At 41.0% G+C, this 121,381-nt stretch overlaps 1 protein-coding gene across 1 annotated transcript; it reads right to left on the reverse strand.

Moving 5' to 3' along the window:
- Window positions 1-18,015: 18,015 nt before the first annotated feature.
- Window positions 18,016-81,138, reverse strand: Ndfip2 (Nedd4 family interacting protein 2). Its single transcript, XM_005070319.4, has 10 exons — window positions 81,091-81,138; window positions 75,827-75,954; window positions 72,772-73,132; window positions 42,226-42,391; window positions 37,278-37,411; window positions 31,438-31,531; window positions 27,734-27,858; window positions 23,809-23,875; window positions 21,050-21,155; window positions 18,016-18,933 (listed from the first exon to the last, which is right to left on the reverse strand). The coding sequence occupies exons 3-9, from the start codon at window positions 73,105-73,107 to the stop codon at window positions 21,052-21,054; spliced, it is 1,026 nt and encodes a 341-aa protein (XP_005070376.1). The 5' UTR covers window positions 73,108-73,132; window positions 75,827-75,954; window positions 81,091-81,138; the 3' UTR covers window positions 18,016-18,933; window positions 21,050-21,051.
- Between the last annotated feature and the right edge of the window lie 40,243 nt (window positions 81,139-121,381).

The following is a 121,381-nucleotide window of genomic DNA, read 5'->3' on the forward strand; positions in this document are numbered from 1 at the left end:
TTGTATAAACCTTGGGATCCTGCAGGTCTTATAACTCTCCCCTGACCCCCTGCATACTCTCACCCCCCCTCTCTCCATCTTCCTAAGATGTTACCTTGTCATTTTAATTCTGCTTTTATTCATGTATGGTGATAAGAATTTCTAGAATTGACTCTTGGGCAAGCCAATGCTGTTTTAAATGTGCTGTTGCTATCGCTTGTTCTCTCTCTCTCTCTCTCTCTCTCTCTCTCTCTCTCTCTCTCTCTCTCTCTCTCTCTGCCTCTTCCTCTCTGTCTGTCTCTCTCTCTCCCTCTCCCTCTGTAATCATCTTCTTAAGAACAGAGCATGGCTTAGATGCTCTCCCTATTGCCTTGTCGGGAACCACGCCTAACCCTGACAGGAGAGAAATGAGGAAGCTGGTCCCCTCCCAGAGCCCGTCCAAGAAATCGCACAGGGGCTGAGATGGAGCCCTTATCTTCAGGTCTGTGCGAGGAGTCCTTCATCTCCTCACTCCCACCCATCAACCAAGGCTGTCCGTTTCCATTCTCTCCCTCCAGATTGGGATAGCTTTACTCTGAATGGGTGGACCCTCTTTCTCTCCAGTCTTCTGTGCCTCTTGTCATGACATATTTTGATATTTCCATTTTCCAAGGTACTGGTTTTTGAGACCCTTTTTTTTAAACAATGCAAAATACCCTTTCCTTTCATCAATTATCCTTGTCCTGAGTCTCAAACGTCTGTTGGAGAAGATTAACTTTTTGGTTAAATCTTTTCACATCGGGATTTGGATTGCTATTATTATTATAATGGCTATATACTGAGAATTATTAGTGTCACCTGTTGCATAACTAGGGGGTAAGTGGTCAGGAATCATGAGAAAGACCAAGAAAGAACATGAGCGTTCATATTTTGGGCCATTATCTTATTGTACTAAAAATTGAAATTATTTTGGTGCTTTATTTCAAAATAATTATGGCATTAAAAATGAAAAGGCATGAAAAGGAATAATTACTAATGCTGCCAGTGAATAGCCAAGGTATATACAACATACTGGTCCATATTTATTGAGGAGAGGGTGACTTATTTTGAGAGTTCTCATTAATGTTATTAATGAAAACATTTCTTAAGCATATTCCTGGTGGAGTAACTGTAGCCCAGCAGTAAGTCAAAGTAACAGTTTGACCTGACCACCACACCCACCTGTGTGTGAACACATATCAGAACTTCAAAGATGCCCTGCACACCCATCACAGCCATGACTCTTTCTATCAAAACTGCTACAGTTTGTGTACCTCACAGGGAGCTGAAAATTCTGGCCCATATTAGTGGTGGTCTATTCCAGTCCCTCCACACCAGCCATAACCCTTTTACCAAGCAAATTACTTTTTCCTAGTCTGGTTTTCAAAAGCAGGTGACCCAAGGCAGAGTCACATCCTAATCCTTAAAGACATAAAAAAAAAAAAAAAACAATCTGGGAGGTAGGATGGAGAGAGAGTGCCAACTATGACTTGATGACTTGCCAACACATCTTCGTTGGGACCCATGTGTGGGGGATTCCCTTTCATTTTGTGCTGAATGTCAATGAACAGTTGTGTCCTGGACTGCCCGCACTCCTTCTTCTCATTCTGCCAAGCGAGGTATTTTACAGGAGGCATAGCACAAGAGGCAGAGCTGGACCACGGCTCACCCTCCTGTGAACCTCCGCTGGACCATTAGAGGCCCTGGAGCAGCCCGAGAGCCATGATTAGCATCTCTACGCTCTTGGCTACCGCTGAAAGCAGTACTGTCATGTTCCATCCTGTTTATAGGCCCTGATTTACCACTGCTGGACAATGACTGCATTTACTGCTTTAGTACCATGCGTAATGCTGCCACGGACATCTTTATAGAGTTATTTCTTCCTTCTGTTGAATTTTTTCCATGTGATAAATCCCCACAAATGAGATTATTAAAACTCTTCCAAATGATAATTATGACAATTGTATAAAAATCAGATTTGGGATGAAACACTGTTAAGAGTGGAATGCAAGTTGGCCTGAAAACTAACAATAACTGTGCATGTGGTCGAGATGTGGAGAAACATTCCAAAATGAAGACTGTACCAGCATAATGGGACTATGCTGGGTTCTTTTTCCTTTCAATGTTTATAAAATACTGTTCAATTTTGATGGACTTTTTACAAAGACCACTGACATTTTCTAAGCTTAGGAGCATGCCAGTTTCTCATCGGAGCTTATTATTCATGTTCTTTAAAGAGCCTATAAAAAAGAATGGCTTTCCATCAGAGCCTCACAGTTTTAATTACACAGACTATACTTCCATTGTTCGGTGGAGGCTTCAGTAATTGAGAAGTATCTACAGGACAATGACAAAGAAACATTCCCATTTCACCGTCCTCCCCATTCTAGTAAACACCCACACTTGGGGATTGTCATCCCAACTGGCTAGTAACTAAGTACATAGAGAGCAAGGTTTTCTTATTTCAATCCTCATTCAGATTTAATCTAATTTACATCTTATATGCAAGTTCCAGAGGAAAGACCAACAAATAAAGAAAATACCATTAAAGTTTAAGTGGCTTCACTTTGGGTGGACAAATGAGCAAGACATCGCCTTTATTTGTAAAATTATCTTTTAAAAAGTCTCAGAGCCATTAGTGTATTCTAATTGCTTATTAATTTAAATCAAATATAATAGACCACAATTCTTTTCTTGTTTCCAGGTCTCTTGTTACTCTTTCTTTTGTTAACAGTCTTTTCTTGTCTGAAAATTTTAAGCATGCATGTGTTTTGATCAAAAGCACCCCATTCCCCTCCTTCCACCTTTTCCCTCACACGTTTGTGTGCTTCTTTAAGACGACCGAGTTCACGCAGAGATACCTGCGTGTGCATGAACACAGGCCGTCTACTCACTTCAATACTGAGAAGCCTGTAAAGTTTAGTAAAACCTTTTTGGTTTACATTAAAAACAAACAACAACAACAACAACAAAAACCCCTACATAGGCTACAGCATGTTTTCTTAAAGCATGGATCACAATCCCATATGGGGTCGAGCAATTGAATATAGGGGATGTGAAAAAAAATTGGCATCAATAAAGTGTTTTTAAGCACACAGTGCCCAAAAGTCAATCCAAAGGCAAAAGTGTAATGTATCAAAAGTATTTCTTCCAGCCCTTGATGGTGTTGTGTGATTTCACTGCAACTGTGGTTCTAAACATACAAGGAAAGAGAAGTTACAAGGGAAAAGGCATTTGAAGTTCTATCGACTTGTGTTTGCTAATCTGGATGGGAGTTCTGCAAATAGGTCACTCATTAAAAGTTTATATGGTGAATTCACGAAGGCTGATCCTGAGAACAGCAGTGAAGGTTTTACAGGCCGGCCTGGGTGGGCGTAAGCACAGTGCTGAAGTCTTTCTCCTCCATAGACCATCTAATCACTCAGTGGGTATTCAGTCATTACCCTTAAACAAATAAAGCAAATGCCTCCCCCCTTCTTCTCATGAATAAGAGAAGAAAACCTGGTTATAAAATTAAACAGTTCATTCCTCATACAGTTTACAGATACGTGAATGTCACTGAGTGTCAGGGCTGGGGGCGGGGGTGTAAAATACATTATGGAGTCAAACAGGGTATTTTTCCTCTACTTAATGATGTCATCTTCTAGTTTTTGATTTTCAAAATCCACTCAAACACATGTGGCCCATCAGCAGCCCCATGAACTCAGGATGGAGATGCTGAGCATCCTTGCAAAGCCTTTTCAGTTTCTGCTAACATAAGCGGCTAATTGCTGACGTGTATTTGGAATACAAGAAAACTGCTCTAGCTTTGATTAGAATGGGCTTCTTCCCTATAGCAATCTTACTAACTTGTTTTGCCAGTATTTCCAGAAAAGAAATCCAAGTATACAAGTCTTGTTTTTCTGGCTGCTTTAGTGTCATAACTCAGGGTTACTTGATGCTGTGAAGAAGTCTGTCCCTCCCTTTCCTCCTCCTATGCTCTTGTCACAAGGACGTATCACTTATGGTTAGTATAGCATCGAGCCTAGGGCATGATCCTCTCAAGTCTTTCTGGAAATCTCTTTAGCATCTTTCTGGAGGCATTAAGTTTAGTGTTTGCCTGATTTCCTTCCATCCTCCTTCATAGTTCTCCTTCTCCCTTCATTCCCTAACTTTCTCTTTTCTTCTTCAACACAATTACTGACTTTTTGGGAAAGACTATATAGTTTGCTGGAATTCAGAGGCCAATAGGAAACATAACTAGACCACAGTTGTTTATAAGCCTCTAAAAACAAGCCAGAAATTAAACCAGTCATCACACATTTCAAAGCAAAAACACAGATGGGAAAGTGTCCATTGGAGAGCGGTGGAAGAACAGAGAGACTCAATCAAATCACTTCCTTATTTGTGAATCTGGAAATCAAGTCAGTGCCAGCAACATAGCTCCTCTGCCATAAGAAGCAACAGACTATAAATGGCACTGCGAAACAGCATGAATATTGAGCATCCTAAATCCAAGTGATGACTATGGAAACTGCACAACCAAGGAATGTATTGTATTGGTTCGATTGGTTAAAGCATAGAAGAGACACTGGATAACTTTTTCTTCTAAGTGTTCATTAACAAGTGATGATCCTGTAAAAGAAAAAGAAATCCTCCTGTGAGGCATCACATATAAAGCCTATATTTGAGTCATACACAATGGAAGATGGGTCATGGGGCAGCTGGTGAGCAACAGCTCGCATGACAGAGGCACCCCCACCCAAGACAGATATCCATTAATAAATGAAATAAGAAAGCAGTGCTGTGTGGAAAGCCAAAATAGTAACCCAGCACTGGTCAAACTAGACCGGAGGAGATGGCTTAAGTAAATCGAAGAATTGTGCACCCTGGTCCCAGACCCAAGCAATCCTAGAATGAGACCAACTTCTGGAGACAGAGCCTGCCGTGGAGAACAGGACACCTGAAGAAGAGCAGATTTGAGAGTCTTCCAGCTCTCACATTTCAGATGTACCCATCATTAATGACTCCCCTGGGGAGGAGCCAGTCAAAGGTGGAGGAGGGTTAGGAGTTCCACTAATTACAATCCCTGTCCACAGAGGAAAAACAAACAAACAAACAAACAAACAACAAACAAACAGGGGAGGAGCTCCCCATGTCCTTCCAGCAGCAAGGTAAATCATTAAAAACAAAACAAAAATGAGTTCCTAGACACAAAAGATTGAGGACCCCGCATTTGAAAATATTCATGAAGGCCTGAGGGAGCACACTCATGCTCAGTAATTTCACTTGTAACTTTCTTCCAACTTCCTTGACATGGGCTAAGGCTCTGTCTTCAGATAAATTAGATAGGTCTTAGTAAGGAAATGGTGGGAAAGGCAGAAGAAGGAAGAAAGGGCAGTAAGGATAATGGGAAACAAAGAAAAAGAGTAAAAGGTCTCAGAGGTGGCTCATTGGGCAAGAATTTTCCACTCTAGCATGCAGACCTGAGTTCAATCCCTGGGCCCTTCCCAAAGATGCAAAGAAAAGTTGCCCTTTAATCTCTCTGCATTTGAACTCACATGTTCACACACACTAAAAGTTAAACTGGCTAGGCATGGTAGTGACCACCTTTCATCCCAGCACTCGGGAGGCAGAGGCAGGCAGATCTCTGTGAGTTCAAGGCCAGCCTGGTCTACAGAGTGAGTTCCGGGACAGACAGGCCCAAATAGAGAGACTCTGTCTCAAAAAGCAAAAAGAGAGAGAGCGTGGGGTGGGAGTAATTGCTGCTAGAAAGTGAATAAAAATAATCCTAAGACTTTTCCTTATAAATCTCCCTTAAGTTCAACTCAGGCTAGAGAAAACAGTAATTTCAAAACCTTAACAAACAAGAGGAATACAACTCTTTAGGACTTGACTTCACTATGTCTTCTACCTTTACTTTTCTCTGAACATAAATTATCCTTTTGAGAATAGATGTTTCTATGGAGAAACACGTATTTCAAATTCATATTTAGGGAGAGTGAAATAGCACACACATTATAGATGTTTTAGGGACACATTAATGCAAGACCTTCATGTTATAGACACCCAATGCGTCCCAAAGTCACTACTCCTAAAACAGAGTAAAAGGACAGGGTTTGGGGCAAGTACAAATAGAGGTGGGGGTTGGAGGGAGAGGAAAGGAACGGAAAGGTTATCCTTATCCGTACCAACAACAGGGCCTTCACTCAGAACTCTCCTTGGTTCAAAAAAAATCAAACTTGGTGTCTTGGTTAGGCTTTCCATTGCTGTGAAAAGACACCATGACCATGGCAACTCTTATAAGGAAAACATTTAATTGGGGTGGCTCGCTTACAGTTTCAGAAGTTCAGTCCATTACCATCATGATGGGGAGCATGGCAGTGCGCAGGCAGATACAGAGCTGGAGTAGATGAGTATCCTACATCTTGCAGGCAACATGAAGTCATACTGGACAGTATCCTGAGCATAGGAAACCTCAAAGCCTACCCCACAAAGACACACTTCCTTCAACAAGGCCATCTCCTCTCCAACAAAGGCACACCTCCTCATAGTGCCACTCCCTGTGAGACTATGGGCGTGAATTTCATTCAAACTACCAACTTGGTTTTATTTCTGAAAATAAAAACCCAACACTTACATTTGAGAGCTGGATTACTGTAAAAGGGAGTGCCCTTTCACCTAGCCTCTCTCATTTATTGTTTTACCAAGCAGGGACTTGAAAGTGGCTCCTACTTACTTGGTAGAGTTTTACTGATGGTCAAGGTAGGTGCTCTTCTTTGGAAGCAATTGAGAAATAGTAATCTATGGACTTACAATTTGAGAATAAAGGCCAGGAAAGGTAAGAGTCAAACAGAAGTAAACCCACAACTCACACATTGCTACTGTAATAAATCAACTGACAACAAACCTAGTGCATCCTAGTGCATATGAAAATATAGAAAGTCTGAACAATTCTCCTGTGGATTCTAGGGAAAAAGCATCATTGAGTAGCATCTTTTAAAAAATTCGCCAAGATTCCCCATGTCACTGTGAGTCATTTACTTAGCCATGGAGATTTTACCTTCAAGCATACTGAAAGAAATCTAAGAGTCAGTACATAGTTGACAGCGTCCAAACTTGGGCTCTAAATGTCATGGAACTTGAGTTCAGGATGGAAGAACAGAGCAAGCTGGCTTATCTGAGCTAAGGTTTGCTGCTCTAGCTTCCTTCCTGCTGCTGTGATATAACACTCTGACCAGAAGCAACTTGAAGGAAGGAAGGGTTGGCTTATGTGGTGAAGAGACCATCCGCAGCGTAGTCCCCAGTTGGTGGCACTGTTTCGGTAGGATTAACAGCTGTGGCCTTGCTGAAGGACATCGGTCGCTGGGGGCGGGCTTTGAAGTTTCCAACAGTCCAGGCATTCCCAGTTGTTCTTTCAGCTTCCCACTTAAGGCTCAAGATACAAGCTCTCAGTGCTGCTCCAGCCATCATGCCTGCTTCCAGCTTTCCCACTGCCTCTGCTTTGCCATCAGGGTCTTAAGTCTTGAGAAGCATTATCCCAAATTAATTCTTTTATACATTGTCTTGTTTATAATGTTTTATCACAGGAATAGAAGAAAAAAACATTTCCAGATTATAGTCCATCATCAAGAGAAGTCAGAAGTAGAAACCAGAGAGGAACACTATTTGCTAGCTCATACTCTGGCTCTGGTTTAGCTAGCTTTGCTATACAGTCCTGGACTATGCATTGAGGGAAGGTACAACCAATGGGCTAGACAATAATCAAGATAGTCCTACACAGACAAGCCCAATCTGATCTAGGCAATTACTCAATTGACATCTCTAGGCTGTGTCAAGTTGACAGCTAAAGTTGAGCACCACAGATGCCTAGACAACGAATATGTCATGGTGTGTGTGTGTGTGTGTGTGTGTGTGTGTGTGTGTGTGTGTGATGGTGCATCTAAAAGATATGCACTTGAATAAACAGGCTGGGTAAAGATACACTCTCCACTGTCCACCCTCCACACCCTGCTTCAACCCTTGGGTTATACACTGGAAGCTACACCATCAGTTTAATAACTTTTCAGGCCATGGGACTCAGTAAGTTACAACACAGGCTATCCTGGTTTCCTAGCTTGCCAATCACAAATGGGGACTTCTGGACCTCCAGACTCACATGAGCCAGAATCTCTAGGTAAATAGATGCACATATACATACATGTCTTGATTCTGCTTGTCTCATGAAACCTATTACAGAAGGGATCTAAATGTTTTGGGATTTAGCTAAAGAACAAGTGATCAACCTTGGAACCTCCCTTTGATCTTAAAGCAAAAGTCATCCAGAATCATTTTTATATGTTTCCATCAGTCCTGAGCTCCTTCTTTCTGGAACAATGTGGCTCCAGAAAAGTTTTTACCAAATAGAAGTTTAATGTCATAAAGTATGGTACTCAAATGCTGCAAACATCGGATCTTGAAACAGTAGAGCTCTTGAAGGCTTTGAAACCACAAGTCTGTAACAAGCACTCTTGCATTCTTCCTGCCAGACAGGTCCCAGAGTTGCGTCAATCCCAAATCACACAGAGACTCTATTAGTTACAATGCTGTCGGCCAATGTCTAGGACTTCTCATTGGCTAGTTCTGTCTTAAATATTAACCCATGACTATTAATATATATTTCTATAAGGACTTATCTTTCTGAGGATGTCATCATGACGCAGGATCGCATGGCAACGCTTCACTCATTCTTGACATTTCCCAGCATCCTCCTCAACTCCTAGTCCCACCTATCTTGCTTCCCTATTTGCCAACAGTGCTTTATTCATCAACCAATAAGACCAACATATACACAGAAGGACTACCCCCATCACAAATCCCTTTTATCTAGAGGGAAAAAAAGATGAAAAGCCCTGGGTTTTCAGCAGAAATAAACTATGTTTGTAACGATCACCCTTGAGAATGTGTAGAATACAAAGAAAAAGGAAGACTTTCAAAGACATTGTAACTGGGATCCTCTCACCTGCATATGAAACCAAAGAAGTTATACTGGCAGTGTAGATGACAGAATTCTAGTAAAAAGTTTATGGAGCAAAAGTCTATAAAGTATGTAGTTGTTCCTGGTAGTGAATTCTGGGAAAGGGGATGGCATTAGGAGATAGGTGAAAGGGTTATTTACAATGAATATTTCTTTAACTTGTGTATTTAAGAAAGAGGGATGCCACACCAGTGCTGACATCTGTAGTTAGTAATATTCCAGTGGCAAAGAGAAGTCACTCCCAAGAACATGTGGATGATCTTGATTTTTACTTTTTATAAATATTTATTTATGCATCTGAATGTTTTACCTGCATATATATATATATATATATATATATATATATATATATATATGTGTGTGTGTGTGTGTGTGTGTGTGTGTGTGTGTGTGTGTGTGTGTGCACCCTTTTGTGCCTGGTCAAAAGGCATTAGAGACCCTGGGACTGCAGTTTGGAAAGGTCAAGAACCATCATGTAGGTGTTGAGAATTGAAACTAAATCCTCTGAAAGAGCACCAAGTACTCTAAACTGCTGGGCTATCTCTGGTCCTTTGATTTGACCTTTAAAGATACCATCTACTAGAAATGTCAGAGAGACTAGACCCATGAAATCCAATCAGCATGGTTGCCTAAATAACCTGAATGAACTATAGTGATGGGCATTGTAACGTGGAAGGGAAAAGTGCACAGGGTCTCAACCCTAGACAAAGAACTATGGGCAATTAGGAAAGTCTGAGAGTGGGAGAAATGGTCTCCCCAGAGAAGGGTGACAACCAGTTATCCAACACCAAGTTGTCCATGCTGAGGTCACAGACATACAGGGAATATTATACAGACTAAGCAGTTTGTATTTATGTATTTACATATTTAGGAACACACACAACAATTAAAGAAAAAGAGGTCACAAATTTGAGAGATGGGAGGGATTGGAGTGAGGAAAGGGAAGGGGGAGATGATATGATTATATAATTTCAAAAATATTAAAATTTTTGATGAAAGCAGAGGCAGATACCCACAGACAAACACTGAACTGAACTCCTGGAACCCAGTGTCAGAAAGGGGGAACTAAAGAGCAAAGGAGTTAAGACTGGGCTGGGTTAATCCACAGAAACAGTTGACCTGAACAAGGGGAAACTCTTGGACCCCACATTGATGACTGTGTGGAAAGCATGGGACTGGCACAGACCCCCTGAATGTGGGTGTCAGTGAGGAGGCCTAGGTAATCTATGGGGTGTTGGGTAGTATTTATCCCTGGCATACAGACTTTGAGTGCCCATGCCACAATATGGGAGGCTCTCTCAGCCTGGACTCTTGGGGGAGGGCCTAGACCCTACCCTAGATGAAATGAAAGACTCTGGAGATCCACCATGGAGGGTCTCATCCTTCCTGGGGATCGAAGTGGAGATTGGGGGGGGGACTGGGGGGTCTGGTGGGGAGGGATGGGAAGGAGGGGAGCTAGGATTGACATGTGAAACAAGCTTGTTTCTAACTTAAATAAAAAAAAGGAAGAGAAAAATATTTTTAAAATTTCAAAGAAAAAAATGACATAGAAGATGTATAAAACACATGGAGGCTAGGCTATTATACCAGAGATCCTACCCCAGGCAGAGTGATGAGGCAAGAATATAACCATTGTGACACACAGGAGAAAGTTCTGTAAGAGGCTCAAATGGAGTGTGATGAGAGCTGGACAGATCACTACCTCTTTCTGAGGAAGATCAAGAGAGGCAAAGCACAATGGCAGAGACATAAAATACCAGGGGTGAAAGGGCTCAAGGGGTTGCCAGATGGGGAAGAGAGCAAACGTAACAAAACAAATTGTGTATGAAAATGAAACCTATGACTTTGTAAGCAAAGCACCCACACCAGCCTGTAGCTCAAAGATACTTGCTAGCTCCAGGGAATTCCACCCCCACTTCTGACCTCTGTGTGCGCACTCAGGCACACACACAATAAATCTAAAGCTGGTATCTTTCAAAAATAAGGGAAAAACGCTGTAAAAATTTAATGATTATGAAATGCTTAAACCTGTGTAGTTCTAATTACCCTTTGAATCCCCAGCTTTAGCACTGTTTTGAGTAAAAGGTACCTGAATAGCCCAAGTTCAATTGTTGTAGCCCATAATATTTTTCACTTCTACCTTGACATAAGCATTATATTCCTGTTTACAGATATTCCACTATTAGACTCGAGAGCTAAAGGTCAGAGAACAACTGAGTATCCACAGACCCTGGTAACAGACTTGACTCCACCCACCCACTGAACTTACTGAGCTCATAAGCATTGAGAAAATACTAAATTGAAGATACAACACAAAAGTCAATATTCAAGCACAAGCTCAATAGGACTTTGACGGAAACAATATTTGGACTGAGAGTGGGTATACTGTAGGTATTTGGACTGAGAGTATCAAAACAGTAATAACACAAAAGACTTCCCCCAAAGCGATGGTGTGAAAACTTTTCAAATGGGTGGGGTGTATGTATGAGCTTGTGAGTGTTGGTGCGTAGATGTGTATGAACATGCTGAGTTATTTTTAAAGGTAAAACAAGGGATAAAGTATATGATGAATTTTTGCACACAAGCAGAAACATCATTCCTTAAGCCACCATAAGGAAGCACACTTGACAGCATTTACAGGACCTAAATTATTATCATGGTGGAGACTAACAGACTTAACCCCCCCCATTTAAATGTTTCTGTTTTAAAGTATAGGCATTCTTGAGAATAAATCCAAAGTTAACCCTTGGTTAGAGGAAAAGGCTGCAGAGGGAATTTACCTGGTAATAAGAAACAACTTGTTGATGTCCTATTCCCTAACCAGGACTTCAGGGCACCGTGTCATTTTTACATGAGCCACCAGTCCTAAATTCACAGTAAAATGAAGAGCTGTAAGCATCTTCTGCTGACAATGGAAGCCATAATGCTTCCTTTGTTACTTCATGTGTAGCTGTAGCAGAACAAAATGCCATATAAACAGCTTTCACTTTAATCCTGCTTCAGGGAGAAGAGGAATAAATATGAGTTTACTGTGATCCTAGTCATCTTGATTCCCAGTAGGACATGAAGACGTGATGCCACCACACAAGAGCTACTTCAACTCCAGAAGACGTCTGCTACACTAGCAGGCAGTCAGGAAGGGCGAACATCAGCAGCACTCATGCTGACATCAGGAAGATGTCACTCTCGTCGAATCCTCAGTACATGACTGTGCTTCCCAACAGGCAAGGAGAAAACTGAGGCTTCAGTTAAGCAATGTGTCTGAACTTGTATGAGAATACCAAATCCTTCCTTTTAGCATCACAAAGCTGCCTCTCTATATAATCTACAAGGATGGGAAAGGAAGTTTCCAGTAGAAAGAAATCCTATTTGTTGCATCAGAAGAAAACATCTGTATGAGGGAGCAATCCAGATGTGTTTTTTATGTTGGAGAAAGTAGCTGCCATTCTGTCCCAACCCTGCCACACTCTGGTCCTCTGGCCCTGCAGTAGTAAGCAGGGTATCAAAACCAGAAAGGTGCCCGACACTTTGTCAGAAGACAAAGGCAGGACCTCAAAAAATGTCTGACTTCTATAACCTGACTATACGCCTTGAAACCTTACATACATGTGTGTTAATGTTTTCAGCTTTCCATCAGATGTATGCAAGGAGCTAGAACTGCCAGCAACACGACGCAGAGAGTCAGCCCACAGCTTCCAACTCAGGAAATGCACTGTCACTAGGGCACTTACTGCGTAGAGCCTCAAGACATATTGCTCCAGTTGATTATGTGTAACATGCCACATCGACCAGTAACCACTGCCCTGGAAAGGGAGGTCCTACAAGAATCAACATACAAGATTTCATCTCTGGAGTTTCTAGGGATTAGGGAAATGTCTTTTCAAAGTCTAACTCTCAAATGTCAACCACTAAAACCCTTTAAGTGGGTGAAAAACCAATTTCAAAATAGCTATAAAATGTAAGTGTAGTTAAAATATTTGTATTAAATATTTAAAAATTTTTTATATTAAAGTTAATAGCTCTTGGCGATGACAGATGGCTCAGTTGTTAAGAGTACTTGCTGCTCTTTCCAGAGGACATGAGTTCAAGTCCAAGCAGCCACATAGGATAGCTTACAACCACCTGCTAACTATAGCTCCAGGAGATCCTAAGCCTCTGGCCTCTGCAGGCACTTACATATGCAGACACACACAGACATAACGAAAATAAACCTTCTTTAAGTTTATAGCTTTCAATGTACCGATGCAATATTTTTTTCCCAAGTTTTCATCCAACCCCTCCTCTCAGGGCTCAGGGAACTCTGCAGAAGAGGAGACAGAAAGATCGTAAGAGCGGAAGGCACCAATGAAACAAGACATTTTAAACATAGCAGGATTCATGCAAAGGAACTCAACAGAGACTTCGGTAGCATGCATGGGGTCTGTATAGGTCCAAGCCAGATGGGGTCCCAGGGCTGAAAAGGGAAGTGAACATTGTCCTCACCCATAACCCAGAAGCTATTTTCAAGTGTCAACCACTGGAAAAGGAAAATTTTCTTCAGTGGAATCTCATTAAGTATAGAAACCACACTTCAAGGCAAGCCCCATGCCCAGCAGTAGATGGTCAATTTCAAAACCAACTCAATGGTATTTTTGTAGCCTTTTCGTCTCAGATAGCTTAGACTGGTATTTTGCTTACCTTACTGATCTTTTGCTTATATATTATAGTGTGTGTGTGTGTGTGTGTGTGTCCATGTCCTTTTTCCTTTTTCTGTTTTATTGTTTTGTTTTTGCTCATTTGTGTTTTAGAGAGGGAAAAGAGGCATGGAGTTTGAGTGGGTGGGAAGGAGATGAGGGAAGGGATCAGAAATAAATTGCATGATCAGAATAGATCGCATGAAAGAATTATTTTCAATTAAAAAATCTGCACCTATGACACAATATTTCACATTCCATTGCAACCTATTTTGTTAGGAATACTTATCACCAATGTTTGTTAGCAATAGAGTCTTTAGGTCCCAATAAATGAACAAGATGGGAATTAGAATGCAGGCCAAATCACATAGACAAACCAAACCACTATTCTAGAATTCAGATGGCTGACAATATTTTGTGAGAAAGAAATACAACCATTTCCACACAGGGAATATATGTACATGCATCTCTGCAGAATTAATATTTTCCAGTAAGGTTATTTGCTACTTGCCATATTCTAAATGACGTGGCTTCTCTCAGACTTCATCTGAGCTCTTTATTTGTTGAACTTACTACTGTCAGGTAAAATCAAGAGAAGAAATGATGTCTTTTTATGTCCTTGAAATGATGACTTAATTAAAGTGAACACACACAAGAGAGGGGGTGAAAGATAGGAGAGCGACACACAGGGTGTGTGTGTGTGTGTGTGTGTGTGTGTGTGTGTGTGTGTGTGTGTGTGTGTGTGTGTGTGTGTGTGTGTGAGACACAGAGACAGACAAAGTAGCTCTCTGGAAACATAAGAACAGCCTCTATTCCCTTCCTAACCCCTTTACAGTTACTGGCATGGTTTTGTTTTTGTTTTACTTGTTGGGTGGTAGGAGAACATGCAGATGACACCCTACGTGCCACAGCATGCCTGTGGACGTCAGAAGACATCTTATAAAATGGTTCTTTCTTTCCTCCATGTGAGTTCTGAGGACCAAACTCAAATCATCTGACTGGCATCTGGGGCCATCATCCTGAGACATCTTGTCAGCTCCTAGACTAGAGTTTACAACGTGGTTATCATCGAAATCAGGTGGATTTGTTTTTGAGAGAGATAGCACAACCGTTCAAAACAAAAACATGTCTAAGCTGAAAACATCAAGAAAGTAAAATATGGGTTTGGCATGGAACTCAATGAGAGGGCTCAGCTTGCTTCTACTGAGGCCCTAAGTCTTGTTCTCATAGGATCAAAAGGAAGAAAAGAGGGAAGGAGAGGGGAGGAGGAAGGGGGAAGGGCACAGGTACACGTGTTAAGTTGAAAGTAAAGACTTTGAGTTGTTAAATGTTGGAACATAAAAACATAAACATTATCTTTAAAAATTTGATTTGCTTGCATGTATTAAACCATAACCTATCTCCTAAAACAAAAAAAAAAATGCTGCAACACACAAACCTAATTCCATACCAGTTGTTTTTGTCTCAAATCTTGAAGTCTGGCATATAAACATGCCAGAGAGGTAAAGACGGTGATGATGTACTTGGAATCTTAAACTGGTTTTCAAAAGGATGACATTTCCATCTATACAATTATATTAACAAACTACATGCCAACATGTTTTTTTATAAGCAAAGACACTGTTAAAATAACAAATGGCACATTATTATCTAACAGTTAAACTTTATCAAGAATGATGTCTTAAAAATAATACCCTATTTCATGACTACTTAACTCATAAATTCAAATGATACAATGGCAGTTAAAAACTATAAATGCCATTTTATTAAATATTATAAACTGTAATCAAATTTAACTTCTTTTAAAAATAAATTATTATGCCGCTTTTTCAAGTCTAAAACAAAAACAAAAAAGGTTGTTTAAGAAAAAATTTAACATTCTATTTTGGTTTTTGCCTTTCCCCAAGTTCTTTCTGTCAAAAGGAGTTATAGTAGTCGTTCTTATTTAAGGTACCCATGTAGCTTACCTTCCAGGATATTGAAAGGAGGAAGCACTATTTAATCTGAAAAAAACCCCTGTAATCTCAGAGTTGCCCTGAGCAGGTTCCAGACACAGGTAACGGAGAATCAGATTCACTCTCACCATGCTTGTGTGGAGGAAAATGTTGAGAAACCCTGGCTTTTTCTCCAGTTGGACATGTTGAATTCTACTTTCCCAATTATGAACGGTTGAACTGTTCTGTAGTGCAGGTGTGTGATTTGAGCTTTGTGGACAAGTAAGGCAGAAGGATGGCAAATTCAAGGGCTGCTCTGAGCTACAGCGAGTTCACAACAACCCTGGGACACTGTCTCAAAATAAAAAGATGGCTTGAGGTACAGCTCAGTGGTGGAGTGCTCGCCTAGCTTTCACAAGGACCTAGATGAAAAAGAAATTGGGGGGGGGATAATAAAAGTGGAAAAATGCTGTGATTATGACTTTAACAACTAAAATTTATGAACTACTTCAAAGACATGTCTAAATTGGGATTTATCTGACGGGCTTAAAATAATTGGTTGGAGATTAGTGTTTTTTTTTTTTTTCTGTGAAGTAGATACTTTTTCAGTTTAACTTGGTATAACAGGATTCATATTTTAACTTTCAATTTTTAAACGCTATCCTAATGCACTATGTAGAAAAACAACTTTACTATAAAACAGTTGCTTATATAACTACATCAAAATGGATTATTCAACCCATAACACACTGACTCAACAATCAAAATCACTTAAAGAATTTTTACATTAACATCCAAGCTCTGGCTCACATTCACTCAAAATGGTCATGTAAACATGGTCAAGGGTCCTTCCAAGTAGAACAGTTGTTCAAGCTCACAGCAAATGACAGACATTCATGGGTCCCTGTATCTGAAAAGGAATACTGAGTTTTTCAAGAGACACTTTGGCAATCCTGCTTGGATGATGAGACTTATATACCATTGAACTAATATAATTTATAGAGAATTATGCAATATACATTTGAACTCACAGATTTAAGGGAGGAATCAAAATAAAATGTAACGCTCTGATGTTGGATCAAAAATGGCACATACATATGTAAAGCCAAAATATGAATACTATAAAAACAAAAATGGAATTTTAATAAATGGATGTTTGGTAGCTGAGCTTCCTTGAAATTTAAAGCTATAGGAAAGGAAGAGACTATGGAAACCCAGCGTGAGCTTCTCTGTGTCACTAGTGCTCGCTCCCACACACTAGTGTTTGACTTCAAGGGGGGTGGAGCACATGCACTTCAATCAACAGCAAAAATTCTATGAGGAAGAGAAATCAAGTGAATTAGCAAAAACACTGAGCCATACTACTGGAATCCAGTTTCAGAGGAGGAGGAGGGATGAGCAAAGGAGCCAAGACACTGCTGGAGAAACCTACAGAACAGTTGATATGGCCTAATGAGAGCACTGAGACCCTAGTCGTAAAACTGGGGAACCAACATTAGACCAAATCAGCCCTCTGAATGTGGGTACCAGCTAGGAGGCCAGGACAGTCTATAGGACCTCTAACAGTGGAGTCAGTGTTCATTCCTAGGTCACAAATGGACTTGGGGAGCCCATTCCCTATGGAGGGATTCTATTGCAGCCCAGATACGGGAAGGAGGGCCTAGGCCCTCCCCCAAATGATGTGATGGACTTTGATGTTCCCCCAAGGAGGGCCTATCCGTGGGGAGTGAGTGGGGTGTGGGTTGGGGGGGGGTTGGTGGGAAGCATGGGAGGGTGAGAGAGTGATTGATACGTAAATAAGAGTGCTTCTAAAATTAAAAGTGAATTAGCAAAAACAATTTAGGAGGATCAATTAGCAAATAAAACTTTATGTCTTATTTACCAAAAACAATGGAAAAAATCATAAAATATGAGAAGTACAAAAGAGGTAATAAAAAAATAAATTTCATTTTCCCTTGAACCTGGAAAAATGGCCCTCGATAGTTAGGTGTCCCTTTTTGTCAAGTGTCTAGCAACCAATTTTGTATGTTCGTTATAGCTATATCAAATGACATTTTTACAGGCAAAGAGTGATCTAATTTCTGCCATCTTTACTGTTGGTATTCAAACGCTAAAATAAAAATGAAAACCGCAGGAGACAGAATGATTCGTAAGGTACCAAGCATTATAGCTATGGATGTAAAAGCAGACTCCACTGGAGTAATGGTTGCCCCACTCACCACACAGACACTCAAGACCCCTATATTCTAGATACATTTCATAACATCAAAGTATGTTTTTTGAGTTCTCTCAATTCAGCCTATATGTTTTTACAAATTAATCTTGCAATCATTAAGCAAGGTGCTATTAACAGAACAAGATTTTATTTGCTAAGTTTAACAAACTAAGCATTTAAAGAAAAAAATGATTACAGTAATACTGAAAGATACTTTTATTGGCTTTTTAAAAGACAAATGCAAATGAGAATATTTGATAAATCAACTTTTTAAATTGTCTTCGATGTAAATAAATATAAGATCTAACGTACTATCTTCTCGTGAGAACTGCTAAGGTGAGTGACCCTTAAACGTAAGCTTCCCCTTCAAACCCCTAAAGCTAGTATTGTCTCAGCTTTTCTCTTCTTTAAAGACCATTTGGTTTACTCACATTTTCTTAAAGTTCACCTGAAACCAGTCTATCTTTAACAAAGTTTATTTCTATATATTTAGTTTACTTAATTTTAAATTAATGAAAAAAATCTAGACAAAATTCTAAGAAAAGAATGTAAAAAGCAACTTATGCATGGTTATTTACAGTTTTCCTAAATAATATCATACTCAAAAATCTGAGAAATCTTTTCTAATAATCACACTGCACGTTTTAATAAACATCATCTATAGCAAAGAATACTCATGTTTGGAAATACCAAATGAATCTAAGAGCCAGAAACTAAAGCATTTGACAAGATTAATAATGTAATTTTTATTACACTAGTGGTCAAGTCAGAAGCATTTACATGCTGGAAGTGTTTCTCACTCAACTCTTCAATTATATCAAACACTGATTAACCAAGTGTGACTGGACTTTGCTGTAACAACTTTACGGATTCTTTCAAGTATACGCGAATCTTTTAAATAGGCACATACACAAATGTGCAAAATCAATGAAATAGAGCTAATTAAAGAACGAGCAGAAACGGCCTTTAAGCATAAACCACCCTGCCATTGAATGTCGAAGCTCCACCCCTCTCTAAGTTTTCTTCTGCTCTCAGCCGTCTTCTATCTTAGCAAAGCTGTAGGTTACAGATGACGTGGACATTTCACATTGGTATAAGAAAGGAATGTTGGCTTGCAGTCTAGAGACAAAGAAAGAAGTACTCTTAAAAATGCATGACACTTGCAACCAGAATACAGTAAAGACACATGTTACAGCTGCATTTCATTTACGTATAGAGCAGTCCTGGAATAAAGATAAGCATGGGTTTTAATATTTTCTAAAAGACAAAGCCTCTATAAAAGACCTTCGTGTCGTCGACAATACTCACATGATATTTGACTCTCGAAAAACTGCAAAACAATCACATTACTCAGAGAACAGTGCTCAAGTTAGCAATATTTCTTTGTACCAAATCCTTATCACAAAGACATTTTAACGATTAAAAAAGAAAATTTAGTATCTTCTGGGAATAGGAATCTTAAGGAACACTTAGACTAATATTTTAATATAATCCAGAAATACATTTATATAGACACTATATTTAAATGTATATTCTTCAGCTAAAATAATGGTATATTCTTTTTATCTTTTTAATTTTTTATTTAAAATACAATTGAATTTCCTCCTTCCTTTCCTCCCTCCAATCCCTCTCACCTAAGTACCTCTTGAAATCAGGCCTCTTTTTCTCTGTTACTGTTACATACATATAAATGCCTAGATACTTAATATAACCTGCTCAATACTTGTAGGTATACAGTTTCAAGGCTAACCAATTAGGGGGTCCATCGGTGAGGAAGACTATTTCTCTCAATCTCAACATTCCTTAGTTGCCTATCTTCATCTAAGGGTAGGGCACTTACAATAAGTGACATAAGCTATAAATGTAAATAATCAAACCTTAAACCACACAGTTTATTTACAAGAAGTATAATCTTCCCTCAATAGCTACAGTGGATTGGTTTCAGAAGCTCCCTCCAATATCAAAGTCCTCAGATGTTCAAGTACATTAGATAAAATGGTATGGTGTGTATGCATGACACACATGCATCTTCTGCTAGTGGGTACCACCCTCTATTTAAGTATAACACTTAATACAGTTCAGTGCACTGGATTGTTTGAACAGTGACCAGAGGGAAATGGACATGTTCCATATGGATGTAATTCTTTTTCAACTATTTAAAAACCCATGAATGGTTAAGCACATGGACACAGAACCCATAAATACAGAGAGCTGGGTACAATGGTTAAGCACTTGGACACAGGACCCATAAATACAGAGAGCTGAGTAAACATGTAAGGTCTTAAATGAAGAGACTGCTTAGCTGTGTAATAAATTTACACACACAACTTCCAGAAATTCTCTGGGTAACTATCAAGTTCGTTCTGTTCACTTCCTTTTTCCTTATGTGATAAAGCATTTTTCAATCACAAATCTGTGGCCATTCTGGATTTTTGTTTTGTTTTGTTTTTTCACCAGATATCTGCATGGACTTTGAACTACTTTTTGCAGGATATCCATCCTTTGTTTGTAAGTATTTTGTTATAAAAGTTATACTTTTCAAAGTCTTCAAGTTTTGTGCTGCCAGTTACTTCAAATGTGCCTGTGGCAAACCATTAAAAAGAAGTTGAGGAAGTAGGATTTAAGTTTCTCTGAACAGGCTGGAGAGTTAGTTCAGGGATTAAGAGTACTGGCTGCTTCTTCCAGAGGTCCTGAGTTCAATTCCCAGCAACCACAAGGTGGCTCACAACCATCTGTAATGAGATCTGGTGGCTCTTCTGGCCTACAGGCATACATGCAGGCCAAACACTATATATATATAATAAATACATCTTTAAAAAAAAGTTTTTCTGGGCACAGTGTTGCACACCTGTAATTGCAGTACTTAGGAAGGTTCCCAAGTTCAAAGCAAGCCAGGGATACATAGCAAGAGCTGTCTCAAGACCAAGAGCAAGGATAATATACTCGCTTGTTCCATGTGTGAAGTACTGGACTTGATCACAACACCACAAAAAAATAAATAAATAGTTTTCATTTCTAATCTTGTATTTTAAATTAGTGAAGTTCAATTTAAAAAATTATCTAAGTTATCTAAAAGGGTCAGCAGCTTAAATTCCAATAAGCTACTAAGCATAGCAACTAGTATAAAGCATAATAAATACATTAAGTATAATTATGAGTACATATTAAATATTTCATGTATCTGGAAAATACGTATAGATAATGAATAAACAAGCACCACATTAGCGTTTCTTACCTCTACAGTAAGAAGAAATATCCTGTCCTGTGCGCAGCTGCCATACTTTCAGACATGTTCCTGACTTTTAGGTAATTAAGAAACCCTCTGAAGAAAAGGAGCAGGCCTACGGAGATGAAACAGCCATACGTTTAACATAAGGGGACCACGCAGACAATAAGCGACTATAAATATGACCTCTTCTGCTCAAGGAAGAAAATCTGTAGAGTTTCGTTTATCCTACATTATATCTTAAACTACAACGATAACTCCATTGTGATAAAGTATAATAACATTTTATTGACATTCTTTCTATTCTTTCAATTTCTTAATCCTAACTGTAACACAATTAAAGCTAATGTGAGCTATAAAAGTCCAAAGTCACATAGAAATGTATATATAATGGTAGCATTACGTAGAAAAGTTAAGGAATTTTAAATGAGCCCAGGCCTAGAAATTTTACTTAAAAAAAAAAAGAAAAGAAACTTTTATTGGTTCTCTGTGGATTTCCCATCATGCATTCCGATCCCACATATCTTCCCATCCCCTCAATCTGCCCTCTGCCCTTATATCCTCTCCCTGTCATCAAAACCAAATTTAAAAGAAAAACCATAAAGCAAGCAAAACAAACAAAACAAAAGCAAACACAAAAATTTCAAAAACAAAGGAGAAACTTGTCGTGGGAGCTGCAATGTGGCAATGATGACACACACACAGTTTACCCTTTGGTCTCCTTTTCTGAAACTTTCCGATGAATAGAACTACTGAACAAATAAAGATGCTTATTTTTAAAGTGCTCAGACAAAATGAGCGTAGATAAAAAATAAGCCTGTCTCACAATATAAAGGGCCTGCCACTTGTGAAATCTGCACTCAAAGATGGGTATGGTTTTAACTAACGAAAGACTAGTAATAACAGACAAGCCACTCTACAGGTTTATTTGCAACAGCTGAGGTGGCTCTCTAAGTGGAATACTATTTCACATAACAGCCATCTACCTCACACACATAGCTTAAAAAGCAACGCCTGGGAAATGCTTCAGCATTTCAGATAACGAATACTAGATAAGTGTAGAAGCATGAACACTATTAGTGCATGCCTCTGGAATCTTCATAAACACAGTTTTCTGGAAAACACTCAACTCCAGTAAATTCAAAACCAGAAACAGCGGGAGAAAAAAAATCAGAAGGCATACATGCATGTGACTTCCTTCACCAGGAAGGAAAAAAAGTGCTGCGGGACTTGAAATCTTCAGCCCAAAACAAACTTTACCCCCACGCTCAGACAGTTGTGAGAGGCAGTTTGTAGCAGACTGGAGAGAAGACAGAACATATACATGGTGAGGGAGGGAAGGCGTGAAGTCTCAGTTAAATCTAGACCATTGGCTCTCATACCCAACTTTCTCCATTTGTGGTCCTCTCTCTGAACTCTACCCTCAATCCCTCCCAGATGCAGGTCAGAAACAAACACGGTTTTCCTTTCCCCAATACAAAAGCACGATTTAAAAATAACAGACAAAATTTATTTGTGAGATCCTTTCTTTTGTCTATGAAGCTGCTAGTTCTTACACACAGTTTGTTCTCACAGGCATCTCCTAAAATAAGCCATTCACTTCCAAAACCCACTCGGTGATCACAGTCTTACCAGCCTACTTGTAGTCACCATGCTTGAAATATGAGACAGCCACATTTTTAGAGCTGATGAAATCTGCATACTCCTGTAACTAACTCCGAAACCCTGACTCTGATGTGGAAATGGGATTGTTGTCTGAATTCTGCCCAGTTATCTCCCTCTGCCTTCGCTCATCTCTTAACAATGGACACTTAAGCAAGTACACTCACTAGTAAGTTTAAATTCTTAATAAAATTGATAGCCCCCCAATACACTTGTAGGTAAAAGACTCAATAAAGAGCAAAGAATTCAGGAATCTAGGATAGAATTAACAATACATAGTCCCACCTTAACCATTACATAAATATGATCGCACACATAGTTACAACATTGAAATAATTTTACTGTAATATTACAGAAAAAATTTAGCAATCTTAACTGGCCACCAACAATTTGTTTTCCCAAAAAATCCTAAAGGTCCAATAGTATGATTGGAAACCTAAAGAGAAGACTGCCACCTACTGTAATCTAAAGGAATTAAAACGTGAGTTGTCAGTCAAGACATTTAAAATATGGGTCAAAAGTATAATCTGATGTTAAAATTAACTTAATTAGCATGTATAATTGAATAATTCATAAATATCAGCACATAATAAAAGCATGTCTTACAAAAAGACAACTAAACAAAAGTGCTGTGATCAGCGGGCAGGAAGCCTTTCCTGCACTGGCAGATTAAAGATTAATAAAGGAAACATTTCTAAAGCACGAAGAATGCTTCTGTGATTCAAATCTAAGAGAAGGCATTCACTGCTCAAACCCTCCTGCTCGCACAATAGCATTAAAATTATGCATGTATGTTTCCTGGGGGTAATTACTTTATAAAGATAACAATATTTAAGTGAGGTTGAAATTTTCAAATTCTGTAGGACCTATTTGTCACTCATGGGTTCTCTGTGCTGACACCTCTGCTTTCTCTGTCGAAGGGACATGTGGCACCTTAGAGAACTGGGGGCTGAGAAGAGCCAGCGCCAGATTTGACACCAGAGACCAACCTTATTTCTGCACTGCTAGTGACACAACTTATCTGCATCTTATGACTTTAGAGTTAACAGTTAACCAAGTAATAAACTAAGATTATTTAAACTGAACTACATTAAGAATAAACTTACCAAGTACAAGAAATATCCACCAAAGCCAATATTGTCCATTGAAATAGCCAGTAAAATAGTCAGAAAACTATGGAGTGAACATAAATATATTAACCATACTTGTATTATTAAATTTGAACACTCAGATTACTGTAGGTATCAGAATAATTTATCTCAAATAACCTTTAATGCTTAAAAACAGCATATTAAAAATAGCATGGAAGGAAAGCACAGGAGTAATACTTAATGATATACATATATATTTAGGAAAAACTCTCTTATGCAATTGCAAACTTATATAAAATACTGTATAAACAAAAACTCCAAACTGCCTGCAAGAGAATAAATGTCTAAATGTTATATATTGGAGCTAAATATTATTTTTGTTGAAAGGTTCATGCCAGTTCCTTATGGTCTCAAAGCCACAACAACTATCCCACGTAGGCCTCGGCAGCCTGCTGCTTTGGATATTAGCACAAAAGCCACATTAGTTTAATCTTATCGGACGGGACGTTGTGCTGACCTCTAGAAAGAAGCGCTTTGACCTTCTGTAACCCCCTACTGTTAGTCACTGCTAAAATACTAGGCACATAAAGACCCCCAACTCATTAGAGAGTTTTCATTTTCAAACTAGATGCCTGGCATTCAGCTCCCAACAGTGAGCTGAGAATAACTCAATGAACCCTGAAGTGCCATTTCAACAGCCGCCATGTCAGCCGGCCTTCTGTTCTGTGGGAGGTGGGAAGTTAACAGGCAGGGCCTCCGCACAGCACAGGACAGGTATCTTCTCCTGAACAGGCCTGGGCTTCATGGCACTTGAAGGGTTATAACACAGCGTTCTTACCCTATTATGGGTAATTCTTCCCTATGCAAGTGGCTTATGTATCTGAAGTTTTGTGTATTAATGCATCTTAAAGTAACTCAAAATAATTATCCCTTTAAGTATATCAGATAATCTATTCTAAATAAGTTTTAAAAAAAACTTGTTTAATTTTATGTTTTTTTACTGGTCTCCAAATGAAAACTTACTTACCTAAAAATAATTTGGTTAAATGCAGATTGATGGTTGTATCTGAAACTAATCAAAAGTATTTCCAACTATATGTTGGTAATTTCTATAAAAGCTGAAAAATCTACAGCTTTGTTAATAATAAAAATACAAATTTTACATGGTGCCACAACTTGGGAAGTATATTTATAAAAGGGGATTATCAAACGGTGTTTTTTAAACTTCTGAAGTACTTCCTATGGAATAATTTCAAATTAATAAATACCTATTATCCAAATTCTAAGCTTAGATTTCTGGAAATTCCAAAGATTTAGAATGTGACAGTCCTTTGGAATGTCTCAAACTGCAGCGCCACATACTCCTGCACTTACAAGACACGTAATTAGAAAAAAACGTGACGCCTGAAAAACTACTTTTTAATCAAGAAAAAGGTTTCATAAGGGTTTCAAAGGGTGTAAGAAATAAGAAAGTAAAGAACCAAAGCAGTATATTTTCAGTTCTCTACATATGATACCCAATAAGTGGCACCCAGAAACTCCCAGGAGAGAATGGGGTTCTAATACCCTCAAGCTACAGGCTATGCTTAATGGGTTGACTTCCTCCTGTATATCAAGAATGATTCTAGCAAATTATCAACCTTAGGAAAATTGAAAAATTAGTTTTTAAATAGTTTTTTATGTTCTATAATTTAAATGAGAAATTCCATTTGAATAACCACAGCTCTATTGGCAATACAGGTAAGTCTGAACATACTTAGTCCCAACTCTTGAGTTTCTCTACCAAGAAAATCTGCAAGGGCAGAACTGTAGTTTTATGTGTTTTACAACATTTAGTAGATTTAAGCTCCTGGTGGAAATTCACTTGACATCTTTTAAAGTAAAATTAAAACAAAAAACTACCAGAGGACAGTTCTCACAATGGCTCAAACTTTAATCATCTTATAAGAAACTAGTATATAGAGCCCAACCAAGAATCAATAGATTAACATTTAAAACCTATAATCTGATATGTATCAGTACAGGATCTCTTAAAAGAACCAACACCCTGGGAAGTTATAAAACAAATTCAAAATCAATATCATTCAGAGTGTTAATATTTGTACAATGGCTACTTTTAATTAATAAAACAGATGCATTATCTGAGCATCTGGAACATTTAAAGAACTGAACATTTCACACTTGTGATTCTACTGAAAACTTTAGGAAGATTTAGCACTTTCAGTCAGAAAGCAATGTTTAAGTACTATTTGTATAATTTACATACGTTAATTTACTAACTGGCTGACATCATTTAAAACACTGTGGATATCAGTCACAGCACAGTCCAAGAACAGAGTCATGCGAGAGGAATTCTGGATGCTTGTGAGAAAACTCCAAGAAAACAAAAGTCTAATGACCTCCGTGTCTTCAATTTGAACACAGAATTGTTCATGGAATGTGCTTCTGTGCCTCTCCCAGGGTCTGAGGCTGGGGACTGCATGAGACTTTAGTCTGCCTATTCTCAGGCTCGTTCTCCCAGGCTCCACTGTCTGTAGAGAGGCAAGTGTATAGCTTTCCCAGCAAACGTGACACAACATGAAAGAAGCTACCCATGGCCATCCTTCTAGGTCTATCCTTTAAAAACCCACACGAGAGGCTAGAAACAGCTCATTAGGTAAAGGCACTTGTCACCAAGTCTGAGCTTGGACACTACAACCCACATGGTGGAAGGAAAGAACTCACTCACAAGATGTTACACACACACACACACACACACACACACACAGGAAAGCTAACAAAGTCAGGAAGAAACGGTTGTGAAAAGATGCCCACAGGAACCCTTCAAGAGGCAAAGGTAAGAAACTGAGTGTGCCTGACAGCAAAGCACCCACACACTTGTACAGAAAACTGTCTCGTGACAAGAGCTGTCGTTACACAAGTGAGAAAAGGACACGCTGTTGTCCCCTAGTGGCCACCTTGAAAGTCGCTCCAGGGAAGAGGAAATTAGGAAAGACAAAGAACACAAGGAACAAGGAAGGGATGAGGTTTCAGTAAGATCTCTCCGTCTTTCTCTCTTTTTGATTCCCTTTTTTAAACTCTTGAGAAAGGACACTGCAATGTAGGCCAAGCTGGCCTCAGAATCTTCCTTCCTGAGCCTCACGGTGTGTGCTGTGGGTGTCTACCATACACTCAGCAGGAGCAAGTTCTGACAGCCACTGCGTTGGTCTCTACCTTTGAGCTCTCAAAGCTTTGAGAGAGAAAGTATTTAGCTATTATTTGAAACAGGACTTTCCAATATTCATTTCTTCTTCTCGTATTTCTAAATGTCAAGAGTTCTATATTCAATTTGAACACACTTTTAAAAAGTCCTTGGCAACCTACACATTATTCTTGGTGACTTTGATATCTCTTTGACCAGCCTTAACTAAGAACAACAGGGCATAGTAAAAACCACCTTAGAAGATATTTAAATCTATAATAACTTATTAAGCAGAAACCTTTGGGGTTTTGATCTAAGGCATACTTGTACTACATCACAAGAGCAGAAAACATGATTTGTTCAAAACACATATACTGTATTTCTGTATACTATACATATATACACATATATTTGTAAATACTATGTATTCAAAACATATATACATTTTTTTCTGCATACTATAGGTAACTGGGTAAGGTACTTTGCTTTCCACCTTCAGAAATAATCCCACGAAGTAGTTTCTATCAGCTTATGAGGAAACCATTTAAAGTGAGGCCACAGATGCCAAAGGTGGGAGGAAGCCTTTTCGTATCTCAGCTACCAACCCTGCATCCAGGTATGGCACATACAGTTACCCCGCATCTTCATGGTTACAGAATGTCAAAGAAGAGGTGTAAGTCTCTACCGGGTGGGATGTGTGTGCATGAAGCAAGCCCTGCAGTGAACCGCACATTAGATAGAAACCATCGAGGTGCTTACCCTGACAATGAGGATCCATTTGATCAGAGAGAGGCCAAATCCACAGATAGCACCATACCTCCCAGCTATGGTGTTGGTGATACAGAACGATAAGCAGAATCCAAGCCAATTGAAAATGAATGCCACTAAAAACAACAGAAACATGCTTTTCAAGGTCGTCATTTCTATACAAATTAACAGAAACGTGGTAATAGCAATACGTCATTGCCTAAGTGAAATAGTTTCTTTACCTCTACCCGCTGAGCCGCCCTTAGAGACGGCCTCAGCTTGCTGCTTGCAGATCTGTTACAATAAGCAAATAAACTTGGGCTCCTGTCAGTCTGATCAACAGCTTCCTTACCGGCTCTCTAAGGCTATTACTAGCACGTAAAAGTACATTATTATTGACGACGCTCGCTTTTCCTTACTTGTTTTGGCGAGCATAAAATAACCGTTTGACTTCTCACACACGTGTGCCACTGTATTTGCTCATGTTTGCCCTTTACCCTCCTTGTACTCCTGCTCTCCCTCCCACGGGTCACCCCTTAAGCCCTACTTTCACGTCTCTCACATGGATGTGTATATATAACATGTGTACATCTAAACATCGGTCATCTAAGCATAGCTTCTGGGAGTGAGAAAACAGACGCTTGCTTGCTTATTTTCTTTCCATATCTCACTTGAAACTTCATTTGTAAACCAGCAAAACACAGGTCACAGTATCATTCCTGCAGAGTCTGACCTTCACGGGATCAGTCAAACTGCAGGTTTTGCAAAGGTAAAAACAAAATAGTCAAACATAATATGTCATAAATAAAAGAACAGTTACAATTCTGATCTATTCTTTTTCTGGATTTAATACCAATATTAACCTTATCTAAAAGCTATTTTAGACAACTTATATGGACAGAGCAAGTTTGTTTTTTAATACATTAGCATCTATATCGCCATTTAAGGAAATGGACCTTTTGACTTTTATATGATAGATTCTTAACAGAACTTACAGAATAAAGACACTCAGTGTCATAATTATTTGAGAAATGCAAATTAAAGCCATAATTAGAACTCACTACATGCTTCTAAGAAAAGTCTAAATAGAAATGTCAACAGCAGCTTCTGATGAGGATAAAATAAGAGCCCTAGTCTGTGGTGAAATATTAATTATGACTTAATAAAGACTGCCTGAAGGATCAGAAAGCAAAGTCGGCCACGCTAGCTAGCTGTAGAAGCTAGGCAACGGTGGCACACATCTTTAGTCCCAGGACTCAGGAGATAGGCAGATGGATCTCTCCAAGTTCAAGGCCACCCTGGCCTACACAAGAGTGAAAAGTAACAGAGCTCACTAGGGAGGCAGAGACAGGATATCTCTGGGTGAAGAAAGGAATATAAGGAGGAGGAGACAGGATCTGAGAGCTTTTGCCTCTGAGGACTCGGGGAGACAGGACTGCCGTTTCAGCTGGGTAGAGGTGAGGGCAGGAAAGGGTTTACTTGGCGTACACTTCCACATCACCGTTCATCAAAGGAAGTCAGGACAGGAATTGAAACAGGCAGGAACCTGGAGACAGAAGCTGATGCAGAAGCCATGGAGAGGAGCTGCTCACTGCTAGCTCCTCACAGCTCTCATAGAATTCAGGACCATCAGTTCAGGGGTCACACCACCCACCATAGGCTGGGTCCTGCTCCACCAATCACTAACTCCCTTATGGAGGCATTTTCTTAATTCAAGTTCCTGTCTCTCAAATGACTTCAGCTTGTTTCATGTTGGCATACAACTATTCAGCAAGCCCTGCAAGTCACATTTACATTTCAAAACTGTCTTCTGCTTCTGCTCTCTTTGCAAATGTTTTCTGAAGTCTAAAATAACAAGAGCTGGGTAATTAGCTGTAATGTCTCTCTCATTCTGATATGAAGATTCTCATACACATGATACAGACGGCTAAACGTTGAGGGAAAAGCTTTCACAAATTGGTGCACACATTTGAAAGAACTCAGTCATTTACAATGTGATCAGTTATCTATTGGGTTGAATATAATTTCTAGAGTTGAATTTACTGACAAGCAACTCTATTCTACTCAATCCTCTTGAAAATTTTTAAGTGGCACTTTATAATACCTAACCAAATATAAGATTACTTCTCATAGTCTTACTAAACTTTATCCAAATACACATATACACATTTATTCCCTTTGATTTTCTGTATATGAAAATGTAATTATATCACTAAATTTAACTGTAAATCGTTTCTAAGATTACACAAGTTAAGAAGCAAAACCATGAATGCTGTAAGTAGAGAAACCAAGAGTTAAGCATATAAAAGGTTTTTAATAGAACTGTTACATTTTCTGTAGTTTTGTTGGCAAAATATAACCTAAAATGCTTAGGTTACAAGCTATATTAAAGAATGTATTTCCAGATTACCAGTTTAAGGACGGGATAGAAACCAAGTTGCAATTTCAAGACTAGCCACTAGATGGTAGCAATCACAAATAAATCTGTATTTACCAAAGTAGGCTCTGGGCATACCAGAATAAAATACAATTTTAATCTTATACAATTATTTGTAAAAAACAGAAAGCATAAAAGCAACTAACTTGTAGAAATAAAATTTCACAGAATTTTACTAAAATTCAGAAATGTATTAAATCTGGGAATATATATTTATATAAATCAATATACTGTCACTGACCAAAAATAATCTACATGCACTTACAACATTTATAAGTGTTTCAAATCTAAAACATGAATATTAAATAAAAGGTATGGGGTTAAAGGAAATATGTAAGTTCAGAGTGAAATACTTAGTTGACATAAATGGCATGCTTTCATTTCTAAGGAGGCTGCTATCAACAGTATATACATAATCTTTCCTTTTGGGCCACGGATGTGTGCCGTGCAGATGTGTGCATACATAAATGTGGATGTCTAAGGGCACATGTGTGGGCATGCTGTAGAGGTCAATGGGTGTCTTCCCTCGTTGCTCTCCACTTGACCCAGCTTGCTCTGAGGACCACTGTCTGTTCTCCCAAGTGCTGGCTGGGATTACAGGCAGCTGCCACACCTGCTCAGCACCGGGCTAAGGGGTCAAACACTGGTCTTCAGGTGTGCGCAGAGGGGCTTTCCCCATTTCCTCCACTGCCTCAAGATTTCCTAAAAGACCTCACAGTGAAAGAAAGTAATGTTCAAGATACTATTTATGCAAACAAATATGTGAGGGATTTGACATTACTATAAAAGCGTACTGGCTGAGTAAAAATTAAAGATTAAAAAGATTAGACTAGCAGTACAAACAGCAGTGAGCAGCTATGCGTAGCAATGGATCCACTGCCTTCCCATTGTACCCATCAGACCCAACCGAAAATTACAGCAAAACACGTCAGGAGTTAAATACTGCACATACTGGACAGTAATGAAAATATCATTAAGTGGATCTGTACAGTCTTAAAAGACACAGTATTTTTCTTAAAATTCTCATTCTTCTTTTTTCCTCTGTAAAATCTCATTCAGTTTAAATATGAATCTACTTTTGGTCAGCATCAGCCATATAAAGACTGAAGTCAGCATCACCTAAAAAATGCTTAGTAAGTTCTAGGATTTCTTATGTCCACCGTCTTGAGCAATTTACCCTTTAAGTGAGGTAGACCCATGCTAGTAGCATTTTCTTCACTGTTATTTTACATTCACAAGCAGCAGTATTTCTTAAAAGCAGAATGGAAAGGTCACTTACTGAAAAACGCCAGCATGAAAATGCCGTCATTGCCCACTCTAAGCTGGTCTACGTCGCTGAAGTCATCTCTTGGTGTACACTCTTCCTCCTGGTTCTGTAAAATACATAGCAAACATTTCACTAAAATAATTACAACTTTATTACCTTCAATTTAAGAGTAAGAACATCGTAACACCTAACCCTCCCAAGTGGTCATACAGATGGGAATTAGCAAGTATGCCTTTATCACAGGTGCTGTTGGGAGGGGTATCTTTAAAGGCAGACACAAAAACGGTAACTTGAGGGCTGGGGACATGGCTCAGTCAGTACAAGCACGAAGGCCTGAGCTGGAATCCTCAAAGCCCATGTAAAAAGCCTGGCACTGCAGCTTGTGCCTATAGCCCCCGTGCAGGTGGGACAGAGGCAAGCAGGTCCTAAAGCTCAGTGACCAGCCAATGTGGCTAAACAGAGAGATTTTCAGATTTATCAGTAAGAGCCTGTCTAAAAGAAGGAAGGTGGAGAGGGACAGAGGAAGAGTACCCCAACCACAATCCACCCAACGCTTACCTTAAGCCTACATACACCACACACACACACACACAAATACACACACACAACAGACACACACACACACAGACAGACACATACATACAACACACATACATACACATACACATACACAACATACATACAGCACACGTACACACATGGTGGCGGGGGGGATAAAAATGACACAAAGAACATAGATGTGACACACTGCATGAATATCGAGTGGGAAAATAGAACTCTAATAATCAGTGATTCAATGCAAATTCGTGCAGCCTCTAGTTAGGAACTCGACAGTAAGTATTAAAAATAAGAATGTGTATGCTCTCTGATCCAGCAATTTCAATTCTTGAAATAAATTGTGTACATACATATATAATTATAGTAATGCTTATAAGAAATAATATATTAAAAATTGTACTATAGTGATGCTAGCAAGAACAGACTGGACACAACTGAAATGTCCCTTAATCGTGGGCTGAGTTGGGAGATAACTCTACAGGCATGCTTGTTTCTGCATGTCTTCTATACAGAAAAAATGACTCTTTCTGGATACTTACACAATAGATAGCTTTGAAAGAGTGGAGTCTCCCAGCAGAGGAAAGCTGTGGGCATTCTTTTGCCGAGGGAGAGGGTTGAAAAAGGGTTTCTCTGTGTAATAGCTCTGGCTGTCCTAGAAGACACTCTGTAGACCAGGCTGGTCTCGAACTCAACAGAGATCCGCCTGCCTGTCTTCCGACTGCTGTGCATCGCCGCCTGGCAGATGAAGGCATTCTCAAGGGCTTCCTAGTAACATAGCCCACACCATGTGGGATTCTCACCTAATCTCCACTTTTGTCCTGTGGGAACTGGGGTTGACGGACAGCAGAGCATGACAACCACTACTGCTCTGGATAATTAAGTCTTTCCTTCGTGTGGACCTTAGTAACCTCCTGCCTTCTTTCTGAAACACAGGAAACTGACAGGCTGACAAACAAGCTGGGTTAAAATTCAAGTCAGTTCTTGGTAAACTGGTAAATTATAGGACATATATCCCATGAAATTTAAAAATTCAGCACTGAAGTTTTTAAGTATATCTGAAAAGGCTTTTAATATCTTGGTGCTTTTGTTATTCTAATCTCTAAAATATACCACATAAAATAGTTTGTATGGTATACCTTTGGCTTACAAAATAATACATAGAGAGAACTAAACTGTGAAACGACTTGCAACGCTGCTATCACTGATTGCGTCTAAGAGCTAAGGAATATTACTGCACAAGGTTTTGCTTCCTGAGCCTTAGCCCATGAGTTCCCACAAACAAACCTTCATGCTCTTGTAGAGCCCATATGGCAGACAGGAGGAATGAGATAGTAAAGACATACCAAGTTATGTGTGCAACCATTAAAGGGTGTCACGCATATACGAAAGGGAAGAAGGAGTAAAGGGTGCCCTGGGGGTGGGGCAAGGGCAGGGAAGAGCAAACATGAGTAGAAAACGAGACATGTCTTTGATGAGAGACAACGAAATGTGCACTGTACGTATCAGGAGAATCCACGGGCCACAGAGAGAGCGGTGGAAATGATCCACAGGACAGAATGCTGATCAGAGTGGGCCGACTCGGATGGAAAAGTCAGTGTCTGATATGCCTGACATCAAAAATTGGGAAGTGACAAACGTCCTGAAAAAGTTAGTTCTGGGTCCCATAAGCTGAGGCAGGGACTAGACAGGGTCAAGAGAGACTGAGGACACCATGGACAAGAGAAGGTGGATCGTCTGTAGAGTGTCACATGACCCACACTGACACACACACACAGTAACATGAAGAGAAGGTGGATCACCTGTAGAGTGTCACATGACCCACACTGACACACACACACAGTAACATGAAGAGAAGGTGGATCACCTGTAGAGTGTCACATGACCCACACTGACACACACACACAGTAACATGAAGAGAAGGTGAATTCACCTGTAGAGTGTCACATGACCCACACTGACACACACACAGTAACATGAAGAGAAGGTGGATCATCTGTAGAGTGTCACATGACCCACACACACACAGTAACACGAAGAGAAGGTGGATCATCTATAGAGTGTCACATGACCCACACAGACACACACACAGTAACATGAAGAGAAGGTGGATCATCTGTAGAGTGTCACATGACCCACACTGACACACACACAGTAACATGAAGAGAAGGTGGATCATCTGTAGAGTGTCACATGACCCACACAGACACACACAGTAACATCAAGAGAAGGTGGATCGTCTGTAGAGTGTCACATGACCCACACACACACAGTAACACGAAGAGAAGGTGGATCGTCTGTAGAGTGTCACATGACCCACACTGACACACACACACAGTAACATGAAGAGAAGGTGGATCACCTGTAGAGTGTCACATGACCCACACTGACACACACACACAGTAACATGAAGAGAAGGTGGATCACCTGTAGAGTGTCACATGACCCACACTGACACACACACAGTAACACGAAGAGAAGGTGGATCATCTATAGAGTGTCACATGACCCACACAGACACACACACAGTAACATGAAGAGAAGGTGGATCATCTGTAGAGTGTCACATGACCCACACAGACACACACAGTAACATCAAGAGAAGGTGGATCGTCTGTAGAGTGTCACATGACCCACACTGACACACACACACAGTAACATGAAGAGAAGGTGGATCACCTGTAGAGTGTCACATGACCCACACTGACACACACACACAGTAACATGAAGAGAAGGTGGATCACCTGTAGAGTGTCACATGACCCACACTGACACACACACAGTAACATGAAGAGAAGGTGGATCATCTGTAGAGTGTCACATGACCCACACTGACACACACACACAGTAACATGAAGAGAAGGTGGATTCACCTGTAGAGTGTCACATGACCCACACAGACACACACAGTAACATGAAGAGAAGGTGGATCATCTATAGAGTGTCACATGACCCACACTGACACACACACAGTAACATGAAGAGAAGGTGGATTCATCTGTAGAGTGTCACATGACCCACATGACACACACACAGTAACATGAAGAGAAGGTGGATTCACCTGTAGAGTGTCACATGACCCACACTGACACACACACAGTAACATGAAGAGAAGGTGGATCGTCTGTAGAGTGTCACATGACCCACACTGACACACACACAGTAACATGAAGAGAAGGTGGATCGTCTGTAGAGTGTCACATGACCCACACTGACACACACACAGTAACATGAAGAGAAGGTGGATTCACCTGTAGAGTGTCACATGACCCACACTGACACACACAGTAACATGAAGAGAAGGTGGATCGTCTGTAGAGTGTCACATGACCCACACAGACACACACACACAGTAACATGAAAAGAAGGTGGATTCACCTGTAGAGTGTCACATGACCCACACTGACACACACACAGTAACATGAAGAGAAGGTGGATTCATCTGTAGAGTGTCACATGACCCACACAGACACACACAGTAACATGAAGAGAAGGTGGATCGTCTGTAGAGTGTCACATGACCCACACAGACACACACACACAGTAACATGAAAAGAAGGTGGATTCACCTGTAGAGTGTCACATGACCCACACTGACACACACAGTAACATGAAGAGAAGGTGGATCGTCTGTAGAGTGTCACATGACCCACACAGACACACACAGTAACATGAAGAGAAGGTGAATTCACCTGTAGAGTGTCACATGACCCACACAGACACACACAGTAACATGAAGAGAAGGTGGATTATCTATAGAGTGTCACATGACCCACACTGACACACACACAGTAACATGAAGAGAAGGTGGATTATCTGTAGAGTGTCACATGACCCACACAGACACACACAGTAACATGAAGAGAAGGTGGATTCACCTGTAGAGTGTCACATGACCCACACTGACACACACACAGTAACATGAAGAGAAGGTGGATCATCTGTAGAGTGTCACATGACCCACACTGACACACACACACAGTAACATGAAGAGAAGGTGGATTATCTGTAGAGTGTCACATGACCCACACAGACACACACAGTAACATGAAGAGAAGGTGGATCGTCTGTAGAGTGTCACATGACCCACACAGACACACACACACAGTAACATGAAAAGAAGGTGGATTCACCTGTAGAGTGTCACATGACCCACACTGACACACACAGTAACATGAAGAGAAGGTGGATCGTCTGTAGAGTGTCACATGACCCACACAGACACACACACACAGTAACATGAAGAGAAGGTGAATTCACCTGTAGAGTGTCACATGACCCACACTGACACACACACACAGTAACATGAAGAGAAGGTGGATTCACCTGTAGAGTGTCACATGACCCACACTGACACACACAGTAACATGAAGAGAAGGTGGATCGTCTGTAGAGTGTCACATGACCCACACTGACACACACACACAGTAACAGGAAGAGAAGGTGAATTCACCTGTAGAGTGTCACATGACCCACACAGACACACACAGTAACATGAAGAGAAGGTGGATTATCTATAGAGTGTCACATGACCCACACTGACACACACACAGTAACATGAAGAGAAGGTGGATTATCTGTAGAGTGTCACATGACCCACACAGACACACACAGTAACATGAAGAGAAGGTGGATTATCTGTAGAGTGTCACATGACCCACACTGACACACACACACAGTAACATGAAGAGAAGGTGAATTCACCTGTAGAGTGTCACATGACCCACACTGACACACACACACAGTAACATGAAGAGAAGGTGGATTATCTGTAGAGTGTCACATGACCCACACAGACACATGCAGTAACATCAAGAGAAGGTGGATCGTCTGTAGAGTGTCACATGACCCACACAGACACACACACACAGTAACATGAAAAGAAGGTGGATTCACCTGTAGAGTGTCACATGACCCACACTGACACACACAGTAACATGAAGAGAAGGTGGATCGTCTGTAGAGTGTCACATGACCCACACAGACACACACACACAGTAACATGAAAAGAAGGTGGATTCACCTGTAGAGTGTCACATGACCCACACTGACACACACACAGTAACATGAAGAGAAGGTGGATTCACCTGTAGAGTGTCACATGACCCACACTGACACACACAGTAACATGAAGAGAAGGTGGATCGTCTGTAGAGTGTCACATGACCCACACTGACTGACACACACACACACACACACACACAGTAACAGGAAGACTACACACACTGCTACGCACTAGAACAATTCTTCCATTAAGTTTACAGAAAGTCACAAAAGTCTTGTTAAATGGGGTTTACCCTTTGAGGTGTCTCCGCTGCTGCGGCCGCCATGGCAGCGGCTTTAGCCTTCTCTGCTTCATCGTATGTAGGAAGAGAGGTGGCAACACTGTATGGAGGTGGCACGGGGTAAAACTCACTGTAAACTTCAGCATCTGAAGAGAAAAAAAGATTTTTAAAGGATAATCACTAAATTTAATACGATTTCATAGCCATGATCATACCTTAAACACTTATAGACACTAAAGATTACTATTGCTGTTGTGTCTGTATTGTAAGCTATATAACACAAACACTGTTAAACTTTTATAATCTTTTATTTGTCCCATATTTACTATAAAGGGGTGGGATGATGAATATCATCTAAACTAAAAGATGGTCCAACTCAAAGAGGGCTCCAGGCTGAGAGTTTTGAACATACATTTATTTTGTAAGTGCAAGTACATTCCCTCCTTCAGCTGTGTGGTTTCTTAGGATGAAAGTCGGGTCATCAAAGATGACCTTATCTACTGAGGCATCTCACTGATCCAAAATGAGAACTGGAAAGGAATTTGGGAGCAAGGAGTAAGAATCTGTCTGTAACATCTTCTGTGTTCTCACCAGTCTGCACAGACGCTCGCACACTCACTCACTCACTCACTCACTCGTTCACTCACTCACTCACACACTCACTCACTCACACACTCACTCACTCGCTCACACACTCACTCACTCGCTCACTCACACACTCACTCATTCACTCACTCACACACTCACTCACTCGCTCACACACTCACTTGCTCACTCACACACTCACTCATTCACTCACTCACTCACTCACTCACACACTCACTCACTCACTCACATACTCACTCGCTCACTCACACACTCACTCACACACTCACTCGCTCACTCACTCACACACTCACTCACTCACTCACTCACACACTCACTCACTTACTCACACACTCACTCACTCGCTCACTCACTCACACACTCACTCACTCGCTCACTCACACACTCACTCATACTCACTCACACACTCACACACTCACTCACACACTCACTCACATACTCACTCACTCGCTCACTCACACACTCACTCACACACTCACTCGCTCACTCACACACTCACTCACTCACACACTCACTCACTCACTCACTCACACACTGGCTCACTCACTCGCTCGCTCACTCACACACTCACTCACTCGCTCCCACACTCACTCACTCGCTCACACACTCGCTCACACACTCACTCACACACTCACTCACACGCTCACTCACATACTCACTCGCTCACTACACACTCACTCACTCACTCACTCACACACTCACTCACACACTGGCTCACTCACTCGCTCACTCACTCGCTCACTCACTCACACACTCACTCACTCGCTCACTCACACACTCACACACTCACTCACTCGCTCACTCACACACTCACTCACTCACACACTCACTCACTCACACACTCACTCGCTCGCTCACTCACTCACTCACACACTCACACACTCACTCGCTCACTCACTCGCTCACTCACACACTCACTCACTCACTCGCTCACTCACACACTCACTCACTCGCTCACTCACACACTCACTCGCTCACTCGCTCACACACTCACATACTCACTCTCTCACTCACACACTCATACACTCACTCACTCACACTCACTCACTCACTCTCTCACTCACTCGCTCGCTCACTCACACTCACTCACACACTCACTCACTCTCTCACTCACTCGCTCGCTCACTCACACTCACTCACACACTCACTCACTCACACACTCACTCGCACACTCACTCACTCACTCGCTCACTCACTCACACACTCACTCGCTCACTCACTCACACTCATTCGCTCACTCCCTCCCTCACCATTTCACAGCCATGCCTATCAAAGAAAACCCCTTTAACATCTAGTAATCACAGCATCTATGGGGTGCTGGCCATGTTGCCTCTGAGATCCAGGAAAAGTAAGTGACTTGTGAGTCCCAGTCACACAAGAAGTGGCAGCCCTGCCCCCCAGCGTCCTCTGCTCTGATGAACTTACTAGGTATTTCTTCTACACTGGTTCAGGAGCTCCCCTAACCTCTTAAGAAAGCTGCGTATTCACTCTTATTGTTTCTCATTCTCTGCCCCTCCTCCTTCAGTTTTCCCAATAGCTACATAGTTCTCTACATTTTTTATTCAATTTAGAAACAAACTTATTTTACATGTCAATCCCAGTTCCCTCTCCCTCCCATCCTCTCATGTCCCCTACCATCCCCTCCATATCATCCCCACCTACTCCCCAGGGACGGTACGTTGTTACTAACAATTTCTGTCTGACTTCTAAAGCATTTTTGAGAAATGGTCTCCAAAAATTATAGTAAAATCGTAAGTACAGACTTCTCATTTAAAAAAATAAAGCTACAGACAATATTTCCAATATAATTAGTCTAAGTTAAATTCAACACGAACTGATAACATTTACAGTAGAAGGATGATCGTGGAAAACGTAGATTCTAAAAGCCATGACAAACATTGAGGGACACAGAATTTCCTCTAACTATAGCTACAATATTTTGATATTTTCTACAATAGCTTTCTCTTTAACAGCACTTCTTGCATCTCTAACATGAAAAGTTTTTATTTTAGTATTATATTTTCAGCTATAGAGTATTTAAGATAAAAATAAGTTATCAAGATAGGTTAAGAATCTGTAGCTTGGTTATTTCTAATCTACTAACAGAAACAGTAGTAACAGTACACTTGAGAAGCAAAATCTAAATGAAAACAATATTATTAATCTAAGAAAATAACATTGAAATTACAAATTTGAATAGCACACAGCAACCATGGAGATACAATCTTCTATAGGAACAGCATGTAAAATCCTGAAAATCTTAATTATTCAACATGGAAAAGAGGCAAGTCATTAACAGAAGCCAAGACATTGTGAGCTCCACCATCAACTGTCAGGATTTAATTCTCTGCTTTGTACGCAAGGCTTCTCAACAAGGCTAAAGTCTGCAAGCTCCGTCTTCCAGTCTCCCAAGGACTGTGACCTCAGTCAAGTCACTGACTAAGGCACACATGATATTACAGAGGGAAGCAGCATCCAAGAGCGATGTGTCATAAAATATACAAATGTCACATATTACTGATGCTGACAGATCTAGAAAAAAAATCATAAAATGAGCTAATGGGGAATACAATACCACAGAAAACTAAGGAGATCACACTTAACACATAACTAAGAAACCAAAGAAAATATTATAATGATTTTTCACTAAAGAGACTCAAAATCTAGAATTACTCAGTTTTTGTGATTAATTAAAATCCTGAGCATCCTGTTAGCGAGAGTTGTAAAAAATGCAGACTCATCTCTACAGGTTAGCATAAAAATAAAGAAACACTCAAATACTAGATTCTGCTGGTTTTACCACTGAAATTTCCCTAATCTTTAAAAATTACATGCTGCATTATCGACCACAGATCACAGAGACCAGAAGCTTCTCGGTTTGTTTTCCATTGCTGAATGGTCACACTACTGAGACAGTACATGAAGTGTTAGGACCTGTTAAGCTGCACGAGCTCTATTAAAGGGTTCACATCTCTCAATCCAGAAGAGATGAAGCCACGGCGTGACGGTTCATTCCGAAAGTTAAAGATGGATCAACTTTTGAAAATCAAAAACTTATTTATGTTGCTAATTCATGCCTGCAATTTTGCTACTGTTGTGAATCAGAATGTAAATATCTGTGCTTTCCAACGGTCTTAGGCGACCCCTGTGAAAGGTCACAGTTCACAAGCCGAGAACCATCGCTTTACAGTGGTTCTGGGCAACTAGAACCCTTTACTGACATGGCAAAGGTTGCAGGGAAGGGCTTGGCGGAGGCAGCAGAGCAGGCGTGCTCCAGCGGAGTTCAGAAGCTCTTATCAGGAACACCAAGCAAGCACACTGATAAAGTAAGCGCTAACAAACATCAGCCAGCACACACTGACTGTATGAGAGGCCACATACAGAGCACTTCCCAAAACTGCCTTGGAAAGGAAATGAGCTTCAAGTCATTTTGCAGATTACAAATGCAAAAACGGGAAACACAAAGCTAGCATGAGCTTCCCACATGGAGTCAACCTTCGCTACACAAAGAAACACGGAAGAAAATGTAGCGAAGGCGTTGCGCGTTTTTGTGGTGGCGACGATCAATCCGAGGGTGTCACACACACACAAGCAAGCGCTCTCCAAGGAACTACAGCCCGGCTTACAAACGGTTATGTTTTCCTGGTACAATGTTTCTCAGTAACTACTTTTTAAAATAAATACTTCATAAAGAATGTGAAATAGAGAACTTATAAACACGTTTAGAAATTACTACACTGCTCAGAAAGATTATAGTAGTAAACAGAATCGTACAATTATATAAATAAGAGCATACAAAACATGGAAGTATGCAAACTATTACATGACCACTTGAACACTGCCGAGAAATCACACATTGAGTAGGATGAGCTGACACAGAGGACAAACGCAGCAAGCGCAATCTCTGCCTTGCACACCAGCATTCTTCCATATGCATGGCACAACACCATGCCCACTGCTGATGTCTGCTCACACATACCCACCCAGCCTTACCCAGCATTATTAGCTTTCATTGCAACCTTAAGAATATAGAAGTATAAACATACTGTGTGTACATACAGATTTATACATATATGTATGTATACATACATGCGTATGTATATACATGCGTGATTAGATGTGTGTGTATTTCTTTCAAGGTTCATTTAACAAGCTAGGTGCAATGACACATGCTTGTACCAAGCCTGCATCACTTGGGAGGCTGAAGCTGAAAGATTAGGAGTTCTAGGCCAGCCTGGGCTACACAGTAAGCTCCAGCAAAACAAGCCATCATCCCACTGAAAGACTTGAGAAGCCCACAAGCCCACAGAGACAGGAAGAAAAGGATGTAGTGCATGTGACCAGCGCCCCCCACCTGAAGTTGTAGGCACTTCGACAGTAATGCTGCTGTAGGGTGGAGGGCAAGAGTCGGTGTCCAGGGCTGGTGCTGAAGACGCAGCTTCCGCAGTCTGCGCTGCTGAGTTAGAAGTTGACGGCTGCTCTACAGCAGATGACTCTGAATGATCTTCTTCATTGTGAAGCTAAAGAAGGAAGGAGAAAGAAAAATCAATGTAATAACTTAGTGTGCTCTTCCCTTCAGCCAATTTTTAAAGAGTCCTTAAACTTTAAAGCTCATCAGGAAAAGGAAGAAAAAACATTTTAAAAGATGAACCAAAAAACTTAATGACTTAAACCGTATACAGAAAAACAAAACCTCCAAGCAGGAACTAAGTCCATAAGCACCAGCCTACAAGCAAACAAATGTACCTAGCTCTCAGCACCTTGCTTTAAATGTGCACTGACATTTGCTTTCACACTCCTTTCTGTGAGTAAAAAGCTGTCTTGTTGGTAAAGAGAACACAACTGTATTCTACAGACAGGGAGTCCTAAGTGTCCCATCACCTAGCAAGCTTACACACCTACTTGAAATCATGGGTTAGCAGGGCTTTTATCAAACGATTCATAGATCTTTAACAGTCCTAACCATAATTGGCCTTCAGAGGGCTTAGAGCATTTGACTTATGTATTTGATAATTTCCAATGCACTCACAGCTCATTGTCACTGGAGAACTTTTTAGGTAACCATGGATATATAAGGCTGTAAAACAAGTACACAAGTCAAACACTTTATGATAAGAAATCAAAAGGAAATTTATTGTAAGGACTGATGTAACAGTCCTTCTAAATAACAATGCCCATGCCCACAGATTGAGCTGTTATCAGCTCTGATCAGAGTGGTCAGGAAACTGCAGAGATTCATTAACCAGTCAAAGTGAGATGTGACTGGGGAACACTCAGCCACAAAAGGAACATTTACATCACCCCCTCCAAGCCTCGGGAATGTCACAGGAAGACACAAGGAATTCAAAGCTGTGGGAGGAAGGAGGAAGGGTGTGGAAGGCTGACTCCCAGGTATCCCAGGTCTGATGCACTCTTGAACTCACAAGAGCTGTGATTATTAGCTAACTACCCAAGATTTGCACAAGACGGGGCCCCAGCATCCTGTCATGGAGGAGAAGGGGCTCTGGGTATTTGTACAGACTTAACAGCTGATAGGCAAAAGAGAGGCATTTTCTTCAGTAGTACAGTCACCAGTAAAGTGCCATAAAATCTTCACTGTGTTCTTATAAGCAACTGTAATCAACTCGCCAGGCCATTAAGAACACAAGACAATAGAGAGGGGACAGAGAAGCATGGATGGGTAAGAGAGGACGGGAACTAGAGGGAGTGTGCATGATTACGGGTGAACTACATTATGTGATTGTATGGAAATGTCATGAGAAAAGCCTTTACTAAGTGTGTATAAGCATGTGGCTGCTCATGCCTGTGTATAAGCATGTGGAAACCAGAGGAGAACTTTAGGTGTTGTGGAATATTAACTGAAGATGTGTTACATTCATTTATGCTGTGGGATATCTGTTTAAAGGTACAAAGATCTGTTACATTCTTTTGCTTAACTCTGTAAAGCTGTGTTACTTTCCTTGCCTGTCTAAAACAACTGACTGGTCTAATAAAGAGCTGAACGGCCAACAGCTTGGCAGGAGAAGGGAAGAGGTGGGGCTGCCAGGCGGAGAGAATAAGCAGGAGGAAAAGAACGAGAAACGGGAGGAATGAGAAACGGAGGAGAGGCGGCCGGGGCCAGACACTCAGTCACACAGCCAGCTATGAAGCGGGAATGAAAAACAGAGAACAGATAAAAGCCCAGAGACACAAGGTAGACGGGGTGATTTCAGTTAAGAAACACTGGCTAGAAACAAGCCAACCCAAGGCCAGGCATTCAAAAGTAAGAATAACTTTCTGTGTATTTATTTGGTAGCAGGTTGGCGGGCCCCCCAAAGAGTAAAAAGAATTTAAAAAAGCAAATGAACAACAACAAAAAAAAATTGGGGCATCTAATGCTCTATCTTATTCTTCGGAGAGAGGGTCTCTCACTGAACATGGACTGAGCCTGGTACCCCGCAAGGTCCAGGGATCATCCTGTCTCTGTCCCCACAGTGATGATGCTACAGGCATACATATGGCCATGCCCAGGTTTTTACACAGGACCTACGATCAAAACTCAGATCCTCATGTTTGTGAGCAAGTGGTGTTACCCACTGAACCATGGAACCCTTCAAAATGCAAATTTTAAAGTTAAACATTGCAACTCAATACAAACCAAAGTTACATATTAATTTTATACTTACACGCTGATGAATAGCAGTAAAAAAAAGTCTGCTTTCTGTAATTAAACCACTGCTTCTCTAAAAGCAAATTATTTCATTTGTACAGTAAAAACACCGCAATTCATACCATGCAGTAAGGCCCCAATCTGAGGTGAGATGGTCTAGGCAGGGTCAGCTGCATGGGGTAACAGTGTGTGCAAAGTACACGTGTTCAGAACCACAGCCGTAGTTTGGTTAGACAACGCAGTATTAGCAAGCTCTGCCACATCAAACACTGACAGAAACAGCTGGATTCTTTACATGTTTCATTTGTACTTAATTTTGGGTTGTTGCCTATTTGTACTGGCTAGCTTTATGTCAACTTGACACAAGCTAGTGTCAGAGGAGGGATCCTCAGTTGAGAAAATGCTTTCCTCCAGGGAGACCGCTGAGGCAAGCAGAGTGAGTTCCAGGACAGCCAAGGCCATGCAGAAAAAAAAAAAAACCATGGGGGGAGGAGGGAGGGAGGGGAAGGAAGGAGGGAAGGAGGGAGGGAGGGAGGGAGGGAGGAGGAGGAGGAGGAGGAGGAGGAGGAGGAGGAGGAGGAGGAGGAGGAGGAGGAGGAGGAGGAGGAGGAGGAGGAGGAGGAGGAGAAGAAGAAGAAGAAGAAGAAGAAGAAGAAGAAGAAGAAGAAGAAGAAGAAGAAGAAGAAGAAGAAGAAGAAGAAGAGAGGGAGTAGAGAATAGAGAAAATATGCTTCCATAAAATCCTGCTATGGAAAATGTAGGATATTTTCTTAAATGGTGATTGATGGGAAAGCAGGTTCCGCAAGCTATGGGGGACAAGCCACTAAGCAGTATCCTCCATGGCTCTGCTTCAGGTCCCTGCCCTGTTTGAGTTCCTGTTCCGGTTTCCTTCCATGGTGAGCTGCAGTGTGGAAGTACAACCCAAATAAGCTCTTTCGTCCCCAGTTCGCTTTTGGTCATGGTGTTATGACCAAGAGTCACAGCAATGAACACCCTAAGACCAACTTGTGTTGCCTCCTTCAGTTACGGGACTCCCACAGTTAAAGACGCTGTGGTTTACAATGGGTTTTACTGACCACAGATATCTATAAAAATGGAGATTAAGTCTGTCTTAAATTCTGTGAAAGTAAAATAACCCTCCAAGAATACTTATTCAACCCTGCTTCAAATGAAAAGAATATGCATTATAGGTCATGGTCACAAAGAGAACATGAAGGAATAACGGAAGAGAAGCCTTGCTACCCCCTGACTTTGAAGCCCCTCACAGCTAGTCACAGACATCCTTAAGTTTAAAGGTAGGAATGGAAGAGGTTTTTTTTTTCATCTCAAAGACTTCCAAAGAACAAAGAAATCATGTAGGTGGGGTAAAGATCTTATATAAACCTTCTTCTTTCAAAAAACGACACCTCTGCCTGAATTCCCTTTTACTAAAGTTGCAGCATAAATATCTGGGAGATGCTAAGATACCTGCCCTCTCTGTACGGCACACATCTTCATTCCCTCAGTCAGTAACATACGCTGCTTAAACTGCTCTATCAATCCAATTCCATTAGCCATCTAGGAGGGGAGAGGAATAAAAGTACAGCAAGGTAGCTATCAAGGTAGGAAACATGAATGTATGCACATGAAAGCCAGTACATGTCCAGTTAACGTACATTAGTAATAACTACTAGCTCTCTCAGACCTCAGCCATGAAAATTTTTATAAAGCTTTATTAACTGGGCAATATGACTTTAAGAGATGATTAGCAAACTGCTGACCTAGTCCTAAAGGAGGAAAAGAGGGAACCAGGAAAAGGGAAAAAGCTAAGTAACTAAAGTCAGTGAAAGATTGCACGTGCTGGACTGGAGCCTTCTCCCGTGCTCTTCAATGCGAGGGTGCACTGTTGGGTGGCATCGAAGGAAAGACAGTAAGGACGGAGCCCTCCCTCAGCAGCAGCACCTGGCGAAACCAGAGCAGGAATTGCAGGGCTCTAATTACTGTCAGAGGACCAGAACCAGAATCCCGTCTCTGATCCTGACTGCCTAGGGCATCACTAACTGATAACTATCTAAGCCTGGTTCCTGGAGTCTTAAACTTTAAGAGTACCAGACAGCATGAAGATTTCTGATAAAGAAAGCTGCCTCCTCCTCTAAGAGTCAATCACCTAAGACAGGAAACATCCTCAAGAAAGTTCTGCCACAGACCTTTTAGAAATAGTATATAAAGTCCACTAAACTATAAGCTGACGTATTGTGGTCTCTACCGCTCCACCGCACCGCCTAGCCGAGCCTTACTTCACTCGGTCGTAAGCGCAGTCCACCTGCTCCGCTGCACCAGGTCCTGTCTGGGCTCTTTCCACAGGGAACGCAAAGACTGAGAAGCGGGTGCGAGGCCAGAGCGAGATCCCAGTGACGGTCCATCACAGGACACTGCTCCCTCCTGGCCTCCACCCCATCTTCTCAGTCTGGTCACCCCAGTGCAGCACGGAAAGCTGTTTGGTTTTGGTTTGTCTGGAGTCAGGATGTCAACATGCAGCCCCAGCAGGCCGTAGACTCCTATCCTCCTACTGTAACCATCCTGGCAGGAAAGAAGACACTCTAGAGAGACCCCTGTGCTCTCCCTTTAGCTGCCACACTATTAAAACAATGGTCCCCAAGGAACAGAAATTTCCCCAGGAACCTCAGGGAAGAAGGACTCCCCGGGAAGGAAAAGGCAGAAGCCTGGTGCCAGTCAGAAGAGGAGTGTGTCTCCTAGAAAGAGAATGCGGACAGTTCTGACAACTTGTCACACCACCAAGCAGAAAAAAGATGGGAACCAAGGTCAGTGAAGTACCCTGGCCAGGACTCCTTAGTGACACACATCCTGCCCTCTGTTTACGTTAGCCACGTGCCAAGACTCCTAAGACAGACTAGGGAGCCACTGGACCTCTTCAATGTTTCCTCTTCTGGGCAAACTGAATAAATCTCCTTTGTCTGTTTCCATTACTAGTCTCTCCCATTGGCTTACTGGGGATGAGTAGGGACTGAGCCCAGCTTGCTGGGGCTGCCAAGGTGCATGCTCTCATCTAACTACTCCAGTAACACTCCTTCTACCTTTTGAGGGCTGAGAGCCAGGCCTGGTCCATGTCAGACTTGGGTTTGCTTTCAAACGATGGGAGTTTTTGAAATCCAGTTTCCCAGAAAGGCACTCCTTCCTTCTCATCACAGATCCATGGCTCTTCGGGTGGGCATTAGTTATAACTAGACTATAGATAGACACTAACCATATTACTCATCATACTCCTTTGGCAAAGCAAATCACTCCCAACACCCAGCAAGGCCTCCTTCTGGGAAGGGTACCTGGGAAAAAAGGAGGGCTAAAATAACGAGGTGACCTGATAAAGGTCACACAAAACTATATGACTAAGGACAATTAAGGAAACATCAAGGTACGTACTATATAAATTTAGCAGAACTCACTCATCTTCAAAACCAGCATGCTTTCTATCAAATCACATATTAAAAACAACAATACAGGGAATCCTAGTTCTTAAGCTTCTCTTCCTTAAATGGTTTGAGAACCAAAATTTAGAAACCCAAATATTTTTTTAAGCAGGAAAAACATTTTAAAAACGTTAGGCTTTTTACAGTCATTTACATGTTGAGTTTTAAGAAGACTGTGATGCTGACTGTACACATTCTACTCCATACGAGGACTGATAATAGAATAGTAACTGCAATTTGTAATAAGAGCGTCTACTCCTTTCCTGTTCCTGTAATCAGGTTAAAAACATTCTGACATATTCTCCAGAAAGTTCCTAATTGGCATGAACTAAAAATAAGACAACAAAGTGGTAGTTGGTAAAGCCCAGAGAGTAAAACTGTCTAAGAACACATATTCTTGCTGAAGAGCCGAGAGTGCAAACCTTAAAGCATGGATAAATATCCAGGCAGATGTCTGTCACTGGACTTGGAGAATGTCTCTTAGCTATAGACTCTGAACAATCTAACAGAGTTTTAAAGCATGGATAAATATCCAGGCAGATGTCTGTCACTGGACTTGGAGAATGTCTCTTAGCTATAGACTCTGAACAATCTAACAGAGTTTTAAAGCATGGATAAATATCCAGGCAGATGTCTGTCACTGGACTTGGAGAATGTCTCTTAGCTATAGATTCCGAACAATCTAGCAGAGTTTTAAAGCGAAACTGCTGGGGCAGGGCTAGTGAGCCCCAAAAGGAACAGGGTCTAGTGAACTGTAACTGTAAGCAGTCTCCCATGCAGCACCAAGCCCATGCTGCTGCCGTGAGGCCCTGGGGCTAGACACCTGGGCTGGATTTGTCTTTTTAATCAGATAATATGTCTAGAGGTTTAGGAAGTATGTTCTGGTCATTTCAGTAGTCACTAAAGCAAGCAGCAGAGCCTAGGGGATGCAGTCCCCTAAGCTTCCACAAGTTTTCTCTAATATGCTAAGTAACTCAAGATCGAGTGATACACACACATCTCAGAGACAGTCACAATTCTCACAATAAAATGTGCAAATGTCATCACTCAACTATCATGAAGCAGTCATGGTAAGTGCATAAGCAACTATCTGCCTTCTAAATTTACTAAATGATACTTTTTCCAAAACCGCAGACCACTATACAGTACTAAACATAAACTTCAGGGGCTGGAAAGATAGTTTAGTGGTCAAGAGTTCTGGTGATCTCCCAGAGGACCCAGGTTCCATTCCCAACACCCACATGGCAGCTCACAGCTGTCTATAATTCTAGTTCCAGGAGATCCAACACCTTTTCCTGGCCTCCAGGGGCATAGGCATGCGTGTGGTACACAGACACATAAGCAGGCAAACACCAAAACACATAAAAACATTTTAAAGAAACCCACACAGCGGTGGTGGCACACACACTTGGGAGACAGAGGCAGACAGATATCTGTTGAATTTGAAGCCAGGGTAAGTTCCAGGACATCCAGAGCTTCAAAAAAACTCTGCCTGAAAACAAAAACAAAAAAATAAACAATAAATAAATAAATGAATAAATGGGAGGGGGAAGGGGTGGGGGAAGGAGAGAGGCAGCACTGGCTGTTCTTCCAGAAGAACCAGGTGTAATTGTCTGCACTACATGGCCACTCAAAGCTGCCTTCACTCCAGGTTCAGATTAGATGCCCTCTTCTGGCCTCCACAAGTACTGCAAACACAGAGTGCAGACATACATGAAAGCAAAACACATAGAGCTGTAGAAGGGGACTCTATCTGAGTCCCATTGGATTGGTTTCTCTGTCCACTAGGTCTCTGCAGCCACTATGAAATAACTACTCTGAGGCTTTATATCAGTTACAGGTGTTTGGTCAATGACTTAGGCTTCTTATTGGCTAGCTCTCTCTTACAAATTAACCCATTTCTATTCATCTGTGTATCACCACTTGGCTGTGGTTTACCTAGGTGATACCCTGGCATCCTGCCTTCCTGATGGCTACCTGGTGTCTTCTTGATCTTGACTTCCTTCTCTCTGCCTCTTTGTTTGGATTGCCCACCTAGATAAATTCTGCCTGTCCATTTGCTGAAACAGCATTATTCATGAACCAATAAGAGAAACGCACAGCATACAAAATGACATGCTCCATCACATAAAATAAAAATAAAAACTAAAAGAATTAAGTAGCAAACTAATGTAACAAATGCAATTCATATAATCTAATCCTAAAGGATAGATTGTACATAGAAACATTTTGCAATCAATAAAAGTAAAGAAATCATGCACAAATAGGAGGACCTTTAGGATCACTTGAAGGAGGGAAGAAAGACAGAGTGGCATGTATAGCTTAGAATTTGGGTAGGTGGGAGAAATGTTGATGACCTCAAACAACACAAGAAAACACCAACACTAGCTGTTTCTATGGTAGTAGGAAGTCTTTTACATTATTCTATATTTTTATTTTGGAAACATTTCATAATTTTAAGATTCTTTCAAAACTGAGCCAACCAAAGTGTCTTCCAAACTCAACACTAAGAGGACTATTTTCCAGCATAAAAGCAATCAAGGAACACAAAGCAGTGTTCTCGTGTCCTTGTAATAAAACTGCTTCAGGATAAAACTCAGGCAAGCAAAGAAGCAATCAAAACGAAGACTAAAGAAGCAGGAAAGCTACATCCATTTTTTTTAGTGTAGAACCAAGGCTAACTACAGAACAAAAGACTAAGTTAGCTTCTGGTAAACAAAAAGCAATTCTAGTAAACAGAGAAGCAAACCTAAAACCAATGTGAACGCCAGAGCTTGGGAAATAGAGCAGTATTTCCATCACTCTGCCTTTCTGCATAGAAATCTGATCTCTAATATTTAAATCTTCACCACGCAGTTTCAGATTTTACGCTGATTTATGTTTTTTTTTCTAAACTCTTAATTTTAGTGAAATATTACACAGTTTAAGACTTCTGTGGTGCCCTGACATGGTGGCGCATGCCTTTAACCACAGAACTTGAGAGGCAGAGGCAGGGGCAACTATCAGTTCAAGGCCAGCCTGATCCAGTCTCAAAACCTTGATTGAGATTTGAGTAATTAAAATCTGTAGTTCAAATTTTTCACTGTCAAATTTAAACAAGATCCTTGTCTAGTTAGTGTTTCTATTGCTGCGAAGAGACACCACGACACTGCAACTCTTACAAAGGAAATATTTCATGGAGGTGGCTAATTTACAGTGCAGAGGTTCAGTCCATTGTCATCATGGCGGGACATGGTGATGTGCAGGCAGACATGGTGCTAGAGAAGGAGCTGAGAGTCTACATCTTGCAGGCAACAGGAAGTGGTCTGTCTCACTGGGTGTGGCTTGAGCATATAAGAGCCCTCAAAGCCCACGTCCACAGTGACACACTTCGTCCAACAAGACCACACCTACTCCAAGGTCACACCTCCCATTAGAGCCACTCCCCTTGGAGGCCATTTTCTTTCAAACACCACAATCACATTTATACTTTTATTTTTAAAATAGCATAACCTCACTCATAAAAGCACTCCAATTTGTCTATTACATAAACACAAATGAAATAATGCTCATAAAATGTTAGCATAGTTTTTTCTGGCTGATAAGATTTGGGTGCTTTGAATTGCTTATGTCTTTATACTTCTATTGCATATTTTTTTTAAGCTAAGCAAACATCACTTTTTACAAAGTAACTGGGAGAGAAGGAGCACACTATAGGCCAACCCCTGGGAGGCTGAGGCAGAGCAATCACCAATGCAAGGATAGCATGGGTCAGCTAGCAACACAGCAAACTGGACTATGCACTAAGACCCTGTCTCACTAACAACACGATCACTAAAACAAAAATGAGAGGGGAATCACTACAACACACATTTCAAACTAATATTTCCCATTATAACAGTATGCCTACAAAACTGTACTCAAAACAAGAATTCTTATAGGTATTCCTCACAATGTCCTATAAAGAGAAAATAAGAAAAAGCCTATTAATCCAAAGTAGAATAAACATGCTGCATCATTATAACAGAATATAAGCATTTAAAACAGTGTTTTGAAAGAATATTTAACAAACTAAAGAAATTAAAGTCTTGAGAAGTAAATCATGTTATCCCAATTTTCTTTTTTTATGGTGTGTGAGAGAGAGGGGGAGGGAGAGAGAGAGGGAGAGAGAGAGGGGGGGGGAGAGAGGGAGAGGCATAGATGGAGACAGAGACAAAAAGAGACAGGGGGGAGAGAGACAGACAGAGACATAGACAGACAGACAGAGACAGAGAGATAGGTGTGGGCACACACCAGTCATGGGACACATGTGGAGAGCAGAGAACCCCTTGATGGAGCTGGTTTTCTCCTTCTACCTGTTTGTGGTTCCAGGAATTGAATGCAGGTATCCAGGATTTTACAGTAAGTGCCATTAACTGTTGAGCTACCTCACCAGGCCCAGTTATTCTGATTTTAAATAAGGCATAGGGTCATGTAGCACGAATTCTACATTATTGGTCTTAATAATAAAATAAAAAAACCCCAGTCAGATATAGGGGTGAGTGCTGAAAGATCAGAGAAGCAGAGCAGCCAGCCGGCAGTTCTTACCTTCGCAAATCTTCAGACGAATGGGCGGTCCCATCTCTTGGAATCCTCAGACTGAATGCCAGGAGCTCCTGTCTCCTCCCATCTTACACTCCTCTCTCTGCCCAGCCCTAGCACTCCTGCCCCCACCTGCCCAGTGCTGGGTTATAGACGAGTGATCCCAAGTGCTGGATTGAAGGCATGAGCTCTGCTTCTCTTTTAGGCTACATCAACCTCGTGTATCCCAGGGTGGCCTTGAACTCACAGAGATCCATCTGCCTCTGCCTCCTAAGTGCTGGGATTAAAATGTGTGCCACCACTGCCTGGCCTCTATGGTTAACAATTCAAGGATAGCATGGATAGCATGGCTAGCTCTGCACTCTGATCTTCAGACAAGGTTTATTTGTTAAAGCACAAAATATCACCACAGGGTTATTTAAAAATGACTATTCCATCCCCATTATTTCAATTTTAAATAAGACAAAAGGTTGTTTCAAAATAACTGTTAATAAATAAAATAGAATGAATTCTTGAAATTTTTGGATTTTTTTTCATTTTCTTTTTTACTAATCTGTATTTTCCCAAGACCTCTACAAGAAAGATAAAACATGTGTTGTTTGTTTGTTTCTAATATAGCATAAAATGATATATTAAAGAGATTTCTACATTTAAAGGAATTTAAGTTTGCTACATAAGCCAGCTTATATCTGTAAAATTTCTCCTTGGTACTGAACAAGGTCATCGCAGACTCCACATAATATCCAAAACCTTGAACAACCAACTTCAGGGGAAAAATCAAGTCACAGATGCACACAGGAGGCCACTGTCCCAGTCAACACCTTACAGCACTGAAACACTGCACTATCCGCATCAACCTATTTCCGTGTAGTGATCTGCTAATGAAATTCAGCTTAAAGGTCAAAGGTTCCAGACTGGCTCTTTGTTGCATTGCCGCCTATAATAACACTCTTCCCTCTTGGTGTCCTTTTCCCGCAAACGATATAAAACACATATATTCACAAAAGAACTGACCTGACCTTTTCCAAAACATTAACTGCTAACTCCTCTGCCCTACTCTCAGAACTTTACAAAACCATCTCTCCACATACGATGACTCTCTGAAATAACAATGCTACTCCTCCAGTCCCTCCCCTTGACTACAAAACTATCAAAGAGACTACAACTGCAGATCATAAGGCTCTTGAAGTCTGTGCAGTCCACACAGCCTGCCACACCCTTGTGAGGCAGGGTACAAAGATAAGGCAAGTGAGGAGGACATGAGAGCTAGAGTCCCTTCACCTCTTCCTTTTGACTAAGTCTCACTGAGTCAAGAACTTCAATAAAGACCAAACCAACGCAAGACAAAATGACTGTACTCTTGTTATGTTTTGTTGGTCCTTTTTTTTTTTTTTTTTGAGAAACATTTTAAACAAGAGCATTAAAACAGCTAATGAACAATGCTAAGGTCAAAACAGGTCTTCAACCCTTGTGACTTTTGGTTTTTAATCTTATCTTAATCCTTTATAATCTATAAACATGGACTACATCCAGTATAAACCATGCCTTGATCTCACAAAGGAAATTCTTTAGATAAATCTCTGCACCTTATCTTAAAATTTATTCTTTTAAACTTTAAACTTAGGTACAGATTATATCTCTATAACAAAATAACTTAAAGTTACTTACAGCTTTCTTCCAGCTACTATTAGGACATTATAGTGTGCCTATTTAAAAAGTATTATGAGCTCCTTTATTTTAGTTCGTGTGCACTGGTGTTTTGCCTGCATGTATGTCTGTGTGAGGGTGTCAGATCCTCTGGAACTGGGGTCATAGACAGCCAAGAGCTGGCATGTTGGTGCTGGGAATTGAACCCAGTTCCTTTGGAAAAAGACCAGTGCCTTCAATCCCTGAGCCATCTTTCCGGGTCCTAGTGGCCTGTTTTATGTCCTCCACGCTGTGTACACTCTCCCCTGACTAATAAACTCCAGTTTTGCTCATACTCTTCACTCCCAAATACCAGACAAATATACTGAGAAGATCCTGCCTCCTAGTGGAGTTTCTCTCTTTAAATTCTATCTCTGACTTAGTACTGTCTACCTAATCACACACATGCATTTCATTTACATCACACTAACAACAGCAAACAAAAACCTGTCCATTTAAATTACTCTTTTCCTGATTTTTTTTTCTTTTGGTCTCTCTGTAGACCAAGCTGGTCTCAAACTCACAGAGATCCACCTGCCTCTGCCTCCCGAGTGCTGGGATTAAAGGCGTGCGCCACCACCGCCCGGCTCTCTTTTTCTGATTTTTGAACTGTCTCACTATTCATTCCTTCACTGTGGTGATATATTTTTATGATCTAATAAAGTCACTGAAGATGAGAATGCAAAGCTAGCCACAGCCATAGCAGCTGGGCAGTGGTGGAACACACCTTTAATCCCAGGACTCAGGAGACAGAGGCAGATGGATCACTGTGGTGATATATTTTTATGATCTAATAAAGTCACTGAAGATGAGAATGCAAAGCTAGCCACAGCCATAGCAGCTGGGCAGTGGTGATGCACACCTTTAATCCCAGGACTCAGGAGACAGAGGCAGATGGATCTCTGTGGTGATATATTTTTATGATCTAATAAAGTCACTGATGATGAGAATGCAAAGCTAGCCACAGCCATAGCAGCTGGGCAGTGGTGATGCACACCTTTAATCCCAGGACTCAGGAGACAGAGGCAGACGGACCTCTGTGGGTTCTAGCCACCCAGAGCTCATGACAGAGAATCAATCCAAAATAACAGAGCTCACACCTTCAATCCCAGCATTAGAGAGCTATGTAATGAAGAAGCAAAGGGTCTCATGTGAGACTCAGTTTCCAGTCACAGGGAAGACAGGATCTCCATATCAGCTTGGCAGAGGTAAGAGCTAGTGGCTGGGTGCTTTGCTTTTCTGATCTTCAGCTTGAACCCCAATATGTGTCTCTGGGTTTTTATTATTCATGCTAAACTTCACTCATCTCGAAAAGAAAAAATAAAGTAAAAGATGTCTAATTTCATTCTCTGATTCTAATTTCCATTTCTTCCCCAATCCATTACCATGTGGCTTCTACTCAAATACCTCTTACTAAGACTGTTTTGGTGAAAGCTTTACCTTAGCCCCTGGCATCCATGTACCCAAAGAGTCTGGAATGTTCTAATGGAAGTTCCACCTCAACACCCCTCCAAACCCTGCCTCATCTCAGAAAGCCTGCCAAATGATGACCCCTCCCCCAAAGACACTCAAGACCACTCCCACAGGGTATTTAAACTCCCCCCACTCCCAGAAAACAGACACATGGTTTTTTGATCTCTCTTCCCTGTCTTCTCTCTGGGGGGCCAGAAAATCATCTGGGAGGGTTTTATCCATTAAACCTAGGCTTTTTCTAATTCAATTTGATTTGGTCTGATTTGGATTGCTGCTTCCACTGGGAGGCTTATCAGTGTGCAGAAACGTTTTAATGACCTTCTAGTTGTTAATTTTGAATTTTATTTCCAGTTCTCAGCCTCACAGAAATCTTTAACTCTTTCAACACATCAAACTGTATTGGTTAGATTTTAGCTTCCAATCATTCCCTTCTTTTCCTTACTGACTATTAAATCCTGTTCTTTTTGAGGGATCCATATTTTGCTTTAAAGATTGTTTAGAGTTTGAATGAGAATGGCAACCTTAGGCTCATATATTTGAATATCTGGTTCCTAGTTGGAAGAACTGTTTGGGAAGGATTAGGAGGTGTGGTCTCGTTGATGGAGGTGGGTCACTGAGGACTAGTTTAAGGTTTCAAAAGATGCTCTACTGTTCAAGTGTTTTCTACTTCCTGTTTGTAGATTGGGATGGCAGGTCTCATCTGCTGCTTCAGTGGGCTGCCTGCCTGCCTGCCACCATTATTCTCACCATGACACCGCCAATGGTAATGTCCTACCTTTCTGGACCCATAAGTCCCAAATAAACCCTTCCTTCTATAAGTTGCCTTGGTCATGTTGTTTTATCACCACAATAGAAAAGTAACTAAGACTCTTACTTAACACTGAATCCTGAGCAATATATACTATCTCTGATACCTAAGAGTTGGACTGAAGCTAGATAATACATAATGGGCTTGGCTGAGTTTATTTGTAGGCGTTAAAGCACCTAACCTATGGTATTACTGTCACTGCACTGCCATAAGCGTTCATTTGACATTTACAAGTTAGCATGATGCACTCTCTGTCATCGCATATGCTTCTTGAACTGTGGTTCTCAACCTTCCTAATGATGTAATCCTTTAATACACGTTGTCATGGCCCCAAACATAAAATTATTTTGTTGCTGCTTCATAAATAATTTTGCTACTGCTATAAATCATAATGTAAATATCTGTATTTTCCAGTGGTTTCGGGCAACCCCTATAAGAGTGTCATTCAACCCCAAAAGGGGTCATGACCCAGGTTGAGAACCACTGTTCACGAAGACCAGGTAGCTGCTAATTGAATAAACTAAAAAAGAACATGATTTGGTGTCAGGAGATATAAATTAAGATAGATAAGCTTGAATGCATTAATAACTTCATTAAGCTTCATTTTATTTCTGTGATTTGTGTATTTTTACTTATTCAATCAGTCATCAATTAGTTTTACAACCAAGACTTACTAAACCTAGGTTTATAATAATGGCCACAGTGAATAGATTCAATACTATTAATACCCAGAACCTGTAGTTCTAATGACTAAGGAGCTCTAGCGAAAGGCTGTGACAGAGTGCACCTTGTGCTGCAGCAAGGAGAATAAAGGAGAATGACTATATTTGATCATAGGTAACAGTGAACAGTGACTACCAAGGACCAGGCCGAAATGCCATCTTTCTTCATAGAAAGCTGTAGTCTTCCCTTTACAAATAGAGAGAGAGGCTAAGAACAGAATCCTCAAGCAAAACTAAATACAGTGACATTTGTTACTAAGGCATGCTGTTGCTAGTGATTCATTCAGGAAGCAGCAAGTGCCAAGATACCACTACAGACACTACTAAAGGGCTGATCCATCAACATGTTACATGCAAAACCAAAGACTCTCAAAAGTCAAGGTCTAAACACATAAGCTGAGTAACTCTAGATTACCAGAAGACAAACACCCATGTAAACATACACTATGAATCACTCACCCTCTCACCTTCACCCTCTCCCTCTGTCTCTCTGTCTCTCTGTCTCTGTCTCTCTCTGTCTCTCTGTCTCTGTCTCTGTCTCTGTCTCTGTCTCTGTCTCTGTCTCTCTCTCTCTCTCTCTCTGCAATAAACTGACTTACCATATACCAAGTCTTAGTAAGTTTTTAGATTTCAGCTCGCAGCAAATGTCAGTTGAAAATGCAGCAACTTCCCACATAACCCTGCCCCTCATATGCAAAATGTCCTTCCCCATTATCTTTATCCTCTCCAAACTGGCATACTTGTTAAAACTCATGAACCTGCCATGCTATTATTGGCATTCAAAGTTTAGTCTCGCTGTTAATTTTGTAGCTTATGATAAACGTCTCAGGATCTCTATACTCTCACAGTATTAAACAGAGGTTTTACTATACTTAAACTCCTCTTGTATGCCCAACCTCCCCTCTTTCCTCACTAGGACATAGCTGTCGTTGATTTTTTTAAAAACTGTCTCTGAAAATAATGTCTCCAGAATGTCACACAGCTGAAAATCATACAGTACCTAGATTTGTCAATCTAGCTTCTTTTAGTTAGTATTATGCACTAGTGTTTCCTTCATGGCATTTGATATCTAATCACTCATTTTTTTTTGTGAGACAGGGTTTCTTTGTATTGTTTTGGAGGCTGTCGGTCCAGCCTGGCCTCGAACTCACAGAGATCCGCCTGCCTCTGCCTCCCAAGTGCTGGGATTAAAGGCGTGCGCCACCACCGCCCGGCATCACTCATTTTTTGTCCTAAATATATGTAACTGTCTAGAAGAACTATACTTCATTTACCCATTGATGGTATACTAGTTGTTTCCATTTGGGAAATTACGATCAAAGCTGCTCTAAGCATACTTGTGAATACTGTATGTGAACAAGTTTTTGAGAACTTCTGATTCATTTGTTCACTGTTTACAGAGACTGGCTTTTCCCTATTAATGTCGTATTCCTATTGTAATCACTTATAAGTTCCAAGAGGTGTTGTTCTTCCATACCTTACAGACTCTATCAACATATTAACTTACTCCCTAATCTATACATTTTATTTCCTTTTTGTAGTGAAATACGAAACATCCTTTCTGCTATTTTGAAATATACATTATTAACAATAGTTATGTAGCTAAGCAACAAAACAGCAGAACTTATTCTTAGCTAAGTGAACTGTGTGTCAGTTGGCCAGCTTTGTGACTTACTGTCCAAACCACTATTACACTTCCACTTTTCCTAAATAGCAGACATTAGCTTTGGAAGCCCCCAGTTAAAAAGCGGACTCCAAGAAATGACATAACTCTAAAACCACGGAACAAGTGAAGAACACAAACTCAGCTTATAGGTGTATAAATGGGCACAGAGTTTAAAAATAAAATAAAGAAAAAAAAAACCTTGGAAGGAGCAGAAAGAAAATAAGGAAATTTAAGACCCCCAACATACATTAAAGAAAAAAAAGAAGAAAGTTCAATACAGGGGGTGGAAAATATCAGAAACCTGTGACAGTCGGCTCTTGTTTCAACGTGGTAGTGGTCACCTACAGGCCAACCCTCTCACTGCAAGATGTATTGTTGCTTACTATAACTATAAAGTCAGGACAAACTATTAACAAACCTCTAGACATTCTTTTGGGGGGGTGAGACAGGGTTTCTCTGTAGCTTTGGAGGCTGTCCTGGAACTAGCTCTTGTAGACCAGGCTGGTCTAGACAATCTCAATAAAGAAAATGTTCTGGAATATATATGGGGGGAGGGGAGAGAAATATACCCTGCTCAGTCTGTCTAGTGTTATTGTATGCATATATATTTTAGGACTGACTACTTGGTACTGGATAACCAATTGGAGAACTCGTTCCTAAGGAAGAAGACCTCTCCCACTCCCAGCAGGTGCTAATTGCCTGTAGAGCTCTTCTTGGTTGGAGCCCTGTGAGATTTCCCTATCCACCATGGAGTGTCAGTTTCTGCTGCCATTGCTCAGGTCTTATTTAAGCAGCCATAACATCGAGATTTCATGGATGTGGCTTCCTTGTCATATCTAGAAGACACAATCTTGTAACAGACTTCCTACAATCTTTCCATGCCCACTTTCTGAACGTTCCCTAAGCCTTAGGTATGGAGGGTGTGTTGCTAATGTACCAATTGGGATACCACAAGGTCAGAAGTTCTCTGCATTTTGACTAGCCATGACTCTAATACAATCTTTATCTGAAATGATTCTTATGAGAGAAGTATTTCACATGCAGGTAGGAATTACACTAGCTGAGTAAATAAAGTGACATCAGTTGATTCTCCTCCATGATCTCCTTCATGACTTCACTAGCATGGTCAACTGCCTAAGTTTATAGTATCAGGTATGATTTTTCTCCCGTCAAAGCAGATCTGAAGTCCAATTAGACAGTTGTTGGCTACCACCAAGTTATGAATGTCACTCTTTTCCCCTGATGGTCATAGGCGTCACAGCTGGGTCTTGGCAGCCCACATAACACCTTCTAGTATGGAAAAGGTAGCTGTCAGAGAGGAGGCTGTCAGATCAGTTCCAGCTCAAATCCGAAGTCCTGTGTCAGAAATGGGTGGTGTTTTCAGAAATAGGGACTTATCTTCAGTTTCTGGGAGGCAATGAAAAGCAACACCAATAGCCTATGTTGTTTTAGGAGTCTCTGGGACTCCCCAGACCAAAAACTTAAAGGAGGTTTCTCATGTACAGAACTGGAGTTTTTGTTACATAGCCTATAGCTCTTGGGGAAAGCATTATTACACCAAGTGTTATAAACTCATTTAAGGCATTACACACACACACACACACACACACACACACACACTCCAATGTATATTATATACAATTTGGGGCAAATAGCAAATGATTCCCTTGGACCATTTCAAACATCTTTAGAATTATTCATTTACCCTCCCTTCCTGCCCTTCTTTATTGTTTTGGTATAATTCTAATACTGAAATTATGTTCTAAGTAATTAAATTCGTCCTCTAGGTTTGTTGCATAACCTCAAACAGAAGTTCCTATAGATAGACTTCTATCATATGGGATGGTTGAAGAAAATGATTAAGTACTCCCTACTTACAAAATACCTAGAAAGAACTATTCTCCTTTTCATGGTATCTTACTTAGGGTTTTTATTGCTGTAAAAAGACCATGACCATGGCAACTCTTAGAAAGAAAACACTCAATTGGGGTGGTTCGCTTACAGTTTCAGAAGTTATCATCACGTCAGGGAGCATGGCATCATGCAGGCAGATGTGCCGTGCTGGGGCTGAAGAGTGTTACATCTTGCTACACAGGCAACAAGGAAGTCGACTGTCACACGGAGGGAAGCTTCAGCAAAAGAGACCTCAAAACCTGAGACCTGCCCCCACAGTGACACACTTCCTCCAACAAGGCCATACCTCCAAATAGTGTCACTCCCTTTAGGGTCCATTTTCTTTCAAACCATCACATATGGATAGAATAATTTACCCACCCTTACTATCTTCCATCCAGGTACTAACCAGGCCCGACCTTGCTTAGCTTCCAAGATCAGATGAGATCGGCCACACTCACTATCTTACAAATGTTAAGTTGCAACTCAGAAGAGGCCTTATGTAAAAATATCAGAATTAAATAGCAGTATTATGCACAGTATGTATCCTAATAGCAAACATTAATGATATTAGTATTATATAGGTTGTACAGCATACTTTCCCAGTTCAGACTCTGTAAAATTACATATCACTCTATAATACAGTCATATATGTACAATTACACCTTGAACACCCAGAAAAGGTATTCAGCTATTATTCTCATTTTCTTTCCTGTGTATTTGCCTGCTTTGGTTTTCTGAAATAGTATCATGCTATGTAACCCTGACAGGCTTCAACACATAATCTTCTTCCTGCCTTAGTTTCAGATGTAGTCAGATTATATGTGCATCATCATATCTAACTCATTTATTTCTTCCAGAAGTCATGTATTCTATCCTTATCGTCAGGAAGCCCACAACAATTACAAGCAAGTCAGATCTAGTTCCTCCTCCCTACAGACTTCAATCTAGTGAGCAAATATATACTACAAAATAAGCATAAGCTACAATAAGCATAAGTGCACAGTGTTAAAAAAAACATACATAACTTGGAAGTAAAGTGGAGAAAAGGGCAGCAAGGAGTCAGAAAGTGGGAGGACACTCTCTGGAGAAAATAACATCTCAATGCAGACACAGATAAAGACCAGGCCTTGGTCCCAGGAAGGAAGGAAGACAGAGGAGGGGGAACAGTGTGCTTACACCTCAGAAAGCAACGATTAACATGGGGAGCACAAAAGGGGGAGAACGAGAGTAACACGGGGCTGAGGAGTGTACGATACAGTAACAAAGACACAGGGACAAACCAATCATTCTGCTAAGATTACAGACAAAGTCACTGAAGTCTCAAGTTTTACCTCAAGACCCTGCCTCTTGAAAGAAACCATACAAAATGTCACCTGACTTTCACAAAAGCTCTCCTGACATAAAAACAACAAATGACCTTCAAAAGACTGTCATAAAAATATCCATTGGTATTCCAATATCCAACAGATTACATGTCCTCAGACCCCCAAAAAAAATTACTAAAGAGGTTAACCTCAATACACTAAGATTTGTACATAATAAATTGGAGTTTATTTCTTTATTCTCAAATCTGCTGGCCAAGTAGCGTGATTTCTCTACATAATGTGAGGGGTAACTCTGCAGACATCACAGACGAATGAAAACACTGCACATTCCTGAACTTAAAATTATTATGTTATTCCTGTTCAAACAAATCTTAGAAGGAAGCAAGTCAAAACAGTGAAATAATCTGATAGTAAATCTTAAACTACTCCAACATTTCCCAACTTGCACTTGGCATGTCTTTAACAAGAATTTTTACCCACACCTTAATTCCAGCTAAGTGATCAAACTTCTAAAAGAAACCATAACGACATGGCCAGAAATCATAGACATAATGATGGCTTAAAAAAATCACATGGTGGGTAGGACTAGCCTTAATTATAATGATCATGTCGGTAAATTCACATTAATAAATGTCAGCAGGATGTATTCCATAGCTATTTGCATGTCAAGACTATCTATATAGAATATATATAGAATATAGAATACAAACATAATTCCAAAATAATGTTATCAAATACATGTACAACTAGGCAATATTTTAGGATGTGAGTTGGATACTAAGTCAAGAGTAGAAATAATCAATATAAAACAAATAAGGACAAGCTAGAGAGATGGCTTGGTGTTTAAGAGCATTTACTTCCATTGCAGAAGATGCAAGTCCAGTTATGAGCACTCATGTCCTGAAGCTCACAACTGCCTGTAATTCTAGTCTCCACCAACACGGCACTCACATGAAGAAACTCACACAGAGACACGCATAATTAAAAATAGCGTTTAATAAAATCTGCAGTCACTGTCTTAAAATTCTTTTTCTTTTCGAGACAGGGTTTCTCTGTGTAGCTCTGGTTGTCCTGAAACTGGCTTGGTAAACCACCTGCTCTGTCTCCCAAGTGCTGGGATCAGAGGCACGTGCCACCACAGTCAGGCAGGCTGAATCTGAATTTTGTATGTGTTGTCCAATTAAGACTGCCATGGAGTGTGTGCTAGGGAATTGAAATCTCAGCTCATAGTTTACCTCCCCTGCAAGGGTTTAATCAGCTTCACCCTCTGATTCAGTTCAGTCTCCCAGCTTCATATAGAGCCACAAGATCATAGCCATATATTGTAGGCTTTAAGTCAGCAAATCAGAAAAGCCTCTACATAGCTAGGAAACAAGGAGGACCCCGAGAGAAAAACTCATGGTCCCCAAAGACGGGCAGGGGGACAAGAACCACTGAGCAAATGGGGGGGGACAGGAGGGAGATGGAAAGGGGGAGAAGGGGGAGGAGAGCAGGAGGACTGAGACAGGGGAGGAACAGAGGAGGGCAAGAAAGGAGATGCCTTAATAGAGGGAGCCAGTACAGGTTTGGAGAGAAGTCTGGCACAGAGAGAGGAAGAGGTAGAGGATCCTCAGGGATGACCCCAACTAAGAACCTAGGCAGTGGTGGAGAGGCTGCCTTTGATGCCCAACCCCTATAATGAGACTGATGACTACCTTGGTTACCATTCCTAGAGCCTTGACTCAGCAGCAGATCGAAGCAGAAACAGGCACCCACAGCTAAACACTGAGCCATACTCCCTGAATCCAGTTGTGGAGAGGGAGGAGAAATGACAAAGTGAACCAAGATGGAACTGGAGAAACCCACAGAAACAGCTGACCTGACCTAATGAGACCACTCAGACCCTAGTCGTAAAGTGCGGGAACCAGAATTGAACCAAACCAAGCCCTCTAAATGTGGGTACCAGCTAGGAGGCCAGGACAGTCTATGGAACCTCTAACAGTGGAGCCAGTGTTCATTCCTAGGTCACAAATGGACTTTGGGGGCCCATTCCCTATGGAGGGATATTATTACAGCTCAGATACGGAAAGGAGGGCCTGGGCTCTCCCACAAATGATGTGATGGACTTTGATGACCCACCGTGGAGCACCTCACTATCCCTGGGGAGTGGGTGGGGAGTGGGTTGGGGTTGGTGGGGAGCATGGGAGGGTGAGGGAATGGGGGGATGGATATGTAAACAAGAGTGTTTCTAAGAATAAAAAAGTAAAAAACCTGATATATATAAATCCTGTGTGTTACAAGCAGCTAACTCAAGCAGGTAGAACTGATGGGCAAAGGACTAGAGTAGAAGACCCATTTTTAATATTTGTAGCTATTTATGATTACATTTTCTTTACATTCATAAATATTCAATGAACATATACTAGGTTCTACACGAAAGAAAAAGAAAGAAAAGCCTCTACGCTATTGCTGACTCAGATGCTGGCATGTCCTACTGTGGTGGTGGCAATCCCTTAGACTTGGAGGTCTGTCTGCAGTGAACTCAAGCAACAGACTACAGAAAAGGTGAACTGACTTCTTCACTCCAGGCCAGTTTTACTTTCATTTGGCCCTGTGTCTTGCTCCTTACCTGAACCTGACTGTTTTTATGAAATAAAAATTAGAAATCAGAGTTGTCATTGGAGTTCCGTTTTCTCACCAAATTCGAATACAAGTTACTCTGAATTTTGGCTCAACCCAATCCCCACCTCGCAGAAGCCTCATGGTTTTCTTTCTGTCTGAAACCGACAAACTTATGTAGGCCATTATCATACCTGCAACACTCACCCACAAGAACTAGATCTGTTTCAGTCAAGTTTCAGCCTGACTACTGCACCTTCCTCGTGGAAGGGATCCCAAGTAGTCATTTACGGAGGGGTCACATGTCTAATTCAAAGAATAACAACATCCAGTTATTCCCTCAACACAGCTGCAACCTCTACCCCATTAAAAGATGGAAGTTGAGCCGGGCGGTGGTGGCGCACGCCTTTAATCCCAGCACTCGGGAGGCAAAGGCAGGCGGATCTCTGTGAGTTCGAGGCCGGGCTGGACCGATAGCCTCCTAAACAATACAGAGAAACCCTGTCTCGTAAAAACCAAAAAAAAAAAAAAAAAAAAAAAAAAAAAAGACGGAAGTTGAGTCAGTCTGGTAGCCCACACCTGTAACCCTAGACCGTCAGAGGTTGAGAAAGGATAATTGCTCAACTTCAAGGCCCAGCCTGAGCTACAGTATAACTCTGTCTCAGCACAAACTGAGAGTGAGGCAGGGAAATCGATTCCCTTTTGGATCTGGGCTGGTCTACCAGCTGCTTTGACTAAAAGAGATGCAAGAGAAGCTGAATTGTAAACTTTCATGTCTAGACCCTCAGGAAGAATGGCAGCTTCTTCCTCCTCCTATGCTGTGAGAGGCCAAGGCCGTTTTGAGAAGATACGAGAAGACACAAGAAAGCACACAGAGAACCGGGGTGTTCCTGTCAACATCATTTATATTTTCTTTTAAAATGTTTTTATTACCTTTAATTATGTATACGTCTGTGTGCATGTACCCCTGAAGGCAAACACTGCCCAACAAGGGTGTTGGGAATTGAACTCTGGTCCTCTGCAATAATACATACCCTTAACCCCTGAGCCATCTCTCCAGCCTCCAAGATAAATCCACAGATTATCTGTATCACAGTATTTTCATGATCTAAATTATTATTAAATGTTATTGGATATATATTACACTAGTACTAGAATGACAGCTTAAATATACCTAATAAGGGTCTGAATTTGATTCAGCATTGCTCATGAATGCTGAAGTAATTAACTAATTCATGTATATAGATATTTTAATGAGACACATTCAAGTCAATGGCACAGTTAAAATTGTTAGAACATTCACAGAAGTGGCAAGGGGAACTTTAAGGAGCACTGAAAAACAATTTACCCTTGCAATCATAGGAACAGAATATTGATCCTAGAATTGAACATAACACATCAGAGTATTGATGTACACCTTGGTAAACTAATTGGTACACAAAATTTTCAGTGTAAATTTTCTCATGTACAGATTTCCTAAATTTTAAAGGTCTGTTTGAAAGATGAAATAAAAATCAGGCTTTCCCAGAACCTCTCAAGTATCTCTGAGGAAAGCTCTAGATGCTACAGTGGAAAGGCACACACATACATGTAATTCAAGACAACAATTTTTCTAATATTGTGATTCTCAACTTTTCCTTTGCCTTGGTGCAAATGGCAGACCCAAAATTCTTCTAATTACAGATTTAAAGGGATTCCTACATTTAAGAATAAGGTTGTATGAGGCAAATAAACCAAACTAGGCCTTCACATAAAGTAAGGAGAAATATAAGTGGGAGAGAATATAGTATGATTGAAGAATTAACAAGAAAAAAGCCCTGCTACACATCAGCAATCCGTCCATAAAAACGAAAGAAGGAAAGCTCTATACAGGTATGGAAGGACCAATCAAAGAACCTGTGTGCTAACAATTACACACTTCAAACATTAAAACAGTCATCGAGTAGAAACTAATTTCCGGAAAAGAAGTCTGGGTCTGGCAATTAAATATACATCTACACTATTACCTATTCTATCCAAAAGAAATAAGTACATGTTCACAAAAAGACTGATACAAGAGTATTCCTAAGTTTCACTTAGAAGAGACAAAAGCTAAAAATAATCCAAATGTCTCCCAACAAAGGAACGGATAAGAGAAGTACATTCATATGTCTTGTGTATTCACACAACTTGTAAAACTATTCAATAGCAAAAAGAGATGATCCATTGACATTGATAACACAGATCCATCTCAAACCCTTCACACTGAGTGATAGTTTCACAGTTTACAAGCTAGCCATTCTAAAACTAGAAGGCCTGTCTATTTAACGTGGGGAAATCACCTGGAGGATAGGCACTGACCGGCAAATGCTCTAGGAAAACTTTCTGGAGTGATGGTAATATTTTGTAGGATTGCAGTAGGTTTATTTGTAAACAATAATGGTACACACTGGGTATTGGTGTTTCTCAGGGCTGCAGAGTGAGACCTTGTCTCAAATTTTAAAAGTTAAAAAGAGGTGACCAGGTGGTGGTGGCACACACTTTTAATCCCAGCACTCCAGATGCAGAGGCAGGATCTTACAGAGAAACCCTGTCCTGAAAAAAACTAAAAAGAAGACACTAGGTTTGAAGGGAATCCAGTAGGGGGTAGATCTGGAAAAGGGTTAGGCGGAGTAGGGATGAATATGATTAAAATACATAGTATGCATGTATGAAATTCGTACCAAATAAAAAATTCTATGTTTTAAATAGGGACTGAAGACATACAAAAGCATAAATGTAACAAACTTATTTCTTCCAGTTTTCTACATATTTGAAAGCTGTAATAGTAAATGCTAGTGAATGGTGGAATGGGAGTTTAGAAGGAAACCACTGAAGGTTTTTGAGGAAAAAAAATCCAATTTATATTAAGAGATCATGACTCATGCCATGCAAACAATAAACCAAAGGGCAGCTAAACGTCAGAAGGAAGTATTAATTATTTTATAGCATGAAATGCACCACATTTAAGGAACTGGGAAGAATTCGCTTGAGAATAAAGGCAAAGATATCAAAAGAAAGCTTCTAAATATCAGGACTGTGAAAGACAAAGTTCGGTGTCAGCATGACAGAGACTAAAGTAGACAAGAGCTTGGAGGTGTCAGATTATGCAGCTGGGCAAGCTTGAGTGTAAAAAATAGTAATATAAGACAGATAATGTATATTGATAAATTCAAAAGAAACGAAGGTCACAGAAATCAGGAGGGACAAAAAAAGATGATAACTAGAAGCAACATAAATTAAAAGACTATGGGATTTCTTCAAACTGGAAAATGAAAGTAAACAACTACACCTAGAATTCACCATCTACTACATCACCTAGAATGGTCTACTGGGTGAGGCGATCGATGGTCCTGGGTTTGAAAGTCGCAGCATCCTTGGCTAGTATGCTGTCCTAAGCACAGCTTTCAGCTTCCTGATGAGTGAGCCTTCCTTGTGCTTAAGCCCAGAGACATCAGACAGCTAAGGCAAGCACAGAAGCAAATAAAACCAGCATTGCTGTTCGCTACAATGTTAGCTGCTTTCCACAAAATAAACAGATACATAAAAAGTGCCAAGCTGTGATTCAGGTTGACTCAGATGTGATGTTAACTCATCGCTGTGTCCCTCCAAACACTCATTAACCTCACAGAACTTTGGAACAAGGAAAACTACTCATATATGCTGTGTTCCTGTTGCTTTGTGAGACTGTGAGTAATGTCATTTGTTCTGACTTAGGCGTCCTCTGTTTTCTGCCAAAAGTCACGAAACATTAACAGACTAATTCATTAGCTTATGAAAACAGTAGTTATTTCTATGTGCCAGCCTCTGTATCAGTGGTTCTCAACCTTCCAAGTGTTGCCACGCAGTTCCTCATGTTGTGGCGAACCCCAACCATAAAATTATCTCATTGCTACTTCATAGCTGTAATCTTGCTACGGTTATAAATCATAATGTAAATATATGATATGCAAGATATATGACTTGGGACCCCTGTGAAAGAGATGTTCAACACAGCCCCCACCCCCGAGAGAGTGCAACCCACAGGTTGGGAACCACAGCTCTATATGTATTACAGTATTTAGGTCTCAGAATAAACAATACTTATGAGGTTGTACTAATATGGGGAAACAGTGCTTTAAGATGTCAAGTAACTAACCCACTGTTTCAAAACCTGCAAACAGGAGGCTTGGTAAGGTGGCTCAGCGGGATGGAAACAGATGCAGAGGCCCACAGCCAAACATCAGGCAGACCTTGGGAAATCCTCTGGAAGAGGGGGAGGAAGGATTATGGGAGCCCGGGGGACCAAGGACACTGCGGGAAAACATCCAGCCAACTGAGCTGGGCTCACTGGGAATCAGGGAGACTGAACGGCCAACCAGAGAACTCGCACAGGACTGGGCCCTCTGCACATGTGTGGCTCGGTCTTCTTGTGGGACTCCTGACAGAGGGAGGAGGACTGTCTCTGACTCTGCTGCCTGCTCTTGGGACCCCTTCCTCCTACTGGGCTGTCTCACCTGGCTTCAATATGCTAGGAGGAGCCTAGTCTTGCTGCAACTTGGCATGTCATGGCTGACTGATATCCATGGGAAGCCTGTGCTTTTCAGGACAACTGAGAGGAGAGGAGGGAGGGAGGAAGGGGAAACTGATTGGGCTAGAAAATTTAATTAATTAATTACTAAAAATTTAAAGAAGAAAAAAGATGGCTCAGTGTTTAAGAGTATTTAATGCTCTTTCAATGACCAGAGTTCAGTTCCCAGTGCTCACAGCAAGTGGCTCAGGGACTCTCTGGTATCCTTGAGGACCAGCACACATATGGCATACGGTAGACAAAAAAGAAAAAAGGTTTGTTTGTTTTTTATTGCAAACGAACAACCTACATATAAGCCTAGATGACATTAAAGCCTGTTTTGTTGTTGTTGTTTTGTAGTGCTAGAAATGGAACCAGAGCCTTCTGTGCAAACATTCTAGGTCAAGTGCCCTGCCACTGAGCTACATCCCAGCTCCCTAACTTGACTTTAGCATTCCAACCTCCCTTCCTTAGCTGATTTATCAGGAGCAACTAAATTCTCCAGATATAAAAGTACTCAGACCTCTGTAGCACAAATACCTCAAATTATATTTCATAGAAAACTTACACTGTAGAAACATTATCTTAAAATGTAAAGAAAAATATTTTGTGACAAAAGATCAAAAATAACTAGGGTAAAAAAAATCTACTGTCTTTTTAATCAAGAATTTCTCACTACATAGTATGTTAGATGTACTCCAAGAACACCTATTGCTGGCATTCTAGTATATAGTTTGAGAAACTGCTGCTACAATTAACACTGCCAATCTAAATTGTACAAAGTCTTTTAAATCTTTTGAATCTTAGTAGTCAACTTGTTGTAGGTACATGAGCCTTCAAAATAGACAACACCAAAGCCAGAATATAGTTTGGCAGCTGCAAGACAAGTTAACTATTTAACCGTTTGGCACATTGCTCTTTTCCTATCAAGCACAACAACATTTCCCATCAAGCCCAACTTTTTTCCATGAAGTTAGAAGAGTGTCAAGACTTTGTGGCTGTAATTTTATGTACTGTTAGGCATCTGTTATTACAATGGAGAGGAAAGAGGAGGAGACAAACAACAATTTCTATATTCAGGAAGAGTGTCCTGTGCCTCTTATTGTAGTAGGAGACTGAGTATAGACACGAGGTTGTTTTATTCAGCTGTAAGGAATGAAAACACACCATTTACAGCAAACAGGAAGACAGATGGAACTGGGAGATAATATGTTAAGTGAAATAAGCCAGGTTCGAAGAGAAAAATACAACATGTTTTCTCGAATAAGGGGAATCCAGATTTAAATTTATACATACATGTATACATACATGTGTACGTATGATGTAAAAGTACAAAAAAACTTATAAAATCTACTAAACAAGCTAGCTAAGCAAAAATAAAAAAATTCACTTCGTGTTAAAGACAGTAGGTCATTCCGATGGCCCTGGCACACTATGTGGACCTGAGTTTTAGCTCTTTAAATGAGAGTGAGGTAGCATAGCACAGCATTTCTCATTCCTACACATAGTTCCGTATCTCCTACCTAACCATCTCTTCACACACAACAACCAAAGCTGTCCATTAGTCATCCTAGAGTTTCAAAATGAGGCCTGAGCTATAGGCAGTCATAAAAGAGTCATGGTCATCACATAACCTGGGATTCCAGACTAACAACTAGCTACAAAGTCTACTCAAAACATGAAATTCAGTTGTACCAATGCCATGTTCCCAGACAGTTATATAACAGGAAGCCATTCTCAGCAAGCCAAGAGTTGTCCCAGGGACGAACTTACTACGTAACTGCACAAGTGAAAGAAATAAAATGCAAATTTAGAATGTGATAAAATTCGGTAGTGCTCCTGCTTATAAAGAAAAATAATATTCTCCCTAAAATAATTTATTTAGAATGATTGACTTTTGCCCTCTGCCCTTATGGAGTGTGCCTGCCCATTCAAAGCCTATATAGGGCAGCTTCAGTTCTGAAGGGGGAAAAAAAATGTGGTATTTTCAACCTACTTTGAAAGTTAAGAGAAGGAGGAAATATATTAACAATAAAAATAAACAACATTCTACCTGGAGAGATTTTTTGAGAAAAAAAAATAGTTCCAATTAGTTATATCTATAGAAAGCAAAAGGAACAACTTATTAAATTGCTTATTGTTCAAACTATTGTGAGCAGTGACCATGGTTGAACACAATTAGGAAAATCAGACCAAAGAAAGAATTCCTATCAATTTATATTACTAAGAGACACAAATAGAAATGGGAAAGATTTGAAAACTAAAACAGGTATCAATGACAAGATTATCCAAGATGTTTATCAGTAGCATTTCATCTTTGCAAACACTTAGAAAAGTGTTTTTTAAAGTATAATGCTACCCAAAACTAATGGACTTGAAAAGTAGCAATTTTTTCTCAAGCCATTCTGAAAATACTAAAAATTCATAACCTAATCACTTGGCCATGTTACATACAGTAAGTAAACTCTTACCAAAGAAAAATGAAAAATTAGTTATGGTACGATCAGTCTTCCACAGTCCTTGGCATTTGTCAAAAGGCACTTGCAAAAATGCTTGGGTTACAACACACATGCAAACAGACAGGAAAGGTGACATATGGGACTAGCTGTAATTTCATAAACCACAACACTGCACCATCAGCAATGTGCACAAACGTTTTTCTCCTCCCCCCTCACTAAACAGATTTCACTAAATTATCTGAAAGTTTATAAATGAAAACGCAACACAGCAAATACTGCTGACGTTGGAATACACAAGGTTGGGGGGCGGGGGATACAGAAATTCTGACCACACAGGGCACGTTTCACTCATATTAGATGTAGCTAGAGGTTCATATACCTGAGAGGTAAACTCTATTATTAAATGGAAACTTAATTTTTTTTCAAACGAGATCCCAAATTGGCTACTAATAAAACGCTGCACTCACACACACACACACACACACACACACACAAACACACACACACACACACACACACACACACAGTGGGGACAGATTTTTTTTTTTTTTTTTTTGTCTTTCCCAACAAACGATCACTTTAATTAACACGAACACAGCGGCAAAATGACAAGGTGAAGCAGAACAGAGTGGCACGATCGTCCCCCACGCCAGCGATTCCCTACGGGTCCACGGCCCCTAGCGCGGGTTTCCCAGGCCAGCTGCATCCCAGCCCGCGGTGTGGACCCAGCCCGGCCCCTCCGCCCGCGACGCCGATCGCCTCCCGGCAGGTGGGTGCGGCGGGCGGAAACCCCACCAGCGTGTCTCCCGAGCGTCAGCGTCGGGGAAGAAGGAAAGGACGGGCGGAGAGGCAGCGCCGGGGCGACTCGGGGGATGTCGCGGCGGTGCGGGGCGCCGAGCAGGCCGTCGGGTGCGGCCGGGGGCTGAGAGAGGTGCGCCCGCGGGCGGGGAGGGTCCGGCGGGGGCGGGGAGGCGGCCCGGGGGGTGGCTGTGGGGTCCCCCCCGGCCCCCGGGACCCGCGCACTCACCACCTGGTAGCGGCCAGTCCCCAGCTGATGGTGATCCATGCTGCCCGCCTCGGGGTCTGGCTTCCGAGCGGGCGTGTCCCCTCGGCGCTCGGCTCCCTCGGCCTCCCCGGTCGACGACGACGACGTCGCCGCCGCCGCAGTGTCCCTTCCGCCGCCTCGGGTTCTGCCGCCGCCGCGCTCGCCCGGCGGGGCCGCTTCACTTCCTGTCGCTGCCTCGGCTACGGCGGAGACGTCCGCGTCGCTCGCCGATCGGCGCCGGAGCTCCGGGGAGCCGCGCGAGCTACTGAGCATGCTCGGGGCGGACGCGCATGCTCGCTGGCTCCGCCGGCGTCCCATCCGCGTCGGCGCTGCGAAGGTGGCCCTAGGTGGGAGGAGATGGAGAAGGCTGGCGAGTCCTCTAGGGTGGCAGCCCGTCGGGAGTGGCCGGTGGACAGAGAGGCGGGGGGGTAATAAAAACAGTCGCCCCGCTTGATTGGACTTTTCCGAGAGGGCAGGTTTCCCCGTGGGACGAGCGAATGCACCGTCACCGCGGAGACGCGGGTTCAGGGGAGAGGACAGGGATGATGCGTCCTAGAGGACCTGAGGAGGGCAGGTCGTCCTTTTCACGGTCCCCAAGCCTGGGACGTCTCAAAGAGATCCACCACCTTCAGGGCAGCCCTAAAAGGCTCGTTCAAGTCACGAATGAGGTAATGAGTCACCAAACATATGTATACATACATACATATTACATACATACATACGTATGTATAAAATCAGCTTTAAAATCACAGTAAAATTTCAAGGAAGGAAAAAGACACATATTCCTGCTACTGCTTAGGCATAGCCTTCCTCGGCAGCACAGCGCGTTTGTAACAAGCATTGAACCCACGATGACATACCACCGTCACCTGGAGTCCGCAGATTGCATTGGGGTTCATTTTCAGTGTCGTGCGCTCTAGGAGTCCTGACAAATATGCCATAATGATGCGTCATGGTAGTTAATACACTGCCCTGAGAGCCCTGTGTAGGACTTTACCTGCCTCTTTCTTTTGCCCCCATCTTGGTAGTAAGAGATTTACAAATCCAGCTGACTCTTCAGACATACATCCCGTGCCTTACGGAGAAGAAGGCCTTTAGAAATAGGAAATGAGACGGGCGGAGAAAAGGAACGAGACAAGGTAGGATTTTCGTGGTACTGCTCAGGTGTTACTAAGATCCGGTGATGTTAAGGAGTCACTTTTTTGTGGAACATCGTCACAGCCGGTGGCTAACCACGCGTGGCCTACTGTACATTGTGCATCTTTTTTCCCTCTCGGAAGGCACAGAGTGTACCAGGCTCTTAATTGTGTGCCACCAACCAGCTCCCAAATCATGACACGCTGAGTTATTATTTGTTATGAGTGCTCAGCCTGGCTTAGGCTCATTTATGGCTAGTTCTTTGAACTTAACGTGTTTCTCTCCGTCTCCCTTTTGCCTCGGGGCCTTTTGTTTTCCTTTCCTTCTGGGTATCTTACTTTCACTGCTTCCGCCAGTGTCTGGCTGGCGAGGGGCTGCCTAGTTTCTGGCCCCAGGTTGTCCCTCTCTTTCTCCCTAGTTCTCCTCTCTCCTTCTTTTCTTTTTGGAACCCCCATTTCTCCTCCTGTTTATTCTCTCTGTCTGCCACCCCCACCTAGCCTTTCTCTGCCCAGCTATTGGCGGCTCAACTCTTTATTAAACCAATCAGATGCCTTAGGCAGGCAAGGAGAAACAAATGCAACACATCTTTTACGTAATTAAACACGCATCCTTAGATCATTAAACAAATGCAGCATAAACAAGTACAATACATCTTTGGCCTGGTTAAAATGATATTCCACAACAACAGCACATTTCTTTAACAAGACGAGTACGGCAGACCAGCAAAACGTCTGCTTATTATGATCTGATGCAACTATCTTTTATAAGATAACCAAGCCCTTTCTCCATAAATTATCTTACTCTGGAGATCCCCTGAGGGGTGGGTACAAGAAGAGAAATCTGGAAGCCTCTCACTTTACTTTCATATATGTCCAGGGCAGAATTCTAAAATAAGGAAGACATTAGATGAGCCTTGTTCAACTAGCCAGACACAACAAAGTTCCATAATCTTTGTATAATCATTAAATACAAAAATTAAGTCTTCCTGATATTTTTATTCTTCAAATCATTCATCAGACAGATCTCTATTGGGCCATCTTGAAATATCTAATATCAGCATTGCCAGTCCAGCAATAATAGAAAGTGATGGTATGGCCATACCTAATTTTCTTTAAACTTGCTCTCATGTGTTCCAACGCAATATGTTTTATATTCTAAGATAATAAGCATGCCATTTCATTGACATTATTGGTGTAAGTGCTAGCTTCCCCTTACAGTAACACCCTGGATAGAATTACCTCTAGTGACACCTAATGTTAGCAAAGAAAAAATAGATTCCTATGTAACTTGTTATCTATAAAGATAATTTAGAAATGAATATTTGTGTCATTTTATTTTCATTGGCCACAAGGTTCACTTGTTCTTAAATTTTATTATAAGAAAAAGAAGTCATTGAAAAATCAGAGATCTGACTCAAAGTAGACAACTTGAATCCTGTTTATATATCAATTACTTCATTTTAACCCCTGCCCTGGTTCTCTATGTTTCTACTTTCACAGAGCAGATGACACAACTCAGTAACACAACACATATTTCAGTGAGACAGTATAAAAGAACGATGAAGCAAAGCAACAACATAGAGCAACTGAAGTCTCCTGAATCTCAGCCCTGTGTTATGTGTTATTTTAGCCTCCACACAACTCTTTAGTGTAGGTAGGCATGACTGTAGTCACCACCTAACAGAAAGAGAAACTAGGAGACAGAGGGAGTAAGCAACTTTACCAGTGCTGAAGAAGTGGTGATAGCATCAGAACCTCAACAACGTTAGGCACTGTGCTAAATATTGCACCCTAGGAAGAAGAACACATCCTTGTCTCCTTTCCCCTTCCTGGCCATCTCTACCGTGGTACTTGTGACGAAGACAGAAAGTAATACTTCATAAATAGCCAACCTGTCCTACCTTTTTCATCCACATGAAATCGTGATGCTTTCTCGTCATCGGCAGAAAAGACATTCTGATCACTTTTTTCCCATGTCGACTATGACCACAACTAAACAAGCTGCTCACATGTCCCCTGGGATCCACTCCTTGGAGATGAAACAGAAATCCTGTTAAGAGATCTGAAACAAGAAATGGAAGTATTCTCTAGAAGTCTTAAACAATAGCTGGTTATATTTTCAACAGTTGATCTTTTAACGATGATTCCACTTACCAAAATAAACTGATGGTGATTCACTACCCTAAGCTACCACCAGTAGAACTGTAGAATTCTACTGTAGTTGACTAGCACTTCCTGCTAACCCAATCAAATTCCATCTCTAAATGCAGCCACCCAGATGTTTACAAGTTGCTGTGCTGCCATCCTGGGTAGGACATGTGCCCCAGATTCTCTTTCAGGAAAGTTGAGTCTGCTCAACTGTAAGGAATGTGGGCCACCAGCAACTTCCAGTTGTTGGCTTTGAAGCTTTAATTCTGAAATGATGCTCTTTTCTGAACAGTATCCAGCCCTTCCCTGATATGGCGGTTGGACCATGTCTGAGCTGTTCTTTTATAACACCAGGCCTCTCTCGGCCAAAGTTACCAAAATAATGAGCAGGTGTTTATCACATGTGCATCACATTATGGCCGCTCTCCCTGCCTCACCCCTTTTTCCTCTCAGCCTTGTTACTCCCCAGTGCATCTCTCCCACTCTTAATTTTATGTCAGCATCTGCTTTCTGGAAAGCCCAACCTAGGCGAGTACCAAGAGGTAAAGCTATAGAATGTTATTGATACTGTCAAAGTCGTGTCAAGATAGCTACAGCTATCATGTTGTTGGGCTAGTTTTCCATGTCCACTATAACTGTCAGCACTCTGCATTAGCATTTCCTCATACAGATATGATGTGTCTTTGACCTTCACATGAAGAACAACTTTGACACTATTCTATAGAACAATAGCATGAGGTCATAGCCGATTCTTTGTTTGGGACTTACTTTTCCCTGGGAACTACCCCCACCTTCCCAGAGGCAGAGCCCCCACCCCAGGAGTAAACTGATCTCCTTCACTATCACCTCCTAAGCAGGTCTGCTGAGCTGTATAGATGCTGAACCACTCATTATCATTCCCGTATGGTTTTTTTAGCATTTCTTTTTTATTATTTTAATTTTAAATAGCTTGTTTTACATGTCAATCCCAGTTCCCTCTCCCTCCCCTCCTCCTGCACCCCCACTATCCCCCCCCCATCCTCCCACCCTATTGCCAATTCCTTCCACATAGGGGATATCCAGAGTCTGTCATTTCACTCAGGGCTGGGTCCAGGCACTCCCCTAAGAGTCCAGGCTGAGAGAGCATCCCTCTTTGTGTTATGGACACATGATGTCTGCTTGTATTCGAGGACTCCATAGGTTGCCCAGGCCTCCTCACTGACTCTCACATTCAGTGGGTCTGGATCAGTCCCATGCTGACCTCCCCACTGTGGGTCTTGGGTCCAAGAGCTCTCTCCTGTTCGGATCAGCTATCTCTGCTGGTTTTGCCAGCCCATTCTTTGCCAATTTGCTCATTGCTCCTCTCTCTCTGTCGCTGGGTTCCTTGGGTTCAGTTCAGTGTTTAACTGTGGGTGTTTGCCTCTGCTTCCATCAGTCACTGGGTGAAGGCTCCAGGATGGTTATAGGCATCAAGTTCATTATCAGGAATGCATTCCCGTAAGTTTAAGAGCAGTAGAGATGCTGTCGCCCACAGAGAGCCACAAGTCTAAATCACTAGATGGCAAGGGATCCAACTTCTATAAGTTTTTAGCTTTGTGTTACTCTTCCCACACTGTATAACCTGTAAACATATGTTATCCTCAAAGTGGCCTCTAGCTTTTGGTGGTTAGTAGGACCCAAATCTTGACAATTAATTGAAGGAATATATATGACTTTGTACATTTATCCACAAAATGACTGAAAAGTAAATTACCTTCTCCTGGAGACTTCTATCTATATTTAACTGAAATCCATTGTCATTTTCTGAACTTTAATATTCTAAAATATATTTCAGATCTTGCAGACATCTCCTTTTCACTTTACCAAATGAGAACAAGCACATCACATTTATCAATCTGAAATGTTTCAACATTACTGTATATATTTGTCCTTAAAGCACTTGAAGTCTTGAACTCAATTTAGCATCATATCATGTTCCGCATTTAGCTGGTTATGAGATTCCTGTCATCTGTTCAGCTCCATAATTTTAGAGAGAAAAATGTAAAGTTAGCAATTTGGCAATGTGGCACGTTTCTCTCTCTCTCTCTCTCTCTCTCTCTCTCTCTCTCTCCTTATTCTCTTCCAGTATAAAGGAAACATCTAAAGTGAACCTAGTCTTCCATCTATCAGAATTCAACTACAGACAGAAACAGAAAGAAATATATGTGAAGAATGTGTTAGGGAGGGCTGGAGAGATGGCTCAGCCATGAAAGATTAGGCTTACAGCCCCAAAAGATGTATTTTTGACTTGGTGTTTTCGTTTTTGTTTGTTTGTTTGTTTGTTTTTTAGCTTTGTTTGTTTTGAGGGGTTTATATGTGCTTTTTAGTTTGGCATAGATCCGTGCATATAACTGTGGGTGTTGGCTAGACAACTCAAGATCAAAAGCTCTGCCTCTCCGGCAGGAGCTAAAGGTTCTGTCTGAGGCAGAAAAAAAAATCCTCCTAGGCAAGCCCAGCTTTCAAATACACTTCAGTGATCATATCAGGTCCATTCAGATGTTAGAGGCTAACCCTCAAGTCAACTGAATATGAACTTCACTCATACTTTAAAATGCTGTCACAGCCACGCTACTTTTGGCTGATGAATCAGACTGCACCCTGGCCATATTGACATGCTGAACTGGCATCCCAGGCTCATTTAAACATCAGCTAAAAGGGTCTCTGTCGAATAAAGATACAGCATGAACAGAAGAGGAGGAAGAAAGGAGGAAGTACTAAAAGGCAGGCTACATTTAGATTGAAACAATTCTCTTATATTTGTCTCCTGTCAGGATTATTTCATATAAAGTACTTAGGTGTGGTTATGTTTGGAGGCATCGCTAGGCAACAATACAAAGGTCAGGAATATGATTCACGGTATTTCAGTCCTGACAATTAGTATTTTTCATTTTTCCCAATGTTTAGTTACGGAAAACAAGTGTGAGCAAATCAATAGCCATTTTGTATCAGGGACTTCCAACTTGAATTTGAACAACACACAAGTTATTAAACTAATCTCTTCTCTACCCGGAATATGGTCAGTTCCTGGATCGCGAGTAAAGCAGAGCTTTGTGAGATGTTACTTTATCTCTTTTTGCTCTGCAAGTCAACCCTTGTTATTGTAAGAAAGCAGACATGACACCTACATTTATTACCTATTGTGACAGGTTTCTTTTAACGGATTAATATATGATCTCTGTGTAAGAAAAGATGTGTGTGGAAAATACTAGGAGAAAAGGGATGTCTACTGCATATCATCAGCCTTTGTCAGCACGTTATTGAGCACGGCTCTCCCATCCACAAGGAATCTGTCTCTCTTGTTAAGCATAGTCTGTTTCACCACTGACAGTGTCACACATCAACCATAAGGTCACCATATGAGGCTGCCTTAGTTTCAGTACTGAATATAAAGGATGTCTAGCATCCAAAAGGATGAGTGACGATAATAATCAGGAAAATGGCCTTCCAAATGCTGGTTTTTCAGAAGCAAGAAGCAACTCAAACTGATTTCCTGCCATTAACTTTCAAATAGGGACAAGGCTGGTGGTCTCACAGAACCAAAGAAAGTAGACATAGTAAGCAAAGGGATGTTCCTTTGCCATGTCACTTCGATTGTCCCTAGTATGTACAGTTTCCTTGAAATATAAAGACAGCCCGGTGGACACAGCAAATTCCAGGCTAGCCAGAGCTACATAATGAGACCCTGTCTCAAGATTAAAAAATGAACAAATAAATTTCAACATAGAGTTCCTATAATTCAAAGACATTATTAATAAACATATTAATAATACAAACACATGTGGCCACATACTAAGTCAGGATATATATAGTTTAAAAAAATCAAACTTTCTGTTCACAAGAAGCAGATGATATGAATGCCATTTGGCTAGAAACTAAATGTCTAGAAAACAGACTATGTCACAAAACTCTTGCATTTGTGTACTTACCGCCCAAAACTACAAGATCACCCAAGTTGACACCTTCATTTGAAAGAGATGGGTTTTAGGAGCTGGGGAGATCAAACTCTGTAAAGTCTGATCCCCAGAGCTCAAATTTAAAATACAGGCAGGGTGACATATGTTTCATTGCAGCAGTGGGGAGACAGATAAAAGTGGATTTTTGGAGCTAAGTGGCCAGCCAGCCAGGTCAGTGAGGGATCCTACATAAAGCAAAAACAACAATGTAGACAGTGGTTGAGTAATAACACCCATGTTGACCTCTGCCTCATGCTGCATGTTCATATGCCATCTTTCTCTCTCCTCTCTCTCTCTCCCTTTCTCTCTCCCTTTCTCTCTCCCTCTCTGTCTCTCTGTCTCTCTGTCTCTCTCTCTCTCTCTCTCTCTCTCTGTGTGTGTGTGTGTGTGTGTGTGTGTGTGTGTGTGTGTGTGTGTGTAGCATGCGTATGAACGTCTGAGAGATGAGTTCAGACACTCAGGCTCAGGCTACGTCTGCAATCCACTACCACCAATTCTCTCCCAGCTTTGCTTAATTGTTGAAACCTTTTTTAAAAATCCAAAATACTTTTGGCTTTCCCCACCTCATCCAACAAGAAATATCTCTTTACAACACTACTACTATTGTAGATCAAGAGGGTAGAACTACAGCAGTCATGAGCTCAGCATGTCAAATTCTTTTAGAAGAAATAAGACAGGTAAATGAATTACCCCTAATAAAAAGCTCTAAATTGATATGAATTCTTTCCAGGTTTCAGCTTTGGAACAAACAAGACAAATACAGTAAAATATGTTCCCCATAAATTCTAATGTGAATTGCACATATTCAGACCTGAAAGTCAAATAATCCTTTTCATTTATATAGAGTTGAAGATATAAGAAAACCTAAATATAGAGATAGAGTAAACAGGATTCTCTCTCATGACTGAGCCTCCACTCTATGGCAATGGCCATTTTGATGTGTTTCCTAAAATAATACAGCTACACAGTCCAACACGACAAACCCTAGTCACATATGATCATTTACATATAAACTAAATAAACTACAAATTATTTTCCATACTCACCCAAGACACATTTCAAATATTCAGTTGCCACACGTAGGTCTAGGGGCGGCCATACTGATCACCATAGATATAGAACTCTTACATCACAGAAAGGTCCATTAGACATTATTGCCCAATGAACCATTCTCTTATTCACCTTGAACTATCCCTACCACCCTTCATTTCCAGAATTAGCCAACTAATAAATGGCCTTGGTGTCGACGTTGCCACGGCTTAGCAATGTAGCCCCTGGGTAAGTCAACCTACTGAGCTGGTTTGCTCATGTTTTATACCATAATTGCTCCTTCTCCATCTGTCCCATGGATTATTCTGAAGCTCATGTAAAAATGTAATTATACAAATAGAAAGAACTATTGTTTCTGGAATCCCTTCCCCTATTGTTAATGTTCCAGTGGCTGACGGTGTGCGAGAGCTTTAAAATGTTTGCACTTAAATTCTGGGATAAGGATTATAATCTCTGTATAACCCTGAAGTTAGTTAGGTCTTCCAACATGACCACATCATATTTTTTTCTAGTATGACATCAATTCATAATAAAATAAAAGACTCCACTGCATGTCACCATAAAAAAGTCTGGCATTGTTTATCCAGTAGTAAAGTTATGACATGGCATATTAGTCAACCATAATTATGGTAGTAATGGGTAATGTCTCCTGAATGTTGGAAGCAGTTTTGCTGGGTTGTCTCACTACAACCCCAAACACATGGAGTAAGCACTACTGCTGTTAGTGTTTCACATAGCAGATAATTTACACCCTGAAAGAATTTACCAAAAGATACAAGCAAGTCACAGAAGAGGGATATACCATATTATAGTTTTACTTTAACTGTATTTTATTTCAATATACTCACACAGAAGAAAGTATATAACTCTTAAGTCTATGCCTTGATGATTTTTGTAAAGTATATAATATTGTGAACCCAGGATCTGAATTAAGAAATGTAGCTATTTCCAGAACACCCGAAATACCACAGTGGCGTGTTTCCTATCTTTTCCCTTGTGCAAGGAATAACAATTAACTTGACTGATGCCACTAAAAATTAGTTTTGTTTTGTTTTGGGGGGGATTTTGAGTCTTTTTTAACTTTAATTTTAAATAGCTTGATTCACATGTCAATTCCAGTTCCCTCTCCCTCCCCTCCTCCTGCACTCCCCCCACCCCCACCCCCGTCTCCCACCATATCCCCACTTCCTTCCACATAGGGGATATCCAGAGTCTGTCATTTCGCTCAGGGCAGAGTCCAGGCACTCCCCTAAGAGTCCAGGCTGAGAGAGCATCCCTCTTTGTGTTATGGACACACGGAGTCCATTGGCATGCCAGGGATAAATACTGATCTACTGCCCAGGGCCCCATAGGTTGCCCAGGCCTCCTTACTGACTCTCATACTCCGGGGGGTCTGGATCAGTCTCATGCTGGCCTCCCAGCTGTCGGTCTGGGGTCCAAGAGCTCCCGTTGTTCAGATCAGCTGTATTTGCTGGTTTCACCAGCACACTCTTTGCCCATTTGCTCATCGCTCAACTCTCTCTTGTCACTGGGCTCCATGGGTTCAGTTCAGTGAACTGTGGGTGTTTGCCTCTGCTTCCATCAGTCACTGGATGAAGGTTCTAGGATGGCATATAGGGTAGACATCAAGGTCATTATCAGGAATGGGCATTTAAGGTAGTCTCTACACTATTGCTTAGTTTGCCAGTTGGTGTCATCCTTGTAGATTGCTAGAGGTCTCACTGGTGCCATATCTCTCTTCAAACTTACGACTCATTCTATTATGGTATTTATCATCCTGTTCTCCCCTTATTCTACCCCTCACTCCACCTTCCTGTTCCCCCATGACCAATTCTCTCCTCCTCTTGTCCCCCTCTCTTCTTCCCAGCTCCCATTCCCCCCACACAAACCTCCTGCCATGTTCCCAATCTGTTCAGGAGATCTTGCCTCATTCCTCTTCTCTGGGGTACCAAGCATATCTCTCTTAGGTTCTTTCCTGTTTCCCAGACTCTCTGTCAGTGGAATTTCAGACTGGAACTATCCTGATCCATGTCTAAAATCCATATATGACTGAGTACATACCTTGTTTGTCTTTTTGTGACTGGGTTACCTCACTCAGGATGGTTTCTTCTAGTGCCATCCATTTGCCTGCAAATTTCAAGATTCCATTGATCATTTCTGCTGAGTAGTACTCCATTGTGTAAATGTACCACATTTTCTCTATCTACTCTTCAGTTGAGGGGCATCTAGGTTGCTTCCAGGCTCTGGCTATTACAAATAATGCTGCTATGAACACAGTGGAGTAGATGTCCTTGTTGTATGAATTTGCATCTTTTGGGTTTATGCCTAAGAGTGGAATTGCTGGGTCTTGTGGTAGATTGATTCCCATTTTCCTGAGGAATCTCCATACTGATTTCCAAAGAGGTTGTACAAGTTGGCACTCCCACCAGCAGTGGAGGAGTGTCCCCCTCTCTCCACATCCTCTCCAGCATAAATTGTCTTTGGTGTTTTTGATTTTAGCCATTCTGACAGAATTAAGATGGTATCTCAGAGTTGTTTTGATTTATATTTCCCTGATGACTTAGGATGTTGAGCACTTTCTCAAGTGTCTCTCAGCCATTTTAGACTCCATTATTGAAAATTTTCTATTTAGTTCTCTACCCCACTTTTTAACTTCATCCTTTGGTGTTTTAGAGACTTGCTTCTTGAGTTATTTGTAAATTTTGGAAATCAGCCCTCCTATCTTTTCCCATCCTGTGGACTGCCTTTTTGTGTTGTTGACTGTGTCCTTTGCCTTACAGAAGCTTCTTAGTTTCGGGGGTCCCATTCGTTAATTGGCGATCTCAGTATCTGTGCTACTGGTGTTATGATCAGGAAGTGGGCTCCTGTACCAATTCATTGAAGAGTATCTCCCATTTTCTCTTCTAAGAGTTTCAGTGTGGTTGGATTTTTGTTGGGGTCTTTGATCCATTTGGATCAAGGCGATAGACATGGATCTATCTGTAGTCTTCTGCAAGCCAATACCCAGTTATGCCAGCACCATTTGTTGAAGATGCTTTCTTTTTTCCATGTTAATTTTAGCTTCTTTGTCAAAAAGGTTTTTGATTAAAATCAGGGTTTTCAATTCGATTCCATTGGTCTACCTGTCTATTTTTGTGCCAATACCAAGCTGTTTTCAGGACTATAGCTCTGTAATAGAGCTCAAAGTCAGGGATGGTGATGCCTCCTGAAGTTCCTTTATTGTATAGGGTTGTTTTTGCTATGCTGGGCCTTTTGTTTTTCCATATAAAGTTGATTAATGTTCTTTCCAGGTCCCTGAAGAATTGTGATGGAGTTTTGATAGGGATTGCATTGAATCTGTAGACTACTTTTGGCAAGATTGCCATTTTTATTATGTTGATCCTACCAATCCAAGAGCATGGGAGATCTTTCCATTTTCTGGTATCCTCTTTGATTTCTTTCTTTAGAGACTCAAAGTTCTTGATATGCAAGTCTTTCACTTCTTTGGTTAACATTATCCCCAGATATTTGATGCTGTTTATGGCTATTGTAAAGGGTGATGTTTCTCTGATTTCTTTCTCAGCCACTTTATGTATATAATAGGGCTACTGATTTTTTTTAGTTAACCTTGTATACAGCCACTTTACTGAAGGTGTTTATCAGTTCTAAGAATTCCCTTGAAGAGTTTTTCGGGTCACTTATGCAATCTATGATATCAACTACAAATAGTGAAAGCTTGACTTCTTCTTTTCCTATTTGTATCCCCTTGATCTCCTTTTGTTGTCTTATTGCTCTAGCTAGAATCTCAAGTACAATATTGAAGAGATATGGAGAGAGTGAACAGCCTTGTCTTGTTCATGACTTTAGAGGAATTGCATTGAGTTTCTCTCCATTTAGTTTGATGTTAGCTGTTGGTTTACTGCATATTGCTTTTATAATGTTCAGGTATGTTCCTGTTATCCCTGATCTCTCTAGGACCTTTATCATGAAGGGGTGTTGGATTTTGTCAAAGTTTTTTTTCAGCATCTAGTGCGATGATCATGTGGTTTTTCCTTTGCAGTTTGTTTATATGGTGGATTACATTGATAGATTTTCTAATGTTGAACCATCCTTGCATTCCTGGGATGAAGCCTACTTGATCCTAGTGGATGATGTTTCTGATGTGTTCTTGAATCAGATTTGTTAGTATTTTATTGGGTATTTTTGCATCGATGTTCATGAGGGAAATTGGCTTATAGTTCTCTTTCTTTGTGTGGCTTGGGTACCAAGGTAATTGTAGCCTCGTAAAAAGAGTTTGGCAGTGAGCCTACTGCTTCTATTGTGTGGAACACATTGAGGAGTATTGGAATTAGCTTTTCTTTGAATTTCTGGTAGAATTCTGCACTGAAGCCATCTGACCCTGGGCTTTTTTTTTGGTTGGGAGAATTTTGATGACTGCTTCTATTTCATTAAGCATTATAGGTCTGTTAAGATTGTTTATCTGGCCGGGCGGTGGTGGCGCATGCCTTTAATCCCAGCACTCGCGAGGCAGAGGCAGGCTGGGCTGGACCGATAGCCTCCGACAATACAAGACAATACGAGAAACCCTGTCTCGTAAAAACCAAAAAAAAAAAAAAAAAAAAAAGATTGTTTATCTGCTCTTGATTTAGTTTTGGCAAGTGTTATCTAGCCAGGAAATTGTCCATTTCCTTTAAATTTTCAAATTTTGTGGAGTACAGGTTTTCAATGTATGCCCTGATGATTCTCTGGATTTGCTCAGTGTTCGTTGTTATGTCCCCCTTTTCATTTCTGATATTGTTAATTATTAGCATGCTCTCTCTCTCTCTCTGCCTTTTGGTTAGTTTGGACAAGGTTTGTCTATCTTGATGATTTTTCTCAAAGAACCAATTCTTTGTTGCATTGATTCTTCTCAATGTTTTCCTGGTTTCTAGATTGATTTCAGCCCTCAATTTGATTATTTCCTGGTGTCTACTCCTGGCTGAGTTTGCTTCGAGTTTGCTTCTTTTTGTTCTAGAGCATTCAGTTGTGCTATTAATTCTCTAGTGTGACTGTTCTCCAGTTTCTTCACGTGGGCACTTAATGCTATAAACTTTCCTCTCAGCACTGCTTTCAGAGTGTCCCATAAGTTTGTGTATGTTGTGTCTTCATTCTCATTGAATTCCAGGAAGTCTTTAATTTCTTTTTTAATTTTTCCTTTACCTAGGTATTGTGCAATTGTGCATTGTTCAATCTCCATGAATTTGTAGGTTTTCTCCAATTTGTGTTATTGTTGAATTCTAATTTTAATGCATGGTGGTCTGATAAGATACAGGGGGTTATTCCAATTTTTTGTATCTGTGGAGGTTTGCTATGTTTCTGATTATGTGGTTATTTTAGAGAAGATTCCATGTGGCGCTGAGAAGAAGGTATATCCCTTTGTGTTGGGTGGAATGTTTTATAGATGTCTGTTAAACCCAGTGGGGTCATAACTTCTATTAGTTCTTTTGTTTCTTTGTTAAGTTTCTGTCTGGAGGTCCTGGCTAGCGGTGAGAGCAGAGTGTTGAAGTCTCCTACTACTAGTGTGTGAGATTTTATGTGCAATTTGAGCTTTAGTAATGTTTCTTTCATGAATGTGGGTGCCTTTGTATTTGGGGCATAGATGTTCAGAATTAAGACTTCATCTTGATGGACTTTTCCTGTGATGAATATGAAATGTCCTTCTTCATCTCTTTTGATTGATTTTAATTTGAAGTCTAATTTTTTATTTATTAGGATTGCTATACCAGGTTGTTACTTGGGTCTGTTTGATTAGAAAATCTTTTCCCAACCCTTTACTCTGAGGTAATGTCTGTCTTTGAGGCTGAGGTGTGTTTCTTGTATGCAGCAGAAGGATGGGTTCTGTCTTCATATCCATTCTGCTAGTCTGTGTCTTTTTATAGGCAAATTGAGACCATTGACATTGAGGGATATTAATGACCATTGACTGATGATTCTTGTTTGTTTTTAATTTATTGGTAGTGGTGTTATTGTATGTAGGTTCTCCTCCCTCTTTCTTTTGATGTTTTGTAAAGTGGGATTATCTATTGCCTATGTCTTTGTGAGTGTAGGTATCTTCGTTGGGACTAAGTTTTCCTTCCAGCACTTTCTCTAGAACTGGATTCATGCATACGTATTGTTTAAATCTGGCTTTGTCGTGGAATATTTTGTTTTCTCCATCTATGGTAATTGAAAGCTTTGCTGGATATAGTAGTCTGGGATTGCATCCTTGTTCCCTTAGCATTTGTAGGACATCTGTCCAAGGCCTTCTGGCTTTCATAGTTTTCATTGAGAAATTGGGTGTAATTCGGATAGGTCTGCCTTTATATGTTACTTGGCCTTTTTCTTTAGCTGGTCTTAATATTTTCTCTTTATTCTGTAGGTTTGATGTTTTGATTACTATGTGGTGAGAGGACTTCTTTCTCTGGTCCAGCCTATTTGGTGTTCTGTAAGATTTTCATAGGCATATCCTTCTTTAGGTTAGGGAAGTATTCTTCTAGGATTTTGTTGAATATGTTTTCTGTACCTTTGAGCTGTATTTCTTCACCTTCTTCTATACCTATTATCCTCAGGTTTGGCTTCTTCACAGTGTCACATATTTCCTGGACATTTTTTGTTAGGGATTTGTTGGTTTTGAGATCTTCTTTGGTTGATGACTGTATATCCTCTAATGAGTCTTCAACATCTGAGATTCTCTCTTCTATCTCTTGTATTCTATTGGTGATACTTGAATCTGCAGTTCCTCATCATTTACCCAGCCTTTTCATTTCCAGCATCTCGTAATTCTGTGTTTTCTTTATTGTTTCTATTTTAGCTTTAAATCCTTCAACTGTTTGAGTTGTTTCCTTCATTTGTTTGGTTGTTTTTTCTTGGTACTCTTTAGATTCTTTAAGAGATTTATTTCTTGAATTTTTTGGTTCACCTTTTCCTCCATTTCATGTATTTATTTTTTGTTTGTTTTTTCTTCTATTTCTTTAAGGGATTTCCTCATTTCCTCCTTGAGGGTCTCTATCATCTTCATAAAATAATTTTTAAGGTCTGTCTCTTCTGCTTCATCTATGTTGTACTTTTCTGGTCTTGCTGATGTAGGGGGTCTCTAGATTCTGGTGGAGTCATGTTGGTCTTTCTATTGCTGAGTGAGTTCTTATTCTGTCTTCTTACCATCTCTTCTTCCAGTGGCTGCAGGTGGGGTCTTTCTTCACTGGTCTCTTCCTTTCCTGATCCTGAAGCTGGGCACACCTGAGGGTGGGGTCTGGAAGGACTGATGTCTTTCCTGTGTGGGTGGGTCCTCTGGATCCCAGGAGTGGTCTCCTGGAAGATTGAGGGAGTGGGTGATGGGTGGGGGAGAGGCTCCAGGGGGACCCAAGCTCACCTGAAGCTGGGCACGCCAGAGGGTGGGGTCTGGAAGGACTGATGACTTTCCTAGGTGGGCGGGTCCTCTGGATGCCAGGAGTGGTCCCCCGGAAGAGTGAGGAAGTGGGTGATGGGCGGGGGAGGGGATCCCAGGAGGACCCAAGGTTGCCTGGGCCTGGGCGCACTAGTGTGAAGAGAGCTGCAGGTTGGGTCTGTGAGGACTGACCTAAAAATTAGTTTTTACTTTTCAAAATTTTATATTAAATTACCGTTTCATTTGTTTAACCTTTTACTATTAATATTTTATTCATATTGTTGAATGGTTTATTTATCCATTCTGTCACTATATATCTATTTGTGAATATACCATTCATTTATTACTTACAAGTTTTACTGAGTAAGCATGGCTTATATTCCTTTCCTGGGTCTCACCACAATAAAGTGCCATAACCTGTGTGGTTTAAGAAACAGAAATGTATGCTTTCATAGTTCTGCAGGTTAGAAGTTCAAGATCAGGGTTTCCACAGGACTGGTTCCTTCAGATTCCTTAAGAAAGAAACTCTTTCTGCCTCCCCAGTACTGTCTGGTGGTTTACTTATAATCGTTCGTGTGGTGTGCAGATGTATCATTCACTCTTGGTCTGTCTTCATCTCCTTATGGTATTCTCTGTGAGCCTGCTTCTACAAAAAGGTTGCCATTCTACAGGGTCACCAGATAGTGGATTAGGGTCCCGAAGTGCTGTCTGACTTCATCTTCGCCAAAACTGTTGACAGCAACACTATTCCTGATCAACTCAAGTTCCCAAGCCAGGACGTTCAACACAGGAATGTAGGAGACACAAAAATCACCCCCTAAGAGAGACTTTGTGAACAACATAGCTAAAAACGTTATCCTACACGTTTTGGTGAATTCATCTATGTATGTTCCTACCAGTGTATATGCTGAACTATAAGTGTGTGCGTGTTAAGTGTTTGTAAATACATGTATGTTTATAGGTTTGTGTGTATGTGTGTGTGTGTATTTCGGTTTTAGCTGATGCTGCAAAATGATTTTCTAAAACGGTTACAAGATTATTTTTCTCTCCTAATCAGTGTATGGGGATTAAGTTGATCTACAGCTTTGCAAACAATTGGCTTGAAAGAAAAAAAAACCAAAAACTTTTTTTCTTAAGGATTAGCCATTCTGGATCTAGAGAGACAGCTCAGCTGTTAGGAGTACTGGCTGCTCTTCCAGAGGATTTCAGTTCAATTCCCGGCACCCGCATAGTGGCTCCCAACCATCTGTCCCTCTACCTCCAGGGGCTCCAATGCCCTCTTCTGGCCTCTGTGTACGGCAGGCATGCAAGTGGTGCACAGATACACATGCAGGCAAACACCCATACACACCGAGCGATTTTTAAAACTGAATTTTAGCCAGTTTTGTAAGAGTCTTGCTTCTGTTGATAACAAGTTTGAACTCATTTAGATGCGTCTTAGTTGTCTTTTCTAAACTGCCCCTTTGTCTACTTTCTGTAACACTGACATTGCGTTGTTGCTGGATTTGCCAGCCATCTTTATTTATTTACTGAAACGGGTCCTTTGTTAGATGTAGCCTTGGAGTTACCAGGGTAACCTAGCACCCACTTTCCCTGTGGACCTTAGGAGGCAAGCGTCACGAGTGGACACATGCCGCTGGCTCCCTCCCTTTCTACACCCTTCCTTAGGTAGAGTTGCTATAGCTGTGATAAAACACCATGGCCAAAAGCAACTTGGGGAGGAAGGGGGTTTATTTTATACTTTTCCAGATGACAGTCCATCACTGAGGGGAATCAGGGCAGAACCTCAAGCAGGGCAGGAACCTGGAGGCAGAAACTCATGCAGGGGCCATGGAGGATGCTGCTTAGCGGCTTGCTCCCCCTGGCTTACTCAGTCTGTTTCTCATTCCACCTAGAACCACCTGCATAAGGATGGCACTGCCCACGATGAGCTGTGTCCTCACACACGGGTCATCGATCAGGAAATGCAGAACAGGAAAATTTATAAAGGCATCCTCTCAATTGAGATCCTGTCTTTCCAGATGGCCCTAGCTTGTGTCAGCTTGACATTAAACCCATCCAGGGCAATGCCCAATCAATGACGGAAGGGCAAAATCATCCTATGAAACAGAAACAGGAGCTGTAAATCATACGTGGCCGTCCATCAGTAGACGGTCTATGTGAAGATTTCTGTTTCCTTCATTACTGAACCTTTGGTTTCAGGAATAAATGCGTGTACATTTCTCTCTGTGAGCATCAAATTCATCTGCTACTGACTTTCCTTTCAGAGACTGTAGCTGTTTCACCTTCTTGCCTTTCTTCATGGGTTTTCATTAGGCTCAATTCCCCTTTCCTCTGCACTGAAATTGTTAACACTTACTCATAACATCATAATGTTTCTGGGGTGGGTCTCTCAGAACCGACTATGGGTCACTTATTACTTTATCCACTCTAACTGACTAATGTTCCTATTCCAACACAATGGTGGGGTGATGATAAAATCACTACTGCATTTAATATGCACTTTCAGACCCAACAAAGAAATACCTCAGGACACAGAAGTGTCACGCTTTACAGGTGTGGTTTAAGAAGCTTCTAATGGCTGGGCGGTGGTGGCGCATGCCTTTAATCCCAGCACTCTGGAGGCAGAGGTAGGCGGATCTCTGTGAGTTTGAGGCCGGGCTGGACCGACAGCCTCTAAAACAATACAGAGAAACCCTGGCTAGTAAAACCAAAAACAAAAAAACAAAAAACAAGAAGAAGCCTCTAATGGTTCTCCTTGACTTGCCCGAAGTGTGAATGGGTCTGGCCACTTAAAATGCCATCCTTCTATTTCATCTGTTATTGTACATAGAGTCTCTTAGGATCTCAGTCAAGTATTGGTTCATTATGAGCTAAAATGCAACTCGAGTTTTCAAAAGTCACTTTATTATTGTGGTAAAGTAAACCTAGCAGAAAAATTGCCATATTGACCATTTATGGTGTGCAGCTCACTGGCACTAAACGTTTCCTGGTCTCTCTACAACCATCAGTCACATCAGAGCTTTCACCGTCACATGCTGTAACTATGCCTACTGAACGGTAACGTATGCTGCTTTCTCCTCCTTGTCTCTGGGAGCTGGTCACCTTCAGCTTTCTGCCTCTCTCATTCTGACTGGTTAAAATACTTCATCTATGTGACATTATAAAATGTTTGGGTTTTTTTTTTTTTACTTATTTCAGTTACCGTAAAGTCTTCAACATTCACCCATGTTGGGTTGATGAGATGGCTCATTAAAATAACAGCACCTGCTACCGAGCCTGATGACCTGAGCTCCATTGCCAGTGCGCTCTCTCTCTCTCTCTCTCTCTCTCTCTCTCTCTCTCTCTCTCTCTCTCTCCTCCCACTCCACTGCGCACACACACAGACACAGACATAGATACGTTTGTGTGTGTGTGTGATCAATGTCTCAAATTGTATTCCTTTTGATATGTCAGAATTTCATCCATGTTGCAGCATGTGTTGTATTTGCCAAATAATGTCCCGTTGTATGATAAACTAAGACTTATTTATATAATACTTGAATAGACATTGGGCTGTTTCCTCTTGAGATATTTTTATTTAATCTCTGTAACTGCAGCCCAGGGCAAACTGAATTTTAGCTGGGCGGTGGTGGTGCATGCTTTTACTCCCAGCACTCAGGAGGCAGAGGCAGGCAGATTTCTGTGAGTTCGACGCCACCTGGTCTACAAAGCTACACAAAGAAACCCTGTCTCAAAAACAAAAACAAACAAAAAAAAAACCCAAACAAACAAACCCCTGAATTTTAAAGCTAGCTGTGTCACTAGATAACAGTTGACCCTAGCTAAGTTGAATATTCTCTTTATATCTTATTTTTTCATTAAAAACGAATGTACTCACCTCACTATGGTGGATTTAATAAGAAAACAAAATGTCTAGTGTATCTAGAGACTGCTAAATAGTTGGGTATTTATCAACTGGCAGCTAGACATGGCTCCCTTGATAGTAGACAACTGAATAGTTTGTTCTACACAACTAAGACGAATCCAGACTGATGTATGTATATATATATATATTGCTTTGTGAAAAGTCATCTTAGGTCAAATATATATGGCGTATCCCCAAGATACTTTTAGCTTCCACAATATACTAAAATCAATGAAGGGAGGCAGAGATAATTTGTGAACCATGTACTTTTTCTTCCACCCACAATCTATTTGCCAACCTCATAGAGGTTAAAATGTCAATTCAAAAGTCTGATTTTTAAGCAGTATCAATTTTGTTTATCAGACCAATAAAATCATATCTTTAAGGAATTCAAACTTAGTAACTCATGTAGAAAACATCTTTAGAATCAGCTGAAGATAAACTAATTCACAGGGTGAGCATTGATCAAATTTTTCAGAAGAATTTTTTAATTTGTGTGTGTGTGTGTGTGTGTGTAGGTGCACTAACTCTTGTGTGTGTTTGTGTGGAGGTGAACTCACTTCTCTGTGTATGTGGGTGTGGCAGCCAAAGGTCAACTTTGGATAACTTCTTTTATTGCTCTCCACCTTAGTTTTTTTTTTTTGTATAATTTCTAATCTATTAGGGGCGGAGGTTTTACACATGTCCCACAGAATGTGTGTGGAGTTTTCCCCCTCATCCCTGTGGTTTCTTGGGGTTGAACTAGAATCACCAGGCTTGGGACGGAGTCTTTTAACTTGCTGAGCCATCTTGGGGCCTCTCCACCTCTCCTTGTGAGGAATTTTCCCACTGAATCTGGAGGTGTTTGTTTCCGCTATATTGCTGCCAAGAAGCTATGGGACCTGGCCGCCTCTGCCTCGCCTCCATCTCTCGGCAGACCTGCTCTAGCACCAGGGTTACAGCTGCATACCAGCACACCCAAATTTTACATAGATTTTATTTTGGACTGGAACATGGGAAATAAATCTTTACTGAAATACACTGTGCACAAAGAATGTCCTAACGAGAATGCAAGGCATGCCACAGCTTCCAGCCTTTGTCACTATGAGAAGAACACTTCTGTTGTCTACACCACCTACTCTATAGAACTCATTATGGGACTCCGAACAAAAACCTTATGTATTACTGTAAGAACTCTTTTTAAAATATGTGACCATATCTGTTTCCATAGCTTAGAAAACAAAACCCAACAGAAGTTTTTATTGTCATGTATTCGGTAATTAAGCATGCCTTTTCAAAACAAACAAACAAACAAACAAACAAACCCAGTTAGTTCTTGTGACTTCAACACCTGGAAATGTAAAAATGTCACCAATTTAGGGTCTCTGATCCACAGCTGGGAGAGCCGCCTTAGATCAGTGGTTCTCAACCTTCCTAATGCTGTGCGTTAAAAATACAGTCCCTCATGTTGTGGTGACCCCAACCATAACACTGTTCTTGTTGTTATTCCTTTGCTGTAATCTTGCTACTGTTATAAATCATAGTGTAACTATCTGATACGCAGGGTATCTGCCATGTGACACTTTGAAAGAGTCACAACCCACAGACTGAGAACCACTGTCAGAGATCAATAATCAGGAAGTGAGAGATTGTATATGTTTCATGTATTCTTTGCTAACACCCCTACCAAAAAAAGACTTTACAAATTCGAAAATTATCACTAGAAACAATAGTATTCATATAGTTTTAAACAATAATTATAATGAAAAACCAATACAAACAAAAGTACCCATGAATATATTTAGCATAAAAATAAGACAAAAAAAGGCAAAAACTTACAAACATTAGCAAGGATTTGAACCTTGTGTGCACTTCTGGGACTAGATGGTATACATACTTCAGAGGTCAGTGAACAGTGTTTCAGAAATCAAAAATAGTATTATCCTATGAGCCAGCAGCTTCATTCCCGATATATGTCAAATATAACTGGAAGAACCTAGAAGAAATATTTGTACACCTATATCCAATGCAGCAAAACTCAAATATATTCATGCATATGATATATATGTATATATGCATATGAATTGTGTGTATATAGTGAGATATTTTGCAACCTAAGCAGGTGGGAAATTGCCAGACAGTGGTGGCGCACGCCTTTAATCCCAGCACTTGGGAGACAGAGGCAGGTGGATCTCTGTGAGTTCCAGACCAGCTTTGTCTACAGAGTGAGTTCCAGGACAGGTTAAGTTGTTACTCAGAGAAACCCTGTCTTGGGAAAAAAAGTGTGAAATTCTGTCACAGGAAATTCTATTACAAAGTGTGTAAACTGAGGGAAATCAGCTAACCAATCACAGTAGTAAATACTGTACATTCCATTTGCATGAGGAGGAATAACCAAAATCCTAGAGACAAGCAGGATGACAGTGGCAGGGTTTGTAAGGGTTGGGGGAGGGATTCAGAATCTGCCGGGCCAGAGCTTTCAGCGTTGCCAGATGAAGATCTGGAGAGGGACAGAGGTGATGGTTGTGCAACTGTAGTCTCTCACAGAGCTACACTTCAAATGGCTAACGCGGTAAATTGTGTTATGTATATTTTGCTACAATAGTGCAAGAAATTAAAGGAAAAAATAGCTTTATCCTATTTGCAACAGAAAGCAAACATTATGCTTACAGAGCAAGACAAAATAGGTTGATAGATATTTAGCCCACCTAGAAGAACAAGGCTCTCACCACTGTTGCAGGGAGGCTCTACCATTTCTAGTTCAGGTGGGGAAGCTGACTAATACTTAAAATGGTTATAAAAACATAAAAGGTCAATGACAAATGTCAGCAGAGGTGGGGAAGAATGAGCTTATTCACCCCGCTAAAAAAGACACTCTGTTTATGGTAAAGTAAGAGGTGAACAATGGATTGTGCAACGTTTGCCCTGCTCTGCACAGAGGTTCAAAGCAAAGCATGAATAGACAGGACGCAGTAGCATTCTAGTTAAGGCTACTGGCTGGATTTGCAGGATGCACCAGAAAACTCAGTCACCATTGCAGGGAAGGGAACGGAGAGTCCAGAAAACCAAGGTACAAAAGCAAACAATCCAAGAAGCATCTGAGTATGCAATCAGTTGGTTTTGATGGAGTGCATACATAACTTTGAGCCACATTTTATATTATAATTTTTTAATTGCCAGGCTCTTGTGAAATGGACTGTGTGAACTCTGAAATTTTGCTTAACTTTCAAAATAAGGTTGAGCCGGGTGTAGTGGCACATGCCTCTAATCCCAGCACGCAGAAGGCAGAAGCAGATGGATCTCTGAGTTCAAGGTCTACAGAGTCAATTCCAGGACAGTCAGGGCTACACAGAAAAACCTTGTCTCAGAAGGAAAAACATCTTTTGAAACTTAGAATCAGACTTAAAAGTGACCCTTTGAAATGTTAATTTGCATTCTAATGTTTCCTTCTAGCAGGTACCTTGTTGACTTATAAATATTCTTAATTCAGTCATTCAGTGATGTATACAAATACAAAATGAACTTCAAAGGTATCTTTTTAGACTTTTTGTTTGGGCATTTTATTGTAGATTATGGCTTCCAATTTTGTGTTTTTATGGTGTGTGTATGTGTGTGTGTGTGTGTGTGTGTGTACGCCCGTCAGTGTGTGTGTGTGTGTTTCTTGTACTTTTTCTGTGCTTTTCATCTTTGCTATTTTTTATTCTGGAATATTTGCCTGGTTTGTTTGTTCTTGTTTGAGAGAGAGAGAGAGAGAGAGAGAGAGAGAGAGAGAGAGAGAGAGAGATGTGGAGTTGGGTGGGTGGGGCAGCAGATCTGGAAGGATTTAGAGTAGGAGAAACCACGATCAGAATACACTGTATAAAATGAATTATTTTCAATTAAACAGAGAATGAGCACCTGTAACAATCTATATGGCCCTGTGGTGTACTGTGAGGACCCCTCTGCCTAAGGAACTCAGTACCAATGGCTATGACAGAAAGGCATCTTTGTAATCCCTTCCTCTGATGGAGTAGGAAGTGGAGTGAACAGTGGACTCCAGGCATTCCGAGGAGCAAGGCTCCGGAGCCACACAAATACGACCCAGGAGGCAAGAATGAACAGCGTCTGAAGGAACTACAGGTGTCAGCATTTTGGGGGAAGAGTGATGAATAATTTGACTGCATGGTTAGTAGTAGCCACATAATTAGGAGCTCTGTTCGGTATGCTGAGGTTTTGGATTTGGTCCTGAAAGCCAGGAGACTCCTTTAATACCTTGAAAATATGAATTTTCGACAGTCTATCTGAGGTTCATGCAGGATTGCCGGAGGGTGGAGACACAAAGAGCAGCTAAAGAGAGTGACTTTATTCCTGGCAGGAACTGTACTTGCCAGCCCGAGGCAATGAAGGTGGGCGGCCATTTAGAGTCAGAGACCAAAGAAAGGCCAGGAGGCCCGGAGGAAAGAAGCAGTTCCGAGTAGCAGTGGCCAGCCAGAGGGTTCAATGTGTCTGGAGAAGGATCTAGAAACTGGAAGTTTAAATAAAACTTCTCAGGTGAAGCTAGTGACCAAATCAGGTGTGGTGACCCAACACTCAGGAGGCAGACTGGAAGATTGGGAGTTAGAGACCAGCCAGGGATACATAGTGAGGCCTGGTATTGGAGGAAAAAAAAGAAGAAATCAAAAGAAAAAAATGTTAATGATTAGTCAGATTTGGGGCCCACCACTACAAACTACTTGTCAAAGAGTTTGAATGTCAAAAAGGGAGAGAGCGGATGCCACTTAGAAAACTAAGGTCTACATAGTGAGTCCAGAGGCAGCCAGAACTATGTAATAGAATGACCCTAATTAACAAACAACAACAACTGATGGGGAAGTCCTTCTGTAAATAAAGCACTGTTGGGAAGTAAGATAGGTGGGACTAGGAGTCTAAGAGGATTCTGGGAAATGTAGTGAAGAAGAGTCGCCTTGTGATCTTCCAGGGAAGAGGGGACTAAAGTCTGAATTCTCAGTAACATAAGATCTTATAAAAATATATATTGGTGATTATGGGTTAATGATTAAGTCAGAGCTAGCCTATTAGAAACCATAGCAAATGGCCAACAGCTTCATAATTAATATAGGTGTCTTGTGTGTTATTTGGGGGCTAACAAGGCAATGGGACCCAGGTGGGAATCCCGCAACAAACAACAAAAATGCGTCAGATATAAAACGGCATCCGCCTCCTCCTCCAGTTTCTGAAAACACAGACTGGCTAAGACGAAAGGAACTGGGTGCCCAGAGAGGGATGATGCCTAACCCGAGGCAAAAGCAAGCACAGGGTAACTAGCATAAACTAGTGGGGAGTGTGGTCACCAAAGTCTAGGTTGGCATCAGTATATGAAGGTTGCCCACCGTTGTAGAAGGCCGGTCCCTTCTGGTAGAGAGACCATGGCCTCAGGCATAGCTAGAGCCCACTGCACATCCAGCTGCTGACTTCCCCTGAGCAACAGTACCTAGGGATGGAATCTGAAAACAAAGTATCTTCTTGCTGCCTTGGCATTTCGGGGTCACATCAATTGACCCTACCCATGCATTTCCCAGTGGACACCTGGAACTCCTGAGAATCCAGGGGTACATCAAAAGCCTGGCAAAAGGCAGCATTTAGGAATAGGAAATGACACAATGACAACAGCACAGCCAACCTTTGGCTTCTCACCTCCATCCACATCTCCTTACACATTTTCAGACTTCCACTCAACAGCAAAGCAGTTTGAGTTCTGTCTTAGTTAGGGTTTCTATGGCTGTGACAAAACACCATGACCAAAAAGCAAGTTGGGGAGGAAAGGGTTTATTTGGCATGCACTTCAGCATTGCTGTTCATCCCTGCAGGAAGTCAGGACAGGAACTCAAACATGGCAGGAACCTGGAGACAGGAGCTGATGCAGAGGCCATAGTGGATTGCTTCCCCCTTGACTTGTTCAGCTTGCTTTCTTACAGAGCCAAGGACCACCAGTCTAGGGATGGTACCACCCACAATGGGCTGGGCCTCCCCAGTTGATAACTGATTGAGAAAATGCCCTACCCCTGGAACTCATTTGCTCAACTGAGGCTCCTTCCTCTCTTATGACTCTAGATTTTGTCGTTCCAATTAAGTTATCATTCAGTTCCCAAAATGAGAAAACACACAGTTCCAAGGGTTGTTGTACATATTGCATAAAAATTTAATGAGTCCAACTAAATATTTATCAAAACTCTAATCTGACTTAACATTTTTAAACTGGTATATAATAAATGAGGAGTAGGAAATCATTAACATATGCGAATAAGTGTCTACACATAGCAAGCAAACACAAAATATGCAGGATTACTACCACCTTTGTTTCTGTAATTGGCCATGAAGCGATAAATGACTTTTCCTACTTCCATTATTTGGAGGAAGAAATGAGCTGGCTGAGTCTCTTTAATGGAAGAGGGCAGTGACACCTAATCAATAAAGTATCTGCACGGTTAATAATCTTGTTTAGAAAAACTGAGTCTACTTGTTTTTGAGGAGGTTGCTGCTGCGTTTTTCAGAAACTGTGGTGCATGGGATTGCTAACAGGCAGGGCAGGGTACAAAGTGTTTCTTTCTCCTGCACGAAGCAGCACCACACTTCCCCCTTGGCCACTCGCATGCCAACTGTCTAATCACAATGACATACCAGCCTGTGAGTGCCTTTGTTTTCCTTCTTCCTTTTGAACTGATTTCAACATATAGAAATGAGGCAAACTTAGATTTCAATTCAATAGAAGCATCGTTTGATCTTCTTCTGGGAGCATTCCCTTCCCAGTCAGATCTTGACACAAGCAAAACCTAGAATTTCTGAGACAGGAGGTAAAACTCTCTGTAAGTGAATTGTTAGGCATAATATTAAGAAAACCCTCTCCCCAATCTATTCCTAGATTTCCACCACCAGATATTATGGGGAAAAGGATACCCCCAAGCCCATAGAGCATATACTCTGTACAATAGAACCTCATATCTTATACACACACACACACACAAATAACTGACACTATAATTATGCTTTCAGTACACTATGCACTATTTAACTAGTGCAACTACCACACCTTTGATTTCATTCATTTTTTAAAGAGAGGATTTTGATGTTTGCTTTTTAGAGCACATAATGAAAATGGTTTGGATTCCATTATCCACATGGAACAAGAGGATCATGACGCACTTAAGAAACATGTAGAGAACTATAAATTGGATGCTGGCTTGGATTGGAGAATGGTTAAACAGCTATTCCCAGCATGCTCATGGGTCAGTGTTGACTGGGGAAACATGCCCAGAATATTCCAGGACTCATGTGATAGCTCACAGCTACCTGTATCTCTGATTTCATAGGATCCACCACCCTTTCCTGGCCTCTGTGGCACTCGACACTCCTGTGGTGTTCCTAAGTTTGTGCAAGCACTCATACATACAGGATATATATATATAGCAATATTGTATCTCAGTAGGTAAAAGCACTTGCTTCCAAGCCTGATGACCCCCGTTTGATCCCTGGAACTCACATGATGGAAAGAAAACAGACTCCCAAAAGTTGTCGTCTGACCTTCACACATGTTGTGACATGTGCATGAGTGTGCATGTGCACACACATGAGCATGCACACACAAGTAAAAAGTTAATAAAATAAAGATGGTTTTTAATAAATTGGCTGAGACAACTAAATAGCTATTTAGAAAAGGATAAAGATTTCCATCTTACACCATACAGAAAGATAACTTCTGAGTTGACTATGAAATCTTAGAAGAAAAAAATTGGTGAATTCTTCTTTAACCTTGATATTGTGAAAGAGTTCTAATTATATCTCAAAATCTAGGGACACTAATAAAATAGTGAATTTGACTATATAAAAGCTAATTTTTTTTCATGATCAACAAACTCCATACCACAAGCAAAGTCAACGTTACTACCAAACAAGAGTACATGTACTGATGATGTGTGACACAGAGTTTAAGTCTAATATACAACAAACTTTGAAGTTAAGGCAGTGCTTCCTGGGGTATTTACAGCATCAAATATTTATGTTTGCAAGGAAGAAATGTCTCAAATCAATAGAGTTAGCTTCCAGTTTAGGAGCAACTTAAGGAAAAGGAAAATAAACCCAGAGCAAGAAGAATGAAGGAAATAATGAAGATGAAAGCAGAAATGAATGGAGTCTTAAAAACAGGTAATAGTGAGAGTTAATGAAACAAAAAGGCAATCAATCCCTTGGAGGAAATCAAAGTAAAATTGATTCCCCTGCCCAGCAAGACTGGCTAAAGACTAGAGCAGGACACAAAATATCAACATCAGAAACAGAAGAGGAAAACTGCAAGTGTAGTGCCTCAACTCCTAACATGAGGGAGGCAGAATCAGGAGCATCAGGAGTTCAAGGCCAGCTTCTGCTGTTGAACACCTTGTCTCAAAAGGTGAAACAACAAACCAAAGCAAAACAACCCAAAGGCTGTGAAAGAGACAGTACTACAGACCCCACAGACAATACAAAGATTATAAGGGAACGTTAGGAACAACTGTATGTACACACATTTAATAATCCTTTTGTAAATACGAATTCTTTGAAAACCACATGCTACTAAAAACTACTTAAGTTGAAATAGGCAACCTGAATACTCCCACAACCACACAAGAAATTGAAGTCATGGCTAAAAATCTTTGGAAAAAAATTTGCACAGAGTATTTCACAGGGGGATTATTCCCAGTATTTGGAGAATCAACAGTTAATCTATGCAATCTCTTGGGTACACAGAAATCCTCAACATACTGGGACACCTATTGGTACCAACTGGACTGACCAGTTCATTCCCCTTCCAATACCACACCTCAGATAGTCCCGTTTCCTGGCCCCACTCCTGCTACACGGGCACTCCGCGCTCTCTCTCTTGTTCCCTTGCTGCCTCCCAGCTCCCATCCTCCTTCCCTCCCTCTTAAGATCGCACCTACAAACCTGTAATACCCTCAACAAGATATTAGCAAATAGATCCAACAAAATAAAAAACAAATGCACAGCAACCAAGTGAGACATACTGGGAAATTAAAAATTCAATCATGGTAATTTAGTGCACTAACAAGCCTAAGGAAGACACAAAATACATTTATTATCAACTAATGTAGAAAAACACATGGCAACATCCAATATCTATTCATGATAAAAACTTAATACATGTATATACAAGAACATCTTCCACTTGTAAGGTGTTTCTACAAAAAGCCTACCAACTGTCTATTTATGTATGCGTGTGTGTGTGCTATAAGTAAGAGTCATATTGCATAAAGTTGATAAAATCGATAGGATGTTCCTTTTTTATAAAACTGAAATAAAACTTTTTGTACGGATAGGTGGTGTGGATCAGATGACATATAATTACAATGATCTCTTCTTTCTTTCTTCCCAAGATGCTATGATATTATCTTCTAGAAATCATAATTTTTGGTTAAAAAAGGATGTCAAGTTCAAAAATGCAGTCTGTTCCACTTTTAAAACTCTTTTCTCACTGGGCGGTGGTGGCGCACGCCTTTAACCCCAGCACTCGGAAGGCAAAGACAAGCGGATCTCTGTGAGTTCAAGGCCGGGCTGGACTGACAGCCTCCAAAACAATACAGAGAAACCCTGTCTCATAAAAACAAACAAACAAACAAACAAACTCTTTTCTCTGGTTCCAAAATAAAAGCTTCTCATTTAAATGGCATTGCTTTAAATGTAGTCCCACAAAGAAAAGTAAAGTTATGGAGAGTCGCTCCAGAGTTGTCCTCATTTATATCGCATTCAAAGTTGTCTTGTAATTTAATGAGTACACTGAAAAAATAATACTTAATGTTACTTGCTTGTGAAAAGGAACATGCATTGTAGACGTGTCTTCTTCACTGAAAAGGATGTCAATGCAAAAGCTACATTTCTGTCAAAGAATTCTATACTTGTTTATGTGCAAATAGAGATGGAAACTCAAGTGATCTCATCAGCCTCTGTTAATGAAGTTTACAGGGTTATAACATTGACATTAGAACACAAAATTTTCCAAACCAATAAGAAAAAGAATACTTTAGTTTTCATATCACTTATTTTAAAAAACTAAGGTACTTTTATGTTTCCCTTTAGACTATAAACTTTGAATCAGAGTCAAAATTCTAAGAACAATATAAAGGATTGTAATTGATTCAGTTATGTCCCCTCTGAAATTTCATTGTTGGGAGTCCTAATTCTCAGTATCTTTTTGTTTTGTTTTGTTTTGTTTTTGTTTGTTTTTTGAGACAGGGTTTCTCTGTGTAACAGCCCTACTTGTCCTGGAACTCACTTTGTAGTGCAGGCTGGCCTCAAACTCACAGAGATCCGCCTGCCTGTGTCCCCTGAGTGCTGGGATGAAAGGCGTGCTGGCTAATGCTTAGTATCTTAAAGTGTGATAGTGGGTATGAGGTATGTCTTGTTTTGTTTTAGATATTATTTCAATGTGTAGCCCAACCTGCTCAGAATCTGCCTGCTGATATTATAATGCATCTGCCAAATGTGTTTTCTCTCTCATCCCCCTAGACAGGGCCTTTAAAAAGCAGGTTTCTACTGCTGTGAAGAGACACCATGACCACAGCTACTCTTACAAAGGAATACATTTAATCAGGGCTGGATTACATTTTGGGGGGGGGTGTTGGTCTTTGAGACAGAGTTTGTCTGTGTAGCTTTGTAGAGCAGGTTCGTCTGGAACTCTGAGATCTGCCTGCCTCTGGCTCCCAAGTGCTGGGATTAAAGGCATGGTGAGCCACCACCACCTGACTGGCTTACTTTCAGGGGTTCAGTCCATTATCATCACGGTGGGACATGACAGCATGTCTGCAGATACATGCTGGAGAGGTAGGTGGGAGTTCTGCATCTTGATCTGCCGGCAACAGGAAGTGAACTGTCTCACTGGGTGTGACTTGAGCATATGTGAGGCCTCAAAGCCCGCTTCCAGCGACAAACTTCTTCCAACAAGGCCACACCCACTCCAACAAAGACACGCCTCCTAATAGTGCCACTCACCATGAGCTTACAGGGCCAATTACATTCAAACTGCAACAATAAGTTTATACGATTCGATCCTAATCAAACATGACTGGGGAGGGGTTGGGGATTTAGCTCAGTGGTAGAGCACTTGCCTAGCATGCGCAAGGCCCTGGGTTTGGTCCTCAGCTCCAAAAAGAAAAAATATGACTGGGCTTCTCATTAACAGGAAATTTGAAGACAGGCATGAAGAAAGACAAGGTGTAGCCACAATAAGAAAATAACCTGTGTTTTGTTCATGGCAGCCATCACAATAGAATGCAAGGAATTTTTCACATTATCCTCAGTGAAAATTTAAAAAATGCTTTAAGTATACTAGACACTATGGAGAAAATAGACATTTAAATGTTTGTTTCATTTCTTAGACTACTCAAATTAGGCCAAATGTGATGACACACCTGTAATCCCAGAATGCGAGAGATGGAGGCAGGAGAATCAGGAGTTCAAGGTCATCCTTAGCAATACACTGATTGAAGACCTGCCAGACTGCAAATACCTTGTAAAAACAAAACAAAAATCAAACCACGTTCACATCAAGTTCAGTGGCACACTCCTTTAATCTTAGCACTCAGGAGGCAGAGGAGCACTGACCTCTATGAGTTCAAGGCCAGCCTGATCTTCAGAATTAAGAAGGTTGAAGACTGCATTTATAATAAACAGAAAAACGAATAGAGTATATTTTCATGACTTCTTCATTAAAAGAAAAGAAAATTGAGTTTTAATTTCACATGTCTAAAACAGATTCACAATCTCTGCTTGAACTATATTCAAGAGGTAAATGTTTATTAGACAGTATAAATGGAGAGTAATTTTTCTAGCTCAGCTGCACAGAAATCATGAGAAATGCAGAAGTAAGTTTTGAAATGGATACTGGAATGCCCCAATAATCCCCAAATGGGTGATCATTATCTGTTGAAAACTCATAACTGATGTCTAGAGTTGAACAGAAAACAGAGTTAGTAGCACCAACAGGCCTAACATCCTGTCTGTGACACATAGACTGTCACTGTTTTACAAAGCAAGATTTTTCTTGTGCTTGGAATTGTTTTGGAGAGTAATATCAGAAAATTTCTTTCCATTAGAAAGTTTTAAAAGTTGAACAATTTCTTTCCACCTTAAAATTATCCAGGCAATTGCTTAACAGAAGAAATGTTAATAAATCAGAGTTTTGCCTGATCTTTGTGGTTCAAACTATATAATGTGCTCCTACCCACTCGTCTGCATTACTCATCTCTGTTACTGAATAATTGAAAGTTAGCCTCACATTTGAGCACTTACTACATTGTCTTCTCATGCATTCTTAATATGGTATCAGTATTAAGTTGATGATGTACCACCCTTAAGTTAGAAATAAATAATTAACCTGAGGTGCTGAACACCGGTAATATGAGCCACCATTCTCTCTGTGCCCCTCAACACTGAGCTCAACCTCTCCTCACTTTGGCCAGGGGTCAGGATTAGCTTATCCTCTGATGAACATTCAATAAGTGTTTTGATAAAGCTTCTTCTGGAAATGGATTAATTTTAATCAAAAAAGGAAAACTCCATGAAGCCTTCCCAGGCTGTTTATACATTATGTGGTTCACAACTACACAGACTGTATTTCTTCATTTATCCAACCACTTCATAAGGTTTACTGAATACATACTGTAAGATGGTCCTTATTGGTGCTGGAGAGATGACTCCGTGGTTAAGAGCACTTGCTACTCTTACAGAGGACTGGAGCTCGGTTCCTAGCACCCACAGGGTGGCTCACAACCATTCACAAACCCAGTTCCAGGGGATCTGATGCCCTCTTCTGGTTTCCCCTGGCACCAGGCGTAGACATGGTTCACACACATACACGCAGACAAAACACCCATATGCATAAAATTAATTAAATCTTTTTAAGGAAGAAAGCACTTACCAACTAACATGTAGAAGTTTGAGTGAAGGACTGAGATAGAGCTCTTGGTGAAATGATTAGCCGAGAGTGTGCTTTCAGAAGGAGGGAGGAAGAAATGGGAGATCTTAGAATGTGTGTCAAGGGGTTACTATGTTCAGTACAGCTTAACGGAAAACTGATCTTAGGAGAAAGGGTGAAGCCAGTTACTAAATGGCAGCTGTAATTCTCAAGGGGGTGGTCGCTTTGGTTTTTATGTTGTATTGAAGGCAAGAGAGCAATGTTTTCTGGAATGAGAACATCTTTTAAAAATAAAAAACTGGACAGGGGTTGCATGTGTCCCAACACACATATAGAGGTCAGAGGACAACTTGCAGGAGTCGGCTGTGTCTTCCACCCCGTGACCCGGAGATTGGACTTCATGGCAAGTGCTTTTACTACAACAAAGTTCCCAAACAGCTATTGGATGGTCAAACCAGTCGTTCCAGTGAGGCAAGGCACCAACAATGTGCACAGTTTCCCTGGATGCCTGTGTGAGGCAGTCATGAGTGACTGGGCATTAAGAAGTATGAAGCAGCTTCTTACAAATGATAACACCAGAAGTCACCATTCACTTTCCATGTAGGGATCGGAAATCCAGTCGTAGTGGAACCTGATTTGTCATAATGTGAACTAAATCATAGATGCGATGACATCCAACAAGCACAGTTTTATTATTCCCCAATTCCTACTTACCTCCAGACACGTAGCAGAGACCTCTGTCTGGTCTCCATGCCTCCCCCACTTTAGAAGAGAAGCAAGAATCTCATAACATGTTTTGGGTCAAAGTATTATATTAGAAAATAATCAGCTACTCAAAAATAGAGAACTGGATGAATTCACCTTGCAGTGAATTTCAGAAGAAATCAATAGCAAAATTTAGATGAGAACGCAGAAAGAAAGAAAAAAGGGGCTTTAAACTAGCAATAACAAATGAGAAATCAATTTCTTCCTATTATAAACGATGAGACAGGAAAACCCCATGTTGGAAAAATGCCCAGAAACAAGAGAGTGGGGAGAGCCATTCTTTCAAGCAGCACTAAACACACACATTTTATAAGGAAGGATCTTGAAGGATGCAGAATTGTGATTCTATCTTCAATCCGCTAGAGTTAACGTACCAAACCAGAAACGCTCTGTCTTTGCCTTCCGTTGCTTTCCGTGTGTATTTACTCTGTCGGAAGGATTCTGTAACCATATCAGGTACAGGATGTGAGAGTCATAAATTCTGTTTAGGGAGCTCTTAGCCTGCAGTTCTTCCACAAAGTCAGAGGACCTTCTGACTTGATAGGATGAAAATATTGCACCATTGTTTTCAGTAACATTTAACTGAAATTTAGTTGCTTCTTTAGGTATGAATATTATTAGCAAGTATCTTGTTCTCTTTGACTTTGCTACCAGTAGAAATAACAGCTATTTTCATAGCACAGTAAAAGTGTTGTAGACATCTCAGAGTATTATCTGTTCTTGTCATTCAGGCAAACGCACTGTGTATTTAATCTTACCACTCTGTCTACAGACACACTCAGACATTGCCCCTGGCTGACTAACAAGGAACAAAGGGCCACCAAATGGTGATACTGCATAAACCCATAATAAAATTTTAACTCAAACAGATTTGGGGGATTTGGGTATTTTCAAAGGACTACATGTTTGTGTCTCCTGCCACCATACCCTTATGCTGAGATCCTACTCCCTGACATGAAGCTATTGGATGAGTAAGCCTGCAGGGTGAAGCTCACATAAATGTGATTCCTGCCTTGCAAAAAGACACAAACGGGCCAGTGAGATGGCTCAGTTGCTAAAGCCATGCATCGTGGTTTGGGTAAGGTTAACCCTGTAAGCGAATATATTTGCAAGCTTACACATCAGGGAGTATGACTATTTGAAAGAATTAGAACTATATAATGTGCTTAGATCTCACACACACACACACACACACACACACACAATTTTTAAAGGCTCAAATGGGTTTTCTTTCCCACAATATGAACATATATATCAGCATATCAGAAATGTACATTCTGGTAAAAGATTGGTACTGTAGCACTTTGAACATTTGGCATCCTGGTCTTAGAATTCCAGCCTCTAAAAATAAGTGATAAATACTGTTAGTTTTAAACATCACTCAGCATGGGTTAATTTCTTATGGTTTCCCAAGCTAACTCAGCAATATTATTTGAGAGAATGTATCCATTTCTTGTTCAGTAAGCCATGGAAACTTTAATTACATATGTCTAAGAATCTTATAAACAATCTTATCACTCCTTATAAACAAGTAAACAAAAACTAGACATCTACTAAATGCACATGATGTGCACATTGTCCTGTCAAATATATTGCTCATATTCATGCTAAAATGACAACAGCCTTCATACAGGTAAATTGCAGAAGATATGCTTTTATAATAATTTGACATAAATTTAAATCTACTGTCATTTAGTCATATTTTAAAGTCACATGCATTACTGCATTGAAGGAATATGTTTTCTTTTTTGTTATTTTTGTTTTTTGTTTTGTTTTGAGACAGGGTCTCACTATGTAGCTCTGGCTATCCTGGAACTCAGTATGTAGACCAGACTGGCCTTGAACTCACAGAGATCTGCTTGCCTCTACCTCCCAAGTGCCGGGATTAAAAGCATGCGCCATCAGTCCAGGTCCAAGTATTATTATTAATGAGGATTTATCATACCGATAAATGGTCTCATTCTATAACAATGCTAAGAAACCCTGGTTTAGGTGTAAATGCTTGTTATCTATGTAACTCTGATTTTTGGCCATTTTTGTATTATCACTCAAAGCATTTTAGTATTTCCATAAATTTTATTTATTTATTTAGTATTTCCTACTTTTATTACCTTTAATAAGGTATAGCCTGCATCATATGTCTAAAATTTACTATTTCTCATATAAAATTCAATAATTTTAAAAATTGCCATCAAATGCTACAAAGTATCACCATAACCTGCTTTGAGGCAATTTTCACTCCCCCTTTGAGATACCTCATGTATATAAACCTACTTGTTAGTGATATAAAAATGGCATCCCACCTGTACATCCAACTGCTTAAAATTTTCCTGAGATTAGGGGGGATTATTCTATAACACAAGACTTGTACATATGTCCACACACCATTTTGTGACATTTGGTAAACTTGTTTAGTGAAAAAGATTCTCATTCTAATGGATTCAGACAAGAGTCATCATGGATATGAAAGCTAGCTTGTAAAGGCTGGTGGGTTAATGAAACAATTACATGCATTCAAATTATTCTTATAACAGGACAGGCACCATCTTCTCAAGTGATCAACATTACTGTCCCTAATAATGGGACAAATCCATGACATTTACATCCAAATCCAGCTCATGGAACACAGCATCACTCCCGTGGCATACCTGGAAGCTATGCCCAAACTGCATAGCTGGAATCTGATCAGAAGCAAGAAGGAAAACTCTAATTTGAGGGATGCACCTATAAAATAATTGTCCTCTACTCTTCAATGCCAGCTTTATGAAAGGTAAAGTCTCTCCTTAATATAAGAAAGCAAATAGATTTGAAAAATGAATGTACACGATCTTGAATTTCTTTTGCTGCATTTACCACTATCAGAACCATCGGTGAAATCTGAAGATAGGTGGACCATTATGTGGCAGTACTCTCTCAGTGTTGGTCACATCATTTTTATAATTATGATGTTGTTACATAAGAAGCTATCCTTGGTTTTGGCAACTATACACTGGTGGCAGGGAACAAAGCATCATATCTATAATAGACTCTTAAATGCTTCAGAAAGTTGTGTGCATATGTGAGTGTGTGCATACAGGTATACACAGAAAGAAGTAGAAATGAATGAATGGAACATAAAGAAGACTGCAAACATAACTAAAGTTAGCATTGGGAATCCGGGTAGACGCTATTCTGAATTCTTTGTCCTGGTCTCAGCATTTCACAAGTGCAAAATTGTGTTAAAAGGGAAACATGGTGCTTAGTCTTAAATGTCTTCCCTGTCATACCAAGCATCAAAGATCCTCACACTCAAATTTATCCTCCACAGTCAGTTTTTAGTTACTGATAAATATTCTATATAGATTTTTTTACCATGTGTCTCACTTCTTCCTCTTAGAATTTGTTTTTCCCTAGGGCAGATGATGCTCATTTTTAAGCATATGGCGATCTTCATTTTCTGCCAATCACTTACAAAAATACAACAAATTAGACCAGTCGTTGCAATATGCTAAAATAAGATATGGAAATGGAAAAAAGCATGAGTCATGGCATTTTTAGGAGTCAGCAGCTTCTGTTGGTCACTGAATTCATGACCTTGGGCATGGGGAGGGAACACATTATTTGTTTTGTGTGCTATTGTCCTCAGGATCCATTCCATGGAGCCTGTATTACAGCGTTGAAAGGATCAGTTTGTGAGTGTGCATCTCTTTGGATCTCTGGGATTCAAGTAGTAAGGAAATTACCTCAAATAAATTTGCACCATTATAAATAGCACTCTTCTGCAAACCCCCTCCTGGGACTTTGCTTGCAGTTTTAGAGTTGCACATGCTTTTCACAAAGCTCAAAACATGGCAAGCATTGGCCTGCTGTGTGCTTTCTCTCTGTGGATAGTGCCAATGAATATCAGGAAAGGAAGTTCGATGTTATGAAAGGGGTTCATTGAATCTTCAGTATTTTCCCTTTATATTTCTAGGCTAGTAATACCTATTTTCCCCCTTTCAAGTTTTTACCTTCTCTACCAAACACACTATCTTTGTCTGCCTGACTTCTGTGCTTTTCTGGCACCATCAAGCAAGTTACCTTCAGGAAACTGCTTCCTTCAGTATGGTGATATCTTGCTTGTACAAATAAAGCCTGTCTTAGTAGGAGCTGACCACAGAGGGTGGGGTTCATGAAGTAAATATGAGAGCAGTCTGAACAACACTTGTCAGATCTATAGTGATTGACTCAGGAATGGGCATGCAATACCAATGACTACAGTGCCTTTCACAACTCAACAGCAAAATTACGAAGAAATAGGTGATTTCTTCCCACTGTGCTTGCTAACCCAGAAGAAAGAAATCTCTGTTTTCCTATAGTTTTCTTGCTAGCCAAAGGAGAGCATGTTTTAAATAAATGGCAGGACAGAGAAAAAAGGGAAGCAGTTTCCAAATAACCATTTAGTCACCAAAATTTGGCATGCTTGCAAAGACATACCTGATACTTGTGAGTGTGGTCTAAGTAAAAATGAAAAGTTTTGACTTTAACATAGTAAAACTCATACAGCAAAAACAGTTATCAATTACTCAGACAATTTGTATTTAGCAAACTCAAAGAAAATGGCATTATCTATCTTGCCTTAGTGATTCTAAAGTTGTCTACCTAATTCACTTTCTATCGTGAATAAGGAAAACTGTAACTCTAATCATTTAGTCTTTAACTCTATCAAAGACACCCCCAGAATGATATACTTTACCTAACCCCAGAGACATTTGGCTGCCTGGACAGTCACCCAAGGTTCCTCTGCCATATTGGGGCATCCATCTTTGATCTACAGATGTAACATATCTGGCAGACTTTTCAGTAAAGCAGGAAATCTGAAGGACTGTCCTGCTTTGTATTGGCAAAGTTCAGCAGTCACTGTCCTGTTGGTCCTGCATGTCCAATTTGTACAGCATATTATCAGCAGTCAAAGGCAAGAGTGGCTAACTTTGCCATAATGAAAGCAAGCTCCATTTGGAGGTTCTTTGATACCCATCATCCTTTTATGAAGAAAACTGATGCTTCCAGGAACAGGTATTTCTCATTGTCAGGAAGAACGTTAGGTTATTGGAAATCTTAAATACTATATTCAGAAGGTCTTTGAAGTGTTTGAAAATCATCTGTATAAAGTTACTTGTTTAACCTGGAAAACATACCTAATGTGACTACAAGTTTATTATTATAAATTAACTACTAACCTCACCTCTTATTTTTAAGTGAGCTGGAAAAGCACAACACCCCAAACAAGAGTAGAAACATATATACAGTATAAGAAAGATAACTTTAAATTTGTATCAATACACCAAAATCTGTACCAATGCAAAATATTTGAGATTAATAGTTGTCATTCTATCCTATGTTCATATAGTCCCCTAAATGATAACAACCATATATAATCCACCAAATAACCAAAGACCACCCATACCCTGCAACTCTTGGGAATGTGGGCATCCTGTTCTCTTGACTGCTTCCTGTTGTCTGTGGGTGAAAACATCTTTAGGGGGGCCTGAGAGAAATGGAGATAATGGCCAAGTCCTGGGAAGGCCATCAGTAACGTTTGTTGACATACATCACCTGCCAAGATTCAGGAGGTCTCCTTGATCAAACCTGATCCATATTAATCTGGAATGAATCCATAGCCCCTTGTTTCCCATGGAAACAAAAGCAAAACTGGTCCTCCAAAGCAATGAATCCTTTAATTTCCACTTTTAATGTCCATAAATACATTTTTTCTTCCATTTTAAAGTTAAAGCATTATTAAACTATCTAGGCTGGTTTATTTCCACAGCCCCTCTTTCAATCCCATGTCTCTTAGCAGCTGTTATCAGCATCCAAAAAATCCAAAATCAGCACAGTTCTACCCAGGACCTAGACTCCCTAATGTGTTTTCCATCTTACGTGGCTTTTTCCCTTTATATCACTTTTACTCCTCTTTAAAGGCTTTTCTATTATATTAAGAACTATTTGTTTCTTTCAATAGCTACCCATACCCTTTTTCTTCCTTTCTTAAGCCTAGACATTTTGTGAAACACACTGGATCCTGTTTAGAGGTTTTGTCCGTCTGGATTTCTTTTACTGTGTATCTCCAGTCTTTTTTGACCGTGTGAGCAAACTTTAAACAGTTAAGCTACAGCTGGGTCCTCCTCGCTGCTCCACCACTGGTTCTGCCCGCTTCTTGGGCTTCTTGGTTCGTGAGAGCCAAGCCTAAAGCTGGCAGCCGGGCTGGAGGTTCGTGGCCAGGAGCTGCATTCAACCTTCCTAGTGCAGGAAGTCTGCACCTGCACTGCCACAGGTGGTCTTTACTTAGCTGGCTTTTCTCTTTAGTGCCTAGAGCAGCTTCTCTTAAAGGAGCCATGTCCTTTTCCTTTCCTTTCCTTTTCTTTCCTTTTATTCTCTTTCTTTTCTCTCTCAGCTTTCTCAGGCCTTGGGGATATTCAAGCCCCACATTCGGTGCCAAAATGTAGTTGTTTTTATTTTACTTTTTACTCTTTTTGCTTTGCTTATTTGGAGGGCCCGCCACCCAGCTCCCAAATAAATATAGAGAGAGGCTTATTCTTTCTTATGAATGTCTGGCCTTAGCTTGACTTGTTTCTAGCCAGCTCTTGTTAAGTTATCCCATCTATTTTTTTCCCCTCTGGGCTTTTGCCTTTCTCTTCTTGTGCATATCTTTTCTTTACTTCTTACTCCATGGCTGGCTGTGGAGCTGGGTGGCTGGCCTCTGGAGTCCTCCTCCTTCTCTTACTCTCTGCCTGCCAGCCCCGCCTATCCTTTCTCCAGCCTTGCTATTGGCTGTTTAGCTCTTTATCAGATCAATCAATAAATATAACACCAATTAGGTGTTTTAGACAGGCAAAATAACACAACTTCACAGAGTTAAGCAAATGCCACATGAAGGAATGTAACACATCTTTGTATCATCAAATTAATGTTCCACAGCATAAACAAATGTAACACATCTTAAAATAATATTCTATAACAAGGTGGGTCAATATATTTCCTTTTCTCCCAATTTTCATCTTTTCACCCCGACACTTCTTTTCTTAAGTTGGTTGAGAATGCTGTAAATCATTTGGAGTATGTGACGGACAGAGGGCTGCTCATTTCATGTCCTTTTTTCTTCTCATTCTATTTAATGTAATTTTTATTTATCCAAGGTCTAATGCTCCCAGACTAAAGTATGCACTTCTCATCTTTTTCTATATGTAGACATGTTTATACAACTGACCAAAGAGGTATAGGCAACGGTTATGAGTTTCCCTGGATGTTTTTATCTTTTTCATCTATTTTTTTTAGGTAGACTCTCTCTATGTAGCCTTTTGCTGTCCTGGAACTCACTGTATAGACCAAACTGGCCTCAAACTTAACAGAGATCCATATATATATGCCTCTGCCTTCTGAGTGCTGGAATTAAAGGCGTGTGCCACAATGCCTGGCTAGATGTTTTTATTAATGCAGAGCTTATAAACATCTGTTCCCTGACTTCCTGGTTGTTTTTACTTGGATTGGCAGCCATAATTCTAATGGTCATCTTGGATTCTTGAAGCTGGAACCTGTACACTGATAGCAAATTATCAGCCCTGAACACACACACACACACACACACACACACACACACACACACACACACACACACACACACACACACACACACACACACCACACACACACACCACACACACCACACACACACACACACACACACACACACACACACACACACACACACACACACACACACACACACACACACACACACACACACACACCACACACACACACACACCACACACACACACACACACACACAATTTTTAAGGTGTTTGACAGAACTACCTACATGGGCAAACAAAGCTGCTTCCAAAAGCACAGGTTAATGAATGAAAATCTCATTGTCAGCCTGGTGTTGGTGGCTCATGCCTTTAATTCCAGCACTGGGGGTGGTGGTGCAAAGGCAGGCCAATCTCTATGAATTCAACGCCAGCCTGGTCTACAGAGTAAATTCCAGAACAGGCTCCAAAAGAAATTCAGAGAAACCCTGTCTCAAAAAAACAAACAAACAAACAAATCTCATTGTCAAGTACTGGATACTTTCTTACAAGTGAATAGTCAGGGAGACCCTGGAGACACCCAAAGAAACACAGGTGTCTTAGTTAAGCTTCTATTGCTGCAACAAAACACCATAATAATACTTTTTTTAAAAAGCCACTTGGAGATGAAAGGGTTGATTTCAGCTTGCAACTTCACAGGTCACATGCCATTGTTGAAGGAAATCAGAACAGGGATTCAAGGTAGGAACCTGGAGGCAGGATCTAATCCAGAGGCCATGGAGAAGCACTGCTCACTGGCTCACTGGCTCGCTCCCCATTGGTTGTGCAACCTGCTTGCTTGCTTGCTTTCTTTCTTGCTTTCTTTCTTTTTTTTTTTTTTTGGTTTTTACGAGACAGGGTTTCTCTGTATTGTTTTGGAGGCTGTCGGTCTAGCCCGGCCTCGAACTCACAGAGATCCGCCTGCCTCTGCCTCCCGAGTGCTGGGATTAAAGGCATGCGCCACCACCGCCCGGCACAACCTGCTTTCTTATGAACCCAGGACCACCTTCCCAGTGTGGCCACACCCACAAAAGGCTGGGCCCTCCCCCATCAATCGCTAATTAAGAAAATGCACCACAGGTCTTCACACAGGCCAATCTGGTCCAGGTGTTTTTGCTTTTGTTTTTTTCAAGTGAAATTCCCTCTTTCCATATCACTACAGCTTGTGTAAAGTTACATTAAACTAGCCAGCACAGAAGGGGATTGCCATTGTGTTTGGCTGCCCAGCATGAGTAGATGGGAAGGACTTACTAGTAAAGTCTGTTGACTAAATGTTTGCATTTATATCTGTCTTTCTGTGTTGCTGCCACCTGTGGTCAGAGTAGCTCCTTTTTCCAGCGAGTAGTGGTTAGTGCAGAGTATCCTAACTTATCAAAACGGTAAGTATAAGAACTGTGAGTGACTTCTAGAGTTGACATGGCTGAAGGCGTGCGTGTAAAGAGTTCATTAGACCCCAAAAAAATGAGACATGGGTGTTTTATTGGGAAACAACTTACACAGAACAATAAAGAACTGCTGCAGCTGAGAGAGAGAGAGAGAGAGAGAGAGAGAGAGAGAGGCGCACAAGAGGAAATGCAAATCAAAACAACTCTGATATATCATCTTACTCCTGTCAGAATGGCTAAAATCAAAAACACCAACGACAGTTTATGCTGGAGAGGATGTGGAGAAAGGGTAACAGTCCTCCACTGCTGGTGGGAGTGCCAATTCATACAGCCACTTTGGAAATCAGTATGGTGATTCCTCAGGAAAATGGGAATCAGTCTACCACAAGACTCAGCAATTCCACTCTTAGGCATATATCCAAAAGATGCATATTCATATAACAAGGGCATCTGTTCCACTATGTTCATAGCAGCCATTATTTGTAATAGCCAGAACCTGGAAGCAACCTAGATGCCCCTCAACTGAAGAGGGGATAGAGAAAATGTGGTACATTTACACAATGGGGTACTACTCATTGAAAAAAAAAACAATGGAATCTTGAAATTTGCAGGCAAATGGATGGCACTAGAAGAAACCATCCTGAGTGAGGTAACCCAGTCACAAAAAGACAAACATGGTATGTACTCACTCATGTATGAATTTTAGACATGAAGCAGGGGATTGCCAGCCTACAATCCTACCACCAGAGCGTCTAGGAAACAGGGAGGGAAATATGCATGGTACCACAGAGAAGGGGAATGGGACAGGATCTCCTGAGTGGATTGGGAATATGGGGAGGGGACTAGGAAAAAGAGGAGAAGAGGAGGGAAGATGAGGACATGTGGGAGCAAGAAAGTTGAGTGGGTGGAAGAATAGAGGAGATCAGGATGAGAGATACCATGATAGAGTGAACCATTGTAGGCTTGAGGAGAGATCTGGCACTAGTGAGATTTCCAGAGATCTACAAGGATGACACCAACTGGCAATCTGAGCAATAGTGGAGAGGCTATCTTAAATACCTCTTGACAGCGATCTTCAACTGCTTCAGAAAGAGAATGTGGATTCACTTCCCCGACTCCGCCTGATGCGACTGGATACATCTAAACTGCCCCACATCATCGACCCCACTCCTGACACCATTATGTAAAGAGAAGCTTTTTCCTTGAGAGAAGCCTTCCTGCCAGCCTGGTTCTAGAGCCGCATCAGTCCCAAATAAACACACAGGAGGCTATATTAATTATGAAGCTGTTGGCCTTGCTTGTTTCTTACTGGCTAGCTCTGACTTAAGTAATTACCCCATAATTGTTAATCTAAGTATTTCTCTTACCGGAATAGTTCCGGGCTTCCTACCCCATGCCGTTACATCTTGACTCTCCGTGTTTCTCCTACCCAGAGTCCTCTTGGACTCCTAGTCCCACCTATCTTGGTTCCTTATTGGCCCAACAGTGCTTTACTGACATAATTACAGGACTTCCCACATCAAATACCCTTCCCCAATAATGAGATTATATGCCATCCTAAAACTTTCATCCAGTGGCTGATGGAAGAAGAGGCAGACACCCACAGCTAAACAATGAACTGAACTCCTGGAATCCAGTTACAGAGAGGGAGGCGTGATGAGCAAAGGGGTCAAGAATGGGCTGGCGAAACCCACAGAAACAACTGACTCAAAAAAGGGGAAGCTCATGGACCCCAGACTGATAGATGAGAGGCCAGCATGGGACTGATCCAGACCCCCTGAACCTGGGTATCAATGAGGAGGCCTCGGCAGTCAATGGGACCTCTGGTAGTCGATCAGTATTTATCCCTGGCATACAAATGGGCTTTGGGAGCCCATTCCACATGGAGGTATGCTCTCTCAAGGCCCTGCCCCAGATGAAATGACAGACTCTGGAGATCCACCCATGGAGGGCCTAACCCTTCCTGGGGAGCGGAGTGAGGATTGGGTGGGGGGTTTTGGGGGTTAGTGAGGGAGGAAGGGAGGGAGAGGGAGCTGGGATTGACATGTGAAGCAAGCTTGTTTCTAATTTAGAGAGAGAGAGGAGAGAGAGAGAGAGAGAGACAGAGAGACAGAGAGAGAGAGAGACAGAGAGAGAGAGCAGAGAGAGAGAGAGAGAGAGAGAGAGAGAGAGAGAGCCTCAAGCTTCCATCTTTTGCCTCTTTCGGGTCTGTGTGCACCTGAAGCCACGCCCAAAGGGGTGTGACCACTAACAAATATGCTGGCAAGGAAGATGCCGCTACACACGGCTGTTGCATATTGCAGCTCACAGCAGCTGCAGTTACCTGCACAATATTACGCCAGCCGAAATGATGGGGAGACGCCCGAGGCCCCACACTTAATAGAGTGGCTATTGTGAGTTGGAGGCTGTAGAGGAAGGGAGTCACTACTACATGCTCTAGTGGATGCCCCCACACCCGTGTGCACACAGGCACCACTCATTGGACTCGGAGCTGTCAGTAGCCACAAAATAGGGGGACAGAGTTGGGTGAAAGAAGGGGGTGGAGAGACAAGTGAGGCTCGGATGGAGGCAGTGGTGGGTGTACATAACTGAAATCCGTTGTGTAAGTATATGAAACAATTGAAGAATGGATGACTGGTTAAGAAGTGGAGAAAGTGAGCTCAGCAGTAGCATGCCTGCATTAGGTCGTCTCTTCTCTCAGCTGCGGATGTAATGGTAGCGGTTCCCCCAAGCTCCTGCTGCTGTGACTTCATTGCCATGAGACTGTAACCAGATTTGTGAGCCAAATAAGGGCTTTCTCCCTTACGATGCTTTTGCCGGGGTGTTTTATCAGAGACTGAAAATGAAGACATCTGGATGTATTTTGTGTGGATGTACTACAAAGAGAAAAAGAACAAGACTATGTTTGCTTAAAAGGTAGAGTTAGCCTTGTGGATTCCTGGGAATTTGCCTAGTGCCATAATGGCTCCCTCTATCAAGATGTCTCCTTCCTAGGTCTCCCTCGCTGCCCTTCCCCCAACTCGACTATCCCTTTCCTTCATGTTCTCCTCCCCTCCCTTCCTTCCCCTCCCCCTTCTGCCTTCTCCCCTCCCCCTCCAGATTTCCTCAGGGGATCTTGTTTATCTCCCCTTCCCAGGGGAGTCCATGTATGTCTCTTAGGGTCCTCCTTGTTACTCAGCTTCTCTGGGGTTGAGGCTGTGGGCTGGTTATCCTTTGCTTTATGACCCCAGCTGAGGCTCTAAGCGATAGTGGAGACGGTACCTGAACTGGTCTTCCCCTGCAATCAGATTGATGGCTACCTAATTGTCATCATAGATCCTTCATCCAGTAACTGATGGAACCAGATGTAGAGGTCCATAGCTAAGAGCTGGGCCGAGCTCCGTGAGTCCAGTGGAAGAGAGGGAGGAGCGATAATATGAGCCCCGAGGTCAAGACCATGATGGGGAAACCCACAGAAACAGCTGACCTGAGCAAGTGGGAGCTCTTTGACTCCAGACTGACAGCTGGGGAGCCTGCATAGGACCAAACTAGGTCCTCTGAACAAGGGTGAAAGTTGTGTGGCTTGGGCAGTCTATGGGGCCACCAGCAGTGGGACCAGGATTTATCCCTAGTGCAGGAACTGGCTTTCTGGAGCCCATTCCCTATGGAGGATACCTTGCTCAGCCTAGATACAGGGCGGAGGACCTTAGTCCTGCCTCAACGTCATAGGGCAGACTTTGTTGACTCCCCATGGGAAGCCTCACCCTCTTTTAGGAGTGGGGGGGTGAGGTGGGGGGAGGGAAGGGAGAACTGGGATTGGCATGGAAAATTTAAAAAAACATTGTTAAAAAAAGGTAGAGTTAGTGTCAAAGCAAACAAAATCATTTAAGTTCTTTTCATTTTTGCCTCATGTCTGCATTGTTTTCCTTTGTGAAAAGTAACCAGTCACGTGGGCTACTATCACCTCAACTCTTTTTTTCAACAAGGACATTTTGGATGGGTCAACTGCAATAGTTCAGAGTCACAAGGCTTTGCCAGTGTGTGTGTGTGTGTGTGTGTGTGTGTGTGTGTGTGTGTGTGTGTGTGTGTGTGTGTCTGCAGGCATTCTCAGCTTTTGGCCTTCTCTCTATTCTTAGCATCATGCTCCATTTTAGGCCATTGTCAATCTGCTACTTGGAGCTTGTGTATCCTGTTTTGGTTCATTGAATCCAGATTTCTGCACTGACATCATAAAAATAATTTGTTATGCACTCAGAATGGAAACCTCAGCAACAATAGCTACCTAAATTAACTAGAGAGTAAGCAAAACCTGCAAAGACATTGAAATGGTTTGACTGAGAATGTCCCCTGTAGGCTCATGTATTTCAACACTTGGCCCCCGGGTGGTGGTAGCATTTGGGGAATGCTGAGGCAATTTGTCACTGGGGGTAGATTTTGAGGTTTCAAAGCCTGGTGTCATTCTCAGCTCTCTCCTTCTCTCCTCCATGTCCTTTCCCCTTCCATCCCCCCATCTCTCCTATCTGTGTCTGTCTGTCGTCTGTCTGTCTGTCTGTGTCTCCCTCCATGTTTCTGTCTGTCTTTCTCTATTCTTGGTGTTTGCCATCCAAGATGTGTGTTTCAGGCTCCTGCTCCAGCTCCCACGCTTGCTGCCTCTGTTCTCTGTCCTAGCGTTACCGGCTCTAACCCTCTGGAAGAGCAAACCAGAATCAACCAAATTTTTTATGAGTTGTCTTAGGGGTTTTATCACAACAGCCAACTACTGAAGGAAAAATAATAGTAACATATAAGATGTCAGATTATAAAGAAATGAGCTATGGAGTCCGGGGTGGCAATAGGCATGATACAGGGTCTTTGTATGATAGGCAAAACTTTATCAATATCATTGGCTGCCCTTAAACGCATATTGCTCAGTGAGAAAAACTAATATGAAGGAACTAATATTCTACAGTTAGTGCTATAAGACATTTTAGAACAGGCAAAATAATAAAGTCAGTAAAAAATGTTTAAATAGATGTGATTAATAGTATGTGTAAGATTTAAATTTAAAATGACTTCTCATGTATTGTCCAGCATGTTTTTTGCTTGTAGCTGGAAATTTCTTTTAGTTCACTCATTAAAGCTAGCAATCAAAGCATATAATGTGTGTGTGTGTGTGTGTGTGTGTGTGTGTGTGTGTGTGTGTGTGCTATTTGGGAAAATGAAAGGATGTAATTTTAAAACCAGTTCTAAATAAAAGTAACAATATCTTTTTATATTGTAACAATTTTTATTTTAACCAACAGTATGATACTTTGTTTACTACTGCATTTTTAGTGTATCAATAATAATGACATTCTAAGTTCTGTATTTTTTACAGTTGGGGGAGGGGGAGAGGGGGAGAGACAGAAGAGATGAAGAGGATAAGAGGAAGAGTAGAGAGCAAAAAGGAAGAGAGCAGTTCAGTATTTTTTAAAGTAGGAAATATTCTTTACTAACTTAACAAAAATGTGTGAGCTCCCTCTACTGGATCTGTAGTAGCATAACCACATGTACATGTGTGTGTGTGTGTGTGTGTGTGTGTGTGTGTGTGTGTGTGTGTACAAACAGGCACATGGCTCACTTTGATAATAGAAAAGAACAATTTTAAGAAGTTTTTCATAGTCTTATAAGTGCTAGATTATTATATATGATATTAATATAAATGTTAAAGTTTTTTGATTTTTTTCCTTTTTAAAATTTAAACTAGAAACAAGTTTGTTTTACATATCAATCCCAGTTCTCTCTTCCTCCCATCCTCCCTTGCCCCCTACCAATCTCCTGTCCCATCCCCTTTCTGCTTCCCAGGGAGGGTAAGGCTTTCCATGGGGGACCTTCAAAGTCTGTCATATCATTTGGAGCAGGGCCTAGGCCCTTCCCCATGTGTCTAGGCTGAGAGTATCCATCTATGTGGAGTGGACTCCCAAAGTCCATTCGTACACTAGGGATAAATACTGATGCACTACCAGAGGCCCCATAGATTTCCGAGGCCTCCTTACTGACACCCACGTTCAGGAGGTCTGGGTCAGTCCTATGCTGGTTTCCCAGCTATCAGTCTGGGGTCTATGAGCTCCCCTTAATATTAAAGTTTTATTCAAATTATGAATGAATGATTTGACACTTCCCCTAAAGTAGTATCACATAAGCATATCTTCCAGAGGAAGTTTCTCTCCATGTATTCAATATGTACAAGAGAATTTTAGTTTTTTAATTTATTATGACTTTCAAATGCCAGGAAACATGAAGCCTATGTGTTGTATCCATATGTTGGAGTTCATTGACTAAATACATCAATGCATATATGGAAGCAAAGAGGAATATAAGATATTTGTATAGTTAAACAGTGGCTC

This window comes from Mesocricetus auratus, unplaced genomic scaffold, assembly GCF_017639785.1.
Source record: "Mesocricetus auratus isolate SY011 unplaced genomic scaffold, BCM_Maur_2.0 Super-Scaffold_2245, whole genome shotgun sequence".
NCBI classification, from domain to species: domain Eukaryota; kingdom Metazoa; phylum Chordata; class Mammalia; order Rodentia; family Cricetidae; genus Mesocricetus; species Mesocricetus auratus.

Bases quoted from the DNA above. Each gene is read 5' to 3' on its own strand.
- Ndfip2 (XM_005070319.4), bottom strand. From the start codon at position 73,107: ATGGGACGCCGGCGGAGCCAGCGAGCATGCGCGTCCGCCCCGAGCATG. The intron at 42,392-72,771 runs GTGAGTGCGCGG...TTCCTTCTTTAG, and splicing joins GGACTGGCCGCTACCAGGTG to CTTCACAATGAAGAAGATCA. The intron at 27,859-31,437 runs GTAAGTGACCTT...TGTTGTTTTTAG, and splicing joins TTTCATGCTGGCGTTTTTCA to TGGCATTCATTTTCAATTGG.